Source organism: Xyrauchen texanus, chromosome 29 (genome assembly GCF_025860055.1).
Source record: "Xyrauchen texanus isolate HMW12.3.18 chromosome 29, RBS_HiC_50CHRs, whole genome shotgun sequence".
NCBI classification, from domain to species: Eukaryota; Metazoa; Chordata; class Actinopteri; order Cypriniformes; family Catostomidae; genus Xyrauchen; species Xyrauchen texanus.
Genome location: NC_068304.1, coordinates 30,403,886 through 30,548,064, shown reverse-complemented (window position 1 = coordinate 30,548,064; position 144,179 = coordinate 30,403,886). Strand labels below are relative to the sequence as shown.

The 144,179-nt window shown below is 37.6% G+C and overlaps 3 protein-coding genes and 1 pseudogene across 4 annotated transcripts; 3 read left to right on the top strand and 1 right to left on the bottom strand.

Moving 5' to 3' along the window:
- Positions 1-5,538: 5,538 nt before the first annotated feature.
- LOC127623144 (dual specificity protein phosphatase 8-like) lies at positions 5,539-16,077 on the top strand. Its single transcript, XM_052097416.1, has 5 exons — positions 5,539-5,839; positions 10,796-10,962; positions 11,973-12,132; positions 12,346-12,469; positions 13,661-16,077. The coding sequence occupies exons 1-5, from the start codon at positions 5,731-5,733 to the stop codon at positions 14,712-14,714; spliced, it is 1,614 nt and encodes a 537-aa protein (XP_051953376.1). The 5' UTR covers positions 5,539-5,730; the 3' UTR covers positions 14,715-16,077.
- Positions 16,078-48,214: 32,137 nt separating this feature from the next.
- LOC127622878 (MOB kinase activator 2-like) lies at positions 48,215-111,781 on the top strand. Of its 2 annotated transcripts, none has more exons than XM_052097006.1 (5): positions 48,215-48,668; positions 103,083-103,243; positions 104,491-104,584; positions 106,805-106,929; positions 109,979-111,781. In XM_052097006.1, the coding sequence occupies exons 1-5, from the start codon at positions 48,652-48,654 to the stop codon at positions 110,248-110,250; spliced, it is 669 nt and encodes a 222-aa protein (XP_051952966.1). In that variant the 5' UTR covers positions 48,215-48,651; the 3' UTR covers positions 110,251-111,781. The 2 variants fall into 2 exon arrangements, with proteins under 2 accessions (XP_051952966.1, XP_051952965.1); XM_052097005.1 differs by lacking the exon at positions 48,215-48,668 and adding an exon at positions 93,627-93,904.
- Positions 111,782-113,261: 1,480 nt separating this feature from the next.
- Positions 113,262-133,523, bottom strand: LOC127623049 (ATP-binding cassette sub-family C member 8-like; annotated as a pseudogene).
- Positions 133,524-135,927: 2,404 nt separating this feature from the next.
- LOC127622879 (secretory carrier-associated membrane protein 5-like) lies at positions 135,928-142,502 on the top strand. Its single transcript, XM_052097007.1, has 7 exons — positions 135,928-136,104; positions 137,413-137,468; positions 137,570-137,689; positions 138,566-138,722; positions 140,006-140,107; positions 140,770-140,887; positions 141,608-142,502. The coding sequence occupies exons 2-7, from the start codon at positions 137,462-137,464 to the stop codon at positions 141,794-141,796; spliced, it is 693 nt and encodes a 230-aa protein (XP_051952967.1). The 5' UTR covers positions 135,928-136,104; positions 137,413-137,461; the 3' UTR covers positions 141,797-142,502.
- Positions 142,503-144,179: the final 1,677 nt, after the last annotated feature.

The following is a 144,179-nucleotide window of genomic DNA, read 5'->3' as shown; positions in this document are numbered from 1 at the left end:
TTGTTTGCCAGAGTCTTAACAACCAGCTCTGTCAACACAGTGACTGAGTGCTTGCTGGATGGTAGTGTCTTGTACCTGCTCTGGTAATCTAGACAGATGAACTGCGCTGCAGAGTTATGTAGAAACCGATGCAGCATTGCTGTGTGATGATATCATACAAAATTATAAGATGCTACTGAGTGTCATGGCCTTATGGGGAGTGAAAGATGGTGGACTGCTTCCATGAATTCTGGGAGTATGAGATACATGCACACTCAGACCCACCACACACCTTTTCTCAATTTTATGAAGGCATTTTCTTCAAACAAGCACTCTCTGTCTCACACACACACACACACACACACACACACTTGTACAAAAGTCTGTTGTCATAACAAGACACTGCAAAACACAAAATACTGTCTGACATATGGAAATCGCATGCTCTGTATTAGGAATAATGACATTCGCCAGACTTTCTGTTCTTAATCCGTGTAATATTTTAGAAGACTAAACTAAAGCCTCTCATCAGAGCTGGTGGTGGCATAAAGGCATGTCTTTGGCAAAGGCATGTAAAGATGAACTGAGGTTAGCTCACTGTGTAAGAATGTGTGATTTATTTCCTTTCAACCCTCTATTCTGTCTTCATTCCATCTTCCCTCTTGCATGCAGCAGAGAAATAAACAAGATCACACCACATAAATGCTATTGCTTTAAGTAAACAGATTTTAAGTTTGACATGACATTAATTACTCAATAAGAGATCAAATAGTATAGCATAGTATGCATACAACCCACCGAATTACCTACATTTGACCAAATATGCAGTAACTTTTATCTTATTTTTCAGTGTAACTACAGTGCAGCTAATTATCCACTTTGAATGTGGACCTCTTCCGGTAAGCCACCTTCAGCCCTTTCTGCGATACAAAATTGCTTTATATTGCTGGGTGGCAATCCACGTGGACATACTATTATTATTAAGTATTATTTTCATTAACATATAGTTTGGAACACATATAGTTTTTTCGTATTTTGCCATAATTTTATCACACTCTGTTGCACAGGCAAAATGAATAAGAGATCATGGCTGCGTTTCCCAAAAGCATCATAAATGTAAATAGATTGTAGAAACAAATGGTCTCAACCAACAGTTTAACCCTTGTAGTTTGTTCGTTAAGGGTTTACACACTCTAAGAGTGTAATGTGTATACATTTTTTTTTAAATAATATATATATATATATATATATATATATATATATATATATATATATATATATACAGTGCATCCGGAAATTTTACTGAGAAAAACTGGCCGGACGGAAGCCACTTCTCAGTAAAATGCACATGACAGCCCAAAACAAAATTCTCAGGTCTGATGAAACAAAGATTGAACTCTTTGGCCTGAATGACAAGTGTCATGTCTGGATGAAACCAGGCACCTCTCATCACCTGACCAATACCATCCCTACTGTGAAGCATGGTGCTGGTAGCATCATGCTTTGGGGATGTTTTTCAGCAGCAGGAACTGGGAGACTAGTCCGGATCGAGGGAAATATGAATGCAGCAATGTACCGAGACATCCTTGATGAAAACCTGCTCTAGGGCACTCTGGACCTCAGACTGGGGCGAAGGTTCATATTCCAACATGACAACGACCCTAAGCACACAGCCAAGATAACAAAGGAGTGACTACGGGACAACTCTGTGAATGTCCTTGTGTGGCCCAGCCAGAGCCAACACTTAAACCCGATTGAACATCTCTGGAAATGGCTGTACACCGATGCTCCCCATCCAACCTGATGGAGCTTGAGAGGTCATGCAAAGAAGAATGTGATAAACTGCCCAAAAATAGGTGTGTCAAGCTTGTAGCATCATACTCAAAAAGACTTGAGGCTGTAATTGGTGCCAAAGGTGCTTCAAATAAATTTGCAAAGATTTCAAACAAACGTCTTTCACGTTGTCATTATGGGGTATTGTTTGTATAATTTTGAGGAAAATAATGAATTTGATCCATTTTGGCCAAGGCTGTAACATAACAAAGTGTGGAAAAAGTGAAGCGCTGTGAATACGTTCCGGATGCTCTGTATATTTTATCAAATTTTATATCACTAACTTCCATTATTAAAAAAAATATAACTTGTGAAGTTTTGGGGGGGAATGGTGTTATTTTTATTTACCTCTAAATTACTTTAATTATATATAAAATAATAAAATGTTATGTTAAATTCACTTTTACACTAACTACGTTTATTCAGGGACATATTGTCATGCATTAGGGATAGACTACTGCCATCTATCTGTTGGAGAGAAAAATACACTTTAGACATTAAATTACAACATATAACCAGCAGATGGCTGCCGAGGTCAACTCATTTGCCTGATTGTAGCAAACTGATTTTTATTTTCAGATCTTATGACTAGCTATGAATTTAGATATATGTTCGTTTATAATTATTATTTTACTATGGTGTTAAAAAGAAAAGACGTAGCATTGTAGTTTCTTTGGATGTTTGAATTATTTATTTTAAACATCCCAATTCAATAACTCACTAGAAGAAATGAATAAAAAATGTCAATAAAAACAACAGTAATAAACTGTGTGTGTGTGTGTGTGTGTGTGTGTGTGTGTGTGTGTGCGTTTCTTTTTTCTTTTTTTTTTTAGGACAGTATTGTAGAATGAACGACATGATGTAGTCACAGAGATTCCACCAGGCCATACTTAGTTGCTACGTGACATTAGTAATGTTAATCTGCTGCCATCTAGTGGTTGCCACATCTTTTTCGTTTAGTTGTACACATAAATACATAAATAAAATAGTCACGTGACTATTTTTATTATAGCCTCTGTTGCTGGGCAGAATATAGTGCGTGCGTGTAGGTTTTGGGGTAGGGTTAGGGGATAGAATCTATAGGTCGTACAGTATAAAAAGCATTATGTCTATGGAGATCCCTCTTAAGGATTGCCACACCAATGTGCGTGCGTGCGTGCGTGCATGCGTGCGTGTGAATTAACACAACTGCTACCCTCAAGTCTGCACACATTCTCCCAATTATCGTAGGCTACTTCTCATTTTTAGTAGTGTGGATCAGCCTGTGATTGGATGCAAAATTGTCAGTGGCTTGTGTGAGAGCTTTCTGTAGGGGTATGTTAACATTTCTGGCAGTTTTCCAGCAGTCACTGTCATAGTTCTTGCATTAAAGATGTAATATATTCCCTCAACGCCTCGATACACAGAAATAGCTGACTGACTTGCACATCTATTTGCAGCACTGCAGTAATGCACACACACATACAAACACCTTTGGACCAATAGTAACATGCAGACTGGTCATGAAAAGTCCCTCAATTAAAATTGGATCACAAACCCACAGGGTCCTAATTTGCTTGCTATGGCAACCAGCGCAACCTTGAAAATTGTCACTGCACCAATGCAGCTAGCCAGTTGTGCAAAGGTAGGTGAGAAATGGCAATGTAATCCTGCAACACAGTGTACAACAAACAAACAACTCTTAATTTGTTCACATGTGCCTTAAACATACAGTTTAAAGTGTTGGTTTACACAAAAATTAAAATTCTCTCATAGTTTTCTTACCCTCATGCCATCCCAGATGTGTATGGCTTTCTTTCTTCAGAAGAATTCAAACAAAGATTTTTGGAAGAATATCTCAGTAGTGTAGGTCCATACAATGCAAGTGGATGGTAATCAGCACTTTAAAGCTCCAAAAAGCACAGACAATCGTAGGGAAAGTAATCCACATGTCTTTAGTGGTTAAATTAATGTCTTCTATAGCAATACGTTCGCTTTTGGTGAGAAACAGATATTTAAGTCCTTTAAATATAATTGTTTACTTCTGGTTGCCCTCCAATATGTGTCCATGACGAGAATCAGACGCGTGATGTAAAGGTACTGGCATATGCAATTGAGAACTGACACACTGCAACCAAAAGTGCACGCTGTTCTCAAGCTTGGTTTTGCTTTCATTTGATCAGCTTGCTTACATCACGCGAGAGTCAGCGTGAACTGATTCCCCTGGATTTGCATTGGAGAGTGACCGGAAGTAAACAATTGTAGTGAAAATTACTTTTTGGGTTTATTTGTTGACAATTTACTGACCTCCCACTTTGGTCCGGCTAGCACTTTTTTGCAGGTTTCTTGACTGGTTTATAGGGCTTTATAGGAGCTGGTAAAGCTGTGTTCTTAACCTGTTTTAGAGGTGTTTTGCACACTTTGTAGCTTGTCAAGCTGGTCTCTTGACCTGTTTTAGAGGGGTTTTGGACTTTTCAGCCTCGTCAGACTGATCTCATGTATCATTTTAGAGGGGTTTGATTAATTTTATGCTGCAGTTAGAAGGGTTTTTGGCACACTCCAGCTGGTCAGGATGGTTTCTTGACTAGTTTTAGATGGGTTTTGGGCACTTTGCAGCTGGTCAACTGTTGTCTTTACTGGTTTAAGGTGGGTTTGCACCCTTTTCTGGTGGACAGGCTTGTCTCTTGGTTGGTTTTATAGGGTTTTTTGGCACTTCTCAGCTTGTCAGGCTGGTTTCTTAACCAGTTTTAGAGGGGTTTGGGCCACCTTTCAGTTGGTCAGACTGGTCTCTTTTCTGCTTTTAGAGGGAATTTGTGCACTTTTCTGCTGGTCAGCCTGGTCTCTGGTCTGGTTTTATGGGGGTTTTGGGCACTTTTCTGCTGGTCAGACTGGTCTCTTTACTGATTTTAGAGGGGTTTGCACACTTTTTAGATGGCCAGGCTGATTTAGTTAAAAGTGTCCAGAACCCTCTAAAACTGGTAGAGTGGTCATACTGGTCTCTTGACTGGATTTACAGGGGTTTGGGGCACGTTTCAGCTAGTCAGACTGGTATATTGTCTGGTTTTAGAAGGGTTTGTGCACTTATCTGTTGTGAACTGAATGGTCTCTTGACTGGTTTTAGAGGGGGTTTTGGGCACTTTTCCACAAAAGAACAACTTCGACCAGAAAACAAGGTTGGTTTAAGCTGCATTTTAATAGGAGATTGGAGAGCATAGCATGACTTTTATCTGAATAAGTGGTTTCAATCTCTCCTTTCAACAGCTAATGATTGATGGATGATGTTAGCCATGATCAAAGCTGATTAATGGTAATTCAAGGACAACATGTTCTATTGTTAAGAAGTGATGAACTTCCATTAGTGAGTCAACATGGACTTCCCAGTGACTGGACACAGATCATGTGGGTGATAATTTGCCCATTACATAAGCACTGCTGATTACCTGCTATAACAAGAAGATAAATTGGTCCTACAAAAACAACTACAGTTCTTTTCTTAATTGCAAAACACACACTCAGACATGGACACACTCACACCACTCAGTGTTGGCCAGCAGGCATAGGAGCTCTTCCCTCCGAGTCCGGTACTGGCCCCATTGGTGGCCGCATAGTTGTGTGATGAGTCAGGAATGTGGTTACATGCCTTACACATGAGCTATTACTGAACACAGGCCCCACTAGAGCATAGCCACTTCGCTCATTCACAGACAGGGAGGGAGTGACAGAGGTTGGGAGGGAGGAGGCGCAACAATAGAGGCAGCAGCACTCTCAGTAGAAGTCAGAAGTGAATAGACGCACAGAGAGGAAAGAGTGTGGCTGTGGCTTGTTTATTAAGCTCCAGTTGTCATTAGCACCGGGTTGACCTCCGATTGGATTGCGAGGCTGTTTCATAAATTATCTGCAAGGACAGAAAGACACCAGTGTCCTCCCCGTGTTGCCTGGATGCCCATTGACTTGGTGATCTCTCCTCAGTTGTGGGCAGACATGCACGAGAGTGAGATGAGGCTGAAGATGCGTGTCAGGCGCATCAAGGAAGGGCGAGATCTGAGAGGTGAGTTTGTAAGACTGACTGACTCTGAGAGTGTTTGGGTTGTTTTAGATGTATGTTTGTGTGTGAAAACATGGGAAGTGTTCATGTTTTGCATTATTTGTTTGCCAGTTTTTAGGTTATTCAAGCTTGGTTTGCATATTTTTTTATACTCTAATCTTAATCTCTACCTTGCCATTGGGATAAGCATGTGCTTTGTGTGCACCTATGTCCATACAAATGTATGTGCAAGTATGTGTGTGTATCATTCATACCTTGCTGTTGCATCTCAGTTTCTAGGAACTGAGTAAAAGTTTCTTCTTATACTTTGATGTGTATGACAATTTGTTGTGGGGGTGGACATGTGGTCATGATTTTGAATCTGACTTTATTTAAATATACCTTCCCTGTTTGTATTCACACACAGAGAACTTTACAATGTGTTACAGTATCCATTATGAGCAAACTGAAAGTGAATGCACACTGCAGATAATTTTCCTATAGAACGAACATTAAAAAATAACACTTATTATGACTAGGGCTTCATTTTTTTTTTTTTTAAGGTCCCTCTTACTGTTTTTATTTTTTAATGATTATTAATGATTATTCATATTAATCCATATTAAAATACTCATGGATGTTTTTAAATAAATTATCTTATGCATACTATTTTAATGGGAACTAAAGACATTCCCATGATGTGGTAATATTGACTGCTTTGTTGCAATACGTTCTCACGCATAATTTATTATTATATATTTAGAATGTGCCAAAACTTTCAGGTGAAGATTTGCAATACTATTTCAGTTTTTAATTGCCTCCAGTCTATCATGCGCTGACATCAACTGCAAAAGGTAACCCGATGACTGTGACATTTGGAATATGGCATTGTGTCACACCATCAACCTGAATGTGTCTGAACTTGCTGGAGTATCATGTCCCTCTTAACAAATTTAGCATGCTTGTTGTAAGCTCATGCTCAGCAAGGCCCTAAATACTACAGATCTGTAGTCCTCTCTCTTTCTTTCTCTCTCTCTCACTCTCTCTCTCTCACACACACACACACACTCTCACACACTATAGGCAGATAATGCACATAATATTTTCCATTTTAAAACAGCACATGCACTCCTCTTCTTTGGCTCGAGGACCATTTGTTCCAGAATAAACAAAAACAAGCAAAACAATCAATAATTTAATTAGATGTTATGATAGGGAGGATAGTTAGTGGTACTGTTCTGGCTTCTTTTTCTCAACTGTGTACTAGCTCACTCTTAGCTATGAGTAAGACTTCTATGTTGTTTAACTCCTGTGCAGCATGTGAAGCAATGAGGGCATATTCGGGGACTGATGTCACTGCACCCTATAGAAGGGAAGTTTTGGAGATTCTAAAATTTCAAAACCAGATGATGAGGCATACCACAACATACACGGGAGATAACTTTTAAAGGGATAGTTCACCCAAAAATTGAATTAATAAAAAAATAATTATCTCATAATTTACTCACACTCATTCCATCCCAAGATGTGTATGACTTTCTTTTGCAGAAGACAAATGAAGATTTTTAGAAGAATATTTCAGCTCTGTAGGCACATACAATACAAGTGAATGGGTGCCAAAATGCTGATGCTCCAAAAAGCACAGAGACATTATAAAAGAAATCCATATAACTCCAGTGTCTTAATTCATGAGAAACAGATAAATATTTAAGTCCTTTTTTGCTTGAAATTCTTCTCCCTACCCAATAGTGGGCAGTAAGCATGAATAATGTGAATCACCAAAAACACAAAAAGAAAAATGTAAAAGTGGTCTGTTTCTTACCCACACCTATCATGACGCTTCTGAAGATATAGATGTAACCCCTGGAGTCTTATGGACTACTTTAATGCTGTCTTGTGTGATTTTTGGAGCTTCAAAAGTTTGCCATACATTCACTTGCATTGAACAAAAAGAGCTGAAACATTCATCTAAAAATCTTCATTTGAGAACAGCAGATGAAAGAACGTCATACACATATGGGATGGCATAAAGGTGAGTAAATGATGAGAGAATTTTCATTTTTGGGTGAACTATTCCTTTAACATAAATATCTGTAGCTGTTTTTGTAGTTTTAAAATAAATAAATAAATACACACACACACACACACACACACACACCACACACACAATATCGCATTCTGTAGTTTGTCAGAAGTCATCAATGGGGTATTGATTATTGTTGGCAATAAAACAATAAATAAAGTCACTTTTGTCTAGGTGAGGTAGCTACATGCGTGCATGTAAGTCATGCAGCCCATTTAGAGCAGATATGCTGTCTGTATAACAGCCCCAGCCCTGTTCACTAGGACACAGTGACATCACTCTTTTGGAATGTTGCAGTCATCCCGACCGCCAACCAGGTCTGCCCTATTTCATATAACGCTCATGTCTACTGGAGTTAAAGCTTATGTATGCTAGATTTCTCTTTCTCTAGCCTTCAACACATTCTAACTTTCTCTATGTGGGCTATCTGCATGATATATAGCATATGATATAGCACACTAATCATTCCAGGGACAACTCGATCTCATGACAAGTCATAATAGTAGTGTGGAATTGTTAGAAACCTTTACTCCTATAGAGGAGATATAAATAAATGAACCAACATACAATGTCATTACGTTATTCCCCCTAAGTTTAACCCCAAACCTAAACCTAAATATGAAGTGTAACCCCCTTACCCGCACCCTAAATCTAAACCTAACTTTTGAGGGACAAAAATGTGGTGAGCTAGTGATGATCTAAACTGGATGATGTCATCAATTGGAAAATGTATTAATAAATAAAGCAAATAGGCCTAGTGTTTGCATTCCAAAAAATACTAAAAGTTTTCTTTTAAGGTGTAGGGTAGTCTGTAGTAATTACAATTTGCCTTATATAAAAACAATAGAAGCTGCGTGTATGTGCATACATGTGTGTAACCAAATACACCGCTGTAATTTAAATAACACTGACACTATTTTTCTATGACAAGACCAGGTTACGCAACACACTCTCACGGCAAAATTGTCAGGATGTCATGTGTGACTCAGTTTGTGAAAAGGTCTTTAAAACAGGTTTGTTTGGTTTGACTCACCACTAGTCACACAGCAGATCTAATGCCGAATGATGTCATGTGAACATTACTTAGAAAGAGAACAGCCAGAGAACACTTTATCTTCTGTGAATGAGAGAGTAAATTAAGCTTGTAAATGCATGAATTGATATTGTAGACTGATGAATGAATACATTGATGAGGGGGGTGGATGAATTGAATAAGTAAGTCTTTATGTCAACCTTCTCCAGTCACATGCATCTACAGGCTCTTATCTCACGCCTCTAAGCTCATCTGCTTTATTACCCAAATTAAAATCTTTTTTGCATCTTCTATCTCTTTTCTCTCACACTGTATCATATGCTTCATCTCCCAAATGTTTCCCTCCTGTATTTGCATGCATCTGTACAGTATGTGTGCAAGACAAATGATCCAGCCAAACTTGAACACTAACCCAAAGTGATGTCATTGCCCTGCCTGCTGGCCTTACTTAGTCTGAGGTAACATGTCCCAGATTTGCAGACGAGTACTGATTCCAAATCAGCATTTTAAATTAAATCAATTGCCAGATGTGTTCTTTCAGTTGCATCTAGAACCAAGAAAGCTAGTTCCTTTCATCTTTATTATTTTCTTTATAGATTTATTGAGTAGAATTACTTTATATATGGCATTTGAATGTGCATTTGCATAGAGCTAACATGATGCTGTTTTAAGGTCTGAGTCTGTGGTTAAAGAAGAGAAGTGGAGAAAAAATACTTCATCAGAGTTGCAGAACTCCACAATAAGAGTCGGTCAATTTTTTATTTTAAAAGCGTAGGTTTTAATTTTTTTCATATTGTTTTTTAATCAGTGATATTGTTGACTTAATGTAAGTGCAATTTATTAGCACATGAAGAAATTCTGTATCTGACAGAATCTTTAATCTTATTGAAATTGATTTGGGTCAGGGCTTCATTCTGAACTTTTTGTACACAAATGGGTGTTTGTGTGTACTCTTGGTAACACACTATTGGTTCTGTGAGGCTCAGAAGCTAGAATTCCAGAATAAATGGATGTGTGCGAATGTGTATGGGTAAGAGAAAGTGTGTGAGTGTGTGTTTCCTCTAAATTCTGATTGGGTGTGATTGTTCCTGTGGGCTGCCTCATTCCCGCAGTGTGATCCTGGTCTCTGGGAGAGGAGATGGAATCATGCAGGAAGCAGGAGACCGGAGAACCAGACATGGACATTCTATCTGCCTTGTAAAGTTGCAGAGCTCACCTTTCACTATTGGTTTTCTCATTTCCTTTTCACAGAGGGGGTTAGCCACTCTTGCAACCTAACATTAGAGTCATTATGCTTCCATAAGCAGACGGATGTGCGGGCTAAGCTGTTTGTTACACCTGAAGTTGCTGGTTATGCATGATCGGTTTGCTTATGTGAAAAACGAAACCTCAATGGGATCTGTCAGTAGGAATTCAGAATGTGTTAAAAGCTACCACATATTCAAAGAAACCAAAATATTTTGAGTTCTGTAGAGGGTTTGTAGTGTACGCCAACCATTTCTGGATTGTCTAGTATGGCTAAGGCAAGGTTGAAACAACAGGATGTTTCTGCTGTTGCGGAAAAGCTTCTTGGCCCCAGCGGAGGTTGCGTTTGGGGTTCATGTGTAATACAGTCGGTTAGGATGTTTGGAAACCCCCTTCATTGTTGCTGTTTTACATTTTTACAGTAAGTAATTGAGTTTGCAGTGTGCTGTATGTGAATGAGTGTGCAAGAACAACACACAATGGGAATAATATTCAGTAAGATATGGTTGTTTCTATCTTGGTTTAACCTGAATGTGCTCACATAAGTGTGGTAAGCTGAATCATGAAAGACAAAAGATACATTTTAATAAAACAGTAATCTTCTCTGTAACCTTCTCAGGTGGCTTTGCAGCATTCTCCTCATGTTTTCCTGACTTGTATGAGAGTAAACAAGCCACTATTCTGCCTCTCAGCCTGTCCCAGCCCTGCCTACCTGTGGCCAATGTTGGTCCCACACGTATCCTGCCCCACCTATACCTGGGCTCCCAAAGAGATGTCCTCAATAAGGTCAGTGGACTTTAAAGCACTACTGCAGCTGTACAGGCTACAAACCAGACTTTCAAAAGACAGCACAAGATGAAGAAGCATTCAAACACAGCTGGAAGGAGAGTGATCTCAAGACATGTTTTTCTAGTTTCAAACAACTGTACATTTAACAGAATACTAAAAAGGCTTTTTATAACATGACAGAACCAAAGTGAGTCACTCCAAATGTGTCTGTCTGACGCATGTATAGATGTGTCCTTAGAAAACCCCTCATAAATCTACCTCTGTAGGCCAATGATATGTTCAATGATATGAAATAAGCAATATATTACCTTCTTAAGCCACTTTTTGGATTGCTTAATCAGTGCTTTACTTGTCTGCCACAATAATGTAATGTATTTTAACAATCTGAATTATTACATTTATTATATATATTTATAATAATTTTAATATAATGTAAATTAAGGGATATTACTGTTGCCTACAGACAAGGCAACTGTAAATATCAGTAAAAAAAAAAAGCAAGCATTTCAATATCTATTTCCTTTCACTCTAAATCATTCATCAGCTATTTTCATTATTTAAACATAATAAATTCATAAGGCATCATCTGATAATAGGGAATAGTTTTATTTGTGCATACCATTGTATCACTGATTTGCATCATACCTAATGACTTTACTACTAACAGACAAGCGAATGCATTCTAGTAAAATGTTTACATTGATGTCATCTTGACTTAAATGTTAGTGCTGTCAAGTTGGCATGAGACTCACCGGCAAAAAAGAATTCTTGACGTTATCATTCTACATCTTTCTTACTTTCAAAAGCTCTGGCATGAATGACAAGCAGACACACAGATCTGATTGGAATTTGTGCTGAAGGAAGATGTAAATATAAAATGTCAAAACCCATCTGTGTGGATTGTTTTCTTCTCTCTCAAACCATATTGTCTGTGACTCAGTTCTTCAGAAATACTCTTTTGGCAAGGATTTCCTCTAAACTTCATCAAAACTTCCAACTTTTCACAGGAACTAATGGCTCAGAATGGAATTGTCTATGTCCTGAATGCCAGTAACACCTGTCCCAAACCTGACTTCATCAGTGACAGCTACTTCATGCGCATTCCCGTCAATGACAACTACTGTGAGAAGTTACTTCCATGGTTGGAGAAAACCAATGAGTTCATTGGTAAGAATGCCATGCAATATCTAGAAAGCAAGTCCTGAGAAGTTTAGCTTAAGGACATAATTAAGGCTAGGTGTGTGGTTAACACAAACCCTCTGTGTATCAGCAGTTAAGGGAGGTATGAGTGAGATCAGCATTTTGAGATTATCACATGCTTTGTTAGCGCTTTAACAGTGGAAATGCTTTTGACCAGTTTACCGCTCTCTCTATCCGCAGACAAAGCCAAGGTGTCAAACTGCAGAGTCATCGTCCATTGCTTGGCTGGCATATCCCGTTCTGCAACCATTGCCATTGCCTACATAATGAAAACTATGGGCCTGTCATCAGATGATGCGTACAGGTAACTACAGTTCATCTGACATTTAGACACTCTATGGACTTTAGGCAGGGTAGACTCCAAATGTAATTTGACATGAATGTATACGAGGATATGAGGGATAGAAATAGTTGTTTCAATGGGTTGTAATGTTGCAAACATTAAAAATACCAACATGATGACACATGAACTATATATGATGCTTCTGAATCTTTATATTCCCTGTTCATCAACCCCATTCTGCTGAGTAACTGACAAACACCATCTCCTATCAAACATCCTTGCATAAATTCAAATGCATTTACCTTTACCTATGAAGCTTCTGATAGCACTTTCCAAACGCAGCCTCTGAGACAGATGTTCTGGTCTTGTGGAAACAAGGAAGTAATCGTATGCACATAATCAATGAAGAACATAAGCTTGTACTGTCATTCTAAAATTATATTTCTACTTGAACTACTCCACTGACAGTTAGGTTTAAGGTTAGGGCATATGGTAAATAAAACATGTGTTCTCATTAACTGTATTACATAATTTACAACTAAAAACAACTTGCTTCACAGCTCACTTTTTAAGCCACTCTGTGGCCATTTCACATTTTACTGGAGCTTTCACATGCCCATACGTTCAGCAACACTTTCAGCTTCGGCCACTGGGGACAATGTTTGAATTTCGTTAAACATAGAACAATTTCAGCTGAAGAACTTTCAACCTGTCCCTGAATTCACAGTGAGATCAGTCTGAAAATACAGTACACATTTCCAAAGAATTAAAAATTAATTTCTGTAAGCTTTGAAGCAAACTATATGCTAGCAAACTTCTAAACATCGACAAAAATCACTTTTAGATTATATTATTTTCCCTTAGAGTCTCTAACTTATTGGAATATGGACCAAAAATATTGATAACTCACACAGCATTTTGTCCAATCAATTGCTCCTTAGAATGAGAATGCTCCTCCCCCTAATACCATTTGTGTCTAACTAGCCATAGCAAGTAGAAAATCATGTTCATGGTTGTGATGTCAAATTAAGGCTATTGGCTATTTTGTTTTTAAAAGTCACAAGTGAAAGAAGTCTGTACTTGTCAAGCCAATTCACTGTGACTTTAATGTTCAAATAAGCATGGCTTCATTTATCAAGGTCTCCTAAAAATGAGAACATTTTTGGTTTGGGCAAAAAAAATAAAAAATTGTTTTTATCTGATGTCCTGTAGGTTTGTGAAGGATCGTCGACCATCAATATCTCCAAATTTCAACTTCTTGGGTCAGCTGCTGGAATTTGAGAGAGCCATGCAAATGGAGAAAAATGTTCCACGTGATCCCATGAGGTTAGCAGAGCAGCATGAAGAAGTGTTGGAGCTCAAAAAGATGGAGCAGCAAAGTTCAGAAAGAACTCAAGAAACTACAGAGATCATCACAAAGCCTCCATCACCTACCACACTACAGAAAGAACTGAGCTCCCTTCATCTCTCCACAGAGCAAATCCTTCAAAACAAAAGACTCAAGTGCTCCTTATCGCTCAATATCAAGTCTGTGTTCTCAAAACAAAACAAGCATTTCTCTTCCAACCTCTCATCATCAGTATCTGAAAACATACCCAAACTCTGCAGACTCAAAAGCCTAAAGAGTACCAACAGTGTGTGTCAGTACCCTTCAATGGTGGATTGCCCAAGCAAAGTTAGCCAGCAAAGAGAGAGGCAGGAAAATGGCAGTTTTCAGAGGTTATCTTCCACGTCTCTTTCCCTCAATTTAAACCAGGCTAAATGTAGGCCAATACCACAGGATTCCATTTGTGAGACCAACTTGAAGACGCAGTCTTTCCTCAGCTTGCCGCTGGGTACATCTGCTACTTGGACCACGCACAGAGGCTTGAATCAGGCCACCACCCCTATCACACCAACGGATGACTGCCCTTGGTTCTTAGGCTCTAATTTGGCACCATCTGGAACAGTGACGGGGAGCATGATGCACTTTGGCAGCAGTCCTGCTTTTGCGGCATTCAGCCACAGTGGCCAATCTGGCACCTCTAACCTTGGTGTACACCAAAGAGACAAAACGCAGGAGCCCCGGGAGTTTCAGAACAGCTGGCTTGAGGAAGGGAAAGCGATAGTCTGTAGTCTATCGCAAGTAGACACGAAGTACAAGCGGCGCAGCTGCCAAATGGAGTTTGAAGAGGGAATTAACACAACGCAAAGCTGTGAGGAGTTCGGAAATCTGGGGAAGCAGTCGAGTTTCTCTGGTAGCATGGAGGTCATTGAGGTCTCATGACAAAGATGACATTAAACTACAGTAGTGTTTTTCATCATAAAGGAAATAAACCCAAGTATAATGACTGAAGCGAGCAATAAACTGTTTATCAAAAAGTTATGTTGTTACAGAGCTTTTGGGGGATTTGTTTCTAACCCCTTTCATTGCCAATCATTTGAACCTGGGTTGAAAGAGGTGTCGTTGAGGAAAAGGTAAACTGATTAACAAAAGATGCCATCCATTACTTTTGCAATAAGTGATTTAGTGGTGATGGTGCTGGAGTACAGTCAGTTTTAGAGAGCTTATTGTCTACATAATAATATGCACACCAAAGACCTCACAGAGTGACCTTATTCAGGCATGTCATCCAAAGGTACACTCAAAATGAAGGAGGACACAAAGATCATAAAAAGACATTAAACATGAATGAATGAATGATTGAAAAAGTGAGTATGTTTATGCTGATTTCAGGCAAATTAGGGCAACCAAATGTGAGGAAGAACCCATTTTAAAGATGTTCAGTAATTGCTGTGCAACATTGCGCAAGATCATTGCCCAATGTTACATTTATGTTCAGTAAATTCAGTAATATGGGCAGTTGCATTCAATAATGTCATTATTCAGTGTTATCAGTTTTATTCACAATAGGAGAGTGAAAATATTAAGTGTATGTTCAAGATGAGATTCTCTCAGATCTACTGCTGTGCACTGAGCATGCTCAGAATGGCTGGCTGGCTACAAACAGACAAGCTGCTTCCAGCAGCACAATATACAAAGCTGTAAATCTCTACATTTTGCATATAGATGTGTAAATGAAATGTACTTACATTTATGGACTATTTAAAGTTTCACGCATTGTTGCTTTAATTTATTGTATTGGTTTCATTCTGGCAATGAGCAATAATATATTATTTGAAAACTTTTTTTTTTTGTCTTTTTTCTGAGTTCCTGGTGCAAATAAAATGCCCTTCCATCAAAGATCCATAGCAAACATACTCTTTAAATATATACTTGTCAAAAGATTGGACACCCATACTAACTTATTATTATTACTATTTTCAAAATTATTGGAATAATGATAAAGTCATCAAAATGTCATACAATGAATAGCTCAAATGGAAGTACTGTATGGGAATTATATGACCAAAAATGTTAAACAAATCAAACTGTTAGCTTCTTCAAAGTTTCCATGCATGTTGGGAATTTGTTGGGAATCCATTAAAATAGAAAATAAATAAACAGTTTTGCAAAAAATAACTGTTTATGCCATGATCAATGAAAACATCTAAATGCTTCATGCTGCTTCATAATATTTTATATATATTATAATATGTATATAAATAAAACAAATGGTCAGGATCTAATTTTGGATGTGTTTATGTGCAAGCATCTGTTTGTGTAGGAGTCCATCATTACAAGTGTATGTGTCCAACATGCAGGTAGCCATTTGGTTGTCATGTGAAAAAACAAACAAACAAAAACAACAATGCAGAGATGACCCATGTAAAAAAAAACTAAATAAAAACTAAAATAAAAAAATCAGATATTTTAACATTTTATGAAAAGATACATTTTGTTCAGGTCATATGGAAAAACTTCTCGATATTCATAACTTCAAAAATCATAGTATTTGTAAAAAAAATATTTTTTACCTAGAAAAATAGGTTTGGGAACTTAATTATTAAGTTGCTTGCACTCAATTAAATTCAAGGTGCAAGGAAAGCATTTTAATATGTATTTTTTACATGATCGTTACTCCAATTGACATATTTTAAATAATTATTTATTTTGTATTATTTTAGAAAACTGCTATAAATGTTTTATATAATAAATTGTGATTTAGATTTTATTTATTTAATTCAAATATGGACACAAAGTTTACATTTTCTAAGAAATTTTAAACTTGATTTGTTTTTATATTTTACATTTTTAGCACCTCGGACAACCTTATTTGTCAATGTGCCCTAAATGTGGCCTGGATTAAATTGCCTTAAATTGCTGATTATTGAACAGCGGATGCTGAATCACTCTCAGCAGACTGAGGCAACAATAACTAACAATAGAATAGTGCATTGAGTTTATTTCCAAATATTAACATTGCAATCAACATCTAAATCTAATTGTGTATAAGTGATGTTCATTGCTAAGTGCTAAATTCTAGTGTGGTAGGAGACAGATTTGTGGTACTTTGTTATAGACTTTCCATTTACTGGCTTGACAGTTTAAGATTTGTGTATTCTATATGGTCAGGATCTAATTTTGGATGTGTTTATGTGCAAGCATCTGTTTGTGTAGGAGTCCATCATTACAAGTGTATGTGTTACAGTTACAGTTACAGCAAGAGCTTTTCGGATAGCTCAGCAATACTGGAGGTGACCATTCACTTGATAATGATCTGCACCTTACTGAAGCCACGCACATGCACGCACACACAACGCAGACACGACACACACACTGCACGCACACAAACACACCATAGGTGCATAGGTGCTTAAATTTACAGTCATACTCAACTGACTGAGTGGGTGAAAATCTATTGGCCTAATTGTCTTTTGCATGCCAGATTCCTTATTAGAGTGTAATTAGAAGATGGACATAATGATGTGAGCAGTAGCTGTGATGAGGAGGAGAGTGTGGCCGGGCCATGATGATGCACGGCCGGCATTAAATCAGCTGATCAGCGGTAGAGCGACATAAAGGGGAGCCCAAGGCACCAGTTTGAGAGAGAAAGAATGAGAGAGACACAAACGCAGCCATGCTTATGTTTTATGTTCTATGGTTTAAGCTAATTTATACTATTAAACTTTATGTTGACTGTTCAGTCAGTTCCCGACTCCTCCTTGCCCCTCCTTGAACTGTTACAATGCTGTCAAAGCCTGGGAGGGAGGAGAGATGTGCTGTTGTGGAGTCCTCGCCATTGCCATCCACCAGGAGAGCAGCAGCGGCCATCTGCCTGGGAACAGAGTGATCACTGCCTGCCACAAGGTGCCGGAGGACTCGCTGCCATCTGCCGGGGGAGGAGCGAGCTGGTGTCCACCAGAGGGTGGAGGAGTGGTTGAGGACCAGCCGACAGTGTGTCCGGAAGCTGACAAGCAAATTCTTCTCTCTCTCTCTCTGTGTCTCTGCTTGCCTTTTCCCTCTCCCCATGCCAACCCTCGTCTCTCCCCCAGGTTCACAGGAGGAAGGGTGGACCACCGGCTGACAGAACGGCCGGAAGGGCAGAGTCTCCCCTCCAGAGATGGGGGGAGTTTGTCAGACCAGTTGTGCCCCGGTCTGAATCGGGTGGGAGAGGAGTGTGACGAGGGCATGGCTGGGCCGTGAAGATGCATGGCCGGCACTGAATCAGCTAATCAGCAGGAGAGCAAGATAAATGGAAGCCGGAGGTGCCAGTTCGAGAGAGAGAGAGAGAGAGAGAGAGAGAGAGGAGAGAGAGAGAGAGAGTGTTAATGTTTTATGTTCTAAGTTTATTTATACCATTAAATTTTACGTTGACGGTTCAGCCAGTTCCCGCCACCTCCTTGCCCGTCCTTGAACTGTTACAGTGGCATCTTAGGGTCATTATTTAGTGTGGAGCACAAACAATCACTTAACAATCAATTATTTGTCTGATCTTTGAAACATTGAAAAATAATTCCAAATTCTGTCCTTCATTTTGACAGGTAAAAAGAAAAATGAAAAACATTTTAACCTAGTGCATCAGTTTTTACTTCACTCTTTGTCCTTCACGCACACGGGCATCGCTTTGTGTTGGTTTTGGTGGACTACACAACACGATACCCAGAAGCAGTGACTCTTTGCTACCTCTCAGCACGTAGTGTTGTGGAGGCACTCTTCAGAAAATAAACCCTCACTGATCAGGTCACTACTTTCATGTCATGTACACTACGCAAACTGTACGAATTATTAGGTATTAAACCGATTCATACAAGTGTGTAACATCCACAAATGGACAGCTTGGTCGAACAATTTAATAAAACCTTCCGAAGATGCTTGGAATTGGGATAGGTGCCTTGTCACCACACGGTTTTCTCCATTGGAATTATTATATAGGCGTAAGCCCCGTGGCGTGTTAGACATCATGGGAGGAGGGACCCCACAAAGCAAAAATGAAATTCAATACGTTCTTGACTTGAGAGCAAAACTCCACACAATTGGGTGTCTATCACTGGAAAATTTGCTAAAGGCGCAAGAACGTCAGTCCCTGCTGTATAACAGGGAAGCTCGGCTAAGGGAGTTTGCAAAGGGAGATAAAGTACTTGTACTTTAAGTACTGCCCACATCGAGCTCGAAATTACTTGTGAAGTAGCAAGGGCCCTTTGAGGTCACATGGCGAGTTGGGAAAGTCATTATGAGGTAGTGCGTACAGATAGGGGCGTAATGCTAGATATGGGGGTAATAGAGGAATAACACAGGGATTGGGTCAGTCCTGTGGTTTTGGTACCTAAGAGCGATGGCTCAGTCTGGTTCTGTGTGGATTATAGAAAAGTCAATGTGGTGTCGAAATGTTATGTGTATCCAATGCCTCGTATTGATGAACTGCTCGATTGGTTGGGCACGGCTCGCTTTTACTTGACACTGGACTTAATAATGGGTTATTGGCATATCCCCTTAATGCCGATGTCCAATGAGAAAACAGCCTTCTCCACACTGTTTGGAATACACCAATTTGTGACCTTTCCATTTGGTTGGTTTGGGGCCCTGGCTACATTTCAGCATCTTATGGACAGAGTCCTCAAACCACACCACTGCTTATTTGGATGATATCATTATTTATAGTAATGATTGGCAGCCGCACATGCAGCATCTGGGAGCCATTCTGAGGTCGCTGCAATGAGCAGGACACATGGCAAACCTGAAGAAGTGTGCAATTGACCGGGTGGAGGTATGATATCTGGGGTTCCACTTGGGGCTTGGGCAGTTGCGACCCCAAATTGATAAAACCACAGCAATTGTGACCTGCCAGAGTCCTAAGACCAAAAAGGAGGTGAGACAGTTCTTGTGGCTGGATGGCTATTATCGAAGGTTTGTGCCTAATTATTCAGCCTGCTGGTGCTCCAGACCAGGTCCAGTGGACGGAGTCGTGCCAACAGGCTTTCACACAGGTATAAGCTGCACTTTGTGGCAGGCTGCTTCTGCATTCTCCTGATTTCTTTCACCCTTTTGTTTTACAGATGAATGCGTTTTACAGATGTATGCGTCCCAAGTGATGGAGGGGGAGGAGTGCCCGGTGCTGTACATAAGTCGAAGAGAGATGAAGTACAGCACAATAGAGAAGGAGTGTTTGGCCATCAAGTGGGTGGTCCTCACTCTCCACTACTATTTGTTGGGACGAGCATTCACCCTATGTTCGTACCACACCCCGCTCCGATGGCTCCACCACATGAAGGAAGCCAATGCCTGGATCAACCGTTGGTATCTGGCACTCCAGCCATTTAAGTTTGAGGTGGTCCACAGACTGGGAGCACAGATGGCTTTTGCGGACTTCCTCCGGTTCCCCCGTGCCTGAGTCAGGCAGTGGGGGTATGTAGAAGTGAGGCCATGGTCGAGCGTCCATCTGGGGAGAGAGAAACTGGTAAGAACATCCACCTGAGAAGAATTGTTACTAATTACTGTTTCTATGTGCACAGTTAGATTTGGGGGATATAAAAGATGGCCCAGTCCACAGAGAGAGGGGAGAGGGGCGTACGAGAGACTGCATGTCTGCTACTAACTGTTTTGTAGATACTGAAAAGCAGAACTTTATTTGTATTTGCTGAAAAGCCAAACTTTGTTGTGCGTGTAACTGAAAGTGACTACTGTTTGTGGAGATTTAAAAACCTGACTCACATGGAACGTGAAAACCGGCTCCTGCTTCTTCTTTTTCTGTCCAACAAACGAACCTTTGTTACATACATGCATTTAATATAAGCTCAAACATCACGTTTAGAGCAGAATTGTCTGTTAGTGGAGTAACTGTATTAACCGAGCTTCACAGATGTGCTTCTCATGTTACACTTTATGTTTTCATCAGGTACTATGAAGTTCTGTGAATTTGTGCATGTGTGTATGTGCTTTAACAGGCAAAGTTTAAAAACCTCGTTTTAGCACAGTGGTTGATTGCCAGGTAGAAATTTCACACTAAAATGAATTGGTTTCACCGAACTCACCGAACAAGGGGATGCAAAAACAATCATAAAAGCCTATATACTGACATGTATGTGTCATTATAATGGATTCTATGTCCCACAATCCCCTAGTACTTATAAAATGAAAAGAAGTATGACTGATGAATATTGAATATGACAGAAATTTTACAGAGAGTGACGAATAAAGATATTTTTCTAGCAGAACCTCTGATCTCTGAAACATGATTTCACACAAAAATCCCTAATAATTTAATCTCAGCAAAAAGTACCACTAAGACGTGCACATCCACATCAAAAAGCTAAGTAAACCCTGAAAGTAAATTACAGATAGGCAAATCATCAAAGGGTGTGCATTTTATCTCACTAACTCAAATGAACAGCATAACAAAACCAATCCAAACGACAGACTCCCAATATTTAGCAGTCATTATAATCTAATACAAACCAACAACTCAACACCTCAACGTAATGGCATACAATTAATTGAAATGATGAGCGGTGTGCTGTAACTAATCCAACCAGCAGCACATTAGAATAAAATTAGCTTTTAAAACTTACCAATGAAGCTCACTACGCAAGTCTAGAAGTTACGAAAATATATGATTTATTAAAATAAATATAAGATGATGCCATGCAATTTGCATAACAGCGCCACCTCTGGCGGGGCTTAGTCCCACTTGGCCCTAATGTAGAGACACTGCTGGATGTAAGTATGAGAGATATAATTCACTCAGTAGATTATCCTCCTCTCGCATCATTCAGCAAAGGAGTAATGCAGAGACTGTGCAAATGCTGCCAGGTAAACCAAAGGGAGTATGCTGAGTTTTGTAGACCTTCTTTTATAAACACACACATTGCATCTGTATTGCTTTATATTTTACTGGGGAAAGCATATCTTATATATCATAATAGTTCTTAATCTATACAGTATTTTTTAAACTAGGCCTATACAAAAAAAAAAAAAAAGGGTCAATTTAATCAACCAATTATTTCAGAAAAAATCATCCATGAAAACTTTTTACCAGCTGTTAAACACCTTCTTACTGTCATTGGTCCATGTCATAGTATATGTGACCTGAAGCCTCACCTACTTTGAGGCCGACAGCTCATTTCCATCCAGTCAGTTAAGATCCAATAATGTGAACACACGACTTACAGAGTTATTAGCGAGCTGGTGCAAAATTACCTACATCTGTACAATCATTCACGTAGAGACATGTTCAAGAACATGGCATGCGATTGTTTTTTTTTTTGTTAAATTAATGAAGATTAATTTTAATGAAAATTAATCTTCAATGGAATCAAGTCTACTCAAATATTCTTATAGGGGATCTGTTTGAACATAAATGTGTATAGGCAGTGTGTGTACACAACCACCCTATACTGATTAAAATAATTTTTTAATCCCCATTAATCATAAGCACTGTCTCAGAACAAGCCATTCACAGATTCTGTACAAAGTGACGTCACTTTGTACAGGCCCTGCCCATGACTGTTGATGGACACTGCCAATGGATATGTTTGTTTGTGTGTGCTGTTTTGTTATAGTAATCCATCATCCATCGCTGCAAAACTGCTGAAAAAATCAAATAACCATTCTGAATCTTACTGGTTCATTCTCAAAGTTGTTACTTCTGACGGAGTCTCTACCTCATCGGTGTCTGACTCTGGTTCAAAAATATAGGTCTGAACACCACTGTTAGTCATATTGCCGAAGACATCTAGTTATCCAAAGCAGAGATGTCAAAACTCTTCCCTATTCTGGATATGGGGTGGGGAGCGCCAGCTCATTTGACTTTAAAGACACACACACAAAAACAGCTTGTTTTTATTCCCACCCCAAAATCGGCATTTTAAACATGGTATAATAAATTATCTGTAGGGTATTTTGAGCTGAAACTTCACAGACACATTCTGGGGACACCAAAGTTTTAAATTAAATCTCACTCATGTGCCATCTGAATCCAAAAGCCACGACTCCACATGCCGAAGTGTCCTTGGGCAAGACACTGAACCCCAAGTTTCTCCTAATGGCAGGCTAGCGCCTTGCATGGTATCTCTGCTGCCATTGGAGTATGAATGTGTGTGTGAGTGGGTGAATGAGTCACAGTGTAAAGCGCTTTGAATACCATTAAGGGTAAAAAGGCGCTTTATAAGTTCAGACAATTTAGCATTAAATTTTAATGTCAAAATAGTTAAGGTTTTGCATGTAGTCTTAAAGGGGTCATGACATGTTTTTTTTTATTGTATTATTATGTTCCCTTAGGTGCAATTATAGTATTAATATATTTTTTTAAGAAAAACTTTTAAAATCTAGTGATTTATGACCTTTTCCCACCCTGTTTCTCATCCTCTGATTCAAACAGTCTGTTTTGGGGCGTTTTCCATTTAAGACTTCAGTGTTAACGCCCACTGTTATGATTGGCTAACGTCAGTGCCTATGTATCAATTATTGACGCCTCCAGCCAGAACAATATGCAAGTAAACTAAGTAAAAACACTGTGATTATTCATAATGAATGAAATTGCGCTTTAAAAAGTAGTTTAAAGTTTAAAATAGATTAGGCCTACTTACAGTTTGCGTCGTCATTGTTCCCAGAATAGTCGGCACGGACTTATCTTTGAGCAACAGTTTTCTGGCAAAGAAAGCATCATATTGAGATTTGTTCTCAAAACAGTCATCCTTAAAATGTACAGAACAAACGCTTAAGTTAACACTGCCGTGACTGGAACGTCCGCAAAAAATAAACTGCATCCATTTTTCCCTGACGTCTGGATCTTTCGGCAGCTTATTCAGAGGTTTTGTTTGACCACAGCCAGGAATAGCACATCTGTGTGGCATCGTAATTTTCCTGTGCACAAGTAGTCTCTGTCAGAGCTCGCTGTCCATCGACTGAACACTTGTGAGGCGACGGCGATACTGAAATGAGCGTAGCTGTCTTGGCGCTTAAAGCGTAGTTATCTTGTGCTGGAGGCGGTCATATGCAAACGCTGTTACGTCACTTCTAACCGACACGTCACTTCTAACCATGAATCCAGAACGAGCTGTATTTTGAGCTTGATTAAATAAATGATTCATTTAGAATGGGGAGGACGTCTTAAAATATTAAACTTGCAGGACGTTTTAATCATACAAAGACCTCTTATATACCAAAAGATCAAGGCAAATTTGGTTTCTCATGTCATGACCCCTTTAAGCGTCCTCATATTTAAATGTACCTCTAAACGCCTCTATAGGGTCTGTTCTAAAACTTTGTGAGCTGCGGTGTGGAACGCTCTACATCGGCGGCAGCTCTATGCACCATTCAAATGGCACTCCTCATATGCAGCGCATGGGACATTCGTCTCAAATGCGAGAGAACATACGTGATACTCTAATGAGTCTACATACACATGGTTCACACATTTTGGGTAAGATAGTCGGGTTTGTGTCATATTAAACTGTTATTCATCTATACTTTTCAGTATTGAATGGATTATATGTATATTTATAATATTAATTTATCTCGCTTTGTCTGCCATTTTGGATTTATTTTTCCGCCGAGCTCAACACAGTGTATTTTGGGATTGCCTTCCCGAGGAAGGATTCATTCAATGCTACCTTAGAGTTTGGCCAAAACAAGATATCTTAAGAGGCAGCATCATTAAAGTACCTACAACTGGTCCAATAACTGCTTCTGGAAGTCCCAAGTAACCACAATCTCTATATCAGCTCTTACCTTAGGCTGTTTTCTTATAAATGAGCCATTATCTACTTATCTGTGAGGTTGATTGGGTAAATAATCCAACGTTATATCTCAGATGTTAAGAACAAAATATGCGGTTGTGGCAGCGTGGGCGTGGTCAAGCACCCGCCAGGAGAGAGGGAAAGCATTAAGGGCGCTTACACCTGAGCTAAATTATGCCTAACACTTGTTTCTAATTTCAATAAGCATGGGGAGAGCGGCATAAAAGCAGTCACACAACCAGCAGTCTGGGGAGAGTGCCTGGGTCCAGAAAGTTTATTATTGTGAGGCTGAAAAGTTTATTATTGTGAAGCTGAAGAGTTTATTATTGTGAATATAAAGAGTTCATTATTGTTGAAGCTGAAAATATTATTGTGTGACGCTGTAAGCACTGAAGTGTTGACATTAAAATCCTTACCTGTGAGTGGAACAACCTGCCTCCCGTGCCCTCCTTAAGGTGCGTACACACTGCCAGCGACATCGCGCACGACAGCGACTCCATCCCATTCATTTTCAATGAGAGCACAGCGACTACCGGCGACACGAGCTGTCGCGACCGTTGGCGACTAGATGTGGGCGTGTCCAGCGACGCGACAAAGTTGAGACAAGTTAAACTTTATTCAAATGAAGAGCGACTAACAGAAGTGACAGCCAATAGGAGAGAAGACGGGAGAGCTCACGTGATCCTTCTCTCTCTTTCTCTCTCTCAGCTCCTGCAGTAACGGAAAGATGGATGAAATGCTAATTCTTGCTGTTAGAAATTTTCCAGTGCTCTATGATATGTCTCTTCCCATGTACAAGGACATTTTTAAGAAAAATACTGCGTGGAAAGGTGTATCTGAGATCGCGAGGATTTTATGGACCCAGACAGACCGGCATTTGCATTTTCGCCGCAGATAAACAGCCACTATGGCAAACAGCACGCCTTGTTTCTCACTCATCTTTGATATAAAGCATTTTATTCCATTTATATTTAGTCTTTTCCCTCCAAAATGTTTGTTTTTAATGGCAAGAAAAGAGATTTGCTGTCAACAGCAATGAAATGACATCCGTGAATGTCATTTATAAACGTTACTAGGCAACCAGTAGTGGGAACGCCCACTAACGACTTCACCGCCAGCCACTGACGACCTGCAGCGACAAAGTCACTGGCAGTGTGTACACACCTTTATCGACAACTCTCAGCGGTCCAGCAGAAAAAGCATGATGAACAAATCATCTACAAACAATTGTTTTGAGAACAGCTTTATCATTACTGGGATGGTTTACCATGCAAAATGTACCAACTCAAGCACTGATCCCAATACTGAGAATATCAGCTTTATAATGACACCTAGATTAAGCTTCTAGTACAGATTTAACAATATTATTAATAGGGATGGCCCGATACCATTTTTTTCAAACCGATACGAGTACGAGTATTTACATTTGTGTACTTGCCGATACCGAGTACCGATACCGATATTTCTACCGCAAAAGTAACTATAGGCTCCCAGAAAAGAAGACAGAAGACTATTTTAGAACACAGGTTAGAAGACTGTTTTTATTTTCTTCTCTGCTTGTTAGTCTAAAAATAAATAATAATGAGTAAAATAATAAATGTAGGCAATTTATTTCAAATCAAAAATAAATTATACATATTTCTGTGTAAACAAAAAGCCTCAACACTGGCACTGTCTTCACAACTGACAAAATATCAATAAAACGTATTGTACAGTCAACACCGTCAACTCAACAATATATCAATGAAACTATTTGACACCGTCTCCAGCTTTCAATTTAACAAAATTTCAATGTAACTATTGCATAGTCTCAATTAAACTACTGCATATTTCAATTAAACAACAATTAAACTATTTGGCACAGTGACAGTTACCATGTTTCAATTAAACAAACATTTCAGTCAGCAATGTGATCTGAACTAGCTTAGGTACTTTTTGGGAGAATGAAAGGCAGGTTCTTTTTGATGAACAAAATCATATCTGCATGATCAGCTGTGATTCTGTTTCTGCTTTCATTCAAAATATGTGACACTGAGCTGAACAGCCTTTCACTGTCAACACTACTGCATGGTGCTGAGAGGTATCTGGATGCCATTTTGGCCAGAGTAGGGAACCGCACTTCGTTAACTGCCCAGTATTGTAGTGGTTTGTCTTCTCGAGAAATTGTGGGCTCCCCTAGGTATGTCTCTAATTGTGCAGTAGAACCTACTTGAGCTCTGTTTAGCAAGACTGGTGCTTGCTCATCTGCTATTTCATCAAATAAACTGTCCAGCCTGCTGCTTGCCTGGTCCCTGCGTGATTTTCTGGCAGGAGGTCCGTGCAGGTCATGATCCTTCTCTTCTCCAGACGACCTCAACAGCTCACGCATCAGCATCTCCTTGGCATTTGCAGAAGTGTTGGTGTTAGAGAAAAAACGATTTTTATACCTATAACAGAGGGAGAAAAAAATTAGGCTATCTGACAATAGGTATGTTTGCCTGAATATATGATACCACTTTGGCTATTAAAATAACATAGCCTAATCAAATAATTTATTAAATGAAAAACTAAAATGTACTTTTCAGCAAGACATTTTAAGTTTTCAAGACAAACTTTTAGTTTTCAACTCGCTAACTAACGCAAACACACACACACACACACACACGTAGTGTTTCCATGTTTTATGGGGACTTTCCATAGACATAATGGTTTTTATACTGTACAAACTTTATATTCTATCCCCTAAACCTAACCCTCACAGAAAACTTTCTGCATTTTTACATTTTCAAAAAACATAATTTAGTATGATTTATAAGCTGTTTTCCTCATGGGGACCGACAAAATGTCCCCACAAGGTCAAAAATTTCGGTTTTACTATCCTTATGGGGACATTTGGTCCCCACAAAGTGATAAATACACGCACACACACACACACACACACACACACACACACACACACACACACACACACACACACACACATGTTGTGTTTCCATGTTTTATGGGGACTTTCCATAGACATAATGGTTTTTATACTGTACAAACTTTATATTCTATCCCCTAAACCTAACCCTCACAGAAAACTTTCTGCATTTTTACATTTTCAAAAAACATAATTTAGTATGATTTATAAGCTGTTTTCCTCATGGGGACCAACAAAATGTCCCCACAAGGTCAAATATTTCGGTTTTACTATCCTTATGGGGACATTTGGTCCCCACAAAGTGATAAATACACGCTCACAGACACTCACACACACAGACACACACACACACACACACTCACACACACACACAGAAACACACACACTCACAGACACAGACACACACACACACACACACACACACAGACCTACCTGGGGTCGAGTAGAGTAATGATGCTGTAGAGGGGTTGTTCTTCCACATCAGAAAATCGCCTCCTGACAGCTGCAGCTAAGGTCCCTTTCATAGTTTTGATGCCATGGTCATCGTCGGTCTCTCTAGACAGAAATATCTGCAGTACAGTGACAGCAGGAATCACATCTGCTGCACTAGCATCAGAAGAGCTAACTTTTCGTGTTAACTCCTCAAACGGACCCAGAACAGTCACAATCTTCTCCAGCAGTACCCACTGGTGAGCCGTGAGATTATCAGGGAGTTCATATTCGGACACAAAAATTCTGAGAGCCCGTTTCTGCTCAATCAGGGACTGGATCATGTAAAATGTACTATTCCAGCGAGTCTGTACGTCCTGCTCTAGTCGGTTTGCAGGCTGACCGATCTCTAACTGAATGTCTTCGAGGCAGGAGTAGGCTAGAGGAGAATGTTTGAAATGGCCAACGATTTTGCGTCCGATAGCCAATGCATCAGCAACACTTCTCTGTGATAAAATGCCCTCGTGGACCACCAGCTGGAGAGTGTGAGCGGCACAAGGTAGGCTGGGGAGCCCAGCATCATTCATGCCCTTAATCATATTTTTAGCATTGTCTCATAGCACAACGTGGACAGAGGTTTTCGGAATGCACCAGGTCTGAAGTATCTCATCGAACGCACCTGCTATGGCTCGGCTGGTGTGCGAGCCCCGGAACGGCTTTGCTTGTAAGGTGGCTTGGCGAAGAGTAAAGTCGTCATCAATCCACTGCACAGTTAAACTGAGCAGAGACATTGGGCAGACACTGCTTGACCAAATATCAGTTGTAAAACTGAAGGCCGAAACATCACGCAACAGGCCACTGACGTGCTTTTTTACCTCATGAAACACTTTCGGTAGCATAGCGTTTGTAATGTAATGGCGACTGGGAATTTCATATCGCGGCTCCAGTATGCCAAGAAGATGTCGAAATCCTATATTTTCAACAGCCGACAATGGCTGGTCATCAAGTGCAATAAAGTATGCAATTCCCTCTGTTATTTTTAGTGCCCTTGGATCATCTCTGGACATCTTCTTGCGCTTCTGTAAAACCTGTGTTAATGTTGGCTGCTGAGTTGTTTAGCTTTTCTAAACTGTGTGTATTCAGTGCTATGATGCATCTTCAGATGTTTAATTAGATTGCTGGTGTTAAACGATGTACTTTCTTTCCCTCCTCTCGACACCTTAGCTGAACATAACTTACAGTCTGCCTTGCTGTTGTCATTATCCCTTATCTTGAAATGAGCCCAAACCGCCGACATTATACTTTCCTATGCCTCAGTTCACCTCGACAAAGCACTCTCAGTTTCGTGTCGCAAAATGTACGTGGTATGGGTGCGTGGTATCAGCAAATTTTTATGAGTACGAGTACATGAGGACAGTATCGGCCCGATCCCCGATGCCAGTAACGGTATCGGGCCATCCCTAATTATTAACAAATATATTCAATAAAACAATAGGGAAGGTTTTGTGGGATCACAAAATAGACTAAATGTCTATCAACGAGCACATAGCGAGTGCTCAGCACAGGGAGGCACTAATTAGCTGGTTAGCAAGTCACCATTAGTCCCTGCTGGTAAATACTGGAACTAGACACTCAGGAACTTTGACTCATTTATTAGTTAATTAAAGTAAATGTTTATCACTTACTTTGTATATATCCCTGGGTGCTGACATCACGCACCTGCATCTCGGAGTTGAAAATGTACACACAATTTTCCCAGTTCCAGCTTCAAGTGGCGTTCCATTGCCCTTTACCTAGTAGGAAGTTGGAAGATCCGACTTTCTGAGTTGAATGGAACGCAGCAGCAGAACATGTTTCCCCATCGATGGCCATTCAATAAAAATCATGTTTTCTGACCAATTTCTTTTTTTACATGAAACATTTTAATCACAAATATTTCATTACATTGTGGTGATTTTTTATTTTTTTGGACGGACTGCTGAAAGAATGAAATTTTTTTGTATTCAAATGATGACACATCATTATAGGAATGCCCCCTGGAGGGCAAAACACATCTTTCTTCCGCTGCACGCAAGTTATTTTTACCAGGATTGTTTAGCCAAAATGCTGGATAGTTGTTGTTCAATGGGATGCACTAAACGACAAGGCAACAAGCCTGGGTTGTGCTTTTACAGAATTCCATCCAAGAAAGAAGAGAGGAGGAGATTGTGGATTTGTGTTATTAGACATGCCTCCATCCCTGTGGAGGGCATAGAATGGCAACCATCAAAATACGCAAGTCTTTGTAGCAAACATTTTATCAAAGGTAAGCTCAAGTAAACACTGAGTATTTTAGTTGTTGTATTTTTAGTCATTGTAACTTTACATAATCGTTCAGACATGGTTAGTTTTCGTGGAGCAATGCAACTAACTTCAGTGGCCTTGGCAACTTATGCTAGTTAGCGGAACAGTTTCCTGAGTTGGGAAACGGTTACGTTAACAGTTAGCTAATGCTAAATAATAAGTTATCTAATTAAGGGGAAGTTTCATTTGCAGTTTGAAGAGTTAACAGTTGTTGAAATGGAGAGAGGGTTTTATCAGTCTGCAGGAATGATATCACAAATGTTACTAACATTATTTCTAAATTGTTGGCATATGTTGGACATAAAACTTTTTGTATCGTTCTTTCTGAGAAAGACATGGAAAGGTATGTGCACAGCAGAATGCAGAACAAGAGGGTGGAAGATGCAGTGGATGTCCTCCTAGAATTGTCATCATTTCCAGATGCTGAGTCTGCGTCACCTGCTGAGGATGAACAACAGCATGACATCAAACCATGCAAGGAAAAGACTGCATGATTAAAAAAGGAATGTAATGACCTCAGGCAGGAAAATCATAGGCTGAAGGACATTATTAAATCAGGAACATTTGATGAATTAGCTTTCTGGAATCCCCACATATTCCAAGTTACAAGTAGTTTTAACATTTATGATATAATTTCTGCAGACTGGTACAAATCTCTCTCCCTTCCAAATCTCTCTCCCTAATGCTTATGAGGATGAAAATAAACCTTCCACTATATCTGCTTGGTTGTATCTTTAAGACCTCAATTCCCAACTGCCCAGCAGAACATTTAGAAGCACAATTGAAATTTTGAACGAACAAGGCTTGTTCCAGTACGTGAGTTTTTGCCAAATCGAGAAGAGCTTCAAGTGTTTAGTAAATGTGCCTGTAATATTGACTGCTTTGAGATTTTCATTGAAAAGCCTAGAGACCTAAGAGCAAGAGCACAGACATACTCAAAATACAAACATCACCATACTATGAAATATCTAATAACGCCACAAGGAACAGTTCCGTGTCAAAAAGCTACACTTTGATGCTGCGCTGATTTAGCGCTTTGGAAACGTCTTTAGGAGTGACCAGCTGTGAATATGTGTGCAAAACGTCAATGAAATTGACTAGAATTTATAGCCTCTGCTGGTGACATCATTGGATGCACCTGTTGCAGGGCTATAAATAGATGCGCCACAGGTGCATCATCAGATCTTTTGTCTTCAGATCATTCTGTGTGTGTTGTGCTTCTTGACTGTCAGAACTTTCTACTTTCCTCTGTTAGGAGTTAGAATTGTTAGGCAGTGCGCAGAAAACCCTTCTCATTCTCTTTTCTTTAAAAAAAGAAGAAGAAAAAGAATGACTGATAAACAAAGCAAGCGGTGTGTGGTCTCATGTTTACGCTCTATTGCTGAAACAGACACACACCAGTTTTGTTTTGTGTGTTTGGGGGAAGAGCATGCTGTTCTTGGGTTGGGGCGGGGTGGGTGGGAGCATTGTGATCTATTTACATTCAAAATGTTTCGCTCTCATTTCGCTTACTTCCAAGAGCCAGCGCCCACGAAGAGGCTTTTTCTGAGCTTCGTCGAGTCACGGATCTGTCTCTCCACGCGACCAAGCAGATGGCTTGCGCCATTGGCTGGTCTATGTCTGCTTTAGTCAGCACGGAGAGACACTTATGGTTCAACCTGTCGGGCATCAGAGACAAGGACAAAGTTTTCCTTCTTGATGCCCCGGTTTTGCCTTCTGGCTTATTTGGTGATGCTATGAGTGTAGTTATCACCAGGTTCCAGGAGGCGAAGTGTCACGAGGATGCCTTCGAGCAATTCCTTCCTCGCCGCACTCAGGGGGAGGGGCCGTCGTCCACCCAGTCCGCCCTGGTCCTTCTAGAAGGGAGGCTCAAAAACAAAGCATGGCGAGTTGTGCTCCCCCTCGTAGTGACTGGGGGCCGGCTCGTCACCCTCAGCAGCCCCCAAAGCAAGATCTCAGGGCAGTCATTTCTAAGAAAAAAAAACCCTGATGGTCTTGTGCCAGCAGATGCTTCCTCGTTCCCAAGAAGGGTGGGGGGTTGCGTCCGATTTTAGACCTTCGAGGCTTGAATCGCTCAATAAGGGCGTTTCAGTTCAAGATGCTAACTGTCAAGACGGTCGTGTCTCAAATCCAACATCTTTGGGTCTGAGACTCAACGTCAAAAAGAGTGTTCTCTCTCCCACTCAGGAAATTACCTATCTGGGCGTTGTATGGAATTTGATCATGATGCGGGCACAATTATCTCCCGCTCAAATCATGTCCATTCAGAACACCCTGAGCAAAGTCGTTGCACTGTTTGTCAGTATCAATGAATACTAGGTCTCATGGCATCTAAGTCCATGGTTATCACTTTGGGCCTTCTGCACATGAGACCGTTTCAGTTGTGGCTCAAAGCCAAAGGGCCAATCCCCAAAGGCAGATACACTTTCTATGTGGTTCAGACCCTGGTTCCTCACTTTGGGTCCCACACTAGGTGCGTCTTGCCAACAACAGATGCCTCCCTGACGGGTTGGGGTGCGGTCTTAAGTGGTCGTCCAGCTCAAGAGGAATGGGAGGGTCATCAGCTCGATTGGCACATCAACTGCCTCGAGTTGATGGCGGTATTTCTGGCTCTGAAATACTTACTCCAGTATTTAAGAGGCTGCCATGTCCTGGTGCGGGTGGACAACACAGCAGTAGTTTCATAAACCATCAAGGATGTCTACGTTCATGTTAGCTCAACAGACTGGCACGGCAGATTCTCCTTTGCGCCCAGGGCAAGCTCCTGTCAATCAGATAAGTTTATTTCCCTGGATGCCTGAATGTGGGAGCAGATTTACTGTCCAGACAGAAAATACCGACGGGGGAGTGGAAACTCCACCCCGAGGTAGTGAATTATTAGTCATAAATTGGCTCAGGTGTATGCACCCTTACCACTCCTCTCACGACGGACGCTTGACCACATCCCGGCTGCCACATACACCCTTAAAATCATCTTTCACAGAATTGTAGCCTTAAATCTATATGCAGACTACTTGCATAGCAATGTGTTTCGAGTTGCACTCTTATTCAGGCAACTCTTTTTCATGTAGCAAACATTGCTGCCTGAAAAAGAGTGCAACCTGAAATATGTTGCTGGGCAAGTGGTCTGCATGTAGATTTAAGGCTTTGCGCTTTTGTATAAGCCTACAATGTTGTGAAATGAGTAATTTAATGCTATATTAAAAAAGTTTATGTGCTTTGTCATGGTTTCCCTCCCCATCACTTTTGTGGTTGCTTTTGTCCTATTTGGGAATCCTGATTTCCACTTTTTTGTATGCAGCTTTCATACAGTGTAAAGTGGATGTGAATAGGACACAGGATAGCACAGTTTCTTCAGCAGGGAGACAGCTGGTTTGTCTGGGTCAGTGTGGCAGGCTGCTCGGGTGTTTGATGCTGTCACCCTTCCTGCCTTCTAGTGAAACCACATGGCACAATTTGATTGTAGTCTTGTCTCACTTTCTATGGCACTACAATTGAAAAAGTTTGAGGAACAAGTTTGTGATATTTGACAAATCTAAAGAGTGATTAATTAACTTTGATTGAAAAAGCTATTAGAAAAAGATGACTTTATTGAATTCTGTGGAGAATTTAGTTTTCTGCAATTGAACTATCCTAGTCACTTGTACCTGCATTTTTTTATGAATTATGTCATAATGTAGCTAGGTGAAGTAGCTTAGTGAAATACAGTCAAATACTTTTTTCACTGTTTTACCAGACTCGCACATGTCAGTCATCCATGATATTAGTTTATTTAATTTTTTTTCCTGCAATTTAAAACGTAACTTGTATTTAAGGTTAGATGCATAGAGAGTTCTGATTCTGATGGTATAAATTCATAAGCTTTGTTGACAGGTGTCAGACATTCAGCAGCACCAAATAATTTTCCATATTCACATGCAGTAATTTTCAATCACATTTGCTCGCAAGGTAGAGACCTGTTTTTAAATTGTTGCATGATGTTTTTTCAGCAAATGAGCTCAACCTTGCTAACAGTGTCAAATGTGACATAAAAAGCACACTGAGCTGACCACGCAATTGTATAGATACTTACCCTCAATGCTCGAATTCGGCCGGCAATGCTGTACCTGCAATGATGCGCAATTCCAGGCACAGAACCGAACGCTATTCTTGCATACGCGATGAGGGGGGAGATTTCAAGTTTTGCAGTTAAATCATATCTAGCATTCCCATCTCAACAGGTAAGACATTTATTCAGTATACGTATATGATTAATATAACATGTACAAAACATGTACAAATATAACATGTTTAATATAAGGGAGTTGTTTTACAAAGATAATTGTGTTAAACAGACATACTTTCAAATTACCTTGTGTGAATTTTATCTATGCGTTAGAGAGGGGGTATGCAAAAGGATGTTGAATGTTTGAAGGGGTACGCCACTGCAAAAAGTTTGAGAACCACTGCATTACAGAATAGGCTCCCCCTGGGAGACATTGTCAGGAACTATGGAATTCATTTTCACTTTTATGCCGATGATACCCAACTTTATATTTCTATACGAAATTTCAAAATTTTCCAAATTACAGAGTGTATAAATGATATCAAAGAGAGGATGGCTAGAAATGTCCATCTACTCAATTCCGATAAAACAGAAGTACTAATTATTGGAACAAAAAACACAAAAAATAAGATGTAAAAATATAATCAGACTCTTGATGGATGTACTGTAACATCAACTTCTACAGCAAAAAAAAGTAGGAGTTGTATTTGATAGCAATCTAACCTTTGAAAATCTCATTTCCAACAGAACTGTGTTCTTCCACCTCAGATATATTGCTAAATTAAGACACATGTTATCTGATTCTGATGCTGAAAAACAAATTAATGTGTTCATGACCTCAAGTCCAGATTATTGTAATGCATTACTAGGTGGATGTCCTGCAGGTTTAATAAATAAACTTCAATTGTTTCAAAATGCAGCAGCTAGAGTGCTAACTAGAGCCAAGAAATATGATCATATCAGCCCCATTTTATCTGCGTTACATTGGCTACCTGTTAAGTTTCGTTTTAATTTTAAAATTCTGTTAATTACTTACAAAGCTTTAAATGGTTTGACTCCAAAGTACTAAAGTGACCTTCTATAACGATATTATCCATCATGCTCACTACGAACGCAAAACTCTGGCCTGTTACAATAACCGAGAATATCAAAATCCACAAAAAGAGGGAGATCATTTCCATATTTGGCTCCTAAACTATGGAATTGTCTTCATAGCAGTGTTCAGAACTCAGGCACACTCTCTCAGTTTATATCAGATTATATCCCAAGGTTACAAGAGCCTTCCAGATCCATCTCCAGTCCTGCCTTATGTCCGATTCCCACTGTGTCGCTGTGTGATGATGACAAAATGCAGCATGTGCTAGCCAGACTTCACTTCAGTCTATTAAGATGGACTTCATAGAGGATGAATTGATGCAAACTCCCAAATCCAACATGGGATTCTTCATGAGCCACTGTCTTACTTGCCAAAAGCTTCCAACCGGACTGTGATTCTCCTCAATGAATGATACCTACACTACCGGTCAAGTTTTGAAACTCTTATTCTATATTATAATTTTTTTCTTCACATTTTAGAATAATAGTAAAGTCATCAAAACTATGGAATAACATAAATGTAAATATGGGAATTATGTTGTGACTAAACAAAATCCAAAATAAATAAAAACAGTGTTATATTTTAGCATCTTCAAAGTAGTCACCTTTTGCCTAGAATTTACAGACATGTACTCTTGACATTTTCTTAACCAACTTCTTAAGGTATCACCCTGGAATGCTTTTTAAACAGTATTGAAGGAGTATTCCCATCTATGTTGAGCACTTATTGGCTGCTTTCTTTATTTTTGTTCCAAGTCATCAATTTCAAAAACTTTTTTCTTTTAATTACATTTTAGTTTTGTAATGAAATAAATGAATATGGTAGGACAATTATATTTTTGTCTACAAAACTAATTTCAAACATTTAAGCATATGCCTTAAGATCAAAAGATTTTTAAGATCATGAGAAACATTTCATCAAGTGTTTCAAAGTTTTGACCGGTAGTATATATCAACTTGGTCAAAGGAGGGACAACACTCACTTTAAAATTAAAAATGAACTACATAGAAAATGAATTAACCATTAACAAAATCAAAGGACAGTTGATTTACTGTACGTGCATTTCCTCAGTTAATTTGGGATGACTTCAAAGAATTTAACACTAAAACTTGTAGATCTAACAAAATCATTTTGTTTAACCATTGGCCCACAACACTTACTTAGTTTACTAATTTTAACCACTAATAGTTCTAAACATAAATACTTAATATTGGCATTATATTCATCCATTTTCTGTTAAAGCATAATTTCATGTACAGCTGCTTTGAAACAACGGCTGTTATGAAAAGTGCTACACAAATAAATTTAACTTGACTTGGCTTGGTACTTGTTTTCCCATCTCCTACTGTTGATGTCACAGCTCATGCATGAGCCTGAAAGCACCGGCCAAGCTCGAGCACCCACTCGCAATAAACAAACTTAAAGGGATAGCTAAATTAATTATGTTATGAAAAATGTATGTTCATAATAGGATTGTAAACATATAATGTATTTCTTTTATTTATTAATTTATGTATTTATTTTTTGCATACAGCCAGTAATATTTCTAAAATCACCATTAACAATAATTGTAACACATTATTAATATTATAGAGGTAAGGCTTCTGGAAAAATGATATGCTGAAGACAATGTAGTGATATACATGCTAGCACCTTTTGGAGTTGGTAATTATAGTTTCATATAATGTTATAGAAAGAGAATTAGATCTTGAGATTTTCTGAAAAGTGAGATGTGCTTTATTCATGACTTACCTCCAAATATAAACACATTATCTACAGCATATTATATCTCCAGAAAAGTTTTTGTTGTTCAGATAATGAATAAATATTTATTCAAACAAAATTCCCTCCTACTCTATGATGTAGTTGTCATTGTATTGTAAACATGATTTCTCATTCATCATCATCACATAGTGTAAGATCTACATTTTCCAGCTAAAACAATTCATTACTTTTTCCAAATCCCAGCAAATCATGGGAGAGTTTTATTTGGTTGAATCTACAATGACAAAATGGAGTGTAATATTACGCATGTTTGTGAGCCTGTGCGTGAGAGTGTGTGTACAGCAAATAAAGGGAACATTTGATTGTATCCAGACGTGGCACTGTAATGTAGAGTTCTGACGCCCAGATCCAAACCTTCTATAAGGAAACTGTTAACGAATGATTAAGTCTTCAGGACATTTTTCCCTTTCCATGATCTACAGCAAGTGACTAATGCTGCCTTAAAAATAAACAACATTTCTCATCCCAGAATTTTCTCCCCTCTCCCCGCCCCTCCCATCCTGTAGACTTACATAAGCATCATTCAGTGAATAACTTTTCTTTCAATTAACAAAGGGCACACAAAAAAAGGCATTAGGTCATTTTACATTCCTAAACATTTTAGGATGTTTACCCGTGAAGGCCCGTGAAGGCCCGTGAAGCTCAATTGTATATTAGGTAAATTATGATTTGGCTCAGTTTCTCAAGTTATTGCACTGTGATAAAAGATTACAAAGATTATGAAAGATATATACACAGATATATACACACATACACATACACTCACCTAAAGGATTATTAGGAACACCATACTAATACTGTGTTTGACCCCCTTTTGCCTTCAGAACTGCCTTAATTCTACGTGGCATTGATTCAACAAGGTGCTGAAAGCATTCTTTAGAAATGTTGGCCCATATTGATAGGATAGCATCTTGCAGTTGATGGAGATTAGTGGGATGCACATCCAGGGCATGAAGCTCCCGTTCCACCACATCCCAACGATGCTCTATTGGGTTGAGATCTGGTGACTGTGGGGGCCATTTTAGTACAGTGAACTCATTGTCATGTTCAAGAAACCAATTTGAAATGATTCGAGCTTTGTGACATGGTGCATTATCCTGCTGGAAGTAGCCATCAGAGGATGGGTACATGGTGGCCATAAAGGGATGGACATGGTCAGAAACAATGCTCAGGTAGGCCGTGGCATTTAAACGATGCCCAATTGGCACTAAGGGTCCTAAAGTGTGCCAAGAAAACATCCCCCACACCATTACACCACCACCACCAGCCTGCACAGTGGTAACAAGGCATGATGGATCCATGTTCTCATTCTGTTTACGCCAAATTCTGACTCTACCATCTGAATGTCTCAACAGAAATCGAGACTCATCAGACCAGGCAACATTTTTCCAGTCTTCAACTGTCCAATTTTGGTGAGTTCTTGCAAATTGTAGCCTCTTTTTCCTATTTGTAGTGGAGATGAGTGGTACCGGTGGGGTCTTCTGCTGTTGTAGCCCATCCGCCTCAAGGTTGTGTGTGTTGTGGCTTCACAAATGCTTTGCTGCATACCTCGGTTGTAACGAGTGGTTATTTCAGGCAAAGTTGCTCTTCTATCAGCTTGAATCAGTCGGCCCATTCTCCTCTGACCTCTAGCATCAACAAGGCATTTTCTCCCACAGGACTGCCGCATACTGGATGTTTTTCCTTTTCACACCATTCTTTGTAAACCCTAGAAATGTTTGTGCGTGAAAATCCCAGTAACTGAGCAGATTGTGAAATACTCAGACCGGCCCGTCTGGCACCAACAACCATGCCACGCTCAAAATTGCTTAAATCACCTTTCTTTCCCATTCTGACATTCAGTTTGGAGTTCAGGAGATTGTCTTGACCAGGACCACACCCCTAAATGCATTGAAGCAACTGCCATGTGATTGGTTGATTAGATAATTGCATTAATGAGAAATTGAACAGGTGCTCCTAATAATCCTTTAGGTGAGTGTATATATATATATATATATATATATATATATATATCATATATATATATATATTCAAATTAATTGCACAATAATTAAGGCCCAAAATTGTTCACGACAGCACTTTAACACTTTTAAAGTTCATCTAATTCAGCTGTTGCAGCAAAGAGTGACAGTTCCTTGTTTTAATCATGATGCATGAGTAGGTACTGCAATGCTATCTCAAGTCTCATGTCTTTTAATGGCCCCTTCACAACAACCACTGTTTATGAATAAATAGTGATGCAGCTTATCTCAAAGATTCAGAGCACAGATTCCACCGTGGAGACCAATGGACAGCATGCATTATCAGATACCATTTCAGGGTCATTAAAGGGATAGTTCTAGAATGAAAATTCTCTCATCGTTTACTCACCCTCATGCCATCCCAGATGTGTATGACTTTCTTTCTTTGCAGAAATCAAATGAAGGTAACGTAAATATTGATCTGTCTCTCACCCACACCTTTCATATTGCTTCAGAAGATATGGATTTAACCACAGGGGTATTATGGATTAATGTTTTTTTTTATTGAAAACCTAACTGTAATAAAAAAGACCACAGCATAACTTTGTTTAGATAAATCATACAATGGAAAAATTATATGCTGATCTTAGTAATTGTGTTAAAATGTATAGTAATTCCGAACAATGACTTGTTTTGTTTGTCACAGTGACTTGTGATTCTTTAATTATTATTTCTGTCATCAAGGATGATTTTAAAGACAAAAAACAAAACAAAACAAATAAACAATCATATAACTTATAAAGGATAGATTTGAATAGGTTTTATATATTTTTTGTGTCTCTTTATTTATTTACCCTATGTTTAAAGAGTGTTGTAAAGTTCAATTTGTGAATTTTGAGTTTTGTGTTTTTTCCAAACATTACAAGGGTCCATCGGGTCAGCGGCGCTGTTCGAGGCTCACAATTTCTCACCACAAGGCATTTTCAGCTTCTACTGATCAGTCCTCCAGATTGGAGCTGGAGTTTGCAGTTTGGGATTTCGGCTTTGTTTCTGAGAAGTTTGGAGTGCGAACGGACATCGGATTCTTCCTCGTGTTTGTCGCCCTCCCCTTGAGCGAAAGGCCTTTGAGGCCTAGTTCGGTGGCCATTTTCTGATCAACAAGTGTGCGAAAGAGTTACACCATGCGCATCTTGCTATTAAAAAACGCTGTATGAGAGAATTCTTCGTTTGCAGGTAGGGAAACAATTTGGCCCCTTTGTCCCAATTGTCTTTTTCTGTGTCATTCTGGGAGAATGCACATGAATAAGGCAATGGAGGAGTGGCTTCTGCCTTTTTTCTCTCCCCTCCCCGTTCGAAGCAAACTGCTCGTGGAGGAGGGGATCATGCATGAGCCTGGAAGGGCTGGAATAAGTGGAGTGTCCCCAATGGAGTGATGGTGAATCAACGCCCGAGTGCTTCGTCAGTGCCATTCATCTCTAGGGATACTATCAAGAGATGCAAGGTATTTTAGCTCTTTTTTTGTTTTTCTGACGACACAAGAGTGCTGGTGTCTCTGCTTGATTATTCGGTGGTGACATGAATGTCGCTCTTTTCAGTCAGCTGTTGGATCTGCACACGATGGTGTTGCAGTCCAACCAAGCACATCGCGTTAGAGAATGGCTAGCGCTGGTGAAAGTAGATCTGTTCGCTTCGAGCGAGACTGTGACAAGGAGGAGGGTGGGGCCGGGCCGTGACTATGCACGAGATGCTGCAGTTTGGGAGAGAGAGAGAGCTACAGGCAGCTGCCCTGTATGCATTTATTTTTCAGTGTTTAAGTTTATTAAAAACATTACTTTGATGCTTCATCCAGTTCCAGCATCCTCTTTTCCATTGAACCATGTTACAGAGACATCACACTGTCCCCTCTGGTTTTTCCCTCTCGCCGCCAGCACCACTGGGCATCGATGCATTGGCACATCATTGGCCAACAACACATCTTTACATTTTTCCACCGATCAGTCTGCTGTACGCAGTTCTGCAGAGAGTTCGGGAGGATCGGGTTTGGCTTCTGTTAGTGGAGCCGTTTTGGCCATCTCAGGTATGGTTTTTACTCTGGTCTCTCTCCTGGAAAAGTGCCTTGGAAGATTCCAGTCAGAACAGACATGCTGTCTCTTGTGGAATTTATGGGTATGGCCCCTCAATGGGGCACACTTTTGAATGATGGGTTATCCCCCACTGAGGTTGATATCATTCTGAATGCTAGAGCTCCATCAACTAGGAAGCTTTATACATTCAAGTGGTGTATTTTTTCTTCTCTTTTTTTATCCTATTTTCTCCCCAATTTTGAAATGCCCAATTCCCATTACTTACTTGGTCCTCGTTGTGGCTTGTTACTCACCTCAATCCGGGTAACACAGGACAAGTCTCAGTTGCCTCCGCTTCTGAGACAATCCGTGCAACTTATCACGTGGCTCGCTGTGCAAGACACCGTGGAGACTCACAGCATGTGGAGGCTCATGCTACAACGTCATTTCTACTTCATTTAGCTTGCATACTAATTAATTTTCAGTCTTTCTATCCTCCCTCATTTGAGTCAGAGGAGCATGAAAGATTGCATATGCTTGACCCAGTTCGGGCATTGCGAGTTTATGTTGACCGTACTAGCCAGTGGCGAAAGTCAGAACAGTTGTTTGTGTGTTTGGTGGCCACAACAGGGGTGCTAAGGTGTCTAAGCAAAGACTGTCTCATTTGCTAATTGACGCAATTTCAAGTGCTTACGAAGCGCATGGTTTACATTCGCCTTAAGGTATTCAAGCTTATTCTACGAGGAGCATGGCATCCTCGTGGGCTTTGGCTAGAGGTGCGTCCTTGGAGGACATATGTATGGTGGCAGGATGGTCCTCTGCATACATTTGTTAGATTTTATAATCTGGATGAGGGTTCTGAGACTCCTGCTTCCAAGTTTCTCTCTGCTGGAACAGGAATAAACTAATAATTTCCTCTGTTTTATTCAGATACTTTAGCAACCATGTGCGCTGCTATATGCTTGCCATATGCTGTATGGGCGTAAACAGTTGGCATCTACTGTTCACATGGTGTGAATGTATATCGTTTCCATTACGATTACGCTGCTCGAGTTCCTACGAAAGGGAACATCTCGGTTACATGAAATGTAACCCTGGTTCCCTGAGTGGGAACGAGATCATATTCTCTAGCAGCTGCACAGGCTTGTGCCTTCATGCAGACTCGATGGTGTGAAACAAGCACCTTTATAGCGCCTATGATGTAGATCCCTAGGGGTGTTGATTAAGCACCATCAGCCAATAAATTGCTGTGATTGTATAAGGGCTTCAGACAATGTGACACTCAGGGCGTGTCCCAATGCACTTACTCACCATCTCGTTCCCATTCAGGGAGACATTTCCCCAATTAAAGAATCACCCATATATTGTGTGCAAGCTTGGACCTGTATGTGTGTGTGTATCTCAAGAGTTTGTGAATGACAGAAATAAACAGATCGGATGCAGAGATGAGAGGAGGTCATACATCTGAATGAGCTCTTCTGAGCAGCCCTAGTTGCCTGAAGCTGCTGCTCAGATGTTTTTCCAATTGATCTTTACTGTGATGGCTCACAGGAACGACCTTGTCTGCCCTGTAGGTGTTATATTTAGCTCTGCTGTTCCAAACAGTGTGTTTTTGTGGCCTGAGTGCACCAATCTGGCACAAGGAGCCTTGTGTCATCATACCCCGAAACGCAGCAGTTTCTCTCCTCAGTCTTCACTCAGTGTTATGGAATCCTGCATGAATTAACAAGGGAGGTCAAAGGGAGATGTGTGTCACAGGAAAAGCATAATGCCCTGTTTAGATGTCTAAATCATGTATAATGGTATTTTAGAGCTGAAAACATTTGTTTATCATGTAGGTTGAAAGCCAGCTTTCCAACTGACCACAGAACGTAATTGGTAGAATAGACACATTTCCCCTTCTGTTTGGTCACCACTGTCTTATTGTGCCCAGGATTCCTGTCCTTTAAGTCTCACATTTACTGTAGTCTAACATATTTGAGTACATTCAATGGCAGTTGCACAAAAGTTTACTAAGAGAGGGCAAAACATTGAGTATGCACTGAATCTAGCGTTGAGATTTTTTTGATGACAAATACTGCCCACTGGTGGATTTGCTTGTGTGGTGTATGGGCACATTAATGTTTAGAAAAATGTCAGAATGAGATCTATGAAAATTGTGTATGCTTAACTTATCATCTCCATGGACCCACATACCTTTACAAAGCAGATTCATGAGTAAAAACACTGAAACCAAACTGTTATTCTTTCCTTAACAAAGAAAAGGCACTGTTCTACAATGCCTGACAATTGTGTAAAAAGCAACAAAACACAGACAGGGGTGCATGGGATCTGTATTTACCATAAATGAGTACATTATTTTATAGGGACTCTCTCTCTCTTTAGGGTCTTTTGTAGCTCCAAAAATCACATGAAGGAAACATAAAGTAATCCATATGAATCCAGTGTTTAAATCCATATCTTTAGAAGCAATATATTAGGTGTGGATAGAAACAGACTTTTTACTCTAAATCTCCACATTAACTTTAACTTTCAGATGTGAAAATAAAACTATACAGACACCACATGTGACTTTCAGATGTAAATGTGAAAGTGGAAATTTAGAGTAAAAAATAAGGACTTAAATTTTGAAATGTTTCTCACCCACACCTATTATATCGCTTCTGAAGACATGGATTTAACCACTGGAGTATTATGGATTACTTCTAGGTCTACTTTATGTGATTCTTCATTTGTGTTCTGCAGAACAAAAAAGGTCATACTGGGATGGCATGAGGGTGAGTAAATTACAAATTTTGGGGTTTAATATCCCTTTAAGTACAGATGTGTATTTATTTAATTTTAAATATAGCTTGAGGTAGTTCACACATGTTTTTGTTTATTTATTTTTTTGCATTACATAAACAAAGAACAGTAAGCACTTCATGAAAGATATTTAGGAAACGATAAAATATAGATTTTTATGACCAATATTTAATATATATATATGCCAAAGTGGCATTCCACGGTTACGTGGCGGTCCACCGGGTGGACAAAGCGGTTGAGGTGTACCTGTGCCCACAAAGCACGACCATTTGGCGGGATCATCCCGCACTCCCCTCCAAGGCCTGTAGGACCATGTCGTCCAGGGCCCAGCTCTCAGCCCCAGTGTAGAACCAACCACAGGAAGCGGACGTCCCCCGTCTCACAAACCTCCTCCATGACCCGGAAGGCTCCCAAGCGTTCCTGAGATGAACCACCCAGAGGACGGGATGTACACTCAGGAGCTGGTAGCCATACCACTCTTTCCCCCGGTGGAGGGCCGGGTGGAGAATCCTTGGTTTCTGTTTTTTCATTTGCTGTACCCTCTTCGGGCTGAGGTACCCACTTTTAAAATAAAAGAGTGGCACCCTGGACGTAGAAACTTCACCTCCATGTCTGCGCCTGTACAGAGTTCACAACCCCGGTCGGCCGGTACTGATTAGTCCAGAGGACACCTTACCAGGACATCCTCCTCAGTCTTTAACCCGCCTGCAGATGATTCGTGGTCACCACAGATGCCTCGAAACTGGGTCGGCCTGGAGTTGCTAGCTGTATTACTTGCCCTGCGGAGGTTTCTCCAGCTGATTCAAGGCAAGCACATCTTGATCCGTTCAGACAGCACCGCGATGGTAGCGTACATAAATCGCCAAGGCGGCGTGCGCTCTTGTCATATATCACAACTCGCCCGCCACCTCCTCCTTTGGAGTCAGCATTAACTGAGGTCGCTGCACGCCACTCATATTCTGGGCAGCCTCAAAACTACAGTGGACATGCTGTCATGACAGGCTCCGCTCAATGGAGAGTGTAGGCTCCACCCCCAGGTGGTACAGCTGATCTGGGACCGTTATGGCGAAGCGCAGATATAACTGTTTCCTTCTCAGAAGAACTCCCACTGTTCCCCCTTGTGGGATCTATCCATGGTCCTTACGAGCCTTGAGAGAACTCCTTTTGAGCCTCTAGAATCAGTTAAGCTAAGTGCCCTCTCCCAGAAGACAGCCCTCCTGATTGCGCATGCTTCCATCAAGAGGGTTGGAGACCTGCAAGCATTATCTGTCTGCGACACTTGGCTGGAGTTCAGTCCGGCAGATACTCATGTCATCCTAAAACCACGACTGGGCTACGTACCCAAGGTTCCTCCGACCCCCTTTAGGGACAAGGTAATGAACCTGCAAGTGCTGCCCCTGGTGGAGGCAGACCCAGCCTTATCGTTGCTGTGTCCGTTACGTGCTTTGCGTACCTATTTGGACCACACACAGAGCTTTACACTCTCTGAGCAGCTCTTTGTTTGCTTTGGCGGACAGCAGAAAGGCAATGCTGTCTCCAAACAGAGGCTTGCCCACAGGGTAGTCAATGCCATCGCATTGGCCTATCAGACCCAGGGTGTGCCCGGCCACTTGCGGGTTCGAGCACACTCTCCTTGTGGGCACAGGCCAACGGCACCTCTCTAGCAGACATCTGAAGAGCAGCGGGCTGGGCGACACCAATACCTTTGCAAGATTCTACAATCTCCGTGTTGAGTCGGTTTCGACCCGTGTTTTGTCAAGCTGAGCATGTAGAACTCGGTAACACAGGACGACAGACCGGGTGTGCCACTTGCTCTAGCGCCCTTCCCCTTCACTGAGGCGATCACGTGTGCTGTTTCTCCCAGGAGAGTCAACTAAACTCGTGCTCCCTGGATGTCTTTTACTCCCTAGCCCTCTGGTCTGCAAGTTCAGCGGAGGAATTCCCGACCAGACCCACTATGGGTACTAATTACTCTGTACTGGAATAGGTGCTCCACATGGTTCATCTTCTTGGATTAATCCCCCTGTGTGTATTTCCCCTACCGGCAGACCCGCGTCTCCTTGGGCAGTTCCCTCCCAGTTCCTGTGCTTGTAGCAGCTCCTCCCTATCAGAAGGTAGGATCTACCACCGCGCCACTTCCACATGTGGCCTAAAAACCCATGTGAGGTATTCGCCACATTTAACATCCCCCAGCCTGGGCAGGATGTGGTCTCCACTGGGTCTTTTCACCCTGAAAGTATAGGAGTTGGAAAAGAACGCCTTCCCTGATGCGTGTTATAGCTTGATGGCCCCAGCCACATCTAACACTCTATGAGGAGAAACATATAATAAAAATATATGTAATCTAATAAAAACAATATGACGTCTTAGTGGGGTATGTATGTATATATATATATATATATATATATATATATATATATATATATATATATATATATATATATATATATATAGGCTAAATAGACAAATTAAATAATACAATATTTATTTTTATATTTTAATAATGAAAAAAAAAAATAACAGAAACTCAATCAGCAATAAAACAATGCCATGGTGCCTTAGAAATTTGTTATTCTTGCCATTATTTATGAGTTCAAGATATTGTATCAGAGACTCTTAGATTGTATCACATACAAGATATTTCGACTGAAAAGAATCTTGGTAATGAACAAAAAATAATTTGTTTTTATGTGTTAAATATTTACACTACAAAAAACACACAACATGTTCAACAGATTAGTTATTGTTTGAACAAAAAATAAATAAAAAATAATCCTTCTGTTACAAATATTTCAGTAACCCACAGTAGGGTGGCGCATGCGAGTATTTTGTAGCAATCAGTACGTCTTGCGAAGAACGCACAGCTACGTCAAGTCTGCACGCATGTTGCCTACAACATCTGCCATGAGAACTACAAATCCCGACATGCCCTACTGAACAGACCACATCCCGGGAAAGGGGGTCAGCATGCGTTATTTTTTTCCCCCCCACCCGTATTCTGGCAACTCCCGCTATTGATATAATTAGACGTCAAATGATTGGACGACAGTTGTCTCTACGTCACCAGCTTGACAACACCTTCTGATTGGAAGGTTATCTTATCCACCTTCAAGATTAGGCATTGGTTTGATTCTAACTTCTGACTGACACTTTACCATTCCTACAGTAGAAAAAACGATTTGTGTATTTTCTTTTTATTAAAAGTTAATGGATGAATACATTTAAAGGAAAGATAAGAATTAGTTATATGTGACCACTTTGTCTTGAGCAATAACTTAATGAGTGATATGAATGAGAATTGTTTTATGACAACACGATTTTGCCTGGCTCCCACATTTGTGGTTTCACTGTATGCCAAATATATGAATATAAATGATCAAGGTAACTATCACTTCCCATGAGAGAATATGTATTTTTTGTAATGACCTATTTCAGACTTTTCTGAGAATGCTGTGGAAAAGAAATACATTATTGCTTAGAGATGGAATGTGAAGAAATGTAGTTTTAGAAAGATTACAGGAAGACTGCATATATGGACATTTTTTTTTTTTTTACTGAATACTACTACTACTAATAATGTCATTGTAAATCAAATCATCATTGTGTGGCTCTACAGAGCGGAAATTTTCTGCTACAAATCTTAATTTGTGTCATGCAGAAGGAAGAAATAAAGTCATACACTTCTGGGATGGCATGAGAGTGAGTAAATTATGAGAGAATTTTCATGTATAATTTCACCTGAAATTATATATATATATATATATATATATATATATATATAATTTCAGGATGAATTAATTATAATAACTTATAGAAAAGAAGTGACAAATGATGTTACATATCATATATTTAGCTGTATGGAATATAATATATAGTAAATAGTTCTTAGTTGTATAGGACAGAATAGAGTAAAAACACACGTTCATACACTGGAAGCTGCGATATTACATCGTATAATATTAATCGACAAAGCAGTAAACAGCTGATTTAAATGCGTGTGATAGTTTTGTCTTTTCTAATGTTAACCATTTACAATTTACACTGAACTTCGAAATTAGCTGTTTGTTTTTCTGCAATTGAACGTTTTGAACGACTTCTCCACTGCCCAATCGCAGACCTCTTGTAACTAGCTCTAGTAGCCAATCCGAATGCAGGAGGCGGTTTCTGCCAGAAAACGGGTGGGAAAAAAAATAACGCGGTCGGCATCGAATCTGTGTTTACTTCCGGGTTCCTGTATATGGTAGAGCTTGAAAACAGCCACTCCAGTTGCCCTACAACCTCAGCAAGATCCCTGTGCCTCGAAAACGTTCTGGCGGGAGCCTATTCTAAAGCCTCTCCGCTTAAGCAAAATGGTTTTGTAACCGGAGAGCCGTCATACTCCGGGCCAGCATTAGAGAGATTACCGCAGCTTTAGACGACCATTCAAGACAGAAAGTATCCTTCTGCCACCCTTCGCCAAACGTCAAAGTCAATGCGGTCCTCGACCGGAGTGTTGAAGCTCATCCACCTGCCCCGCCGTCATCTTTCACGCGCTTGTTATTAACACACGTTCATTCGCAAAAAACAAGTGTCGGAGATTAAAAGCACCTCTCTGCCCGAATAAAGACTGTTAGCTTGAGCTACACGGATAAATAGAGGGGGACGTCCGCTCCATTTGGATTTGTCCCTTTGAATCATTATGGAGTGGCTAATGGGGTGAGTATACACAATGGTTATCAATTTCAATTGCTTGCGCTAATCGGCTGTAAGATTTTGCCCTAAATGTATGTGGTGACGGATCTACACTGTTCCTTTCGCTCTTTCTAACGCTAAACCTCAATGACGATGTTTGTTTGTTTGGACTAAAACTTGACCCATTGAGTCAAATTTGCCCAATTGTAGCCACAGCTTGAATGGTCTTAGTTTTAAATTGAGAAATGTAGATTTGTCAATGTGCAGATATCTGTTTTCCGGACGGAGGCAGCTCTACGCGCCGTTTCGTGGAAACATGTTCAAACAATGTAGCATTTACAGTAACTATGACGCAATTTTGACGACGCATAAGCGCGTTTCAGCAGATCGCGTGCCTGTCATCACCATTGCAATTATCATCTTTATCATCATTGTCACGCTTGCTGCGAATATTACAGCACATCTCTGAATTGTTGCTTTTAAAAAAATTTTAAACCGCACTATCCAGAGTTATAGAACAAGAATCAGCCATTGCCTGATAGCATAATAATGCCGAATTAATGATTGTGCCAGTCTTTGACCTGTAAATGCTGCACGAATCCTACCCTTCACCTGTAGCGAGACATCTGAATGGGTGTCAAATAGCCATGGCCTGCTTTCAGCACTGTGCTGACATTACAACACAGAAAAGGAGCTTGCATTTGCAGTTGATTTGAATAATTGCTTGCATGGCATTTGCTTCAGATGGGCCAAATCTAGTTGACCCATTGTAATATTGTTGTTTTATTAAGTAATTCTATGATTAAATAAAGTTTTGGGTCCAAAGAAAGGAGGGCAGTCAGCAACCCCAAGTGCAACCCCAAATGGTTAAAGATTTGGCTTTGAGATTAAAACAAATTCATACCTATAAACTTCTCATATATGTATTTTAAATGTGCTAATTTGACAAGTAGAACTTGAGCTGTTCATCTTGTACTTGGATCTGGTTTTTAATCAGATACAGCTTAAAGACCAAATTTAATACACACCAATTTAAAATATGAATTAATCTATCTCATGTCCACATATATGTGCTCAGGTACATTGGGGGAATCCCACAGTTTTATGTAAGAGAGAAACCATTATTTCATTGCAGTTCTGCTTAAAGTCGTAATGGAGAGTTAAGGAAACGAACACAGCAACAACTCTGGAATATCTGGAAAAAGACTAAAACAACACTGAGAATAAAATAGTCAAGTCTTTTTTGGATCCCATGTTTACGTTGTGGGGAAATTACGTTGTTGTGGAGAAAGTGGCTTACAGACCAAGCTGTGTGTATACAGGAGTAAGGAGAAAGTCAGTGAACACCGCATGTAAACGGGAATTGCACATTCCAGCCTTTTTTTCCTAAAAGAGAAGAACCATACATTTTAAATTTATAATTATGGCCAAAGTGAATTTGGTCAACTTTGTGTACACTAGCATGTAGAAGGCCTCAGAGCTGACAGATGTAGACTAAAAGCTGTAAAATGGCAATTTTTTTTTTTGTGCAAGGATGTTTTTTTTTATTTTTATTTTTTTTTATAAAATGTGTAATTAGGCCTGCTTGTTGATTTTTGCACATTGCACTGAAGTGTTCTCGGGCTTTGAGGTTGATTCTGATGGTGAGGTGAACAATTTGAAAAATGACAGATAATATCTGTTACATGTCTTGTGGTATTTTGCTCACCGACTGTCCCCAGACGGCTGATGTCCAAATGTGAACATCTCCACCAAACACCCTTTTAAGTTAAGTGTATGGCAGTCAGTCGTCAAATGGACAGGACTGGGCTTGTTTTATAGCAAAGTAGTTCTAATTAAAGAAATGCCTCTTGCAACAATTGGCTTGATATTTCAGTGGAGACTAATTGAAAAATAGGCTTTTACACATGCTGAACAGATCCACAGTTTCCCCTGCTGTAATACAGAAACTACTCCAAAGTTTATGTTTTTTCTGTTATCATGGAGGCATGTTCCAAAACATTGTGAGTGAGTTTAGAGAGTTTGCATGCCCAAATATGTCTTCCTCTTTGTGCCAGTGGAGAGGAATTGCATGTTGACTATTTCAGATCCTCTGCTCCTGGCACAGAATACTGACAGTCTATCACTTGTTAGTGTCTCTGATGTAAGGGTGTGGCTCAGGTGAGCACAGGTTTGGGCAGTTCAGCACTCCTCCGCAAGAATGTGTGTAGGATTAAATACAATTCTGGTGTTTGCATGAAAGATGCACCAGAGACATCACATTTTAAAGTGTGGTGATTATAAAGAAATAAAAAGTGAGACAGCTTTTTTTACAGTCATAAAGTTTATGTCAGTAAAAACAGATTGACATTGGACATTGAGACAGGATCGAAAACGGTACCAAAAAAAATATTGTCTTGCAAAAGTAAACAAAATGTTCTTAAAAAAAACAAAATGTTCTAAAAAAAACAATCAAACAATATAATATATTAATATTACCGTGAACTGCAAGCATTTAACAATATGCAAAATTATTTATAAGACATTGACTATTGTACATTTTGTAAATGCTGCCTTAAACAACAGGAAAACAATGATTTACCAGCCTAACACATGGAACAAACTCTGGGCCAAATATATTTAGCTTTAAGCAAGTGACAATTTGTTTGTGTTTGATTGAAGGCTCAGCCTTTGACACCATCAACAAAAGATAGTGAGATGTATTCCCCTCTCTTTTAAAAAGTTATTTTTGCTCTTCTAACAATGCATGATAATATGGTTAGTTGCATAGCATTATCTTTTCCCCTTCTTTCAGTAACTGCAACTGTAACCCACAAGTTGATAACTAGGGCTGGGCGACATGACCAAAAATATTATCAGAAAATAAATATTTTTCATGTCGTTCAATATGGATATTTATCACAATATACATTTCATACCATTAATGGTGAGGAAATGGATTCCACATGTTTGTTATCATTAATCATCTGTTTAACAAGTATCTCCATTGGCCTTGAGAAGTGTCCATCAAAACCGCCTATGTCCTGCCCTTATGTTTTGAAGAGAGTCAACTAATTTACCTCAGCTGTCCGGCTGAAGTGTAGTGAAGAGACTGCCTACATCGCGCTGGCTCTGCGATTTCCCTGACAACCAAAGCCATTCATGTAGGCACAATGTCAGGTGGCTTAAAATTAGACCATACCAGCCATATACAGTTGCCAGATTTCCATCTTCGTGAAACCGTGGGTGAAAGCTAATTCTGACCCCGAAAACGAATCTCGAAGCCAGACTGACCACTCAACAACCGGACTAGAAACCCTAGACATAAAAATGATTTTGATTTAAAATAGTAAATGAAAGCTCAGATTATATCCAAAAATAAATTCTCTATCGATAACCTACCAATTTCATTCTGGCAACACAAACAGTTAGACTGGTGTCTGTAACTGCACATGCGCTATTGGAACCCATGATATGAAAACCGCCAATTAAAATATAGAACAGTTCACAAACAGATTTGTAATTATAGAATTCTATTGATGGTGCTAAATGTGACTAATATATGTTGTTTTAGATTCATTTTGTAAGATTTTTTTATGAGATTAGTTTTTTTCCATGCTCTTGAAAAATTAATTTTTTGGAGATACATGCTTTTCATTAGACAGTGATGATATATTGATATCGTTTTAGCGCCCAGCCCTATTGAGAACTAATTTATATTGCACCCTAATCCTGGACAAAAATTGGGGACTCGTCAAGGATCGTCCAGTCTCATCCTGCACGTTTTGCACCTGAAACAAGACATTAAAACCCATTTGTCAAAGTACATACAAATTGTATCCCTTCCTGTTTCAGGCATTACTGAATCTCTGTCTGAATATGTGTTATGTTTGTGAATGCTGCGTTTCATGAAGTATGTACTTCTATGCCATTATAAAGTAGAATTTGTTCTTTAGATATGCACGTGATTAGTATGAATACATTCCCAGGCATACTTCATCGAGGGACATTTGAATTATCATGCTCTGAATCTATGACGTATTAACAGCAACCGGAATAATTATTTAATCTGGTTTTGTTAGACAAGCACCAGTTAAGCACAAGGAACAACTTTCTTGGTATATAAAGCACTTGCACTTGAAAAAAGCTCACAGTTTTCAGGTGTTTTTGTTTTGTTTTTAATTCAGCATTTTAAATATGATGTCTCCTGAGATTCTGTGGAATTATAGGATAGTAAAGTGTCCAATGGTCATTTATTTCAGAATCTTGCCGGTTGTAGCAGGTCAACCAGGTATTTCTTGCCTACTGTTTTGTGAGTACTAAGGATTCAGACACCCTACTTAAATGACTTCTTGCTTTTGGCATACTATATAGTTGGGAAGTTTCAAGCCTGAATTGAATGATTTTTAATACCAACTGAAAGAAAGCAAATGATTGGCCAGGCTGTCTTTGCTTGGCATTCCTCATATAAGGTCAACAGTGCATACTCGCACTAGGTGCAAAAGATATGCCTCCAGTTGACCCTGATAGAAAGTAGGCTTCATATTCTGCGGTTTGCAAGCATTTAATTCCCAGTACAGCACCCAGCAGAGTGCCTACGGTAGAGCTTGTCTCTTGTCCCACCCCTCTTAGGAAGAATAATGGGGCACACATATGTAGTGTAAGTTGAGGGAGAGAAAGACAGAAGTAATACCCTTGCCGCATATGTGTGTCTTCATGTGGATCTGATCCATTAACTGTTCTGCTCTGATGCAAGTCAGTGTTCGTGTGATGGGTATTAGTTGACAGTTTCCTCTACTAGCAGGCAAACAAGGAGTTGTGCAGCACTCAAAGAAGGCAAAAGAGAGGAACAGTAAGTCAAATTTGACAAACCTCAAGAGTCTGTGCAGGACTGGTATAAAGTGCCTGAGGTGCTCATGACAGCTGGGGTTTACATACCTGATTACAGCATGTGAATATGCTTTGTTTGATTTATATGTTAATTTTGCTTTCAGGATTTAGTTCTTCAGTACACAGTGGGCTTGAAACGGTACGCTATTTTCACGGTATGATAACGGTACTCAGAATATCACGGTATCACAGTATCACAGTATACAGTGTTACACAATTATTATCAGTTACAATGACCCATAAAGAAGTGAAAACAGAAGTGTTTTTTTTTTTGGTTGAGCAAATGATTTATTATAATTGATACTTGAAACCATTTTTTAAAATTGAAGTATGTGTAAAAAAACAAATCTCCCTTTTGAAAATAAATAAGAAAGCTAACAGAATTATAACAATAAAAGCCTTTAGCTGATTGTGAGATTATCAATAAATCAGCCTCGGCGGTCCTAAATAGACTATCACTTGGGCGGCCACCGAAATATCTTCAATGGAAGAACCATGGCATTGTTCTTTCCCTGCTGTCTGCGACCCAGTCCGAATAGACCTGCCACCCACCAGTTGAGAAACACTGCTTTAACTCACACACACACTTACTTATGTCAGACCCCCTTGCCTTGCTTCTCTCTTACATTTTCTCCACTGTGTGTGTGTGTGGCGCAAGTTGACGAGCCTGACAGGCAGTCAAGGAGGAAAGGAGATACGCACGCGCAGGTGAGATTCTCCGTCTGGTTGTATTTTTTTTTTTAAATACTGTAGATAAGCAAATGTACATGGTATGATAACAGTCAATTTTCATACCGTGAAACCAGTGTACCTCTACAACACTTGTACACCGTCTATCTGTAATAAACTGATATGTTAACCAGGCCATCGGCATTGGTCAGTTACTGTACCCGGTTGGCTGACTAAACAAAGTAGTCTTTCTGTCTATTGTAGCATATGTGAATATCATAAATGTCTTCCATGAGTTATCAGAAATGCTGTGCAGTTTCATGTGTTTCTGGTCTATGAACAACTTGGGGTTTAGAGTGGTATGTTTAGCAGCAGAGTGTGTGGTTGCTCTGGGTAAACACCACAGAAAGGTCACTTGTGTTGGCTTGAGGAGCCTTTTTTTGTTGTTGTTTATTTATACTGTTGCTGACCCAGGTAGAATGCATTCATTTTGGAACTGGCCAAAATGACCTTTTCATTGGCACTAGAGTCTAGATCAGCATAAAAGGATGGTTTATCTGAAAGAGTAATTGATCATTCTGTTTTGAAACCTGTTTTACTGAATTGACAAGATTGGATTTAGTTTATTGATGTGGTCTTTTCTAATACAGAACAATTGTATGGATTAACTAGTTTAAAGGTTTGCTCAGTAATAGTTTCCCATGCAGTCTTGGACTTGTACAGACACTTTGGGCAGTAAAAGCAGCATCATTCAAATGCAAAGGTTTTCAGTCACCAATGCTATTGCAGATGTTTACTACAGTCAGCAATGATTGATTTAATCCATGATTGAAAGTGTCCAAAAACTAGGCGGTGACTGATATTAAATTAGTATTTGGCTGATCGTGATAATAACATGGCATCCCCCATATGTGGACCTTCTCCATGTACCTATATTTAAACAACTTTTATAAGGTTACATATATGACACGAGTCATGTGACGGGTCATGATTTTATAAATGTTTTCAAAATAAAAAATAAAAATTTCATCAAAATTACAACTTTTTTTAATGAGGGATAAAAGTGCCATGTGAGTTAGAATGGTAAAGCAGCGTTTTTGTGGCCTAACCGATTAACCAGGAAGTAGCTTACACCAGTACTCATTTCATAACTTTAATAATGGCCTTGTATAGTGTTCATGACTTGTGTATATCGAACAAATCAAAAGTGAAAGTACACTCTTTCCTGAATGTATAACCTCCTGAATGGCTTCAATATATGCCTACAAATGTTGACAGCAGCACATTCAGGAAAATAACGTGCCACATTTTAAACTTCCTCTTTCTATTTTAGAACTGTAGAGCTGTTACAGTTTTCTTTCAGCTTCCTTTTCTCTCAACTCTTCCTAAATAAACCTACATCTACAAAAAAAAAAAAAAAGCAAGCAAAGCACAAATTGTGGATGCAAAATCTGCTCTTTCTTTAATGTATCATAAACTAAAACTATAAACTCAAAACTAAGAAGTCAACATGGACTCATTTTAAGTAGCACAGACAACCTCTTGTTATCTGAGGTTGTGGTGAAAGCAAACAACCTCTGTTAGGTGTGGCTATAGTCAGTTTTCCTCTCTGACTGTGATGTTATTATGTCCATAGATAGTTTTGTTGTTATCAGGAAAATAAAAACATTTAATGATTTTCTGACTAGATCTCATACAGGTTAAAGGAAACTAACCCAAACCTGTATGATTTTCTTTCTTCCATGGAACACAAAAGAAGTGAAGACAATTCTTCCTATATCTTTTGTTGACATCCACTGCTGTGGATCTACTCAAACTCTATAGTATTTCATCTGTCACTTAGTAGAAAGTAGATTAGCCTGATGCCAACATGAACGTTTTTTTTGGCATGCCCTCATCCTTAACAATAATGTAAAACATTTATGTAAAGCAAAAATAACACCCAAACTATGTTAAATATGGGTTTATTTGCAACAAGAATAAACATAGTTTTTGACAAAATGACACTGATCCTTCATTGCATTTTTCATCTCACATTTGTGCTTGATGACATCATCGTGTAGGTTTAGGACAGGTAGGTAGTATTTGTTTTTATTTAAAGCTCAGTAGAGCATTACCCTACAAACCTAATCTGTTTTAACTGTTCTAATGCTGTGTTTCTCAACTGGTGGGTCCCAACCCAAAAGTGGTTCGCAGGTCTAGTTGGAATGGGTCGCGGACAGCAGCCGAACAAAGAACAATGTTTTTTCGGCAGCTGCCCAAGTGATAGAGATTATTTAATTATAATATATAATGAAGAGATTTAATGATAAGCTTGCATTCAGCTAAAAGCTTCTCATTTACACTGCGATAAGCTTTTATCGAGTGTAACATTACCAGCTCACGCTAATGATCTATTTGCTCTCTGACACATGCAACGGCCAGCCTTCCCTCGATATTGCGGCGCACAGACCTTAAAACTGATGTGACCCATTTAAATTCTAGGCAGACTTTTCTAGTTTAAAGCGTCACCGAAGAAGTTAAATCAAACCCATCAAACAGGCAACTCCGACATGCCAAACGGCGCTGATGAGGAAAAGAGCAACACTGTGTTATGTTTCACGATTTTACTTGAGTAAAAGTTGTTGTTGTTGTTGTTGTTATTATTATTATTATTATTATTATTATTATTATTATAACCTTAACCAGAAAAACCTCTATGAGATTAAAAATCTCTTTTACAGGAGTGTCCTGGCCAAGATGAACAGCAAATAATAACAAAAAAAAGAAATGCACAGCCTAATCAATTAAAACAGTCATTTACAATACTAAAAACACTTACAAGTCATTGATTCATCTTCAAGTTGATGAATGATAAACTTAAAATGTTCCATAGACACCAAGTTTTGTAACCTCAGTTTCACTTGAAGAGAATTCCAGTCAAACAGAGCTGCATACCTAAACGCCTTTTTCCCTAATTCAGTTCGAACACGGGGAATGGAAAGAATATAACAATTCTGAGAATGAAGGGAATATTTCCCAACACTGTTCCGTTGGATCAAACAACAGAGATAGGAGGGCAAAAACCCCATGATGGCCTTTTAAATAGTTGTATACCAATGCATTTCTATTCTAATTGACAAAGAAGGCCAAGCTACTCTATTATACAGTTTACAATGATGTGTTGAGGGTTTACAATTCAATATAAATCTTAAAGCACCATGATACACCGCATCCAAAGAAGAAAGATAAGATGGAGCAAATTGATACACAACATCCCCATAATCAAGTATTGGTAGGAATGTAGCAGAGACAAGTTTCTTTCTTACATTAAATGAAAAACAGAGCTTGTTTCTGAAATAAAACCCTAGCTTTGTTTTCAGTTTTTTCTTTAGCTGAGTAATGTGAGAACTAATAGATAGTTAGGGAGTTGCTATTTTTTATTGACGATAAACTATCAAATTCACTAACTCAATCACATTTCCTTTCAAAGACTGAAGAGAAGTAAGATTATTTACTATTTTCTTTTTACTTGAAAATAACATATCTTTAGTTTCATCAGCATTCAAAACAAGTTTTAAATTGTTAAGTCGTAACTGAATGACATCAAAAGCTAATTGTAGATTATGCAAGGCTTGCTGCTTTGAGGAAGCACTACAATACATAAGTGTCATCAGCATAGAAATGGAATTGCATATTTTGAATGTCATGATCAAGACTATTTATATAAATGGTAAATAAATGGGGTCCTAACACAGATCCTTGGGGGACACCCTTAGCAATCTCTAATGACTGATTGTTTACCTTCTATCAGTACAAATTGCATTATTCCACTTAAATGATTTCTAAACCAAAATATAGCGTGATTTGATAAACCATCACTTTTAAGTCTATGCAACAGTATTTCATGATCCACTCTGTCGAAAGCCTTTGATAAATCAATAAAAAGAGATACACAGGAACCTCCCTTATCTAAAGATTCTGCAATATCGTTTCGAACTTTCAAAACAGCAGTTGTTGTACTATGTTTTTGTACGAAATCCTGATTATTAGATAAAAATGTATTTTTTTATTAAGATAAAATGTCAACTGTTCACTAATAAGACTTTCTAGTATTTTTGATCGAACACAAAGCTTAGAAATTGGTCTAAGTATCTAAGATAGTAGGATCTCCCCCTTTCAATAATGGAACTGCAAAAGCTGATTTCCAAATTTCTGGGATGTCGTTAGTTTTTAATTAAAGAGATAAGTTAAGGGAGATGAGATAATATCAGCTGCCATTTTTAAAAACACAGGTGCTACACAATCAGGGCCTGGTGATTTGTTTATCTCAAGTGAAATGAGTGCTTTATGGATAGCAAAACTCATTATCTGTCCAAAACAAAACTCCTTCTTTAGATTACGTTCTGCATAAATAAAATCAGAGTAACATTACATGATTCAAATAGTGACCCTGAAGCAATAAAATGCTTGTTAAAACAATTAAGCATATGCACTATATCAGAAATATTGTTGGACTCTTTAGTTATACATTAAGGAAAATTAGAGGTATTTTTATTACCAACCATAGATTTAATGTTCTTCCAAAATTTCTTTGGATTATTTAAATTATTTAAAAGTTACTGTTATATTTTGACAATTTTATAGTTTCATATGGAATAATATATTAGACCTAATTTTTATATCAACAGTGGCAGTTGTAGTTAAAGTTTCAAAATCTGTTTTCGCCTTGTATTTTTTTCATCAGTAGGCTACTATAATTGGGGCCCAAACACTCTTTGCGGCACCAAATGTGGGCAACGTCATGCCAAGACATTGAAGATGCTAAATTGCTAACATATGTTTGATATTTCAAATGGTGTTGCCATGGCGATTAAATTAATGCCGTAAAATGAAAAAGAGGAAGTTCTCATATCTTTGGCATGCATTGTGCGATTTAGATCAAAATTTAGATTTATATTTGGTGTTGGGGCTGATCACATGGATCTGACTATTGTGGGACTTTGGAATAGCACACTTATTTTTATCTGAACAGCTTCAAATTGTTTTATAATAATATAAAGACAGTGATAGAGCCAATTAATGGATGGGAATTATTAGGAAGCTATGATTGATGATGTATAACTGTAATGGATAATGAATAAAAAATAATGACCAGGGGCTCTCAAGCTCAAAAAAGGTCTAAAAAGCATCATACCTGTAGTAAACCTAGTTGTCCTCTCTCTGTATATTCCAATCTGAAGTCATACCATAGCTTTGTGTGATTAACAGACAGTAATTTAAGTTGCTAATCACTGAAAGTAATTTGCCAAACCTCTTAAAATCATTCACACTTCTGCACATTCAAAATAAGTGTGTTGCGGCCAAAAGCCAATGCCTTTGGCATCATTAATGTAAAACCTGGCACAATGAATCTTCAATGCAGGAAGTTCGAATTTGCGCCTGCTAAACTTCTTGTTTTTTTTTTTCCGTAGAAGAAGAATCAAAAGGGATTGAGATGCATGAGTGTGCATCAAAGGTTAGAGTTTCCTTGTAATAATCCTTTAAGGACATAGAGTATCAACATGCATTAATATGCAGAGCCTGGAATTTGAGTATGTTTTAACTGTTTATCATGGAGCCATGCTTCGTGAATAAGTGTGCCTTGCAGACAGAGATGTGCTGTCTCATCTCTCATGTGAGCTGCTGGCGCCCATGCCAGTGAGTTAGACATCCCGCCTCTCTCTCTCTCTCTCTCTCTCTTTCGGTCCATGCATCCCTCGCTTCTTAGTTCTGACGTCATTTCTGTGACGACACGGTTGCAGCCTGCAGCCGTTGGTTGGGAAAATGTGTCCCTTCTGTCAGGGCACAGAAGAGGAGATGATCACCGTGCTCAGGCCTCCCTGCAGGCCCAGTGCTTTTTATAGAACTTATCCACTTGAAAAGAGAGTTTTAAAAAGTAATGTAGGAGATGCTAGTGAAGGAAAAGACGAGAGGATGTATAATCTATACTTTCCCCTTCGTTTCTCTTTATTGCTCTCAAAGTCGTATAATGCACTCTCAGAGCTTGTTGTTATTAAGATCAGTGGTCCTCAAATGGTGTCTATTCTGATGGGTTTCACTGATGGCAGAGAGAAAACAATGCTGAATGCAAATATCATAATGTACAGTTGAAGTCAGAAGTATAAATACTCTTAGGTTGAAGTCTAGTTTTGGCAAGTCATTTAGTACATTTACTTTATGTAACACAAGCAATTTTTCCAACAATTGTTTACAGACAGATTGTTACACTTTTACTTGACTATATTACAATTCCAGTGGGTCAAAAGTTTACATACACTAAATTAACTGTGCCTTTAAGCAGCTTGGAAAATTACAATAAAATACGTCAAGCCTTTTAAACATTTAGCTTCTGATAGAAGGTGTACTGAATTTTAAGGCCTACCTTCAAACTCAATGCCTCTTTGCTTGACATAATGGGAAAATCTAAAGAAATCAGTGAAGATCTCAGAAAACAATTGTGGACCTCCACAAGTCTGGTTCATCCTTTCAAACTTTATACTTGCGTACCATTTGTATCTGTACAAACAATAGTATGCAAGTATAAATAACATGGGACCATGCAGCCATCATAATGCTCAGGAAGGAGATTAATTCTGTCTCCTAGAGATGAACGTATTTTGGTGCGAAAAGTGCAAATCAATCCCAGAACAACAGCAAAGGACCTTGTGAAGATGCTGGAGGAAATGAGTAGACAAGTTTCTGTGGAGAGAGTGACCATCGGGTTCTTAGTCACCTCCCTGACTAAGGCCCTTCTCCCCCGATTGCTCAGTTTGGCCAGGCGGCCAGCTCTAGGAAGAGTCCTGGTGGTTCCAAACTTCCATTTATGGATGATGAAGGCCACTGTGCTAACTGGAATCTTCAATGCTGCTGACATTTTTCTGTACTTTTCCCCAGATCTGTGCCTCGATACAATCCTGTCTCGGAGGTCTACAGACAATTCCTTGGACTTCATGGCTTGGTTTGTGTTCTGACATGCACTGTTAACTGTGGGAACTTATATTGACAGGTGTGTGCCTTTCCAAATCATGTCCAATCAACTGAATTTACCACAGGTGGACTCCAATCAAGTTTAATTAAACTTTAAAATATGGAATTCTGACAATTTGGTGAAACCGATTTCAGTAGACCCTGCTTAAAAACAAAACAAATAAACAAAAAAATAAAAACACTTAAAGGAAATGTGCATATTAATGTATTATTTGCATTTGAAATGTAACTTTAGCTAGCTAAATGAGTGTGATCAATAGCATATTATCAGTTGCTAATTATTTCTGTGCTATCAAAATTGGTATCAAGAACTGTGAAATTTCATTGGTGTCAGTACCGACTACTGAAATTTTGGTACCTTGACAATGCTAGAATGTACATGCGCTTAAGTGACCCAATTCAAGTCATAACTGGATTTTAAAGAAATGTGTGCTGTTTTGTCACAATACATTTCATTGTTTTGATTTTATAGACATTTTGGATCATTTTGTACAATAAACAATTTTGAAACTGTGTTGAGGTGCTACTTAAGTAAATTCTGTGTTCTGAAGCAAAACCAGTTGAGAACTACCACTGTAGACCGTATGCTGCTGTCTATAGAACAGGCTGCATACACTGGCGGCCGAAAGTTTTTGCTGTTTAGGAAGGAAATTGGTACTTTAATTCACCAAAGTGGCATTCAACTGATCACAAAAGTATAGTCAGGACATTACTGATGTAAAAACAGCACCATCACTTTATTTTAAATTTTTTTAATTTTACATTTTTTATATAAAATCTAGAAAGGCCCCATTTCCAGCAGCCATCAATCCAACACCTTATCCTTGAGTAATCAAGCTAATTTGGTACTAGAAAATCACTTGCCATTTAATAAAAATATATATATATATATATATATATATATATATATATATATATGTGTGAAAAATTTAAATCGATTTACAGCCCTAATATATAACTGGATCAGATATATTTAATCAGATATATTTGAATACAAATTTAAATCGATTGACAGCCCTAATATATATATATATATATATATATATTAGGGCTGTCAATCGATTTAAAATTGTATTCAAATTAATTACATGGTGTCCCGATTAATTAATCGCATATACAAAAATTTGCTGAGAAAGCCCCTCCTATAACAATAATTCAGTATATAATGATGAAATAATTATACATAGTTATCTTTAAATATTAAATATATATAGATAGATAGATAGATAGATAGAAAATTTTCCAATAATTCAAATGAATTACATTCTTGTGGCAGTAGAGTTAATCATTGATAAGACAATACAAAAAGCGGCTTTAGAATACAATGTATTGTTTACTACCATATTATTGAACATAATCCAATCATTGGCATACAGTTCACAGCAATCCATTTCACAAGTGAATTTGTCAATCAGTTTGAGATTTATTATGAGGGCTTGTTTAAGGACCCATCAATGTACACCTGCGTCAGACATGCTTGTGTAGCGTCTCTGGTGCGTTGTGTCATAAACATAAATTTTTAGGTCACTGTGTCAAGTTAAATATAGTTTAACACTTAGAACACATCTTGAGATTTCTTAGTTCAAATTTGCACTCCAAGTGTTTTGAGCGTAACGCATGTTTGTGTTGTGCTGCTGCTGAAGGGTTGTTTTGTTCACTGTATAAACTGTGCGTTGCCCATACAGCTGATGTTACACTTACTGCCCTCTGGAGTAAACAGGTGGTACTACAAGCTTGCATTTCTCAGGAATCCTTATTACGGTCTGGGGCATTAATTGCGTAAATTTTTTTCTAAAATTAACCGCACTGAATGAATGTATTAAATCAACAGCCCTAATATATATATATATATATATATATATATATATATATATATATTATTTTGAAAGCTATTTGTTCATTAAATTAAGACACATTGTCTTGTGTTTTGTTTTTGAGGTTCTGCAGTATGCAATAGACTAGCATGTCTTAAGGCCAATATTGGGTCAAAAATAGCAAAAAAGAAATTGCTTTCTCTATTCAGTCTTCATACAGATTTCATGCAAAGGTGTACACTACAGTCTTCAAAGGACAACTGCTCTAACAAGGACAGTTAGATATATAGATGCCTCACATGTCCTCAGCTGACCACTTCATTGAATTCTACCCACTTCTACCAGTTTCATGTACAACAGTAAAGAGTCAGGGGTGCAGGACTTATGAGAAAAATTGCAAAGAAAAGGCCACTTTTGAAACACACATACAAAAAAGAAAAGGTTAGAGTGGGCAAAGAAATACAGACATTGGACAACAGATAATTGGAAAAACCTTAACCACATTGTGGGATCAGCTAGACTGTAAGGTTCGTGAGAAGTGCCCGACAAGACAGCCACATCTATGGCAAGTGCTACATGAAGCTTGGGGTGAAATGCCACCTGAGTATCTGGACAACTGACAGCTAGAATGCCAAGAATCTGCAAAGCTGTCATTGCTGCACGTGGAAGATTTTTTTTTTTTATTAGATCTTTTTGAATTAGTTTAAGAAAAAATAAATCTAATTGTAATGGTAATTTAATTAATGTCCTAATTATACATTGTGATCAGTTGAATGCCATTTGGTGAGTAAAAGTACCAGTTTCTTTCCATAAGAGCAAAATCTGTGCATTTATTCCAAACGTTCGGCCACCAGTGTATGTCTAAATGAAAGTGAGAGAGGAACAACGTTGTCTACTATTCAAGTTGTTTGTGTTTTTGCTGTTCTATATCGTTCACTCCCCCTTCCTCTCATGCGTTGTTCAGTTCCTACTGTTTGAGATGACCCACATTGCATCTTCAAATGCAGCTTGTGCAAGGGTGACTGTTTCTTTTTTTAGTATTCTCTTCCTCTTCCTCTTTTTTTTTTTTTTTTTTTTTCTCTCTCTCACTTTGTCTTATTGTTGTCCTTAATGGTGTCCTCATGGATTTCTTTCATATTGGATCACCATGAGTAAATTTCTTAGTGCCACTTTTTTTAATTAGACGTTGGGCACTTGAAGGAATATTTCACCCCAAAATTAACATTCTCGTTGTTCTAAATCGGTTTTATTTTCTTTCATTTTGTAACACAGAAGAAGATATTAGGCATAATCTATGCTTTCAGGTTTTCAACAAAAATGGATGATGATCTACTGTTTACTTTTAAGCCCCCAAAATGACAAAGTAATAAAAGCACCTTTAAAGTACTAATGATCTCTTCCAAGTGTTATGAAGCAATACAATAGCTTTATGTGAGAAACAGACTAGGGGTCGACGATTATCGGCATGGCCTGGCCGATAATCGGATGTTATTCATACTTTTTCTAATTATCAGAATCATTATTTTGTCTGATCTGATTGCTGAGAAATTTTAAAATGTGTTCCGTTGGCTCTGATGACACTGCAAGTGAACGCCTCTCTCTGAAAGGTTACTGGTTGTAGTCTGGCTCAATGTCCCATTTTTAGGTGTTCGTGCCCATAAGGGTTTATCAAAGTAGATTGTGCAACCTTAAAGTCCAGGGCCCCTCCCTAGGCAATCAAGGGCCTCCTGGTAGTCAAGGGCCCATGGGCACTGGCCCCTTTGTCCCGGTCAGTAATTCATCCCTCATCACATTAATACATAACATACTGTTATGAGCTGTTTAGTTCATTATATATGTAAAGTTTTAGTTTAAAGGAAATTATGCAAGGAGGTCCCTCCACTTTATTTAAAAAAATTAATTTTAAAATAATGTTGAAATTGATGTCCAGTATTTTTCAAAAGCGAATATTGAAATGTTCTGTTTTGCAGTATTTCATTAAAAACATGTTCAGTGGCCTTCAAAGGATGTTTTGTGTTGGAGTTTGTGTGTGTAAATGTTAACACATTTTTTTGTATTTTTACTGCAAATGTTTATCCGCCCCAATTATTGGTCTCCTTGATTCCTAAAAATCATTATCTGTATCGGCCCTTAAAAAAGTTTAAAAATATTTTTTAAAAAATCTGTCCACCCCTAAAACAGACCAAAATGTAACCTGTCATTATTCATTGATAATTCTTCCCTTCTGCCATTTAGCTCTTAGCTCTCAGATCTAGTTAAGTTTTGCATTTTTTAAATGATTAGTCTAACTTTTCACAACATGTCTAAAAGTCTAAGCAAGTGTAAATCTGACCAAAAACACATCCATTTCTCAACTGAACACATGTGCAAAAGACATGAGTGAGTACCAGCAGGCTCCATAACACTTTGATTGTTGTGCTCAAATAATTTGGACTGCTTGTATGGCTCTTTTATTGTACTGTTGTTATACTTTTGGAAGCATGGTTGTATACTGTAGCCTAAAACATCATCCAGACTTCTGTTGTATGGAAAAATTATAAAAGGATAGCATTAGGGGTTCATAGAAGGTTAGAGTTAAGTGTGAAAAGCCCACTTTTGTGTTTTACAAGAGAGAAAATAATAAAGAAATTACTAAATAAAGGGTAAGTAAATAATGACATTTTACATTTTTAGGTTAACTATTCCTTTAAACGTCAGGTTTGCATACTTGAGTGCATTGAGGAAAATGCAGTGTGTGTGTGTGTGTGTGTGTGTGTGTGTGTGTGTGTGCGTGCACGCGCATTAGAGAGACAGACAGAGTGAGACTCCATCTGATGCTTGTCTTTCCCTTATATGGAGTAGGAATGTGCTTTAATTGGACTATTGTGTTATATCAGGCTTCCTGCAGGCTTCCCCTATACCCCGCAGATAAAGGGTGTGCAGGGGTGAGTGTGAGCTGAGGCAAAGCCAGTTTGAGACCTTGCGAGTTGCACCTCTAAACTCCTCAAAGAAAAGTTTTGGGCTGAGCCTACATGACTGCAGCTAAATTTTGACTGCAGAACCTCCTGTCCAGCAACATTTTATTCTGCATGCAAACAAACCAGGTGTGTTCGCACAGAGGATGCAAATACAGCAAGGTTTTTACTAGTGTTGTCAGTCGATTTAAAATATTTAATTACAATTTTCCATAGTTTATTGCGATTCATTGCAGATTTCGAAAGTGCTTTACATATCAAAATGCCTTTTGCCCCTTCTTAGAAAAGAAAACAATATGTAACAATAATATTTTCCAAACAGGTAAATTCTCCACCATTTAAAACATAAAAATGCACTGAAATAGCACTAATTCAAATACCATTAAACATTTTCCAAAGTCTAATTTGTGATTTAATAAAAAATTTAAAGCATTAAACGTTTTTAACTAAGCACATGCGGGAATGTGCGCGCACGCAGCTCAATTTTTCTAACCGTGTGTTTAACGTGCAGAATGCAGAATGTTCTTGGAATTATTTGCATTAATTAGTGAGTCCAAAATTGGAAACATTCACATTTGAGGCATTGTTGTCACGAAGATGCGCTAGAAGATGTAATCGCCGGTAAACAACAGGAGACGTAGGTAAAAACCTCAACAGTGTATGTACAGATCAAGCACGCATGTGTGAGGAGGTCTAGAGATACCTACATTCATATACACCGATCAGCCACAACATTAAAACCACCTGCCTAATATTGTGGAGGTCCCCCTTGTGCCGCCAAAACAGCGCCAACTCAGAATAGCATTCTGAGATGCTATTCTTCTCACCACAAATGTACAGAGCGGTTATCTGAGTTAACTTAGACTTTGCCAGTTCGAACCTGTCTGGCCATTCTCTGGTGACCTCTCTCAACAACAAGGCATTTCAATCCACAGACCTGCTGTTCGCTGGATGTTTTTTGTTTTTGGCACCATTCAGAGAAAATTCTAGAGACTTGTGCATGGAGTACACTTTGATAGGGTTATGATCGACTGTATGCCGACACTGAGCTTTTGCGTCAAAATCGAAGTATATTTTGGGCTTAAGTCTAAAAATTGTGCCTGGTTTGATCACTTGGAAAGATAATAGCACGCCTCTCCTCAACAAAATAGTTTTGCACTGTTGTTTAATACTTCGGGTTAGGGCTTTGTTCAAATCTCAAACCATAAGTTTGAGCAGTATATTCATTGTGATGATTGCTTTTGCAAGCACCAAAAACAATGATTTAGAATAAATAAAGGCTGCTGAAAAATATCAGCAGATGTATGTGCAGGAATCTCTCCTCATATGATTTCTCAAAATATGTAATTTTTTGACATGATGGATATTTAAGGTAAAATAGGGGATATAATTGCTTAAGGTTAGAACATCCCAATACCTGTTTTGTCTAGATATACAAATTGCCTGCATGTGAATTATTACCAAATGACCTTGGACAGTGGAGGATAAGGTCAAGAGTCCTCTGTTTAAATGGATAGAAATCATCTGCCTGTGCACACCATAGACTGAAATCCAAGTCCATCAAATCATTCCATTTTACCTGTAGTAAGCCACACAAACACACACACACACACCCACACACAGAAATAAGATTATCACGGTTCTGTCAGGAAGAGGCAAGAAGGTTGTGCACGTTGTTGACGATTAGTAGCCTTCTCACAGTGAGAACAGATAAAAGAGAACTAAATAAGCTCTTGTATATATAACTTCATTGCCGTTAAGGGATGAGTCAAATCATATCAAAATCATGATCGTTTGTAAATGTTGTACATAACGTTTTCTTTTGAAGACATTTACATTTAATGTGCAAATTTGTTGTGAAATTATTCATTGGGATAGAAATGGTCATTGAGGTGTATACGTCTGATTCATTGATATTTAATGTTCCAACAGTTTACATGAGTATTGCTAATGTTGATAAAAGTGGTATCATGATGGTTTACTGTCAGATGCATTGCAGTTTACTCATGTGACCTACAGGAACTGGATGGTTGGCAGCTTGCAATATACTGTTGAAGGCTTCAGTGTAAATGGAATGATCAGTGGAAATCCATTCTAGTGATGCACCAAAACCACTTTTTCTCATCTCATTATCTCATTATCGGCCGATGCTGATACCGGTGTTTGTTTGTTTTTTTGCATAATCAGTTTAGAATATCTTTACATTATTGTGTGGAACTAATTGTGTGTACTCTTTAATATATAAAGAAATACAAACCTCTAACTACACATTATTTCAATATAAATGTATAGCTGATTAAGAAACGTTTCTACTTTTTATTCACCTATTCAACTTAAATATTGTTATAAAAAGTAAACAAATTCTAATGATGTCAATAATAATGAATTGTTATTATTATTATTATTATTATTATTATTGAGTTTTAATTTGAATTATAAATGCAACATAAATACATTTAAATCGTGCACTTTTTAAACCCTCACGCTTTTATTTTGACATTCTAAACTCTCCAGGAAGTCACAGAAGGCTTGGTTTTAAAGATTTCACATGCAAAAATTTTAAAATGGAAAGAATGCAAAAAGAAGAGAGATATAGCAAATGACCGTTTTGTAGATTAAAGAGGCATCTCTAAATTTTGACCATGATGAACACTTGATTCTTATAATGTATGTAGTTCTGGGTTGAGTTCTGAAAGAGGAACATGTAAAATCAGACTTGATTCTTTTAGACTCTCATTAGGATCCTAGGCAATATAAGGACTCAAAAGGAGGACCACCACCTGTCGACTAATTAATATGAGAAATTGCAATGCTCAATATGGCAGCTGTATGAAAGGAAGTCCTGTCTTTCAGTTGAAGTTAATATATAAACTTATTCCTCAAGAACGTTCATGTGGATTAAGTGCAGTTTATTTTCTTTTTTTCTTTTGAAGACTGATTACGCATAAAGAAGCTAAATTCATAATGAAACGTATTTTTACAGTTTTTATTAGGTTTGATCATTGATTTATGTTAATGAAATTTGATGCTTATCCAACAGTTTTGGAGATTGTGTTCTTTCCCCAGATAAGAGTTGTACTTTCATTTCTGTTGCCTAGATAGAATGTAGCTGCCAAGATGGCCTCAGAGTGGATGACTTGTATAAAAGAGATATTGGTAGAGTGGTTTCCCTGGAAGACGGACTGTGTCCAAAATGCTGCCTTTGCCGACAGTATTTAGAGGGAGGAAGGCATCCAAATTCAATTTTTGTGAAATAGCTCTCTACTAAAATGCCTTGTTTTTATAGATGCTGCCTGTGATATTCCGCAATCCAGCAGGTGCTATTTGAAGCATTGCAAAATGAATGTCTTTCCTTTCATGTCTATATTTCCATGGTGTTGCCACTTGTAAAGAATTCTATAAAAAATATGTAATACTTGACTGTGGATTTGTGACTCTTGTAAAGTAAGTGCAAATGCATGTAGTTGACTCACAATGTATTGTGCATATATACTATTCATATCTCTGGGCATATTTCATACTTAGTAGTACATTGACCAAAGGCCCCCTGGAGTGAGTGCAGCATCATATGAACGTTATGTAAGTGTTAGCCAGCTGTGGAATGCACTTGGGTTAATGCCTGTGTAATCCAGCCCTGCTGCTGTTGATGGTCATGTAGAGAGATGGAGCTCCACTCTCTTCAATCTCCAGTTTAGACCCTCACAACTCCCACACTAACCCTCTTCCTGAAGGATTAGTGACTACAGCAGTCCCCACTACTGCAGTACTGTGATTAAAGAGGTCTGTTTATATACAGTCTCTCAGTCCCTCTATCTTCCTTTGTCTATGCTTTTTACCTATTATTATCCTGTTTACATTGCATTGCTTCCATGATCTCACATATTTAAAGGGCTCATATCATGAGCTATAATTTTCTTTGCTTTTTGTGCAATAGGAGTTTCAGGTACTGTGTAGACCAGGGTTCATCAAAAGGCTGCCCATGAGAGAAAAATGTTTGGCCTGCATTCTTTCAAGTATTTTTTTTTTCCCAGCGGACAAAGTTGTGTAGTTTTGTGTCTGTATACAAACAAAATGCGAGAAAAATAATGCTTCGAAAGTATGGACATGGCCCTTTAATTGAATTTAATTTTGCTCTTTGATTTGTCGCAACAAACACACCTTGTTCCTGCATGCTAAGACACAGAGGGTTACCTCGTCCTGTTCAGGTTTAGCTTGTTTTGCTGATAGGAACTGCCTACAGCCATACAGTCTCTCATGCTTTTGTCTCTGCAATGTTTCCTCAGCCACCTGCTTGAAAGGAACCTTGAGAAGGAATCTGATTGGCTATTAATTGGGCTTGGGAGGTCATTCACTGTTCAGCAGCACACTTAACAATTGGCTTGGTACATGCAGCTTTAAGCAATAGAAAGGCCTTTAAAGTTGGTTCAGGATCCAGGATCTCTACTTCACTTTTGAAACATTACCTGTTAATTTTACAGCACAGAGAATGGAGGCCAGCATCACATAAATGCCACTAAAGAGACTACCAGATAATTCGCCAATACAGATAATGGCTTGCTCAGATACTGTGGTGCTTCGCCTGAGACTTGCATTATATTTGTATTTTCTTACATTTCCTTGTATTGAAATGACAGTCAAAGTGAAATTTGACTCAATTTCCAGTCAGAGTTAGGCTAACAGGTGCGTAAGCAGACTTTGAGGTTCTGGCTATGAGCAGAATGGAATATTAGTGAACTGCAATGCATATTGCACTGTAAATGCTGTATACCATTATAAACAGTTAAGCATTTCATACTGTAGTATGCTTCATTGTCCCATGATCTCACTATGCTGTGTGTTTGGTGCAGTTTATTGGAGTCATATCACATGAAAATGCTCATTTTACAATTTTAATCTAATTTTGTGTTGTGTGTCAACCAATTGTAGTAGGTTAAATGGGCATAACCTCTGGAAACTAAAGGCCAACCCCACCATATTGTGGGAGACAGTATCTCAAGCTGTGTGCTCTGGGTACTCTCTGCACATTTTGGCAGTCCTTAGTAGGTAATGTGAATATTCTATGTATAGAAAATTGTTTCACAGTATACAGCAAAAATATCAATAGTACCTGATTGCCTTTCCAAACATAACCACTGATTGTGAAGTATTCAAGTTTACAGCCAGACAAATGCTTTCAGCCAAGTACAGTTTATTTTACATTATAATTTAATAGTACTGCTTCTCATAAGTAGTTTTTCTTCTACCTAATCCAGAATGAATTGTAGAATTTGTTTTTTTTTTAAATAGATTATTTATTGAGCAACTCTCAGGCAAGACTTTCACTCATCACATTCATAGATGTTTTAAAACTGCCAACGAGTGTATTCAAGTCATATGTATAACACTTTTGACAATGCATTGTTTCAGAGCAAATTTACAGAAGGCCATGCCATATTCTATGTGGAAAACTGTGCGACAATATCTTCCTACATGGGACAACTTGCCTTGAATGTGTTGAGGAGCTGATGCTCATCTGAGCAGATCCAGCAGATGGTGCTACTGCATTGATCTATCCTTGTTGCCTGATCTGAGTTGTGAAGCTGAGTTTGCCCAATGGAGAAATATGCAGGACCTTATGCAGTTGTGATGGCAATGCTTAAGATTAGATGATTGTTCAAAATAGAATATCAGGAGTGTATCATATGTTAACTCTGCTATTACACCACATCATTTTTTCTTTAATAGTTGTGCACACAGCATATACACATGGATGGATGATCCTTAAACTAAGACTGAAAGTTCCCCCTGCTACTTGGTGTAGATTGCCATCTTGAACAGGGCCATGATGATTTGCTTTCAGGTCGGAACCTGTGGTACCTGTGATAAGGACCTATATTACCGTCCTATCAGAAGGGAAACCGCTCCCTTTTGATTGCAATTCCTCATCTTCTGATTGCATTTATTTTTTAATAATAAACTGGCTAATTTCAATGAATTGTCTGAATAAGCGCCCCATTTTACCAAATCTGGTCAATTTGACATCTGGGAGGCGAATTGGCGTTAAACACACATTTCTGTATGGAAATGGTGTAAGGGCAGATTTCTTTTGCGATAAACCAAAATGTATGTGACAGTGTTTTTTTTTAGGCATGACGTCCTCACACACCATTTTTTATGATAAAAGGCCATATGAATGGAAACAGAAGACTGCAAATTACGCAAAATTTGTTTCACGCATTTTCACTTTCTCAATAACAAAATAGCGCGAAAAGTGGAGGGAAACTAGGCTATTGTCATCTTGGATGAGGCTGAAGACAGTAGTGTCATCTGCAAACTTCAGTAGATTGGCAGGGATCCTTGTCGGTGCAGTCATTTGTATACAGAGAGAAGAGTAGTGGGGAGAGCACACATCCTTGAGGGGCACCAGTGCTGATTGTACATGTGCTGGAAGTGAATTTCCCCTGTCTCACTAGCTGCTGCCTGTCTGTCAGAAAGCTGGTGATCCACTGACAGATAGAGGTGCGAACAGAGAGTTGGTGTAATTTAGTCTGGAGAATAGCTGGAGTGATGGTGTTGAAAGCTGAACTGAAGTCCACAGATACGATCCTTTCATATGTTACTGGTTCTTCCAGATGTTGCAGGATATGATGTAATCCCATGTTGACTGCATCATCCACAGACCTGTTTGCTAGATAAGCAAATTGAAGGGGATCCAGAAAGGGTCCAGTGATGTCCTTCAGGTGGACCAACACCAGTCTTTCAAAAGATTTCATGACCACAGACGTCAGAGTGACGGGGCTGTAGTCATTAAGTCCTGTGATTTTGGGTTTCTTTGGGACAGGAATGATGATTGAGCATTTAAAGCAGCATGGGAATTCACACTGCTCCAGTGATCTCTTTTTCTCCCTAATTTGGAATGCTCAATCCCCAATGCGCTCTAAATCCTCGTGGTGGCATAGTGACTCTGCTCAATCTGGGTTGTGGGGGACGAATCTCAATTGCCTCCGTGTCTGAGCCTTTCAATCCTTGCAATTTATCACGTGGCTTGTTGAGCGCATTAGACATGGCACGTGTGGAGACTTCACGCTAGTCTCTGTGGCATCCACGCACAACTCATCATGCCCCCCACTGAGCGATAACCACATTATAGTGTCCACGAGGAGTTTACCCTGTTGAGTAGCAGGAGGGGGGTAGTAGGAGGTGTTGATGTTTGTGTGAACTGAAGGTCAGAGTTGGTGTGGGGTGTGAGATTGGGCCTTTCAAATCTACATTAGAACACATTCAAGTCATCAGCCAGTTGTTGGTTCACTACAGTGTTGGGGGAGGGTCTCTTTGAGTTAGTAATGTCTTTCAGGCTGCTCCACACAGATGCAGGGTTGGTAAATTGTTTTTCAGCTTATCAGAAATGCTACTTTTAGCCACTCTGATTTCCTTATTCAGTGTGTTCCTTGCCTGATTGTACAATACCATATCCCCACCTCTGTAAGCATCCTATTTGGCCTGATGAAGCTGCCTGAACTCAACTGTAAACCATGGTTTGTCATAGTTGTATGTTAAATAAACATATCATCAGAGAAACTGATATATGATGTCACAGAATATGTGGAGCTTATCCAGTTTCGAATCTGCAACCTCAAAAACACTCCTATCAGTTCAGTCAAAGCAGGCTTGTAGTTCCAGCTCTGCTTCTTTGGTCCATCTCTTTACAGTCTTTATTACAGACTTAGCCTGAAAATAATTGGAGCTTTCCACACTATGGCTACCATCTGTGGTGCCATCTTCATTATTTTGGATTTCTTCAACTTTAATCCTTTAACTTGTGATCTTGAAGATTAGGACACTCTCTTAATATAACAAGATAAAAAAAAGAGAGGAAACAAATCTCAAAAAGCTAAAAAATAATAACAAAGAAATTGCAACATATACAGTAGCTAGATAATTATAACAAAATATATTTTGTTATTTTATTTATTACATTGAGTTGTAATAATTTGTAGTGAATATTGCCCAGGTTAACACATCAAATATACAGTTGTATGCATTCAGCAATTTGATACATTTGTGATTTTTAGTTTAATTCTAAACAATAACTACTGAAAATATATTATTAATTTGCAGTTTTTAACTTCTGACTTCAACTGTATCATGTACAACTACATTGAATCTGGTGTTTTTATGAAATGAGCTATAATTTATTATCCTGTGTATACTGTATTTTCACATACATCATCTCTGCAAGTTCTGTGGAATTGTGCTTATGGAGAAATTGCTTAAGTTTTAAAGGCTAAATAAAAGGATTTATTGATATTGCAGGGCTGTCGTTGCTTAGTGAGGGTTAGCTGATATTACATCTATTCAGTTCTCTGAAGCTCTTATTCTGATGAAATACTCCACATATAGGCATGAAGATTAAGAACCTAGATCAGCAATTTCAGATTCAGAATGCAGAGCTGATGGATGCTTCAGAGGTATTAAATCATAGAGAAGGATGCCACTCTGATAACCCCTTATGGAAATGAAAAGCCGTGCCACTACACTGGCTGAGCATGCTGGGAGAATGGCTGCTAAAGCTCGTTTGTCATAGCTGTGCTTTGTCAGCATAAATTCAGAAAGGCCTCTCTGGATCTACAGAGGTGCAGTGTGGAGCCACTGACCTCTGCCATGATTTCATCAAAGAGGGACAGAAAGTTACTGTACATGTATATCAATGCCACATAACTAATTTATCAAGGCAGTTTTAAAGCAATATTAGACTTTTGTTTGTATAGTTTATGGTCTAGCAATTTTTTCACCTTACACTTCCTTAGGGTCAGGGTCCAAAATGAACCATCGCCAAGCACTAAACACAAATAAAAAATATCTGTAACGTTATTATTTAATCCAACATACATTGCATGGTTAATTGAATTTTAAGAAGATTAGTCTGACCATTACTGATTTAAGTGTACACGATACAAATCAGTCTAATAATAAAAACATTAGCCACAAATTGCAAATTTACCAACTATGATGTATCTGAGATAAACTTAAAATGGTAAATTGCCCATGATTTTTTTTTTTTCTAAATGTCGTGTAGCAATAAATATGTGGAAATTTCTCACATGAAGGCTCCAGACTTGAAGATATAAGAAACAAAAAAAACATGATGGGTAAGTGACACAATGGACCGTTTTCACAGACTGTGATGACACTCTTCGGCCTTATGTAGCATCATAAATGTAGAAAACCTTTTTATATTTGCAATTTTTTAATTATTCAGTGTAAATTTATAACATTATACTTTCCTGGAATTATTGGAATCGCATCCAATCTGATCTAGCACATTCACTTTTCCAGTGAGTGCTTTGGACGCACTGGTGCTAAATTTTGCAGTGCTTAATTTTATAGTACAAGGCTGGGTGGAGCTGCTCTTGAGCCCACACCTCTAAACCAAACCTCATCCATTCCCTTCCACTTATAGTAACAAAGTCAGTAGTGTGTCCCAAAGTCAGTACTCCTTTACAGTAAGTGCTCATTGATCTGACACAAAGAAATTCCTTTTACACCTATTTTACATGTAAACCCTTTAAAATGAGTAGAAACTGAGTTTCTGCTTCATTAAGAAACTCATTGAAGAATGTATGAGCCTTTTTCCCCCCATACAATTACAAATGGGGTGTGAAACTCAAGCCTCAAAAAGGAGGTAAAACCACCATAAACTTATCATAAAGTCATCCATATGTCTTGTCTTCCTCATTTAAGTCTTCAGTGTAGTTGCATAGCACCTTAAGTGTAATTTGCCCTTAAGAACACCCTTAAATTACTTTTTCCCTTAAATTTAAGGTACTTGCAGAAAACAACCATTCAATGTTATTTAAGTGGATTTTAGAAGTAAAACATCATAATCCCTTTCGGTTTTAAGTATTTCTTTTTCTACTTAAGAATGCCCTTAAGACATGTTAAGTGTTTCATAAAGCCCCATAAGTGCCATTTTTCTAAGTAAACCTTAAGGTTGGGAAAACTTCAACTTAAGTGTACCTTAAGAGTTAAAAGATGACTTGGTTTATAGGACCAGTTGAAGAGTACAGAAGGTAAAGTCTATTTTTTTTGTGATAGAAATACTTTTGCAGGAGTACATATTTGACCGTCACATAATGAGAAAACACCAACGAGCTGGAGGGCAATCTAATAGGAACACACACATATGTAGAAGTGTGCCTAGTATTTTCTATTCTCTGCATCTTTATAAACTGTGTAATTGGATTCATTCAAGTCATAGCAAGTTAATTTGTGATATATCATGAATGTATATAGGCTATATGTCTTGGGAGTCTTACTGACCACCACTAATATTCTTAATTTAGGATGGCAATTAGTTCTCTGCACAGTTAAAAAAGCATTTGTTTAAGTCATTCAAATTCAAGTGTGTTTTCATCAAAACCTAATTTTATTAACCACTCCACAGATTTCATATAGGCAAACTATAGATTTGGCAAGTCATATAGAATCTCTACTTTGTGCATGATGAGTAATTATTCCAACAATTATTTACAGACAGATTGTTTCACTTTTAGTTGACTATATCACAATTCCAGTGGGTCAGAAGTTTACATGCACTAAGTTAACTGTGACTTTATGCAGCTTGAAAAATTCCAGAAAATGGGGTCAAGCCTTTATGCAATTAGCTTTTGATTGGCTAATTGGAGTCAACTTTAGGTGTACCTGTGGATGTATTTTAAGGCCTACCATCAATCTCAATGCCTCTTTGCTTGACTTCATGGGAGAACCAAAAAACATCAGCCAAGACCTTAGAAAAAATATGTTTCCAAATGTCTGATGGTACCACGTTCATCTGTACAAGAAAACAGTACGCAAGCATAAACACCATGGGGCCGCGAAGCCATTAATCCGCTCATGAAGGAGATGCATTCTGTCTTATAGAGATGAATGTAGTTTTGTGTGAAAAGTCCAAATCAATCCCAGAACAACAGCAAAGGACCTTGTGAAGATGCTGGAGGAAACAGGTAGACTAGTATCTATACCCACTGTAAAACAAGTCCTATATCAACATAATCTGAAAGGCTGCTCAGCAAGGAAGAAGCCACTGCTCCAATACCGCCATAAAAAAAGCCATATTACAGTTTGCAAGTGCACATGGTGACAGATCTATTTGGAGAAATGTCCTCTGCTCTGATGAAACAAAAATTGAACCGTTTGGTCAATACATTCCACAGAATACAGTGAGTCATACAGGTTTAAAACAACATGTGGGTAATTAAATGATGATATAATTTTCATTTTGGGTGAAAGATTCCTTTTATGAGAAGATAAAAAGAGCTAAAACAAGGAGACGGGACACTGATGGGTTAAGAGATGGCAATGTTTATTTCTGGCTCAGATCAGTCAGTCTGCTCACAATTAGCTGCTAATGAAATGCTAATGAAAGTGAAATAGACTGTGGCAGTGGCTCAAAATACAGGAACACTTAGCTAAGATATTTGATAGGGTGGATTTTTGGTACACAGTTTTCAACAAAGAACTACAGATATTAACTACAGAGCCTACTTAGTCTTAGCAGAAAGGATTTGCAACACTGTCTGCAAGTATAGACAGTGAGATGAATATTCTTAATTGGATTGTTTTGGTCAACTGTGTTTGGAGTGTGTGTAATTCCGCATTAGACTGTAGTGTGTGAAGAAAACCACTGCTTTGTTGACTTTCAATGCTTTTTTTTAAGGGATATTCTGAACTACAAACTAATTTTCTTTCTTATTTATATAATAAATTGGACATCTTGGCTACTTCATAAAAGAGTGGGCAGAGAAAAAAATACTTATTTTTTCTCTTCTCTTCTACTTCGTTGTTGTTGTTATCTGATAGACATTAACCAACAATTCTGGATTGCATTTTCAAAATCTTTTCTGTGGAAATTAAGTTTAGAAGGTCGGGATCATACTTTCTGATCAGGTAAAATCTTGCCCTTTCATTCAAGACCAATTTCAAAATACTCCTATACTGTCATATATCGAGTACTCAGTTGTTTGTTTTGGGGTATTGTCAAGTAGAGAACCTAACACAACTCGCTCCTCAATGGGCATTATTTTGCAGCTGTGCTGATAGACATTGCAAGTCCAAGACTGCTACATAAATTCCTGATGAGATCTCTCAGATAGACTGCCAGTAGACATTTCTCTATATACACTCACTGTTTTTAATCATCTTTTGCCTGTGGTGTGACCTTTTTTTAAATGCAAATATTCCATTTTGTCTCAGTTAATGTGGTCATAAAAGCTGCATGCTTAATAATTGTAACATAATTATCGAAGTGCTATTTAAAATGGTTTTGGATGGAAGAATAACATCTCTCACCATAGGCCAAGTCAGCTTCTCTAAAGTATTTTACCGCTACTAGCTTCCTATTGGCTTTACATAGTATTTAGTTTTCTCTTTTATTTAGATTGTAGTGAGAGTGTGCTTGGTATCAGTTACACACACAAAATGGAGAGATGTGAGACAGACTTTGCTGGACTTGGAACCTTGACTTCCTTGTAGCCAGAGAGCCAAGTGATTGTGCCTGGCATGATACACCTATAAGAATCACTCTCTCATTAATTAATCGATTCATTCAGGATTGGGCAAAGTCAGTTCTTTTGTTTTGAATGGCCTGTTTGTTTTCTAATGCATATTTTGTCTTTCACAGAAAAGTTAAAATATGTAATAATGCTATTTAAATTATTCTATGCTGAATCCAAATTTGCACTGTAGTATGTGCGATTAGAGTGGGCCAAATCATAATTTTATTGACAATAGTATGTCAGGTACCTGTTTTCCATATATATGAAAATGTCCATGCTGTGTGGGCTAATAGAGTTCATGCTTTTAGTGTACAGTGGAATTCCTCAAAAAGAAATGTATCCCATGTCTCTGTTTTACCATGAGACCGTTTTCACAATCCATTTTACTTTCACAATAAAACAATTTAATGTTGAAACAGGACATTCAACAAGAAACAAATGTAGACTTGATGAATTGGGAATTAGATTGTGAAAGGGTGGTTTGATGGGATAGGGTTAAAAAAAATGTTTGTCAAAAAAAGTATATTACAGAATTTCTGAGCAAATTATCAAATGTTGATGAAAGATTGGATTATATGTGTATATTCTTTGAGGAATTATGTGGCATTACATCAATCAAAAAACAGGAAAAAAATATATTCATATATACCTAAAAATGTATGTCAATATGCTAATGACTCCCAGAAATCAGCTTATTCCAAAAAATCAAACAACACAGGAAGCAGTGTTTACTTAATACTAAAAATTATCTGATTATTCTCTGTTTTTTACTTCAAAACGTAAACAGTCATGCGGTCATTGGATAAGCTGGTAAGAATGCAGGTAAAGATGTTCACATGCATCTCCACCTGCCAAGTGGTTTATACTTTAACTGTTTCTAAAGGAAAACCATTGTAAGCGTTTACATGACCTCAAACGTTATCTGCTTATTATTGCACTCAGTGTCCTGCTTGGATTAAGAGAATATAAATGATACACCTGTTTGGGGGTTTATTCTATTTCAGTGACGCAAGCTCAGTTATATGGAAAATATGGGTGAACATGAACTTTTAATGAAGTTTCAGCTCATTAACATTAATTTAATAGACCCTCAATACACCTGTGCACCAATCCAAAGGCTTTATCTCCCCCAGCAAGCAATTTTTTCCCAGGCTGTGCATAATACCCATTTTACTTACAATAATATTTGAGGAAGGTGCTTATGGCTTCACATCGAAGAAAAAGGCTTGGGTGCTTCCCATTGGGGCAGCACATAAACACAGGAAAGCCTTTCGTGTATGTGTGAGCGTCTTGGGAAATGACACTGCGGCGCCCAAACAATGTATCGGCACATTCCTGCTGTTCTTTTTCTTAAGGCACAGGAAGTGGTGAAAGTACATAACTTTAGACAGACAAACTTTAACCCCAAATATTCCCACTACACCAAGGCTGGACCTGTTATATAAAACACAAAATATGTTCTAGTTGTACTTTCAGAACAACTTTTTTTACATTTTTATTCATCAAATATATATTAAATAATCTTCAGTCAAACATCCGATTAAATGTGTGGCCACAGTGGGAAGCCTTGCAGACATTGGATTTTGCTGATACGTTCAGTGTTTGGGAACCATATTTACCAAAGGCTGTGACTTATATTGTCCTGTACATCAGTGGTTCTCAACTGGTTTTGCTTCGAGACCCAGATTTTACATTGGACATCAAGCAGTGACCCACCATAGAAAAACAACAACCTGTGGCAAAACCCTTGTTAGCAATCACAGAGGTCAGACATTTTTTGTAGTTGGCCACCAGGTTTGCACACATCTCAGGAGGGATTTGTTTTTGCAGATCTTCTCCAAGTCATTAAGGTTTCGAGGCTGACGTTTGGCAACTCGAACCTTCAGCTACCTCCACAGAGTTTTTATGGGATTAAGGTCTGGAGACTGGCTAGGCCACTCCAGGACCTTAATATGCTTCTTCTTGAGCCACTTCTTTGTTGCCTTGGCCGTGTGTTTTGGGTAATTTTCATACTGGATACCCATCCACGACCCATTTTCAATGCCCTGGCTGAGGGAATGAGGTTCTCACCCAAGATTTGACGGTACATGGCCCCGTCCATCGTGCCTTTTGATGTGAAGTTGTCCTGTCCCCCTAGCAGAAAAACACCCTCAAAGTATAATGTTACCACCTCCATGTTTGACGGTGGGGATGGTGTTCTTGTGGTCATAGGCAGCATTCCTCCTCCTCCAAACACGGCGAGTTGAGTTGATGCCAAAGAGTTCGATTTTGGTCTCATCTGACCACAACGCTTTCACCCAGTTCTCCTCTGAATCATTCAAATGTTCATTAGCAAACTTCAGACGGGCCTGTACATGTGCTTTCTTGAGCAGAGGGAACTTGCGGGCACTTCAGGATTTCAGTCATTCATGGCATAGTGTGTTACCAATTGTTTTCTTGGTGACTTGGTCCCAGCTGCCTTGAGATCATTGACAAGATCATCCCGTGTAGTTCTAGGCTGATTCCTCACTGTTCTCATGATCATTGCAACTGGCTCCCAGGTGTCTTTTATACAGGTAACAAGCTGAGATTAGGAGCACTCCCTTTAAGAGTATGCTCCTAATCTCAGCTCGTTACCTGTATAAAAGACACCTGGGAGCCAGAAATCTCTGATTGAGAGGGGGTCAAATTCTTATTTCCCTCATTAAAATGCAATTCAATTTATACAATTTTTGACATTAGTTTTTCTGGATTTTTTGGTTGTTATTCTGATTCTCACTGTTCCAATTAACCTACCATTTAAAATTATAGACCGATCATTTCTTTGTCAGTGGGCAAACGTACAAAATCAGCAGGAGATCAAATACTTTTTTCCCCTCACTGTAAGTCTTGGAGTATTATTGTTTTGCAGATGAGAAGCCGATAGCACATATAAAGCTCTGAAAGAGAGATATGAGATGATCATTAAATTTGCCTTGGCAGCTGTACATTTCACTTTGGCGACTGCCAAAACTTTTTCAATTGGAGGACCATGGCATGTTCTTTCCACATATCCATGACCCAGTCCGAATGGTAGACATGTGACCCACTTTTGGGTTACAACCCACCAGTTGAAAAACACTGCTGTACATACAACATTAGAGAAGGATTGAATATTCAATGTCAAGTCCTTTTTTCTATTCTAGCGATAGCTGTGAATAATGCACGATTTTCAGTCGGTGCCCTGCAACACAGTTGTGTTTTCCATCGTGCTGGTGCGCACAATACACGGCTCATGTAGATGTACTGAGACTGGGTGTTTCAACTACACGAACATTCGTCCATGACTGTGGCCCTGTGTACACCTGGTATAAGATGTGTTTTGGGTGATCTGATCACAAGTGTACAATTGAGACCGATTACCGTTTCACCTGTCGTCCCTTTTGACCACTTGTGTTTTGATTTCGAGGGGATAGTCTCTGATTTCTTGAGGACTTACATCAATCATTATGTTTGTGTATAACTGAATGGAAACAAAGCGGCAAAAAAACTCTTAATATGCAAATGTGATGTATAGAGCAGAATTCTCTATTTATTTTACTGCTGTACCTGTAACTGAGTTTATGTGCGTGCTTCTAATATTTGTCCTTGCATGTTGATATTAGACGCACTTGAGTCATGTAATGTGCACTAGGCTTCAAGTAAATTTCAAAGATGGCGACTCCCAAAACACCAGTCAGTCTTATACCGTAGACACAATGTTGTTTGATAAACAAGTACAATAAAGGCACTAGTGCATCCATCAAATCTTCATGATAAAACTGATGGTTTTACTCTAAAATCTGATAGAACATGCTGCATATATATATATATATATATATATATATATTCAAACCAGTATGTTGAGTTGAAAACTGCAGACAGATTTTTAGCATCTGTCTGCTCTTTCAGTTGTTCTGTGTAAATACTATATGCACTATACAGACCTCTTTGACCTCTGGATATTCCATTTGTTGCGCTGCATCTAGCTTTTTTAAATTCTAGAATGCATTTGGTCTGAATGGCCCCTCAATGCAAGTTGCTTTGCAATTGCAAAATCCTACAGTTTGAATAACGAACCATATTACTTGACAAAATAATTGTTTACCACACGCATTGGGGTTTTAGGCATTCCACTTCGTGTTGTGCTTAAAAACACCCCTTACCTATGGTGCATTTTTATAGTGTATGAGGTAAGAAACAGGTAGCTGTCTACTGCGGTTCCATTCACAAAGTACAGCTTCACAGAACTCGAGGCCCAGGTATACTTTGTTTTGTGTTTTCCGAATCGGCTCACGCTGTTTGACCGCGTTGCCTTTTATACTCTTCTGACAGTCAGCGAATGCAAATGCATTTGGCTCTAAAAAAAAGACTGACAACCATTTTCTGCTTCTGTGAGAATGCAAACAGTGCATCAGTTTTTTGTCTTTACTTTTGAAGTCTAGTCTAGTCAAGTCAACCTTTATTTATAGAGCACATTTAAAAAAAACAGAAGTTAACCCAAAGTGCTTTACAGATCAAACAAATAAATATACAATGACAGAGTGATATAAATAAATATAAAACATAAAAAATACCTTTTAAATACAGCATCATGTTACCCATTTCAACCTATTCAGAAGCTACAGAATAAAAAGTGTTCAAAGAAGATTTAACAATGGCTAATGATAAAGCTGACCTCTCATGGAAAGAGAGATTAGGACCTACCACAGAAAATGCACAATCACCCTTAGATCGATAGCGACAATGAGGAACCCTCAATAGAAGCTGATCAGAAGACCTGAGCACTCTGTGGGGGAGTAAGGGAGGAGAAGGTCACTGATATACTGGGACGCGAGGCCAGATAGTGCCTTGTAGACAAAGTAGAATTTTAAAATCGCCCTTGAATTTCACAGGAAGCCAGTGTAGAGATGCTAAAACAGGGGAAATGTGATCCCCCTTTCTTGACCTTGCTAAAAGCCTAGCTGCTGCATTTGACGGCTGTAGGCGGGATAACGCAGTTTGAGGGAGACCAATGTACAATGAGTTACAATAGTCTAACCTTGATGATATTAGTGAGTGGATCACAATTCCCAGGTCTTTATGGGAAATCTTTTTTTTTATTATTTAGCGATAGCTCTCCGGTAGAAAAAGCTACCCAGGGCTCAATAATAAGGACTGCCCAGTGTGTGAGAAATTTGGGCCAGTTGCTAGAACTGTCACTTGCCCGATCGGGCCAGTGCTGCATTTATAACATTAGTGCAAGCAAGTATAAAGCGAGAGAGCACAACAATTATTTTGTTAATTGTTTAGATTTGAAGTTTTTTTGCAACATTGTAAGTACATTCCGTGTTCACTGTACGAAATCCCCACGTTTTTCGTTTTACTTGTTGGTGAAAATTTGTAATCCACACATTGTAACACAAGAAATCAACAGTTTCTTTCTATAGGACTGAAAATCCATGTCTCTCCGTGCATATGTCTCATCATCTCTCTCTCCGTGCAGCGTAGACTGTTTAACATGCATGCGCTCTCGTAAAGGGACCTGACTGAGTGCTAGTTTTATTCCCACTGTAAAAAAAAAAAATAATTTCTCTTTAATTCGCCTTGAGAGATGAAGCGCTGAATGAGACGTAATAAACTTTGTTAATCCCCAGTTATACACGTGTCTGGAAATCACGAGCTGCTCAATATCCAAAATGTAAGTATACAAGTAATTAGATAATGTTTAAAAACGTAAACATAAGACATAAATCATGTCCAAGTCCTCGTGGTGCCGTAGTGATTCGCCTCAATCTGGGTGGCGGTGGATGAATCTCAGCTGCCTCCGCTCCTGAGACCATCAATCCACGCATCTTCTCACATGGCTTGTTGAGCACATTACCGTGGAGACACAGCGCATGGGTAGGCTTCACGCTATTCTCCACGGAATGCATGCGCAACTCGCCACACGCCTCACCGAGAGAGAGAACCACATTATAGCGACCACAAGAAGGTTACCTCATGTGACTCTACCCACCCTAGTAACAGGGCCAATTTGGTTGCTTGGGAGACCTGGCTGGAGTCACTCAGCACGCCCTGGATTCGAACTTGTGACTCCAGGGTTGGTTGTCAGCATCTTGACTCGCTGAGCTACCCAGGCCCCTGGGGGACATTCGTATTAAAAACATAAGATATGTAAAAAATATAGATCTTTGGACATATTTTTTTTAAAAGCTGTTATGGTAAAAACAGCTTTTTGTAATTTTTGTGTTGGTGCCAGTGAAAATGTTGCCAGGTCCAGTAGAAAAATCCTTTGCATTGAGCCCTGCTACCCTTGACAACAGCACTGTTCTGCTTATTGAAAAGTAATGAGGATTCTAAAATCACTCCGTACATCATCTTGTACATTCGATCGACAGAGGGCCAGATAAGAAGGACAAGGAGGAACCTAAAATCAGAACTTAGGTTTTGCTTTAATTTTATTGTAAAATATATTTTGCCAGCAAATGTTTAATATCTTTGAAGCAATTTAGGGTGTTCTCAAATGAACACTTATTGTCTACGCTCACTTGGAAATAAAATTTAGAATCATCAGCATAACAGTGATAAGATATTATGTACTTCTGGAAAATAAAACTCAGTGGAAGCATATTCAGGGAAAATAGTAAGGGTCCTAAAGTTGATCCTTGAGGGATGTTGAAGAATAAGCCCTACATTTACAGAAAACATCCTTTCTTTTAGATGGGAGGCAAACCACAGGACGACCATACCCTGGATGCCAACCATAAAACTCTCTCCAAAATCTTGGAAATAAAAGGCAATTTTGAGATTGGTCTATAATTGTGCGTACTTCTGTATCCAAAAAATCAAAGAATGTAGAATTGCATGTTTAAAACTGCTTGGAACAACTCTATTTGCTAAGGAGCTTTTATAGCTGTCACACTGGAACTGATAGTTATGAAAACTTCTTTAAGAAGGCACAGAGAATGAATTCCCATCTTATAACGGCAACACTTCATCTTGGATACTGACGAAACTGGTTGAATGTGGTTGATTAAATTGTGAAGGTACAATAGTGTCTTAAAAGTGCTGATCCTTAATAACGCTTGAGCTCCTTGTTCCCTGGGTGGATAATGTTGTCCATCAAAGGTTGTGTGTTTAATAATGTTCTACACTTGTGCTACAGCATACTGTCTAACTCTTCATCTCTTGGTCAAGGGCAGAGTAATCTACAGGCTTTAGGCCTCCTCTAGACACCCTTATCAGCTACAGCAGACAAGAGAGGAACTTATCCGGGAACCACAGCCACAAACTTCACCCTAGGGTTGTGTAGATCTCCTTACATGTTGGGCTGAGTAGGCAGACAGTGTTGATGTTTGCCTGCAAGTTTATTTCTGAGTAAGTCTTTGGGGAAAAAAATAAGGCGAGGAACCGATTGTTTCATTTAAATGTTATGCTCTGAGGGCTATACAAAATGGTGGAAGCCGAGGGAGCTCCGTCCGGTGATTTCAGCAGCATTGAAAACCCTCGTGGTCTTCTCTGGAACATCTTCCACAGGTATTCATTTATTCTAAGACTGTCACAGAATGATCAATTCAACGAGGTTTCTCATGAGTAGTTGTGAGGTTTTCTCAGAACCGGAGAGTGGTGTGTTGTCATTTACGGAGCGCTTGACAGGTTATCAAATGTTGTCTTTCTAGGATCGGTTCAAATGATACTTTACATGCCCAGTTATAATCGAGCTACAGTCTTTGTACAAGTGTCAGTGTTCCCATGTGTCCTGGAAAACCTGGACATTTGCAGTGCATTTTTCCAGTCGTGGAGAATTAGAAAAATACCCAAATGTCCTGTAAAAAAAATTAATTAACCTGGAAAATATTTTAGAATAAAGAAACTGTTTGACAGTTTGCTAGCAAGGTTTTCGTTACATGTACAAAAACATGATAATGATCGGGACTCGGAATAGGAGTCAAATACGCAAATTTGTATAGTTGTCACTGCTGCCGGCTGTGCATTGTGAAACAATGTCAACAGTTAAGAGCGCTTGCACCCTCATGATTGATTACAGCTGCAGCCAATCATGTGCTTGGCAATCGCTGTCCAACCGAGGCAAATCGCTTGATTGGTTACAGCTACAGCCAATCGCATGCTTTATTGAACTGCAGTAATTACATTCACCAAAAAACATGTTTTTGTTTTTTCCTCTACCAAATACATGTTTTCACTGTTTATTTTGCAATATCCACCCCTCTGTGATGCTTTTTGCAGAGCTTATCATGACGCAGTTGACGCCACTCAACTCATGTGAAATGCAATTTTCAACCATGAAAGGACATTATTGAAACTAAAAAAATATCCTTATTAGGCTATTACTGTTGTCTTTTCTGATAAAAGTCATGCTCAGCAGTTTAAATACTGTAGGAAAATTATACAGATCATCTGCTTTGTTCTTATGATGCTTACACATTCTACTGAAGTCAGTAGATTCTGACATGTACGTTTTAATAAAGGAGAAGGTAAGGACATTATTGATACTCATTATTATTATTATTATTATTATTATTATTATTATTATTAGACTATTATTGTTGTCTTTTTAGATGAAAAGTCTTAGCAGTTCACAAACTTAATAGAATTTATAGATCAGCTTTGTCCTTATAATGCTAAAATACTATAAAGTCTCTTAGCAGATTTTGGCCGTGAGCATCTCAAAATGATACAATGACTCACTCATTGCACATAAGACACTCATTTGTTGCCTTCTATTGGCATCTCCAGAAGGAGTCACTGAAACAATTCAATTAATGAAACTGAACAAATTTGTGAAACAGAAGCAAGCCGCTCCTAAATACCCTTTTTTTTTCAGCTAATTCTGCACAATTGTGCAGATAATTTCCTATACTTAATAATTAAAATGGATTCAGTCGGTGCGTTTAGCTTATTCCTTAAAGATAACCATGGAAAATATGCTCATTAATCAGTGATTGTACCACCTTTTTCGCCCCTCATGAGTTTGCATCCCTGTGAGTTATAAACTTTAGACAACTACTACAGGTGCACCACTGATTTGAAAAATAAATAAAAATCACACTGGGTTGGTACCATGCTAATTTGGCATTACTACTTCGGGATGTGACTTCATTTTCAATAATTCAGTGATTCGAGTCACCTTATACCTCGGTTACCACATGTAGTATGCAGAAACACTGAATCTATTCATAAAAATGGCATTAGCAATAAAACGCAGAATGTCATGGAATAAAAATATAAATAATCTGCAAGTGATGCGCACTTCAACATGAAGTGTAGAGCCGGCCGCTCATTCATTGAAAACACCTTAGCATGATCATCACGTGTGCTCGTGTATGAGATGACAGTGAGTAGATTACTTGAAGTGCACAGTGATGTAATTAAATCACATCTTTACAGGGATTAATTATCACACTGGCCCATGGACCATACTGCTTATCTGGAGGTGAGATGCTGGCGTTCAAAAAACATAGAACCGCTAAAATAAAAGCTCGATTGAAATGGCCACATGTGTTTTTGTTTAAATATTACACTTGTTGGGCACCTAAAATGTCCTGGAAATGTTGTGGCTTGAAAAGAGTGGGAGCCCTGAAGCATGACACAATGCGTAATTGAATAGTTCATAGTGGGTTAGATACGCGTTCCTTGTCATCTATCTTTCGGTGCCTTCGTGCGGATGAGCAATTTATTAACAGCGAGGCTAGTTGCTGTCTCATCAACATGTATACATGCTGGATGAAGTTGAGCTATTATTGCGTAGTATAGGTCTGTTAGTCCGACTTCACAGTAATCGTACTGGTACAATTTTAGTGAGGCTTTACATAACTTTTAAAAAAAAAGCCGATTTATTGTTTTAGCCTGACTGAAATCAAACCTTTTATAGTACATGTGTACAAACTGTCTGCCCTAAGATACAGAATTCTAGTGTTTCTAATTTCCAGTTCCTCTTGTATCATGACGGAATAGCTCCCCCAAAATGAAATTATTATTTTTCAAGTCTGACCAATCACAATGCCGAGTTTGAATATACTTAACAGCAAATTACATTTTAGGTGTGTTCCTCACAAAAAGCAATCATTTGGCTTGAGAAGACTTGTAATTTAGTGCACAGACTACTTTATGATGCTTTTTTGTCCTTAGCATGTAAAATTACTTTGTAATATAAGAGCAGCTCTGACATTCTGCCTAACTTTTGTGTTTCGTGGAATAAAACAACACTGGAATGACATTGGGCTGAGTAAATTATGACAAATTGTTCATTTTGGATTAACTATTCCTTTAAGTATACTGTAAATGTACAGTACATTCAGAGTATTCAGACCCCTTCAGAGTATTCAGCCTTATGCTAAAATGCTTTTAAATGTTTTTTTTTATTTTTACATCAATCTACACTCCCTACACCATAATGTCAAAGCAAAAACCAGATTTGTGATACATTTGCAAATGTATTAAAAAGAAAACGTATCACATTGACATACGTATTCAGACCCTCAACTCAGTACTTAGTTAAAGCACCTTTGGAAGCAATTACATGGGGTATGATGCGACAAGCTTTGATCACCTGGACTTGGGGACTTTCTGCCAATCTTCTCTGCATATACTCTCAAGCTCTGTCAGGTTGGATGGAGACTGTTGGTGGACATCCATTTTCAGGTCTATCCAGAGATATTCGATTGGGTTCAAGCTCGGGCTCTGGCTGGGCCACTCAGTGACATTCACAGTGTTGTCCCTAAGCCACTCTTGCGTTGTCTTGGCTGTGTGCTTAAGGTCATTGTCCTGTTGGAAGGTGAACCTTCGGCTCAGTCTGAGGTCCCGAGTGCTCTGTATTTTGCTGAGTTCAACCTTCCTTCAACCTTGACCAGTTTCCCAGACCTTGCCACCAGGGTTTCCGTTGTCCGGTAATTACCGGACATTGGCCGGTAAAAAAAATTAAATGTCCGACAAAATTAAATCTCTCGGTCAAATTGTCCGATTAAAATTGCCTAATAATCCCGTCCCCCTAACACAATCTGAATTTGAGAATAAGCCTAAAATGTATAAAGCAAAAATACACCGATCTCTTGCTATGTTATAAAGGAACAGGCTCTATCGTTTGAAAGTTATGAAACAACATCGCATGCTGCATTTCAAATAAAGCGCACGCCTAAAACGGCTGCAATATAGACCTAAACAACGAACGATTGAGTGAGACGTTTCAAATATGGCCAGGCCCAGGCAGACTAGCTTTAAAAGCTTTTTTCAGAGGCCAGACGATGGTGAATCAGGAACATCTCATTATAGATAGATCAGTGCTTCTAATCCGCGCATTCGTGCAGTATTTTTCTCTATCAAAACTGAATAGCCTATGTTCATCAGTGCATGGTTACAGTCTATATCAAGCAGGGACACGTTTGTGTGCATTTTATTTTGTGATTTCACCGGAATTAATAGAGAGTCTCCGCAACGGCGATAGATTGAAACGCGCGTCCTAGTGAAGATTGCGCAACTCGCGCAGCGCGTCATCCATGCAACTGATAGCAGCGGACACGAGCGCTCAGCTTGATTTCAAAAACAACAGATTTTAGCGCTAGATCTCTTATTTAATAACGGACTAAATGAATGATCTGCTAGTTAACTGGAGATGTTTTATTTATTTGTATTAGGTATACATCCGTGCCTCAATGTTTCAAAAAGTGAATGTGTGTGAAACCACAGTAAAAAACAATTACCGTTGATTGACGCCAATCGGACGTTCATGTTTTTTTTTCGTCTATTTGAAAGTTAAGCTAATAATAATATGTTGCATTCTATACGGCCTGATTATGTCATTTTTTAAGTTACATAGACTGCCTCCAGTTTTCCTCAACTTGACTAATTAAGAGGCAATATATTTGACCGGCATATCATCAAAATGTCCGTAAAACGAAAGTGACCGGCACCATTTTTTTCTAGCGGAAACTCTGCTTGCCACTGAAAAACACCCCCACAGCATGATGCTGCCACCACCATGCTTCACCGTTGGGATGGTATTGCGCAGGTGATGAGCGGTACCTGGTTTCCTCCAGACGTGACACTTGGAATTGAGGCCAAACAGTTCAATCTTTCTTTCATCAGACAAGAGAATCTTGTTTCTCACAGTCTGAAAGTCCTTTTGGTGCTTTTTTGCTCATTTCAAGTGGGCTTTCATGCGTCTTGCATAATAGCCCAGATCGGTGGAGTGTTGCAGTCATGGTTGTCCATCTGCAAGTTTCTCCCATCTCTACACATGATCTCTGGAGCTCAACCAGAGTGACCATCGTGTTCTTGGTCACCTCTTTTACCAAGGCCCTTCTTCCCCGATTGCTCAGTTTGGCCAGGCGGCCAGCTCTAGGAAAAGTCCTGTCTGTTCCAAACTTCTTTCATTTAAGAATTATGGAGGCCACTCTGCTCTTGGGAACCTTAAATGCAGACCACAAGATATGCGGTTTTTCTGATATGCATTTTCAGCTGTGAAACTGGTGTGTGCCTTTCCACATCATGTCCAATCAATAGAATTTGTCACAGGTGGTCTCCAGTCAAAGTCAAAGTTGAGCCAGAGAAATGGGATGCACCTGAGGTAAATTTCAAGTGTCATAGCCAAGGGTCTGAATACTTATGTCAATGTGATATTTATTTATTTTTATTTTTTTTAATACATTTGAAAGTTATCAAAAATCAGTTGTTTTACATTGTCATTATGGGGTATGGAGCGTAGCTTGATGTGTAAAAATAAATGCAAATAATGTAAAGCATTTTAGCATAAGGCTGCAACATAACAATGTGAACTAGGGTTCTGAATTGTGTGTGTGTGTGTGTGTGTATGTACTGTGTACCTCAATTGTTCTGTTATTTTATGGCTTTCTGACTCACAAGTGTTAGAATTAAAAGTATTTTTTTAACTAAATATATCTATTCAAGATATTTTTGGTCCTTGGGCAGAAAAAGGCAGGTGACTATATTACTGTAAATTCCTAAAGCATTAATGTTACTAAGAAAACGTTCAACACGCTTGCCATATAGACCTTTGCGTCACTGCTTTCGCAAGCAAGCTTTTCAAAGTCTTTCACCTGCAGAGGCAATGAAAGAAACTCCTGTCCTGCCTCCCTACCCCTTATTTTTTTTGCCATGTTGGACAAACGCAGCCTGTGAAGGCTCTTAATGTAATGGGCCCATCTGCTCCCACCTCTCCTGTCTGCTTACACAGTCTCTCATTATTTTCACCACTCCCACGTACAACCTGACGTCTGTGCCTCAATTTAGAAAACTCATTTTCCAGTCCCTCCTGCCTTTTTTTTCTGCATTTATATCAAGCTGACATTTTTATGCTTATACAAAATGATTGAGGGCTGGCAATAGGGTTTGGTAGATGGTAGATTAAAAGAATAGTTCATCCAAAAGCAATAGTGTCATCGTTTACTCACCATTACATCATTGTTGTTTACACCATTACATGTCATTGTACCAAACCTGTATGACCTAAACTTTAACCAACCCTTTAAAGAGGTAGTATGTAAACTTTCAGCTTTTTGGCCTTCATTAATAAGTTCTGTGAGTACCTAAAATTAGTTGGAAGTATATGTATCCTGTGGTGATTTAGATTTGTATATATATAAATGAATAACAGAAATGCTAAAGATGGCCAATGCAGCCAGAGAGTCTGAGTCTATAACATGTGTTTGTCTGTCTTGGCATGCTGCGAGGATGACTAAAATACTAGTCCTGGAGCCTGATTGACTTTTCCAGTGTCAAGTCTGTTCATGTCTGCAAACTGTGCAGGAAAATTCCAGTCTGGTGTTCCACTGTAAATTACATTGTCATAACATGAATGGCTGCATATTATCAGCATCCATTGCATTACTACTTTGTCAAAACATGCAGTGAAGCAATCTTAAAAACTCTGTTAAGGAAATGATTAATAGACTTTAGGCAAACTTGTTACGATGTGTTTTTCTTTTTTTCATAGAATTATTGATTGAAAAATTAAGGCATTTCCAAGGAGGAAAGTTGTTAATCAGACACTTAATTTTAGAACATAATATTAACAAAACAATGAAAGCAAAATAATAATGATGCTGATGCCTGCATTGTATTATTCACAAGATTTTGAGGCACAGACCAAATATTGATTTATTTTACACATCATTTAGACATGGTTGTTGGGTAAGACCGTGTTGACACTTAAGTATCGAATGTAAATGCACTTTTTCAATGCATACCTCCATTCTAAATACTGTATGTAAATATGTGAAAGTATAACACATATTAACTATATGTGGGATTTATAGAAATTAATGGCTTGTTAAAACAATTTTTAAAAAACACTAGTTACACTGTAGTGTAATTTCCTCCATATCTCAAATTCTGTATTGTTTAATAAAGTTCTGTAGTGGAAATGATATGGTTGAAATTATTATAATTTTTTAATATCTGTGGAAAACTCTGGAAAATGCAGAATATTTTTATCTGTCTTAAGCTTCATAATTTACATTTGATTTATCCTAAATACACATTTTTATATTTTCTAAATTTTATCTAAAATATAGACATAATTTTCAAACTATATATATATATATATATATATCTCATTCCTTGTTTAGATTATTTTAGCTTTTAAAAATTAGTTTTTGTTTTTATAATGGATTTTCATAAAGTCTGAGATTTGGCTAAAACCGTTAAACACAAAAAGGAACCAAAATAAAGGCCCATTAAAAAAGCGTCTAAGTATAAGTTAAAGTGACATAGTAAACAGAAACAAAGTTATTTTTAGAATCTGTTAGATTTAATAAAAATCAACCCCTGACGTAAAAGTTATACATGAATATAACAAATATTTTACTGTCGTTTCACCATATAGCCTGCACATTTTTACTGAGAATTATGATGCTTTGTATTGCATTACTCCACATAACTAATTTGTTATAGGCTATAGGCTACTTTATTTGTTAGTCAGTTTGGAAAAAATCGTCCAAATAAATACAATATAATTATTTGGAATTTTATGTTGTTCTTCTGTGTACATTGAGGAGTCCTGCTTTACTGTACACAAATCAAGTACAAATGTTAGGCCAGCGTCACGTTGATTTTTTTTTTTTTTTTTTTCTTCTTCTTCTTCTTCTTTCCTCTTTACATTCCAAATAATATTGCACCTTTGCCCCTCCCGTTTTTTCTCGGATTGGCTAGAAGTTGAGCTGAAGGAGAAACGCAGTAGAAAGTCTGTTTAGCATGCAATGCTCGCGAAAAGTCTGGACTCACTTTATCAGAATCTATAATCACTTTAAGAAGCAGGTCCGCCAACACCGTTAAAACTGGGAGTTTGACAACATGGTCGGAGATCACACCATAACCGGAGATAGCGCGCTCTCGTCGAGGTCTCCTAAAAACGGATTAAGCTGTAAAATGGTACTTCAGGCGGTTGGCAAAGTTTTGAGGTAACTGTCACTACAGATTTAACGATTTTTCACTGAACTTTTCCAAAGTGCGCTTGGATGTGAGTGCGTGATGTGTGCGCCAGCAGCGCGTGTATATTTGCCAGTGGAATGTGCGCGCGTCAGTTGACGGAATGGAACTTTCCACTAACATTTACTGTAATGGCAACCAGTGCGTTTCAAAGGACGTGTAATTTTCTTATCTGCCAGGTGTCTTCAAAGCTGTGAGACATACGTATTGTTTACTGTATATCGGATAATATGGTCTCCTTATGCCATACATACCCTTACAAAGGAGTTATTATTAAAGGCGCAGTTATTCCTGTCTCTGAACTCAAAAGCTGTCTAGCTGCCTAACAAGACTGCATATATATGATACTTCTATTTTGCATGTTTCTAATTTAATAGTTTTGTTGTTTATTATTACTATTATTACTACTACTATTATTATTATTATTATTATTATTATTATTATATTATCAGCATAACAATTTGGGTGAAAATGTAAACTGCAAAATAAAGAGCAACTCTGAAATTCATGCTAAATTTTCAAAGGGCTGGAAAATCACTTGTTTAGTAATATTTGGGACACGGTTTAGTGAATAAGTAATTGAGTGCTCTCTAGCTCAACTGATGGACTGGCCATAGCCTCAGGTGTGCTGGTAATTGGCCTACTGAAATGGGAGAGCTCTTAATGTCTGGTCAGTTAAACATTTAACAAATGCAAACTCTGAGCAGTAAACTTATAAGAGTGTGTTTGTTGGGCGATTTACCATGGTGGTCTTAACTACCATAATTGTTTTTTGTTTCTATATACATTCTATATACATTTTAAATTGTTTGTCTTACTAATGAGCATGATATCCTTAAAGCTATGTAAATTGGAATATTATATAATGATAAAAAGCAACCATGAAATAAAATAACATTTGCAACAGTCCTTTTAAGCCACTTGATACTTCATCTGATTAGCATATACTTTATAAATAGTATTCATTCCTCTCCAGCTCTTGAAGTTGGTCCATTTATTATAGTCTAGCAAGTGTAATGTTTGGAGCTGTTTGTGATTTGTACACTTTGGTATAAGAATCTAGTTTCCTTTCTTGCAATAAGTTGCAACCAGTTATAAATATCAGTATTATTATTTACAGAATTTTCAGTCTTGGATATACATCAATGTTATGATGCAGCCTGACCATAAATGCAGATGTTAAATTGTCAAAAATAACCTTTTGAGCATCCTGAGCAGCTTGGCTCAACCAGTGGCATGAATTTAGACCGGAAATACTGTTTGGGCAACCAATAGCAGGCCGAGTAGTGTTCGAGAAATCTGTTTGAAAAGTTTCTTTTTGCAATTATTTTTTGGATGACGCTGTGGTGCAGAAAGTGCACACCTCATGTTTAAACAACTGTCTCACAACAGTAAGATGTTTAATTTACAGCTCTGCAGGTGAAATAATGTGCTATTGTTTTTTCTTTATAAGCAGTATACTTATAGCATAAGTTATAAATTGTCATTCATCTAATTTTAGTCTCAAAAAACACTTGTGGCTTCGCTGGATGTGCGTTCCCACAGTCTGTGGCATTTCAGAGAAAGAAGTAATTTAATGTTTCTATAATAGTCCTTTAAATGGCAGTTTTAAGGCCCTGGAGCATTGCTGGCTTGTGAAGTCAGCCAGTCTGGAGTCAGCCTCACAAATGGTGTTCCTTTATCTTGGTATAAAGGCAATTGCTGAACTTGATCTTGCAGATTTGTTCATCTGTTTTAGCTGGGATTAACTTCTCAAGAAAAACGTGGAAACTGCCTAATTTGAAGAAGTTGACTGACTGACTTTGCCTTTTAATTCATCCTGTAGAGTACAAGGATTAACCCAAATGTATATTTTTGGTAAACCCTACTAATAGCAGTTCTCAGACTAGTTCTTAAACCATTTTGCTTACTGTATGCCCATTAGTTTGTTTTAATTTAAGTATTTTTTTCTACCCCTTTTATTCGTGATATTACTCTGACGCGTTTGGCATTTTTCCGTCTTGTCTTTGTTTTGGAATTTAAAGGTCAGTTCATGCGTAGGATGCCCATTTTTCCAAATAGTTTAAATGGTTAACATTCTGACTGAGATGGTGGTTTAGATTATTGCAGCTTTGTTCAAACTTCACACACATTAGGCTACAAGTTTCTTTTAATAAGTACAAAAGATAATTCTTCTTAGAGGATCAACATATTGCATTTCATTATGCCCTGGGCATTCTGTACATTAAATTATTTTAAGGGTTTTTGAGGTTACATAATGCATCAATGAAGTATGGAATGTATTTTATCTCCATCTTGCCCTTTGAAAGTAAGAAAATGCATCAGCAAAATCTATGGAATTTTCAATATCAATGGGTTTTTATTCTGAAAATGAGATCTCAAACTTTTTTTAAATTTTTTATTTTTATCATCACCTTCCTAAAATAATGTCCAAAGTAATTTTTTCAGAAAACACAAAAAACAACCACATATCACGAGGAGATGGAGGCCAAAAAAAAAATCCTTTTTGTCAAAAAATGACTTGGGGCATTATTTTAGGAAGGTGACAATATAGAAAAAGGAAGAGTTCACCCAAAGTCATCATTTACTAAACTTCATATTGTTCCAAACCTGTTTGACTTTCTATCTTTGATTAAACAAAACAGGAGATGTTGGGCTGAATGTTAGCTTCAGTCACCATTCACTTACACTGTATGAAAAAAAAAAAAAAGATGCAAGTTAATGTTTATTTTATGGAATGCTACAACATATTTTCACCACAAATATTTTACAATACAGTTTGCACTGCCACTCTTACATGGCTTTTCTTAACATCTAACAATGTCTTGTTTCCACAAAGACATTACAATTATTCCAATGCTTTGACTTTGTCAAACAATTTAGGAACAAGCTACAGTCTACATATTGGGAGTCTGTAGTTCATTGTACGATTGTGAAAGGAAGTACAGCTATTAGGCAGAAATGTCTATTGCATCATTTCATTTTCCTGAAAACCACTGGAATGACTTAAAGACTATTCTGAGGAAAAGAAAACATCTGCTGTGCCAGTACACTTGGAGTCTGACATCCACCCCCTTTACACCATACTTGGAGTAAATGCAGCCAGGGCAGTTATCAGACCTCTTCATTTTTAGACCCTTCTGGTATGTGCTACTTGTATTGTATCATGACTTAAAATTAAATGGTCTCTAGTTTGCTTACTGGTAGAGTAGGATTCCGAATTGTTTATTCGGAAAGGCACAAATAAGGACTGCAAGACAAATAACGTATTCATCCGAATAATAGAAACAATATTCGTTTGACTGATTATCCAAGAAGCACAATGATAATGCAACATTTTAAATAAACCTATCTAAAAAACAAAAGAAATTGAGTCTGTGAAGTCGATATTAGTAGCCTACTAAAGCATAAAACTTGGGTATGAAAATGCACATGGTGTGATTTCAGATCGGATGGGCGTAGTCTCAACTCCTTTTGTGGTCTCTTTTAATTGTATGCATCTGGAGCTTGTCAAGTGTAACATTAACTAAGACACTACATCATTTAGGCTACATTTTCCACTCCTTAAAATGACTATATTAATGTGTCACATGATTCACACTTAATGATTTCCATGTATTCATTTATAAACCAACCTGAGCGCAATGTTAAATTCACTGCGGAGCTCGTCAATTCACCATACATTTTTAAATGCTCCATAAAGTGTATATCTATTCAGAATAGTCCTGCTCATGTGATGCAAAGAAACTGAAACATGCGCCTCTTATTTTTCCCCTTTAAACTAAATTTGAAAATGTTAATGTAACATTATTATTATTATTATTATTATTATTATTATTAGACTATTATTATTTTCCCACTATTTTTCTTTATGTAATTTTAACTAATTAATTATGTCCTCCACATTGTTAAAATATGTATGCACAAATCTGCCTTGAGTGTAAAATTCCTGATATATTTATGGGACTTTCACCTATTTGTAGATATAACAAGTACTGTATATGTTGGAACGAGGAAGCGTGACTCGGCATATTCTTTTCTCAATGAGCCGTTTATTTTCAATGAACAGCATGGCTTTTCAGCACTCCTATTTAAATGTGCTCGCGCACACACACACTCAGGTGTTTGAAGCGTACATCTCTCTCTCTCCTCCGGTAGTCTGGACATCCATTTTATCCTCCTCCAGCTCTCACTGAAACACAGAACAGCTGTTAGAGATAATTTTCCACAGGTGTCAATCCTTACTTTTCTCCTTCTCCCGGCTTCTCTCTCCACAGACGTCACTCACCACAGCCATATCACAAAGTACCCCCATCACCCGACTCAGGCCGGGGATCCATCTGGCCTGTGACCTACTACCTCACCATTTCTAGTGTGGAAATCCGCCACAGCCATCTGCGCCCCCGGCCTGTGGACCACCACAAACTTATAAGTGGTGGTGGTGGTGGTGTAGTGGTCTAAGCACATAACTGGTAATCTGGTGATCAGAAGGATGCTGGTTCGAGCCCCACAGCCACCACCATTGTGTCCTTGAGCAAGGCACTTAACTCCAGGTTGCTCCAGGGGGATTGTCCCTGTAATAAGTGCACTGTAAGTCGCTTTGGATAAAAGCGTCTGCCAAATGCATAAAGGTAAATGTAAATAAGGCTGATAACAGGTGATCTGTGCTTTGGTCATGCCTTCAAGCGATAGATCCATTGAGGTAGGGCATGGTACGAACAGAGGGTGAAGGCCCTCCCAAGCAGGTAGTACTGGAGGGTGAAGATATTTAATGGCCATGCACTCCTTCTCAGTCGTGCTGTACTTCATCTCTTGCACGAGAGCTTCCGACTGATGTACAGCACGAGGCACTTCTCCCCCTCCACTACCTGGGATAATACAGCTCCCAACCCTCTGTCTGACCTGTCCATCTGCAACAAAAAATAGAGATAGAAGTCAGGGGAATGCAAGAACGGCCCGCCGCAAAGTGCAGCTTTCACCTGCATAAATGCCTGCTGACACGGTTCCATTCACTGGACCGGATCTGGTGCCTCCTATTTAGTGAATCGGTCAGCTGGCTTGAGAGGGTCGAATAATTAAGCACAAACCTATGATAATAGCCAGCCAGCTCCAGGAACTGTAGCACCTCCTTTTTGGTCTTAGGTCTCAGGCAGGCTGCAATCGCTTTTATCAATTTGGTTTTATCAATTTGGGGCCGCACCTTCCCATGACCCAAGTGAAAGCCCAGATACCGTAATTCCACCCGCCTAATTGCACACTATTTTGGGTTTGCCGTGAGTCCCGCTGGTCTCAACAACCACAGGACAGCCCTCAGATGTTGCAGGTGCCGCTGCCATCATTACTGTAAATAATTATATCATCCAGATAGGCAGCGCCTTATGCAGCTCTGCTCTCGTGTCAAGAACGTATTGAATTTCAATTTTGCCGTTTTAAAGGTCCCTCCTCCCAATTTTCCCATAGGACGTCGAGCATTCCGCACGGTCGAAGCACATACAATAATTCAATTGGGCAGAACCCCGTGGAGGCATGTGGGACCTCTCATACTGCAAAGAATACATTTTCTAACGGAAAGAAGATTGGGCATGGTGTTGGTAACTTTGTTACCATGAAAATATAGTCAACAAACCCTAAAACTGTAAAATGACTAAAAGTGGTGATTCAAGCAGCTTTACAGCTCAAATAATACACAAGTTTTTAAAAATGATGTGCAAGTGTTTTTATAAAATTATAAGCTTCACATTTCTGTGATTTACATTCTCCAAAATGTAGCCACCTTTACCTCCATTGTCCCCATGTAAATGCCTCACTGTAACCCTCGATTTTCGCTTTTTTTTTTTTAAGAAAAGGAGAAATGAGTCGAAATAAATTTTTGTGGTAATTAACATGGAGGCTGCGGAACTTATGAACTGGAACGTAAAAATACAGTTTTTGATCAGAACGAACCGAAACGAAAAACATTCAGTTTTTAGTCCCTGCCATTTAAAAACTCCAGTTGGCTTTCCCTTAAAGACGGTGGGCACTTCCTGGCTTTACTGCCATGGCTTTGGTTTTGTGTAGAGATGCTGTGCAATGGAGGAAGCCACAAATTGGGATGATAAGCAGTCATTATATAAATTATACCCAACTTTTTCTTTCACTCATGACTGATTTCAGAACCCATGATATATCATTAGCACGCATTAATCAGACAAGAGACATATTGATCACCTTGATGCTGTAGCCAGACTGAACTGTGCTCTTGCTGACATGGCCATCTTATATTGATTCAAGTTTTAAAGTGAGCCATGAAGTGCAACAAGTTTGTGCTACAATAAAAATCATCTGCATTGTGAAAACAAAATGCACTGTGGTCCTGTGATCTGGTCACTCTGGTTAAATTAGAAATATCCTATACATTATTCCACTGGACAACACCTGGAAAATTGTTCTCTTCCCAAACGTTTCCCTATTTTTCATTTATAATCCCTATTAGCATCCTTTACTGGGGTTTCTAAAGTAGAGCACCACAATAGACATTACAATAAAAAAAAAAGAAATAAAAAAAAAAAAGACTTTCCATCATTTTGAATCATCCATCAATATAATAATAAAAGAAAATGAATAATTAGAAAAATATAAATATGGATTTTCTGATTAATCGCACTCGAATGATATCGATTCCTAAGATCTCAAGACAGTTCATTTACTTCTTACTTTAGTTGACTTAATTTTTGCTTGTGTTGATTATCTTTTTTTAAACAAATTTCAGTTGAACTGCATAGTTTGGGTCCTTTTTTTTATTTATTTTTATTTATTTTTTTTATTAATATTTTCGTAATCTACCAAGTTAGAAGGTTCCCCGTATGTTTTCAAGATTTGCTGAGAGAGATTTCAGAGTTAGAAAATTGACATTATAACTGTAATATACCCATTTGAATCAAATCATATCGAAATCCGAATCAAATTGAGAGCTTGTAAATTGGAATATAATCAAATCGGGTCCTATCCAACAATTGTCTAAATTCAGTAAATGTCTAAAAAAAATTACGATAAATGCAACCTGGACGTGCACAGAAACAAGACTACCTCTGCTGTCTTTACTGACCCACACAAATGCAAGGAAAGAGAACTTGGCAAGAGTCGAGGGCTAGCATCTCTTAGCATCTAGCATCTCTCAGTGCTAGGTTTTTTGGAAGGATTGTTGACAGTGGTAGTGATAAGACCCCGTGGATGGGATTTGTGTATGTTTAAGCAGTGCTGGCCTCTGGCAGAGGGTTCAGAACAGGCCTCCTTGGCATTTGAGCAACAAGGATGGACTCTGTGTGGAAAGAAAAAACTGGCCCCGGGCCCCACAGTCAAACAACATTGGAGCAGCTGTCTAAAGACCAGGGGCAGTCTGTCTTTTCAGAGGCACACAGTCATGGCTTTATGTGGCTGTGCTGTTATTGGATGGCTGTGCAGTAAAAAAAAAAAAAAAGGGAAAAAAATTAATATATGAAATCTTTTTCTTAACCAATGGAAAAATTATTCAGCATCGAGGATCTTGATCTTGTTTTTTTAGGAAAAAATATCTTAATAGCCTTAAACGCAAACCTTAAAGCAAAACTGCTTAAGATATTTAAGGCCAAAGTATACTTGGGTTTTGACATTGTGTGTTTTAAAGGTGGTGTGAGGAAATTGGTGGCTCTTAAGGTTCTGCTTTTCCATTTAAAACAGCTCTTGTACTTTCTAGTTATGAGCAATCGGACAGTTACATGTATTACCGACCCCCTTTTCCCGTCTGGAACAGGGGCTTCAGTGGAGTGTTTGATGTTTGATATGGGTGTGGTGCAAGGACTGGGAAAGGGATGGTGGGTCTGCTGGTAATATAACCCATCTGTGCTAAAAATAAACCTGGAAGGAAAAGCCTGGTTGTCTTTCACTAATTACAGGGCAAGGTTAAGTGTGCAAACCTGCAGTGGAGAAATGTATCCGTACACACTGTTGTGTGGTTTGCTGTAAGTCCTCTACATGAGATAGCTGTGTGTGGTTACATAACCCAGGAACTTTGATTTGCCCCACCTCCCACTGAATAATGCACCACCCCTCATACATTATTATTGGCTATCCTCTAAAGCAGAACGATATATGTAATATACAATATATATTTGAGATGATTAGTTTGGAAATATAAAATTTTGCAACATGCATCATGTTTATGTGTAGATATAGTTATGAATTTCAAGTTTTATTTGTCACATACATACACACACACACACACAAAGAGAGAGAGAGAGACATGCATGCATGCATGCATGCATACATGCATACATACATACATTCTATAATAATGTCCACTCATCCCTTGTTTTTTTTTTTTTTTTGAAAGCAGAAATTGCAGTTACAGTGAGGTACATTTAAAGGATGTGAATGGGGACAGATCATAAAAAAAAGAGAGAGAGAGAGTCTTTATCGTATATACTGTATATAGATAAGGAGTAGAAATGGAAGTAAAACCACAAAAAAGCCATTCAAAAAAGAATAAAATACACAATAAAATAGGGGAAAGACTATATGTACGAAGTATGCATGAAGTAGTGCAATGTGACAGATGATGGATGTCGATGAAATTAAGCCTATGTGTATTTAAAGTTTTATGATTTGTCCCCATTCACATCCTTTAAATGTACCTCACTGTAACTGCAATTTCTGTTTTTGTTTTTTTAAATAAACAAGGGATGAGTGGACATTATTATTGTGTGTGTGTGTGCGTGCGTGCGTGCGTGCGTGCGTGCGTGCGTCGTACGTATGTACGTATGTATGTATGTAGTACTCAACATTATGCCACACGTGCTGTCAACTGAGCTAAACTTCTGTTGAACTTGGAATATTCCTTTTAAATGATTCTTCTTTGCATTTAGCAGAAGACAATGTGGAAACTGGATTATAATAAAAAAATAAATAATTATAACTACACATTTACTATTTACATCTGCCAAATGCATAAATGTAAATCTTGTTTCATTATCTATGTATTGAATATCGTCCTAAGAAATATATTTTTTTAGCTATATTGCCCAGAGCATTTGCTCTAATCGCTAGGGCTACATGTCTTTCGAAGACAGCTTTTACAACACTGTTCGCAACTACCAGTATCACTAACCTCTGATACTCCTGTTGCACCCAATACAGGAAGGGCAAGGGGAAGCCCAATGGAAAGAAGCCACCCATAGAGGAGAAAAAGCATTACCTGGATGCGGACTACACCAAAGTAAGAGTTGTCGATTTTGACCTCAAGGAGCTGGTGGTGTTGCCGAGGGAGATCGACCTGAACGAATGGCTCGCTTGCAACAGTAAGTGTCTCACATGACTTTGCATGGTTTTCTGGAAAGACCAATTGTTTTTTTTTTGTTTTGTTTTTTTTTTAACTGTTCTTTGGTACAAGATTATATCTAGGCTTCTATCTTTCACATGCCCATAATGGCCATTTAATCATATTTAGAAAAAATATATATTGTGATCCAAGATCAGCACTTTTAATATATGACATTTAAATAGAGGTTTTTTGGCCAAATGATCTTTGTAGAATTACTGAAAAAATGGAAACTAAATTTAGTCCACAATTTACATGGCAAATGTTTCTCATTGTGGTTGCTGGTTGTTTTTAGCCTGGGAAAAATGGGCCATTTGTCTGATCTTGTCTTGTTGTGTCTAGTTATAGGCAGTGTTTAAGCAGCGTCGCTTTGCAGAGAGATAATGCTTCACATTGCCTCGAAGTTACATAACTTTATGATAAAATGAGCTCAGAATAACATTCCAAAGCCAACAAATCACACCATTGTTTGCATTTCCCTCGATTTTATCTTGAAAGAAAGCACATGTGAAAGGCCATAAAATATGGGTTCATTTTGGAACCTTTAATACACTTGCAAGTTCTACAAACACTTATGAAACCAAATCACTGCCTTTTTTGGTTAATTAAAGCCATTACTCTGGATTCATTTCAGTTTACAGCTTGATCTTTACAGCTTTTTCCATCTGTAAGCTCACGGTTATCTCATATGGTACTTGTCGGGGTGAAATGATTCCTACATTTTGTGCCCTATACATCTATCATAAAAATGAAAGCTGAACTTGAGTTTATATGACATGTATATGTATTATAGGTTGCTTGGGTATTTTCTTTCTCTTTTTCTTAATTTTTTTACTTACTGTTCTTGACAGATATCTCTATATGATACCTTCTGCATGATACATTATCACATTAACAGTTCTGTGAGGAATGGGATTTTTGCCTCCGCTTTTGAAATAAAGTGGGTCTGAAAGTCCATATTGAAAATGTGGGATTCAAAATGTTAATTTAAACTTGGAAATAAAGTGTTAGGATTTTGAATAATGTATAATAAAGACACTTGGACAAAGAAAAGAATAGTCCCTAAATATAATTTGAAAGCTGAACTAAATGTATGAAATTAGAAAAATACAATACAGACTTCTGGACCACACTGCATGTGTGTGTTTTGTTTTCTTTTTTTTCTTTTTTTATGCAATAAGTCTAACTAACTCCTATTCAAATTTTAAATGTTTTTTATCTTTCTAGCCACGACTTTCTTCAATCTCATCAACCTGCAGTACAGCACAATCTCAGAGTTCTGCACAGGTGATACCTGTCCGGCCATGACTGCTAGCAATACGTAAGTAGCGCAGATGTGTGTTCTATTATTCATCCTGACTCTGTTATCCATTATTAAGCCTGCAGACTCGCTGAGAGGTGCAGAACAGGCAACTCGACACTTGACAGGTGACCCCTAGGGGGTCATGATCTGGCGCTATGGTCAAGACCTGCAGTCGTGGTTGACCTCAGGGAGATGAGGCGAGAGGTGTCATGTTTTTCCTCTGTCTGATAAAGAGGGAAAAGTCAGTGGAGCCCTGAGAATCAAGCTTTGTGTCTGATACTCTCAGATAGTTTGGTTAATGAGCAACCACCAGAAACTGTCAGACAGGTGTTGTGTACTCTGTGTGACACACAGCAGATGATTTGTCAGATAGGTCAACATCTGTTTAGCAAGCAATGGCTCCTGGTTCTACAGATATTGAGCTCAAATGAAACGGTGATGTTACTGATGTTTAATCTGATCTATCAGAAGTCTGCGTATTTAAATTAGATTTACATTCAGCCCTCTACATTGCGAGTATATCACTCGCATATTTATGCACCATGCGACCAAAAAACGTCTGTAATTAGCCAATGGCAAGTAAATATTAACATTTCACTCGCCAGTGATAGAGTTGTGTAGTGTCGAAGCACCGAGGCCCTTTTACTGGAAAATCTCAGGGATCCACACCACAGACGTCACGAGCAGCTCTCTTAAGAGCGCGTGAGGATGAACCACTTCTCAAGCGCTCCGATGTGCATGCCAACTCCAGCGAAAATATAAACAAGGTATAAACGTATTCATTTTGTGAACTCAAAGTGCTCCAGTTTCACTTAACGGCCATGTAATGGCAAATGTCCGTGGTCATTGTGGGTTTATTCATGCAGCGTTAATAACACACAGTGAGACAGAGGAGATGCCCTGCTCTATATCTGTGGACATGATAAAATGCAAGAAACAGAATCTCAAAGTCTTCCTTCACGAGAAATAAGGGCTTGCAAAGTGAAGTGAAGAATTTAAGACTAATCTAATCTAATAGCTATACAGGTTGGCTGGGTTACAAAAGAAGCAAAAGAAAACAAGACATTGAAAGTGCAATGGATCAAAAGTAAATCGGACAAATAAGAGAGATCTATTTTAGTTATTTAGACATATTTTTGATGCTTTTATATTTGACTGCCATTCATACATTTTTGAAGCCTGAAAAGGAAATCATATACCCTTATTTTATTATATGGCCCAAGCTAAATTTGTATAAATTACTTTGTTGTTTGCATGAAGCACAAATAGTGAATTTGTATGTTAATTAATCACAATATTCCTGAAACACGTAAAATAGACAATTAATCATCATAATCGCAATTATTTGTTTGACAATTAATTGCCAGCCAAATTTCACAATCGTGACCCCTAATTTTCATTATTAGGTTCATACATTGTGAATTTTGTGAAAAATGGTTACGAAATTTCAAACAGTGACAACAACTTGCGATATTATGACATCATATAAATTGATAGAATGTCAAAAAAAAGCTAAAATGTGATTAAAATAACAAAACGAAATATAAAAAAACAATGACAGTTATACTATATTGCATGAATATATATGAAGAGGCCCCCTCTCTGTTTGCTTAATTTATTTATTTTTGTTATATTATACTTGCATGTCGTCAAAAGTCTGGCGAGTAAAATCAAACTAAAATCATACCACGTTGGTGGAATGACCTTCCCAACTCCATCCGTGAAGCAGACTGCATCGCACTCTGTCTTCAAAAAAACGACTTAAAACGCATCTTATCCAAAAGCACTTAACTAGTCACTAACAAAAATAATAATTATAATTTGCACTTGTATATGTCTTGAATACTATTCTGATCCTAGTGAAACTTGTAATATGGCACTTTTGTACCACTGTCTCCTTAAGATGATTCACTTGTTTTCCTCTTGAAAGTGGCTTTGGATAAAAGCATCTGCCAAATAAATGTAAATGTAAAATGTACTAGCCAATGACGATTCTTTCTCCAACATGAGACTCCAACATCTGATTTTGCCTGTGCAAAACTCCATCAATGCAAGTCTGTGGTCTGATTTTACGTTGTTTTATCAGTTAGAATAGTAATATTAACCTCTCCTTGATAAGGCATACAATCTGAGTTTAGGTTAACACTTAGGGATTAAAACAAATTTATAATCCTTAGTAGGATCTACAATAATAGTGGTGCCTGCTACTTACAGAGGTGTTTGTCTTTCCTTTTTCAGGACATACTACTGGTATGATGAGAAAGGGAAGAAGACTAAATGCACAGCACCACAGTATGTTGACTTTGTCATGAGTTCAGTACAGAAGTTGGTGACGGATGAGGACATTTTTCCCACTAAGTATGGTAAGTGAGTCTTTGCTTCCATCTAGTGGATGAATATACAAATTGCATGACTAAATTTAGTGCCAAGAAATTTAAGGGTTTGGAGTTATTTAAAAAAAACAAAAAACAAGTTGGGACTGTATGAAAAATGCTATTAAAAACAAAAATTTGTGATTTTGTGAATTATTATCGTCCTTTGCTATATTGAAAGCTCTACAACTGCACATTATATGATGTTTTACCCTGTGAATTTAATGGATATTTTTTAATGTACAGTAATTTCAAATCCGAAGACAGTCGAGTGTTTATCACTGTGAAACATCACCTTTTTTTAAATTTATTAATACTTAATAAGCATTTGGGCCCTGAAGTTTGTTATGTTTAGTGTCATTTTCACCCAATCATGCATTATGTATGTCTTTAGCTGCAAAATTTTACCGGGTCTTCGTAGCCATCTAATGCACTTCATAATGCACCACACATTCACAACTGGAGATGGATAGGACTGCAGGCAGGCCAATCTAGCACCCACACTCACTGCTTATAAAGCCATTCATGTATAAACCGGGCTGTATATGGTTTGAAGTTGTTTTGCAATGATGTCCCTGGAAAAGACAGTACTGGATGGCAGTATATGTTGCTCAATTTTTTACATATCTGTCAGCATTCATGGTGTCCTCATAGATGTGCTAGTTACCATGCCATGTGCACTGACTCACCCCGGCCCACACAGACACTGGCTTTTACACCTGACGCTAATAACAGCTTGGATGGTCCTTTTCCTCTTAAGCTCGCATAACACAATGGCTTTGTTTTTCAAAAACATTTTTAAATGTGGACTCTTCAGACCACTGTTCTACTTTCCATCTAAAATGATACCGAGCCCAGAGAAGTCGGCAGCGCTTCTGGACAGTGTTGATGTAGGGCTTCTGCTTTGAATAGCAAAGTCTTAACTAGCATCTGTGGATGCAGCGGCAAGTGGTGTTGACTAACAAAGGTTCACTTATGTTATTCCAAACCCATGTTCATGATATCCATTACAGATGAAGGATCAGAGGGAGAAGAGAACATGCACATTCAGAAGTGGTTTTCATCTGGCCCTTTACGCACAGAGATTTGATCAGATTCCTTGAATCTTTTAACAATATTGTGCACTGTAGAGGGTGAAATGCCCAAAATCCTTCCAATTTGTCTTTGGGAAACATTGTTCTCAAAGTGCTGGATTATTTGCAGAAGCATCTTTTGGCAAATTGACGATCCTTGCTCTTGAAGGTCTAGGCTGTTTTTGGAGGCTTTTTATACAGTATAATGAAACGATTGCCTCACCTGTTTAACATCTGCTGTTTCGCATCACCTTGTTATTTAAACTCATCAAATTGTTATTAGTCTTAAATTGCACCTGTCTCAACTTTTGCAATCATCTGATTTTAAATGACTACATTTTAAAAAAACAAATAATAAATAAATAATGGATATGATGTTTTAAAAGGTAAAACATCATATTCTGTGTAATTGTGGTGCTTTCAATATGGCAAAGGGTGAATATAATTTGCAAATCACTCTTATTTGTTTTTATTAGCATTTTTCATACTGTCCCAACTTTTTGGGAATTGGTGTTGTAGCATAATATAGTTTACAATATATGGCTGTTACAATTTTGTAATTTTTTTTTTTAATTTTGTACAATTAGTTATGTGTTAACCTGTTTTTAGATGCTTTACATTGTGATGAAAGCATATTTGAAAGCAAAGTGAAGGTCATATTTTAGTAAATTACAAACAAACACCTCTCTCACACCTGGATGGTGGCAAACAGGTGCATTGGACACAGATTAATATGTAAGAAACACCCATAAAAAGTCCAGTACACTGCTGAAGCTTCCAAGATTGTAAGGGACCAAGTTCACATGGTGATGGAACACCTGGAAATATCATGGAATTTCAAAATTGTTATATCCAAACCTGATAAATCATAAAATTAATAAAATGTACAAATTATATATATATATATATATATATATATATATATATATATATATATATATATATATATATATATATATATATATATATATATATATATATATATATATACATAATAATAATGTGCTAAGATATACATTAAAACATTAATTAATTGAAAATAATAAAAATAAATCATTTAATAAAAAAATACATTTATAAAATCAGTCATGCAAATCTCTATAGTGAAAATATCTTTACAGTAAATATTCTAGTTATTATATGTAACCATTAGTGTTATATCTGCCCATAAAAAAATGTAATCCTTGAATTCCAAGGGTTCCTAACATACTAGTGGGAAGTATATCTCTATGATTTTATTAAAATAATAATAATGAAGAATAAAAAAAAAGATATGTACTGTGCATCCGGAAAGTATTCACAGCACTTCACTTTTTCCACATTTTGTTATGTTACAGCCTTATTCAAAATTTATTCAATTCATTATGTCCCTCAAAATTCTACAAACAATACCCCATAATGACAGTATCTTATAAAAAGTACATGTCAGAATTTTCAAAGCTGTGATATTTATTTATTGATCGATTTTTATTATTATTTTTTTTATTTTTATTTTTTTTTATGGTGGGCATGTAATGTAATGTAATGGTTATTGAGAGAGATACCACAAAAGCCTCTTGTATCATATTTGATACATGTAATTTCAACATGCTTTTTCAATAAAATAGTATACAAAATTTTAACCTAGCATAAGTTCCTTGTATTCAGCAGATACTCATTATATTAAATATCGGTAATTAATACAATCATTACTGTCACTTTATTAAAGTTGTCATTTATCACAACTAAGAGTAATATGTTGTTGAAGTCTGCTGCCATTTTAAATAGATCGATATAAATATAAAACAAATTTTCACAAATAACCACTAGATAGTGCCATAAACATGTGAAACTTGCATACCATATGTTGTTTTGAGTAAGACAAGCCGTCAAAAGTTATTATAACATATTTGATACATACGGCATTATAGGGTTAATATTTTGTACGTTTCACTTAACAGTTCGCCTTTATTGTCTCCTTTATGCAGGTAAAGATTTCCCCAACACCTTTGACTCACTGGTGAAGAAAATCTGCAGGTATCTCTTCCACGTGCTTGCCCACATCTACTGGTCCCACTACAAGGAGACAGTGGCCATGGACCTGCACGGACACCTAAACACACTGTACACACATTTCATCGTTTTTATTAGGGAATTCAATCTGATGGACCCCAAGGAGACATCCATAATGGACGACCTGACGGAGGCTCTCTGCACCCCCCTTCCCCCTCAGCCACAGAACCACGTGACGGAGAGATGAGGCCCAGGGTCGCTCTCTCTGCACCTGCCAAGCGGAGGTTCACCCTCTCCCTTCCAGGGAGTAGAGAAGGACTACACCAGTCACAATGGTGCTGGGACTCATAGACCTTCTAACCTTCCAGAACATTGCTCTCTTTAGGACCCAGTAAAGAGTGGTCAGCCAGGCCTGCAGTGGGCAGCACTTGCTGAATGACCTCAGAGGCTGCCCTATCTGTGAGGCTAACCCTTTAACCAAGAACAACTTCTCTCTCTAGCCTGGTTTCATTTGGTTTCCCTCCCTTTTGCTATTTTTCGTTTTGTGAAAATGGAGGCCGGTTAATGGTTTATTGTTTGCAACTTCCCTCATCTTTGCACCTGTAGGACAAAAAGTGAATGGCTCTCTACCCACTTATGAGTGTTTGATGTTAGAGTAAATTGGAGGTGCTAGATTTATCTTGAAATAACTGCACTTTTTCCCCCTCTCACTTTTTTCCCCTTTCCCCACTCACTTTTCCCCTCTCCTCTCACTTTTTCCCCTCTCACTTTTTCCCCTCTCACTTTTTCCCCTCACACCTTTTCCCTCTCCCTCTCACTTTTTCCCTCTCTTGGTTCATATAAGGGTGAGATGTTGGCCTGGTTCCTCACAGAGCCTCATGTATGGTATAAAGGTTTCTTTTTTCTTTTATATGGTAAAAGGCGTGTATGCGTGCGTGCTTGCGTGTGTGTGTGATCAAGGCTTTTGCACTGTGGAACTGAGAGGGCTCTCAATGCTACCTGGTCACTTTGCTCATGATACAGCAATCCCATATCAGACAAAACAGCTCCTCAATTGGCCCACGGCCATGTACTTATGTATGGGATACACTTTTGTTACATACTAGACTGCTAACCACTGTCAAGGAGACAGTCTTAGGTTATGAAGTGGCTCTGTTAGGGATTTAAATACAATGAGGTTGCCATTTTGGAGTCATGCTGGTTCCAGGGCCTGAGTTTGTGTGTTTGCTGTTGAGTGACAAAGACATTGCTGTTGTCTGCTAAAATTTAAAGCATTTTTTAAATTGAAACACTGCTATTCAGTCTCTGGAAGCAACATGCCCTGTAGAACAGTACAATTGTTTAGATGTTTTGAAGAGTAAAGTGGATTTGGTGCAGTAAAATGCAGGCAAGCAAGGGCTTGTCTGGCCTCATTTTGAAAGACAATTTCTGAATGGAGAAGAATGTAAACTTAGTCTCTATGTATTGATTGCAAAGATTATTATCTCGAAGTGATTGAGAGAGCGACAAAGGCAGAGTGCAAGAAAGAGTGAAAGATATTTTAGTGCTCCCTTCATCACTGTTAAAAGAGTGTTCTGTTAGGCTGACCTCTTTGTGAGAAAATTGGACCTTTTTATTTAATTTATTTCTTTTTTGTTTTTCATTTTGGTTTTAGTTGACATTTTTCAGGGCTCTTCGGTTCTGGCTTTTGTTTTATGTATTTTAATAATACTTAAGTTAAAAGCAATTTAAGATTTTAAGCTCTGCAAATTATAACCTAATAAAATATTTAAAAGTCACACAGATTCTTCTTGATTGTCTTTTTTATTAATTTTTATATATATATATATATATATATATATATATATATATATATATATATATATATATATATATATATATATATATAAATTAAAAGCTAAACAGAGTTGGAAAAGTTACTCAAAGTATTCATCTATGAATTACTTGTGTAAAATTGTAATTTGATTACTGTACTGATTACTTCAATGCAAAAGGAGTCATATTACCAATTACTTTACCTTTAAGTTACTTTTTAAAACACAAAGTTTGTTTTTCTGATTAAAGAATTCAAAATAATGTCTGTTTCATGCACAGCACCACACATTACTCCCTTGCAATGACTCATTAGGAGTTGCATGCCCTTTAGCTATCACAGAAATGCAAACAGACGTGCATATGAACTTATTTAATTTTTTTAATGTATTCTACATAAATATTATTTTAGAAATATGTGTAACCCAATTAATGATCTTAAAAGTAATCAACTTGATTGAAGTTGTAACTGTAATCTGATTACAAGAATTAAAGACCTGTTTACACACTGGTATTAAGATTTGTTTTTGGTGATCGGATCACATGTGGTCAGCACTAAATACATGTCTATACAGGGTCTAAAATGTTTTGTGATCGAATCACAAAAAAACATACAAATGTGGATAAAACCGCAAATGGCTGCATCGCATTTGATGTGTAAATGCCAATCCTTCCTAAATACGTCTTGGACATTAGCGAAGAACCACCCCTCGCCTGGCAATCAACCGCTGCGCTAAAACAATAACTTTGCCTGATATGAGCAGTTAAAAAGGAAAAAACGTTGATCAGAAAATGTAAAAAGCGAATACAAACACAAGAACGGATCTTCTTCAGTGTATCTGAAATCAACATGCTGGGATTTATGAGAAACACAAACATATGCTGCTCAGATTAATACAGGTAATGCACTCAAATAACACAGTTCTGCTCGAAATGTTGCTTTTGTGCATAGATAAAATTTCAGCTGCATCTGGGAGAAATAGTTCTCCATTTTTTTTTTTTGCAATTTTGTTGTCTTTTCCGAGTTTGTTGTGCTCTAATGTCATGCAGTAACACTGACACTGTGACTGATGCGTGTCATCATGAAACAGAGTCCCTCCCCTCCTAATCTGATCAAAAGTGGTCACAGGAGACACATTAAAGCGACCAGGTGTTAACAATGATGTGTCTCACCTGACCACATGTGATCGGATCACCCGAGTCAAATCACACATCAATACCAGGTGTAAACGGGTCTAAAATGTCATTTGTTTCACAACTTTTTTTTTTATTTGTTTTTAATATCTGAAGTTCAGATAGTTCCTACAATCCAACCTGTCTACAGATCTCCAATATGTATTTATAAGTAAAAACTTTTATTATTTCACAGTATATGTGCTATACAATTATTATACATGCCATACAAAACATTAATGATCCAAATTATCCATCTAAACATTATCTTTATCATTTGTCTGCTTGGACAAATGCAGAGAAAACACTGTCCTTCTGCTCCAGTAGAATATCAGGTTAATCATACTCTAAAATGGCCCCGTGCTTCATCACAATCACCACGTCGGAACACAGGATGGTGTGAACGCGATGCTGTGAAACACAAGAGAACACAATAAGTCTCAAGATACATCACAGTCTAATTGCAATTAAGATTGGCATAGATGGATTTTGGCATTTAAGTGAAATGTTTGGTTATGATCTGATAACTTCCTGTCTTTGTTAATGGTGTGCTTTATGCATTAAAGATGATGTTTACAATTGTTCGATATTAACATACTTCAAACTATTCCAGTTTAATGTACAAGACAACTATTTTTAGGCTGATTTCCTTGAAAACACTGGGATTTTCAACATTTCTGTTTGAACGGCCCAACATTGATTCAACCATTGATGTGAGTTTAAAGCTGGAGTCTGGACCACCTGTTTTCTGACCAATGGTAGATGGATGGAGTGTTTGAGAAACCTATGATTTTTTGCATTTTCATTTTGGTGCAGCTAATGGCACCAATTATGCACATCCCCTTTCAGTTATACAGTACTGTATGTGTAAGAGAGCTGTTTGTACTTACTGCTATTGTGACCACTGTTCGATCTGCAAATGCTGTCATGACAACTTTCTGCAGAATGCTCTCCTATTAATAACAAAAGAGAGCCAACATTAGGTGGATTTGAAATTTAAAAATGGTCAAAAGCATATCATTAATCATGTTACGTTCATGGATATTGATCTCACTGTGGCCATGTCAATAGATGCTGTAGCTTCATCCAATATAAATATGCTGCTCTTCCTCACAAATGCTCGAGCCAAACAGAACAGCTGTCTCTGCCCCTGGCTGAAGTTCTCTCCTCCCTCTGTAACAATGGCATCTGTACACCAGACACAATTTGCTTCTAAAGTTCTAAACTTGTATTATTCCTTAGCCCTCTTTAAATGACAAAAGTCGTTCATCTCACCTAGACCACAAGGTAGAGCTTTAACAACTGGCATTAGCTGAGCAATTTCAAGAGCTTCCCAGAGCATTTGATCTGTGGCCTTTCTTTCTGGATCTAGATTAAACCTGTGAAAATTAGAGAAAACAAATTGGTTTCCATAATGGTAACACAGGAAAAGTCTCATTAAAATTACGTGACTGTTACATTTTTGCAAAATTATATTACCGGTAATTGGTTCATAACAAATATCACTGCAGTTCCAAAATATCCACTGTGTGGCACTAAAAGTGAGATAAATGTTCTCCCAAACAAATTAGGTTTTTAAGGGTAATGCTCTGTCCAGTTTTAAATCAACAAAACTGACCTCCCTTTCCTCAAAGGCATAGTTTACCCAAAAATGAAAAATCTCTCATCATTTACTCATGCAATTCCAGATGTGCATGACTTTCTTCTGCAGCACACAAAGATTTTGTACAAAAATGTCTCAGCTCTGAAGGTCCATACAATGCAAGTGAATGACCTTTGTTCCTCCAAAAATCACATTAAGGAAACATAAAAGTAATCCATATGACTCCAGTGTTTAAATCCATATCTTCAGAAGCGATATAATAGGCATATGGGAGAATCAGAACAAATTTAAGTCATTTTTTACTCTCACATCTGAAAGTGAAAGTTAAAGTGGAGATTTAAAGTGAAATTAAAAAGGCACCGCATGTGACTTAAATGTGATGGTTAAAGTGGAGATTTAGAGTAAAAAAAGGACAAAAATATGGATGTTTTTCAGCCACACCTATTATATTGCTTATGAAGGTTTTGATTTAACCACTGGAGTTTTATTACTTGCATTGTATGGATCTACAAAGTTGAGATATTCTTCTTAACATCTTTGTTTATGTTCTGCTGATGAAAGAAATTCATACACATCTGGGATGCCTGAGGGTGAGTAAATTATGAGAGCATTTCAATTTTTTGGGTGAACTATCCTTTTAACCTAAACCTAACACATTTGTGTCATAAAAGCTACTGTAAGAAAACGCAATGACTGAAGTGTAATTTTGTGGCGCTTCTATGAAACCTTTGGTTCACATGTCAACTCATTCTCTCCAGGACTTGTACCCCAGTCCTTTGCATTGCAAGTGCAGCGCTCTATCAGTTGAGCTATTGCTCAGTTTGATCACACTTTGAACAAGCTTGTGAATGTAGCTGGTTAAGCAATGCCAACATTAAAATGCAACACCTTACAAGTCATACAAAGTATGTTCATGTCATAAGGTAGCGGTTGTGAAAGGAACAATGTGAAAAGTACGTGTTTATGAGGGGATAATTTTACTCGTGATTTGTGTGAAAGGAAATACAAGTAATTGCTGTAGCACCTCTAGTGTTTATTTCACCAGGAAACTGTTGCAACACATACAACAAGCCACAAAAATAATTTCACAAAATATAAGGTTTAGTAATGTGACAATCCAGGTTGCAAAATTTGTCTAATGCAGATAAAAAGGACAGATTATGTAACCTTCCATCACCAATCACAAGAAAAAGCAAAAAGGCAGCTTTTTTTTTTTCATGGTTTTCATCATTTAATCATTATGCAGTGCTGTGTCTGTGTGTTTCTGCAGCCAACCTGATGGGGAATAAACTTTAATAAAATAATAAATTCATTGTTCTTCGAAAGACATATCGTCAAAGAAGGTCTCACCGAATCGTTCCACTGAATAAAACAGGATCTTGTAGAATGATGGAAAACTTTGAACGTAGAGTCTGCAGAGGCAGCTTGGCAATGTCAATGTCATCTATGATAATTTGCCCTATGGGTGAGAGAAATGCACAAATTCACTCTTAAAGACACTAAACAACCTAAAATGATTTTAGACCCATCATTCTTGGGAGCCCCTGTTACCCTCAAATGTGTCCAACATTCTGAAGAGGGCCAAAGAAAAGGACGACTTTCCACTTCCTGTCCTTCCGCATATTCCCACCTAGAAATAAAATATTTAAACTACAGTAGTCTTGTTCTTAGATCATTACTTCCAGTAACACCCCTGGAATTTTTCTGTGTAAGGCATTGCATGCATTATTACCTTTTGTCCCTGTTTGATGTGGGCATTGACGTGTCTTAGTACAGGCTTCAAGCAGCTGTCATAGCGCACACTCAAGTTCTTTATCTGGATCTCTCCATATTTTGGCCATCCTGCAGGAACCTGAGCAGGAGCTGAAACAAAAACATTGTTAAAGTACATTCCTATAGTTAGAAACATCATTAAACTTTGACTGCTCTTTTAATATACTACAATATATTTAGCCTTTTAATGTATTTTTAATCATGACCGTGGCCTCTATTTTCATTACTGTGCATGCCACAGTGCAATGCTCAAAGACATCAGAGCGCAGTAAAAATTGCAAAACGCAAGTCGGCGTGGTTTGTGTATGTACGCAAACTGTGGGTCTATTGTATGTTAATGAAGTAGCCCAAAGTGCAATTTGCTATTTTCCTGATAAAAAGGTCATTGTGCTAAGACAGAGCAAGTCTATTCTCAGTGCAATGTCTAATCTCAGTTCCTGCATCTGCCGTTTGGGGATTTCACCAGCAGATAGCATCAAAGAGCTATTGATCACTATTAATACTAGCCATGAATTGTGTGTCAGTAAATCAAAATGATTAATAATAAGTTTATTTTGTATTGTACCTTTCCAAAGCTCAAGGATGCTGTAGCTATATAAATTATTCATAAAACATTAAACAGATAAACATATATAACACATATTACAAAACAATGAACAATTGGATATTATAAAATATCCATATAGCATATTTCAAGCATGTGAGACATGGGCGAGTAGGACCACAGCCAAGAGTCCCAAAGAGGCAATAGAGAACACATACACACATAGGCTACATCGTGGTCCGAAGCAATGCAGGCGACAATACAGTCACAGAGAGTGCTTGGGATGCATGGCATATAGAACATTTACACTATCAAATTCGTATTAATGGGCTGTCTTCATTTATATCGACATTGCTTGACAGGGAAGGGAATATATAATATGATGCAGACAGTGCAATTACTGGAGAAAAACGTCATAATTCAATTTCACTTGACCCAACACATTAGTGCTATGTGCCATCCCACTTGCACCTGGACATTGCGCAAAATACCAAAACATTATAATTATGGCCACTGCCTTTGCACATATGACAAAGCACTGTGCTAAGTTGTCCTTTAATCTCTAATCTTGTTTGTGTTTACTGCGTTGCAGACAGGCTGTTAGTCTGCAGTGCTTAGTAACTAGCAAATGTTGATCCATCTTTGGCTTTGTTCAGAAATATTTTGTTAGTGGAACCAAAATAATGGAGATGTTGTATAAAAGCAATATCACAATTGTAAACATGATGCTGTTCTGAATATCAGAATGGCTGGGATTACCTGTGGCCTGGTGCTTGTGATATTGCTCAAATAAAAGTTAGATTGTTAGATTTTGTATTCTTGCGTTATATTTTCTCCATGTTTCACTCACTCATGAGTCCATCGTAGCTCTCTGGCTGTGTGTGTAATAGACTGCTGACTCTCTTCACGCAGCCCAGCTGCACCTCCATATCTGCCAGATTACGTACAATCCAGTTTAGGTAGTTTGACACCTGCAAGGACGCCAGTGAAAGGCTGTAAAGCACCTGAGTGTGCAAGTGTTGTGGGTTGTGTATGATTACAGGAGGTAATAAGATTTTACCATAAGCGCATATGTGAGCCCCAGACCAACCAGTCCTGCTGAAAGCTGACTGTATAAAGCATTGGTTATAGAGGCAACAGCTGCTATGAGCACCACAAAAGCCCCAGTGTACTCCTGCAGAAATACAAATACAACGTGCATAAATTGAAATACTGTACAGAGTGGCACAGTATGCTTTAATATAATATGTATTTTGAAAGACACTCTAGTGTATACTGACTTCAGGTTTAAATACACTACTTGTTGAGTCATATATATATATATATATATATATATATATATATATATATATATATATATATATATATATATTCTACAAATTTGAAGAAAGTCTGTATAATTAATGTCTCGAAGAATATAAAAACTTCAAACCAAATCCTATGCATTTTAACCATACAAACATAAATATACACAATAATATAACCTATAAGTGTATTTGGATATACTAGGATTATGGTTATCACTGCTTTAAATATAACCCCGGAGCAAATTTCATTACCATGCGAACCTCCAGCCAGCGATTGGCTGCCGTGAGGAAGAGGGAGGAGATATTATTTGCATCTGTGTATTCCAGAAGTTTCTTCTTAAAGCTCTGCTCATGCCTGAGACAAAAGTGAGTCCAGTCAATATCTACTTATCTCCAGAGTGCTGATGTACTAAATTAAACTATTCAATGCATGAACACAAGCATTACAATATATTTTTACTCTGAGTATTAAATGAGTGTGTGTTTGTGTGTGTGTCTGTGTGTTACCTGAAAGCTCTGATGGTGGTCAGTCCCTCAATGGTCTGTGAGTAATGGGACAATAGAGGAATCTCAGTGCTGTCCTCTAACTGCTGTAGGTCTCTTCACACGGAAAACACACACATTAATTTATTCAAAGGAGAGAGAAAATGCACAAAATAAAGAAGAAAACCTCTTGTAAGTTTTAGAATCTGATTTGTTGTAGACATTGAATAAAACAATACAAAATTGTGATTGTGTGTCCATAGTGATATTGTCTGTAAAACTTTTTTTTAGTGTTAAGGGACAATAGAACATCGAAACTTCTGTTGTGTTGTTTTCTGTTATCTTATACTACGTTACTTTGTTATACTTATGTAATGTTATGTTACGTTATGTTACAATATGGTATTATGATATGTAAAAATATTTTGTTGTTATATTACATTGTTATACTATGTTACATTACACTATGTAGTGTAGTGAAAATATTTTTTCAGAAGCGGAGCAGTTGTGAGTGCTTCCACAAGTCTATAATGCTGGACTCGTATTTATATGCATCGGTGGAGCAATAGCATAACATATTTACCTCTAGTTTTATTCAGCCTAATTATGGTCCTTCTCTTCAGTCACTTGTTTCTCAGCAAGATGTTACATTTATGTTGTTGTTTTTGGCAGATACAATTACAAATGCATTAAATGGCAGTTCACCCCCCAAAAATTATTTCTGTCATTACTAACACTTAAGCCTGTATACTATATTTTTAGACAGAATGTTAGTTCCGGTCAGTATTTACTGTCACTGCATATTATTTATTTTCTATACAATGAAAGTGAATGGTGATTGAAACTACACACTCTCCCACTCTTCGCTTTACCCAGAGTAGTTCTGGTATCATTTTACAAATGTTTCTGTTTCTGCCTTTCTTGTCAAAGGTGCTGTAATATGTGGGAGCGATATGAAAATGTGGCAATATGAAAGGTAGAAAAACTAGATCGCGCCAACGTAGTGCAATTATATGTTAACAGCTTTGCTTTGTTGATTATAAAGAAGAGCAACAACAAACTTACTTGTCACTGTGGCAGGGCGGAGGGCGGGGCCGGGTCGTGATTATATACACCCGGTCCCTTATCAGACTAATCAAGCCTCCGAGAGGGATAAATGCCGACTGCGGAGGATTGTGCGGGAGAGAGAGATCGTTTACGGACATGTCCGTCATATGTGTGTTTGTTGTCTTTTAAGTTTATAATTAAACTAATATATATATTGTAAAGCCGGTTCTCACCTCCTCCTTTCCATTGACTGCTTTACAGTGACATTCTCTCAGCGCATGCTTACTCTAAACTCAACAAGTGTTTATGATCTGTACAAGAGAGGGAGGTATGGATGCAGTACAGCTGATTTGCTAGTGCAAATTCTGGAATTACAGTTTGATTCAAAGACAAGACTCTTGTTTTAAATTGTTCATCGGTGTGGATTGGTTTGCTGATTCTCAGATAAATGTTTAAGTGAATAAAAGTGATCAGGAATTTCCAGAACGTGGAATATGCAGGGATAATTATATTTGCACGCAATGCTGTGCTGAATTTGTCAGTTATCCTGCTTCTCCATTGTGCACACGCACTCACAAACTTCGTTGGACTGCTAAACGGTGATGTAACTGAGTATGTGGATATATTTGCAAGTTTCGTGTCACCATTCAACAGCGTGCAGTGTAGAAAGCATGCAGCTCACTGGACCTAGCAAGCGCTATGTTGCGTAAAGAATATTAATGAACCATGTGAAATTTCAACAGTGGTGCTCATAATTTAGCAGTGCATCGCCACTGAATGCATATAAGGAAAACACTGCTATGTTATGTTTCATTATATAACTTTATGTTATACTAAGTTACATATATATAATATGTTGTCACAATATATTGCATTATGATATATTCTGTTATACTGTTATGTTGTACTATGTTGTTACTTTATGTTACGTTATACTGTTACATTATACCATGTTATGTTATGCAATATTTCCTTGTGTTATGTGGTTCCGTTAAGTTAAATTGCATTATGTTACATTGTTATGTTACGTTATTTTGTACTACATGATGTTGTTGTGGTGGTGGGGGCGTGGTTAAGTGCCGGTTTGTGAATGAAAAGCGAGATCAGGATATAAGAATGGTAAGGATCATCACCTGGCAATGATTGTTTCTAACAGCTGTTTTTCATTGAAGTGAGAGTGGAGACAGGCTTTAAGAGCAAGCCAGATGCAGTCACAGGAGAGAGTTATGAGACACGTTATGATCGTGATTGCTGAAAAGCACAATTATTGAGTTTCAAAGAATTAAAACATACCATCTGAGTTGGATTCGTCGTCTCCCATTTCCTCCTTTTCCCTAACTGCAAACATTGTTACAGTTATGTTATGATATGTTATGCCACTATGTAATGTTATATGATTTGTTATGTTATAAAATTATTATACTATGTTATGCAATACTAAGTTATGTAACGTTGTATAATGTTATGTTATACTAAGTTACATTAATATACTATTTTGTTACAATACATTGTGTTACGATATGTTATGCTTTACTATGTTATGTTGTACTATGTTTCTTTGTAACATTATGTTTTACTGTTACGTTATAGCATGTTATGTTACATTACGTTACGTTATTTTGTTACGCTATGTTACGTTACACTTCGTTACGTTATACTATATTACGTTTTTATACTATGTAATGTGACTTTAAATGTTATGGTGTGTTACGTTGTGCTATGTTACGTTACACTATAATACAAGATGTTATGTTGTTGTGTTTTTATATTACATAACTTTATGATATATTACGTTTTAATATAATTATGTTACTTTATATTACGTTATGTTGCGTTATGAAAAGGGATGAGATTAAAAAAATATTACGCAATTAATTCTTTACTTCCAGAAACTTCATGCGATAGGATAAATGTGTCCCAAGTTGTTCCTGGCAGGCTGGGGGGAGGGGAGGTTATGGCATTGCCAGGAACAACTGTACAAGCTTTGTACAATGGGCAAAACTTCACTAATGTTTTTCCACACTTTCTGTGGCTAAAATTGGCATAAATGTTCAGGAGGTACACGCTCGACTCAACTGCACATCCTAGCACAGAAACTGAATTTGTGGAGAAGCGCACATTTATAGTATGTCCAACTCAGCTCCTGGGAATATTAAACAATGGAGCGGATTTACGGTACGGAGAATGAAGACTTCACTCGCAAGCAAAGAACCAAGCTTGTGAGAGATCAGGGAGATATAATGTTTTAGAGACTGAGAAGAACCTGGCCGTTTAGCAAGCTGCAGCACAATATACTTGTAAAGACTGAACTGCAGTCAGAGAAAATAATAGTTTTGAGATTTTAAACTTCAGCAAAGTAAAATTCAGCATTCAGTATGTTTTATATCTGTCTGTACAGTATAGTGTTTAATAATGCACTGGCAATGTTCTGTACAATTAAGTTTCTCTTTCCAATAAAGTTTGATATGAATTGAATCTGCCCATTTTAACATGTACATATTTAAATAATTAAAATAAATGATTACTAACCAATTTCTAGCAACTTCTTTGAGACAAAGTATAAAATAAATATATTTATGATGATTTTTTAATGTTTGTTGTAATGTTTTTACAACAATTTAAATTGAATTAATCACAGAAAACTGTGTGATTTAATTTTTTTGATTCACAGCCCTAGTTATATCTTATGTTATACTATGTTATGTTACGTTATGGTATTTTGTTGAGTCACATTATATATTATATGTTATGATATTGTATGCTATGTTTTGTTATGTTGCTTAGTGGTTGAAATACAATATGTTATGTTATTCTGTGTTATGTCATACTACATTATTTGGCATATTGTTAGGTTGCGTAATGTTACGCTATGTTGTTGTGTTACATTATGATATGTTATGTTATACTATATTACGTTATGTTATACTAACAACATGAGAGATGGAAAAGTTTTACATTATTACATTCAAGTTATTATTACAATATGTAACAAAGCTCCCTTAACAGAATTCTAACAAATATTCTACTGTGATCAAGATGAAGAAAGTGGCATCCTGTTTTAATAGCAGTGTAAGAGACTAACCTAGACGCTACCCTGAAATACTTCTGTATAAAGTAACATGTGATAGCCAATGGAAGCAGAGCGATGAGAAATACGGGTGTGACGTAAGAGATGACACCCTCAGCTGACACGCACAGCAGAGTGGAGCGACACAAACACTCCATGGTGACTGGAATATGCTGGAATCACAAGGCAATACATCATAATACACTTACAATATAGCCATTCTGAATATGAAAGCAAATAGAGCATATTTACTGTTAAATGCAACATATTTTATATGTTCAGAATAGTATGCTGTCTTATTTATCTACCTGGTCAATTGTGTTGGTATCGGTTGAGAATCTGTTTAGAATGTTTCCCAGTGGAGTTGTCTCAAACAACCTGGGGAGAGGGGGTTATATTATTAAAAGATTATTTTTTAAATCTATATGATCATCAACATCAACTGATAAACTGTTTTACACACAGACAGACCTCATGGGTGCAAGGACAATGATGCGGAGAAGGCTGCAGTGAAGTTCTTTGGCCACCCTTAAGCCTGTCCACTCCACTGCCAGAGAAGTGACGAGACACAGCACAATACCCAAACCACACAATACACAGAATACCTGCAGGTATGACGAGTGACTGAACTCACAGTCCTAACAAAGAGAGAGAGAATGACAATAAAGCAAAGTCTAATATTGTATCTCCATCAAAATATCATATCTTTTTTTCTTTTTTTATTTATCGCTTCAATAGACAGATCTATGTTAACATGGTGTAAGTGTTACTACCCCAGAATCAAGCTTAATAATAATGGCTAATATCTGCAATATCACACTGTTTCTCATTCATCACAGTTGCATGCATGGTAGTAATATTCCCAGATATTAGTGCTATTTGGCTGAACTCAGTGGTAAAGTGGCTCAGACTATGAACCCAGGGGCTGTTCGGCGAATATTCAAATTTGGAATTTTATTTTGAAAATACTAAAACAGCTTGTGTTTTTACCTCATGATGACAAGTTTCTGAACAAATAATAGTAGTCGTTGAAATCAATCATTTTATATTAATCAGTTTATATAGCTCACTTTATATCAATCACTTTATATTTCAAGTGATATCAGTATATCACGTTATACAGTATATTGCTTTATATTTATATCAAATGAGGGCAGCCATATGTCAATGTAATCTGTTTTATGTCAGTAAGATGTGGATGTTCAGAACTAGTTTTTTCCAGTTTAGCTTCATGCCCTTTTTAGACTGGTGAGGAAGTTTTGAGTTGAGTGCAAGTTACAGTATGTTTTTTAAAATAAAAATAAAAAATAGAAAAATAATTTAGCTCGGTAGGTCCTTAAAATGAAAGTGAATGGTGATCAGACTTTTGAAGCAACAAAAATCACAGACAGTCATTATAAACGTCATCGATATGACTCCAGCAGTTAAATTAATGTCTTCTAAAGTGATACAATCGCTTTTGGTGAGAAAAGTTCAATATTTAAATACTTTTTAACTATTAACCATTGCAGTATTCACATTCACGAGAGCACAGAGTTCACGTGGTCTCTCGTGTGATGAATTAGCGTTCGCATGTTACAGATGTAATCTAACACACCATTGTGAGTAAACAATCAGATACAAATATAGGTCTAAACCAAAACCAACCAAGCTTCAGTACAATATTTCTCCTGCTCAGTTGTAAACAGTGCTGCTCTTCTGGGTCAGTCGCACGTGTGTCAGTTCTCGCGTGAATGCGCCAACGTGATTACGTCACACGCACATACCACCGCTGACCAGAAGCGATGCTTTAGAGTAAAAAAAGTACTTACATACTGATACTTTTCACAGTATTACTCATTTATTTAACTGCTGGTGTCATATGGATGACGTTTATGCTGACTGTCAATGATTTTTGGAGCTTCAAATGTCTGATCATCATCCACTTGCAATAAGGACCTACCGAGCTAAGATATTCTTCTATTCTTCTTCAAATGTGTTCTGTTGAAGAAAGTCATGCAAACCTGGGATGGCATAAGGGTGAGTAAATGACAAGAGATTTTTCATTTTTGAGTGAACTAATCCTTTAATAGCAGTGTTTGTATTGGACACAACGTCCATTGGGACTTTCGCTGAGATAGAAACAGCTGTGTGCAAACCCTTGAGGCTGAATAGCCTGGTGATGTTGAAATGTGTGTGCGGCTGTGTGTGTACAAGTGTGAATTCATATAAAGGTCTATTTTTGGGCTTTGTGATAAGTTCTTCAATTCAAGTCCAACAGGATAGACACAGGGTTCTGGCAAATTTAAGAAAACTGGAGAATGTAATGTGATGTAAATTCACTGTTAAATGTAATTCAAAGTCCAAGAGCTTTTAAATTAAAGATGCAGTGTGTAATTTCTGCGGCAATAGTGGTACCAAACAGAATTGTAAAAATAATTACTGCTTTCAAACAAGTTTCCAGAACACTCCTCTCATCTGTCATTGGTCGATCAAACAGATCAAACAGCCCCACAATAAAACTTGAGTGAGACTTTGACACCTCAAGCAGAGCAATGTTTTCAAAGTGCCACAGAGCCATTCTGCAAATCAACCTACAAATTACTTATATTTGACTCTGCATACAAAGCTGAGATAAGAAAAAGTCTTTCTCTTCCTGTCTCTCACCTGTATTATAGTGCAGTTCCTCTCAGCACTTTCTATCTGTGCTGCTATGACATGTGATGTCCAATGAGCGAGCCAGAAGTCTATGGCGACCATGAGGGAGTGTTTAGTGAGCTGAGAGAGAATGAGCAGAGGAATCAGTAACAGGCCCGCAGCTCTCAGATATGTCGCAAACAAGCTCCAGGGAATGGTGGTCCTGTAACGCAGCTCCGCCCTGAGGCTCTCTTCATCTGTAGTGGTAGAGCTGTCTGCAATAAACACAACACATTTAACACCATATAATCAAATCTAGGTTAAGCTGATCTGACACACTCAGATCAGCTGGAATAAACCAAATATTCAATTATTTATAGATGGAGTGTGCAATTTCTGTGCCTCTAGCAGCACCAAACTAAATTGCACTTTGTTTGAGCCAAGGAGTTATATCTGTTAATAACCCCATTAATTTCAATGGCAGTTGCTCTGCTGGCGCATTAAGCCGCAGAAGTATGCCACCTGAATGCTGCCATCTTTGCTGATGTACTTTCAATAAAGCAAACATTCACTTTTTTTTTAGCCATCTTTGTTCTGGAAGTATTTTTCCCAGTCATGCTTTCCATATCAGTGACTTTCTACACCCTTACTCCCCACAAGAGCACGCAGGTCTTCTGATACAATGTTATTGAGGGTTCTTCGTTGCCGCTATAGATCTAAGGGTGACCGTGCCTTTTCTGTGATGGGTCCTAATATGTGGAATAGTCTCCCTTTCCATGTGAGGTCAGCTTCATCATTATCAGAAGACCATTTTTATATCTTCTTTAAAAACATATTTTTATTATGTTGCTTTTGAATAGATCATTGAATAGTTTGAAATGGATAAATGCATGTTGCATTTAAATGTTTATATTTATTTTAATATGTTTTATATTTAACTTTAAATCATTCTGTTTTTATATCACTCCATCATTTAGTTAGTTTGATCTGTAAAGCACTTTGGGTCAACCAAACAGCACAGAGGAGAATAACAACTTTGATTTGCAGTAAAAAAAGTGTATGGTTCTGCTTGTGGTGCAGAAATTACACACTTCACCAATAAAGATTATTCATATTTCTTAAATTGATTTAAATGATCAGAAGATAAAAAAAAAGAGAGATATGTTATAAATAGCAATCATTTCCATCAAACAGATTTAATTTCTCTAAAGTCTGTTTGAATGATCAGTTTAGTAAACAAACATGCAGAATGAATGCAGTGGTGTATACATTTGAATGCACTCATGCATGGCATCACAGGAAATCAGGTAGAAAAGAAGGATAAGGTGCAGAATTTCATGCCTCTAAGACCTAAATAGGATTGTGCAGTATATACAATACAGCATATTATCACAAGTATGAACATAATACATTTGGGATGTTAATTAATTATCACTAATGTGATAACAGTAGCATAACCTCGGATTGCACAAGGATATAAAGCACTATGAATTCCTAACCACCTACATGCTGAATACCTAATTTTATAATTATGGCTCACAGGAGCGTAGTAAATGTTTTGTATATATTGTATTGCTGAAATGTATTACGTAACTCTATGAATGCCACTCCGATTTAGAGGAGCTCTCTTTGCATTGTAAAAGCTTTACTGGTAACTACGAGAATTCTTAACATCCCCAGGCAGCATACTATTCAAATGTAACAGAGGGTGCTCAAAAGGAGTCATGCCATTATTCCAGACCTTTCGCTTTACTAACAGTAGCATCGGCAGCTGGGTATATCCCATAATCCACACAGGAAAACACATATGAAGATATGAAGACAAGGACATTAGAAATGTCATTACAACACTGTAGACAAATGCAAACTGTAGTTTAACAGATGATACAGGAACAGATTTAGAATTAAAAGGTGAAATATCTCAACTACTGCTGTTGTAACAGGATTATACAATTTTGGAAATTATTAGGAAATTAGTCCGGTAAAAGTGTAAATCTATATGGCTTTAGATTTAAATATGCTAGCACCTTATTTCAAGTGTAAAATAAAGAGTTAAGTCAAACCAATCAATACTGAATTGGTTCTTTTAATCTTATAGAAACAACCAAGTAATTATACACAAACTAAACACACTAAATATGATCAACACATGACATGACTGAAACTGTTGTAAGGCAAATAACTGGTAATCAATTTAAATGAGAAGAAATACATTAATAGTCAATAAATAATACCAATCCATATGAAAAAAAAAGAAAAGATTTATCATCCATCTTCTTTTGAGTAGCTTGTTTTTTGGATACTGATCATTGTATCTGGATAAGCCATCAACCAGATTGGATCTGGTCTTATTAATAGTGTTACCAATGACAGTAAAAGAAGCATAGTTCTATGTTTGTTTGAACTTAATGAGATATTTTACCTTCATCCTCGTCCTCTGTGGCTAGAGTATCTCTAGAGTACATGGCCCTCCTGAAACTCTTTCTCTTCAATTCTGTAGTGTTTTCCTGAAAAGATATTTTAGAAACAATCCATTAGTCAAAAAGGATGCAAATAAATAAATACAAGAGCATTCATTTAGTAGACTTGAGTAGAACATCATTTCAAAGAAGGTTTTTTTTTTACCTTGTCTTGTCTGTTCATTAGAGTTCTCCACTGTTCAAACAGCTCAGGTTCAGCACACTGGATGTCCTTTAATGTCCCTTGTGTCTGCACCGTCCCATCTCGCATGGCTATAATCTATGGGACCATAATAATAACAAAAACATTAAAAAAAAACAGAAAAACAGAAAAGCTGGACAAAAAATAGCCAGACCATTCCATACCACAATATTCACCATGTAATACAACACTAAATATCTGGGTGATGCTAAACTATGGTATAAGTGTGAACTGTTCAGCAGACGCTTTATCCATAGTGACTATAAATTGCTATAATATAATACAATTATTTATTAAGTATTTAAGTATAAACTTACAAATAAATCCCATGAAAAATGCAGCAAATTTCTAGAAACATTCTTACCCAGTCTGCATGTGGTAAGTACTGCAGTTTGTGAGTAACCAAGACAACAGTCCTCTTTTCCTGTCGAAGGAACTTGATAATTCCTTCATGCATGAGGTGATCACTGAGGTGAATGTCAAGGGCTGAAAACGGGTCATCCTTTAAGTTAAAAATGACAGGGTGTTGACTTGTCTTTATTAGGCTGAACCAACAAAAATGCTTTTGAAAATGTGTTGGGGATTGTGCAGGGACTCAGAGTCTACATTTGGCTGGACTCACGAGGAATACCACATTGGTCTGCTGATAAAGAGCTCGAGCAATGCTGATTCGCTGACGCTGGCCTCCAGAAAGAATGATTCCCTGGAGAAGAGAAATACATCATATGAATAAGGGGCCAGTCAGACCAAACAGACACAGCAGAATATTTTTGGTGTCAAAACATACCACCGAAACATAATTAATTGCATTTTGCTTAGTTTATGCTGTAATAAACAAATGAACACCTATGCATACAAAATAGACACTATTGACATCTCATACATACCCTTTCTCCAATCACTGTTTGATCACCTTGTGGCAAACCTCAATAACTTCTTTATACCTGAGGAGACATATGGAACACCAATATCATGTATTAGCTGAAATGTTTCATTTTTAATTATTACACAGCAACAGCTCTCTCATTTTCTATCATTTAGAAAATATTAGACATAATGGTGATTTCTCAAGCATGACTTGACTGCATGATTTCATTGAGTGCATGACTTCAAATGATGTACTGTAATATGGACTGATTTGTTGGTACTTTTTGTTATTTGTCAGATTAAAATGAATCCTTCCAGTTGCTGAAAGACCCTGTGGCATGGGGGGTCCTGATCATGTGTCAGTCTGCGGGATATGGAGAGCAGTAAGGATCGTCATCTGGGTTATGATTATTCTAACACCTGTCTCTGATTATAGTGATGGCGGAGAGAGGACTGAAAAGACACGCCAGGGTGTCAGAGCGGGGGGAGAGAGAGCACCAGGGACGAGCAAGAAGCAGCTACCCAACTGTCCATTTGCTTTGAGTTGGCTATTAAGCCATGTCATTAAGACTAAAAAATAAAGACACACAACACAAATGCACACATGGCAGCTGCGTGTTGCTCTCTCTCTCTGCCGAACTGCCGCATCCCACTGAACTTATCTTCTCCTCAGCTGATTAGCCCGATTGGGGGCCGGTCGTGCAGTAGTTACGGCCCGGCCCAGCCTGGCCCCGCTCTCCTCTTCGTCACAGACGCATAGGGAACAAAGGAGAAATCTGCTGACTTGGCAACAGCTGTTAAAATACATTAAAGCTGCATCTCATGGTCATGCTCTATCATTTTTGTTTCCATTGGACAAGAGTTCCTTTTATGGAATTCCATTGAAATTTCATTGAGAGAACATACTGTAGTTTTTTCCTGTCAGTTCTTTATAAGGCAGATACAAAAAAAAAATGCTATTGCCCTTAGACTGAAAGTGAAACAAGCAGCAGGAGTTATTGTGTTTGTGCAGAGTGGTGTGAGGGAACCCAAGGACAAGGGTCCTTTTTCATCCATACGCATCTCTTTCATGACTAAACATGAAGGAATTCAGGACATCAGTTACAATAGGGAATTACGGGGTTATACTCAATTTTAAGTCTAGCTGTAGCTTTGGTGAAAGAGTCGGTGATTGATACCTCTTCACATTGGGGGCCATGTCAAACAGAATGTTCTCCTCAACTGTGGCGTTTAAGAGCCAAGGCCTCTGAGAGGCATACCTCTCCTACTGAAAAACAAAAGTACAGCTTGAGGTTCTTGGTGCCTTGTAAAGTGTAAAGTATAAAATAAAATTTAAGTAAAATGTAATAATTACTTGGGTGACTGTCTTCCACTCAAATAATGTCCTCTGTAAGACAAAAAAAGACTGAAAAGTTATAAAAAAAAATAATATTCTAAATAAAATATAATATATAAAAATAATGTTTAATAATATAAAGTAATAATTTTGTGGGAAAAGAACTTGAAGAGTTTTTAAACATTGTACTGTACTATCATTCAGTTAAAAGGACTAGTTCACCCCAAAAATACAATTCTGTCATAATTTACTAACAATCATGAGTTTACCACTAAAAACAATGCAAGTTCTTGCGTGAACAATCGAGTTACTGTGAACGACCTTTTCTAATAAACACATGAATACTCAACAGACAATATTTTCACTGAAAAAAATGGCTAATTCCCATTTTTTTCTCACAAAAACTCCTATGGCTCCAGAAAACTTGGAATATGATGCAAGAATCATATTGACAATTTTTATGATACATTTAGGTCCTTTTTTTTGCTTCAAAGTAAGTAACTCTCCACTGCCTTTGTAATGAATTGACAGACTTTGATATTAATTTAAACAATTGTGTTCTGCATAATAAAGAAAGGCATTTGAGTTTGGAAGTAAAGGTAAGTAAATTAAGACTGGATTTTTTGGGTGAACTATACCTGTTAATTATTAAAAACATAATTGTATACCTCACGTTTTCTTCTGAATCACTGTTGGGTAATCTGTGGGAAAAGGCAGCAGAATAAACATGATATTTTATAACAATCAAACTAAGTACAGTTGATTTTAATAAAATGTTCATTTTGGTTGCTCTCTGCGTTTCACCTGTTCCATGTTATGTTTCCAGAAATCTTTTGCATCTCTCCCAGTGCAGCCAACAAAAGAGAGGATTTCCCACTTCCTACCTGCCCTATGATCATCGTCAGCTGACCTGATTCACAGCACAAACAAAGAAGATACAAAAGTGACTCTTTGTATAAAAGTACAGCAACAAAAGACATGAACATATCCAAACATATCAGAATCTCACCGAAGGGAACCTTTATGTCGATATTGGTTAGAGTTGGGCATCCCTGTGTCCATGTGAAGTAGCCATTTACAATCTACTCACATAAAACAGAAGAACCCAAAGTGCTTGTTAAGTCTTGTTTTTGTATATTTTATTATAGAATTAATCATATAAATAAATGGATTGTTCTGTTTATTAAAAAAAATTAACTTTTTTGCTGAAAACAAAAATGACTTAAATTGTGGGTTCTTTCTCACCTAAACTTATCATATACATTCAGAAGGCCTAGAATATGATGCATGAGTTGCATGGACTATATATATTGGGCAACACCCAATACCTTTGCCAGATTTTCTAATCTAAGGGTTGAGTCGGTCTCGTCCCGTGTTTTGTCAGGTCCGAGCCGGTAGAACTCTGTAAAGCGACATAACCGACCGGGTGTTCTGCTTGCACCTTGCCCCCTTCCCTAAAGTGATCCTTCTGTCCCAGGTCAGCCACTGAGCATCGCTTATTATATTGCAAAGATGCAGAGGGATCTTCATTTAAACATCCCTTGTGTTTCACACAAAAAAGAAAGTCTTATGGGTTTGGAACGACATGAAGACAGAATTTTCATTTTTGGCTGAACCATTCCTTTAACTCTTTTGCTAGTTTGTTCTGATTGATTATAACCATTATTGCAGTTACTGTTTAAATGTTCATTTTAACATAATTACTATAAGTTTTTGTTTTATTATTGTAAATAACTTTGATTGATGTTTATTGTTATCTAACCTAAAATCTATTGATGATAACATTGCACTCAAAAGAAATTAGTGTATGATTCGTACCTTAATGCAGACTTCCTCCTCCTGGGAAGCTGATTCCATCAATCCTTGGTCTTGCTTTTGAAAGTTCCTGTTAACGTCCTGTTTGGATTTGCTTTTACGATTCACCAGCTTGGCCTGAAGCTGTAACGCATACTGAGGGGAAAGTGACCAAAAACCAGTTCATTTTGTCCTGTGAAGAATGATTCACTTACAGTAGGTTGTTTAGTAAACATAAATGTAATGAAAACCATTGGTATTAATATCCCAGAGAAGTCTATGAAGACTTTCCACTGGACATTAAAACATGGCTGCAAGGATTTGCTCTCACAATCATACTAAAGTCTTTCTTTCTTTTAATAAAAGCACCTAAAATGATTAACCCTAATTTAAATTGTGAGGTACAGTACTTACGACAGACTTAATGTTGTCTATGTAGAAGGTGCTAAAAAGCAGAAAAACATGAGGGACGACACCTAGAGCATCCAAAAAGCAGCCATTATTCAGCAGGCCGTTATCAACCTTATACGCTGAGGAGTTATCCGTGCCACAGAAGGACAGAGTGGTGTTGGAGATGGGAGTCTGAGGAGACAAAAGAGGGAAAGACAGCAGGTTTTTAGACTCTGAGATAGGCATTATATGTAGGACTATACATAAAGGCAATAATCATAGGACTTATTGTCTTAAATTAATTTTAATTTACTCAAATTAATGCTGCAGACCAATCATAAAAAAGTATTTGTTGTGTCTGAAACGCTGTTCTGAGGTGAAGCTCACTACTATAATCCTATATTACAGAGTTGTTAGTCCCAGTAGATTGAGTGAATTATTATGTCACCCTTCTCAAATAGCTGGGCATCTTAACAGTTTGTGTGTTTGAGAATTGGTGTCTGTGTGCTCATACTGTATAATTCCATTGCTTTGGGCACTGAGGGAAATGTTGCATTACCAGCCCTACCTTATTTGAGTGTGAAAAACGTGACAACTCTGATTTTTTTTTAATTTATGATGTCAATTTAGAATTTAAATGCATCATGCAATGCGTTTTCTATGGTAATTCATTTTTATTTTTTTTTACATTCAAGTGTTTTAGTCCATTGAGTGCTATCGCTTAGCTTGAACATTGAGAAGACACAATCAAAATAATATAGTGTGAGAAAGTATCATGACATTACTAGTGTCTTATAACGAACTAAAATGTACATATATTCCTATTCGAATTTGTAAAATATAAACAATTCTAGTTTTTTTCAAAATATTCAAAAATGTTCTATACATACGGTTTTCATAAAAACCAAGCTAGTTCAAACTGTTCTGCAATTAAAGTCAAAATATGCTAAATATTTGCAATGTACAAAAACTATTTAAAGTCTAAGACTGCATTTAAATAGTGGACAGCGTTGAAAATGCACTCACCGGTCTATATCCTCGCATCATTTTGAAAATAGATTATTTCACTTCCCCCACATTCCTCACAACGACTGGGTTATTTTCCAATTCTGAAGGCGTGTTCCTCAATAAATGCTGTGCAAACACGAAATAAAATAATAATAAAATAAAAAAAAATAAGAGTGCTGGAAGTGATGTTTTCATATGTTGCACTACAGCTGATGTTTTACATTGTCAATCCCGTGCTCTCTTATGTTGTGCTCTTTGACTGACCTGCGATGCTCTGACAGACTCACAACTGAACAAACGGATGAACACGAGATTATGAGCTCGAACAAGCTTTCATCCCAAATTATGGCGTTCAGTTCCTGTGTGATTTAACCATCCCCATCCATCCAAGAGTGTTTTTTATTTTTATTTTGAATCAGTTATTTAAAAAATTAGGAAATAAATAAAACAATTAGAAAAAGTAATAAGTAAACAAACATAGCAATTAAGTGCCTTGATTCTACAAGGTTATTACAACAGTTACCTTAAAGATATGAGAATATTTAGTCAAAGTTTTTTTTTTCTTTTTCTTTTTTTATATAAATCGAAATAAAGTGCTTAGCAAAATAAATAAAAAAAATAAAAAAAGGCCTTGACATTAAAATCATGAGAGCAAGATAAGAAGTTGTAAAGTATGACATCATGCTTAGAAACTCTGCTCTCTAGTGGTAAAAGTAATAACAGCATTTTTGCATGAAGGAGAACTCCATTCTAGATTTTCATTCTAGATAGATTATAATTTCAACAAACATATTTTGCTTTCTAAATAAATCAATAAATAAATTAGGTTTCTGTTGGTATGCGTTTTAAACAGCACTGAAGTAGTTCCCATAAACTGTTACGTTCCACGTGTGTTTTGTATGTTCTTTCTCTTGTGTTTGCAAACTCTTTTGTAAGGTCGCGATCATTGGATCATCTGGCTGTCAATTATACTTGTTCTACGTCATGACCGGCGCGAACCAGAGCCATGCGCGAACCATGGGGCGCGACCAATCCGCTGCGACCAATCCGCTGCGACCAATCCGCTGCGACCAATCCGCTGCGACCAATCCGCTGGCGTGCCGGCAGTTTAAAAGGCCCTGTGCACCATGAATGGGTAGTGAGGGATCAGCGTCAGACCTCACTCACAGCTTGTGTTCTTAGTCGAGCCGATCAGCTGTTTACTGTGTTTGTTTGATGTGGTTTTGATGTAGTTATGTTGCCTTTGTGAAGACTAAAGACGCGATGGGTTGTAACAAGCCACTCGGTTTAGTTTAATTTATATTTTTTTTCTGTTTGTTTAAAAAAACCTACATGTTGCTAATATGATCATGGATATTTTGATTATTGAAATACGGCCATCGGTAAGCCATTTGACGTTGATCTGAGAACAAAATTAACATCGGGTAGGTAGGTTTATTCTGTAGTTAGTTTGAGAGTGATCGCCATTAATTGTATTTTTTGTTGTAATTATTATAGTTTATCTAAGGCGTCGATATACGCTGAAGAATTCGGTTTTGTTTCTGCATTTTTCTTTTGGTATAGGCCTAGTTTAGGGGTTGGGTTAATAGTTATGGGGATTTGGCTTTTGATAATTTCATTAATTTGGCGACACTCTTGTTTTGTTTCTTTTTTCTTTAATATTCTTTGCTGTAACCTTTTTTGTCCGCACTAATAAATAACATAATTGTTACTTCTGTGTTGGACTTGGTTGTTTCTACTGCTGCATACAGCGACAATTTCACCTCACGTCAATGTTACGTTATCATCCCATTTAAACATCTTTAAGCTCGTAACAAACCATAAACCTGATTCCTTCACTATCCGAACTTAACAATTTACATATTTTATTATTACATTTTTGAAAGTTAAATGCAATTTTAGTTCTGTAAATAAATTCATATTTGTCTGCATAACTCATTTAAATAATTTAAGGAAAATAATTTACAGTAGATAAAAAGGCTTTTAAGATCATGAGAAACATACATTTAGTGGATTTATGCTCTGTAGTTCAACAATGAAATCCCTGCACTCAATTAAATACAATATATATATATATGTTTAGCCTATTTTTAAGATGATAAAATTGGTGTCATCCAATAATTGTTAAACCTCCGGCATTATTAAGCCTGCGTGATTATTGTACATCTTGCTGTATACACACATATATAGGCCTATATATATATATATATATATATAATGTATGTGTGTTAGAAATTAGCTTTTAGAGTTTTTTTTTTTTTTCTTTTTTCACAAGGTCAAAGGTTTCTGTTTTAACGCACCTACCCAACAACAACTTCAGCACCGCGGAGAGCAACAGCGTTCCGAAGCGATGATTGGCCTTGGTGGCGAATGAAGGCGTGTCAATAAAGCAACGCTGCTCTCCTATTGGATAAACTCCGCACTTCCAGTTACGGATGTGTCTGAATAGGTGGGGAATGACAGCTAGCACTCAGTGAACTAACAATCTAAGAAATAGATCTGTTTCTCTGCGTACTTTGGCTGTGATTTGTTTTCAAAATGATCAACTCCTAACCGGAATGTCTGATTGAGCATTCACTGGAAGCCATGATATTTTAGAGAGGCGCACGGTGGGTAGAAGGTAAGACGATTATTTCCCTGTCCATTCAAAGTCCCTGTCAATACCAGACCTTATGGCTTAGATTGAACTGACATGATGGAGGAACTTAATTTACTCAGTTCTTACACTAAATTACCGATAAACAAACAATCACATTTACAGTTACAGCTACAAAGTGTGGGATTATCCTGAGAAAAAATGTTACGAGCAGCTTTGAGCTGGATGTTAATTAGTCAATATGGGTCACTAGTAGAAAATACCCAGACCTATGATCCTTGAAAAGCTCCTGTCTCTTAAGCCAAGAGCTCTTAACAAATTCCCCAGCCAGCCTGTAGCTTTAGTTAAGACATTAAACACTTCCCCTCAAACAATATTCTTACAGAAGTTAGACTCCATATTCCCTTTTTAATCCAAAACATAAAACAGTTCTTCATCTGAACTTCAGTATTTGACCCAGTTCCAGGAATATACAGATCAATTGTGCTCAGAACATGATTGCCAGTTGATTCCTGACTGAATGTTAAACAACATAAAAACGTTATATGCCAATATATATTTGGCCAACATTTACATTAAAATGTCCATGTAACTTTGTATGTAAATTAGTTTCTATTAAATATGTAGTATAATAATCTACATGCACTTAATGAGTATGTTTTTTCTTTTTTCTCAAATGCTTGTATTTATACATTGCGGCTGTAAAGTTATTAATTATAGCTACTTGTAATATGTAGCCTATTACTCATAATAAATATGTTAGTTCAAGTTCATGATAACATTTCATCAAATTGAATTGTGTGATGTTTAATCAAATTAATTTATTGAAAGATAAATATTTAGTTATTTTTAATTTAATAAAGATTACTCCATTCGGTTTGATGGAATTTGTTTTATAACTGAAATGCATTCATCTTAAAATATTGTTTTTAAGTGTAAAGTTACACTAATATAAAGTGTTACCTCATTTATTTACAAATACATATTTTTACAAACATAAAGGAAATGAGATTTAGATTTTTTTTTTTTTTTTTTTTGAGTGATTACAACATTTTATCCTTTGCCAAAATGTTAATTTACTACATTTGCTCCTCATCTTCCTTGTTAAAAGAGTACTCTGTCAAAATATTTTCAAAATGTGCGGTTGTTACTTTAAGAAGCTTTCTAAATGTCCTGACCCTTAAAAACGACTTTTGTTGATGTAACCTGTAGTCAGGCTGATTTAGCCACAGCATATTAAATAATATTTTATTTTAAGTTAATTGAGACGGTACCACACAAAGCACATTTTTAGATTCATTGACAAAATTCCTTTTTTCTTTATACTTGTAGATTCACAATTTTGAAGAGAAAGCATTCTTAAACTACCATCAAAATCCCAATGGCTGGTAAGGACCTCCAAACTATTGTTTTTATCTCACAATAACATTGTTTAGAATAGATAACAGATTCTATTGCTAAATTTTTTTTAAATATATTTATCCTGTAGACAACAACTTTCCTCCTCTGCCTGGCTTTATTCCACTGAAGCCATGCTTCTACCAGGACTTTGAGGAGATACCTGACCAGCACCGCACCATGTGCAAGAGGCTCTACTACTTGTGGATCTGTGAGTTGATTTTTCTGAAAAACAAATTAAACTAAAGCATAAATAATATATTGGTCTGATTTGTAGGCAACACATGTTTGACACATCTTGAAGATGTAGTTTTTCTCCTTTAAAATTGGAATTAGATACATTTTCTAAATTCTTATGGCACATTTATCTTGCAGATTTATGTCTAAATACTGTGCCTAGTGAAATAAAATGGACAGTGCTTTGCTTCAGTATAAGAGGGTGTTTATACATTAATTATTGTCATCTCTTGCTATAGACACTCACTGTAGCTGATTCTTCCAAAGGTATTGTTTATATATGTGTTGCACTTGAGTCTTGTATTATATATATATATATATATATATATTTTTTTTTTTTTTTTAAATATATTTCATGAAAATAAAATGTCTTGAAATAATTCAAAATATTTCTCAGCATGGAACCGAGAAATTTTTCTCTTCTTGATGTTTCAGTTAGTAGACTGTATGTTGTTGTTGTTTTGAATGGTTATACTTTCTTATCGTCTATCAACACCTTATTTTCTTTGGGTAACTTACTATGGCTTAGCCTGCCTGGTAAATATGTGTTTTCAGCTTTTATGGCAGCACACATTTATAACCTTTGTGCAAATGCAGTGCATGTGAGGGTCCTCAGGTTACATTGTTTTGCGAAGTATTTACTCTTTTTGTTGACAGTAGCTTTTTCTTGCAAAGCCTAAGAGCTCTCTCTCTCTCTCTCTCTCTCTCTCTCTCTCTCCTCTCTCTCTCTCTCTGAAGTGGTAAAACAAAGCTAGAGTGTTATTTTGTTGAACACTGTTTGGAAAAGAAGAGTATGCTTTTGTGCAATGTCTATAAAATGTAAAAAGCAGTATACTTTTCTCTTTTCCAGCGTATGGCATCACCTTGCTGGTGAATTTCTTCGGCTGTATGGCATGGATGTTTGGTGGTGGAGGAGTGACTAACTTTGGCATGTCGATCATATGGGTTATTCTCTTCACCCCATGTTCCTATGTGTGCTGGTTTCGACCCATTTACAATGCCTTCAAGTGAGCACCAGTTGTGTAAATGCAAAAGATTGCAAATGTAGGGGTCATGCGGTTATAAAATTTATTTATAATGTACTGAACAGAAAATACTTTGTGCTGTTTTATTTTTATTTTATAAAAATGTGTAATATTTGTAATTTATCATAGATATCCCAGTAGTTGCAGAATGTATTTAGGTCCATTGAACACAAGTCTTAAATTAATGTTCCGGGTTTAATACAAGTTAAGCTCAATCGACAGCTTTTGTGGCATAATGCTGATTACTACAAAAAATAAATTAGGCTTTTCGTCCATCCTTTTCATACCATCTGTAGATGGTAAAATACTCAATGTTTCAAAAGTATAGCCACAAGACATAAACAATATCCATGATAAAATAATTTTAGTGTGATAAAATCGCTTTTGTGTAAAGTTATACCTTCGTTGCCTTCGTTACCATAACAACGTAACACTGTAAACTCAAATACTACTGTAAAAATGACAATTTAAATAACTTTAAAGCTCAAATAATACCCAAGTTTTAACAGAAGATTAAATGTAAGTGCTTTTATGAAATTATAAGGTTCACATTTCTTCCTTTAAACCTTCCAAATACAGGCCCCATTCACTTCTATTTTGTGCCTCATTATACTTCTAAGTGCCTCAATGTAACCTAAATGTTTCCTTTATTATTATTATTATTATTATTTATTATTATTATTATTTATTTTTTGTGGTAAACAACATTATGGCACAAATGCTGTCAATTGTTCTAAACCAGAATTGTACCTTGAATTTTCTCTTAATTTATATTATTATTATTACATTTTCTACACATTTATTAAAAGAATGTGTCTGTTTTCAATTAAATAATTTTATTAGAGTAGTGAGTGGTGGTGGCGTAGTGGCTAAAGCACAGGGCTGTTAATCAGAAGGTCGTTGGTTCGAACCCCATGGCCACCACCATTGTGTCCTTGAGCAAGACGCTTAACTCCAGGTTGTTCTGGGGGGATTGTCCCTGTAATAAGTGCACTGTAAGTCGCTTTGGATAAAGGCATCTGCCAAATGCATAAATGTAAATTAGAATGTTTTATAATATTTGCTTTGAATCTTTTTTTTTTTTATTTCCTCATGTAACTATTTAATATCTGCTAAAATAATTTAGGGCTAGTGCCTACAAGTCTTTGAAGAAATGTATTATTATTATCGTTATAAATTATTTACATGATTTTTATTTATTTATTTATTTACATGTTTGCCTTACGAATGTCTCTTTTAGATGAGAATGTTTTCTTTTTGCTCAGGACTGACAGTTCCTTCTATTTCATGGCATTCTTCTTTGTCTTCATGGCACAGCTTTTTATTACCATAATTCAGGCCATTGGTATCCCAGGATGGGGTGTTTGGTAAGACTCTTTAAGTCAAATTTCAAGTCAAGTCAAGTCAAGTCAATGAACTATGTAGAAAAAACAAATTAACTACATAGAAAAATGAAGTAACCACTATTTATATTGGCATTATATTAATACATTTTCTGTTAAAGCATCATTTCATGTACAGCTGCTTTGAAACAACACCTGTTGTGAAAAGCAACATACAAATAAATTTGACTTGACTTAAGACTATTTAAGTTCTAACTTCAAAACACATTTATAAAATGTCATCATCAGACCCTCTTCTGGTTTAAATGTATTCAAAATTCTTCTAATTCTATCTTATATGATACATTTACAATAATTGATGTGCACCTTACACTTTCAGAAAACAAAAGTGCAAAAGTTGTATCTTTAGGGGTACAACAGCTTGTCACTGGGGCAGTATCCTCAAAGGTACAACCACTGTACCCACTACATGTCAGTCGGAGTTAATGTTTATACCTTATCTTTCCCTGAAGGAGGTAAAGAGGGTGCAGTGTGTGTTCCTTTCCCAGTGACAAGCTGTTTCACCCCTTCAAAGGTAAACTTTTTCCAAAAAACATTTTCTAATAGTGTACAAAATATTGTATGGGTTATTGTATTTTATGGATTTGTAGACTATGAGTTATCGTGTCACCTCTCTCTTGTTTAAGCGGCTGGTTAGGCACCATCTCCTTCTTTGGCACGAGCATCTTTGCCTCCATCATTATGCTAATCCCCACGATCATGTTCACTGCAGTGGCTGCCATTTCATTTATCGCCCTCACTAAGGTACCAGTCCTTCACTGATTCACGCAGGCACATCTATTAAACAGGACAGGCCTCTATTTGTCTCATTGCTCGTGCAGTCGTCCTGTCTGCTAGTAGTTACAGCTCATTTGGCTGATGTGTCTAAAGAAGACTTGGGGCTGGTTTGTTGTCTGTCGTGTGATGTGTCATTAAATGTGATGCTGGAGCATGTAGTGGTTGTTAATTAGATGATGGAGTAAATAGCAGCCTTTACTCCCAGTTATTTAAGTATTTTGTGCCTGAAAATCTCAAAGACTCAGAATATGAATGGCAGGCACATTCATTGACTAACATTTCTTGAGTTTGTCTTTGTAATTCTGCGTACTTGAAACAAGTCAACTGTGAGAGCCCAGATCAAATCAGCCCTTTTAAAGCAATTTGGTTTTGGTTTGAGAATATATTGTTATTTTTTACTTATTATTCATACCTTTAAATATTGTACATATTCTGTCAATGGGTAGTAGACTCTTAGTAGATTTAAATCTCAAGCAATATTGTCCATCAAACAATATTTTAAATCATATTTTACATATTATTTAATGATCTCATATTTATTGATAGACAACATGGAAATTTATCATAAAATAATAATAATAATTTAATAATAATAATTAAAAAAAAACTTACAGGAAAGGTATATGATGTTATATATCATATACATTTTTTTTTAATTAAAAATGTATTATTCTTTTTTTATGGAAGGTTCATAACTTCTACCGAGGCAGTGGCGGCAGTATGAGTAAAGCCCAGGATGAGTGGGTGTCTGGTGCCTGGAAAAACCCTCACGTTCAGCAGGCAGCTCAACAGGCAGCTCTGGGTGCCGCGGCAGGGGCAATGCAGGGTCAGCAAGCACCACAGTACTCCACACCTACCTATGACAACACTATGTAAAACAGTATGAAAGAGTGAATTTGTGAATAGATTCAGGCCAAGCTGGAAACCTCATGTTTGCCTTAGCTATTTGTGATGTAGCTGTAAAATGTTTTTATCAGGTTAATTTTGTCTGAGGCGGGATGACGAAAGTGATGTTGTAAATATCCTGTAGAAAGTTTTCATGTTTTAATTTAATGTTTGTGATTTGTTTAATGTTTTCTGCATATTGTAGCTCATTTGTTATGTATAGATATCTAAAAAGTAGTGCAAACGTCATGGTGATTTCTATATTGTATATACATTTTCTAGCTATGCTCAGAACTGAAATATCTTACTGGCTTGATTTAAAAAAAAAAAAATTGTTATTTAGTGAACGGCTGAAAACCCAAGTGTAATACAGAGATGCATAATGGTTGTAAAGCTTATAAAGCTGTATGAATACATTTGACTGTATATAGTTTTGAATTTGTCTGTAGATAATATTTAGTTTAAGGTGCTAATTTGTCTTTTCCCTTTATTGTTGGGTAAATGTTTTACCGGAAATGTAGAATTCAGAAGCAAATATACAGCAGTCATATTTTAAATGCAAGATCAAATTAAACTGCTATATTAGCGTGTAACTTTTTCATATATATGAATGGAAACAATACATGAAGAAAAAAGTAAAATACAAAAAAAAAAAAAAGAAAAGAACTGAACAACATGACAATTTAAATAAATACATACAAATACAAGTAATCCATTGTTCGTTTTCATGTGTGAGTGTATGACAGAACACTCCTTTGTCCAGCAGGGTGAAGTGTTGTACAATGTTAAGACTGCTAAGACTGTTGTATCGTCTCTTCACAGAGATGCTTCTAATGGCCCCTTTTCTCAGAGGTGTTATGACGCGTTTCCGCCTTATTCAACAACATAAATGTAGCTTTTTTTATATTTCTAATTTTTTGTGATTTACCACAGCTGTGATGAGGCGTCTAACACAGCTGTCGAGGGACTGACAAAAATGTTTGCCTTTTTCTCTCTTCTTACTGCTGTTATCCAACTATCTATATTTTGATCTTCCTTTGAAATGTTGTGAAAGCACAATCGTTGAATCGTTGTTTTGCTGTTGGAACAAACGGGTGAGCAAAATTACATTTGCTGTGGTCTCCCATTCACCACCATTCAAGTTTACCCAACTTTGATTCTACTTCCACTCTGCAAACACAGATGTGTGAAAAGGGTTCATTCGCTCTCTCTCCAAACAGGGATTTCCCCAGACACATTGCTGTGGTCCGAATAACCCTGACCTGCAGATTGCAATTAGACAACAACACTACTTTGTCAGGCTAATAACTTTATTCCCATTAAGACACAAATTTGACCAGGCACATTTCACCTTTGGACATCCACAGAGCACGTGTCCGAGTCCAGATTAGATTGCTGACAACAATAAATGGATTTGTCTCTTTCTCACACACTCTCTTGTCATTTGTATCTCCATGTGTTAAAGGGTGAAAGAACCATTTGCATTAGAGTTAGGCACCCAGAGTATTCCAGAAGACAAGAACACTACATCGCTGTCATAAACATCACTGACATTGCTTGCCTTAATTTGCACTAACACAGAGGCAACATAATCAAACTCAAGAGATCTTATTATGAAGATAAACATATTTTCCAGCTTCCTACTTAAATCAAACTATTTTATGGACTATAACCAATAAAGGTGGCACCGTCGCAGTAAAATGTATGTTTTTTTTATAGCACTAGCTAGGCTACTGTGTATTATCCCCTATTAAACCCATATACTGTTAAAAGATCCTGGTGTAAAGGTACCGTATGTTACTGGAAGCAAATTTACCAGTAAGGTAGGGGAGACCAGAGGCACAAATCTTCCTGTCATATAAAAAAAATGCAGGTCTATCATAATAAACTATTTTTACTGTACATTAAGAAACACATTGAGGGGTGGATCTAGGGTCAGTGGTTATTTTGGGCTCAGACTATGTGGTATTTATGAGGCCATCCTATGATGAACTATCAGAATATAATACTCTTTATAATGAAACTTTAAAGTAAATAAAGGTTTAGAAGTTAATCTTTTTAGAGAGGTTTAGAGAGAAAGAAAAATGTTATCTATTGATCGCACATGGTACCCCTTATTAGGATCTCATTGCCACACAGTCCACTGTATTTTATTGTAAAAATAGATGAAAACATTGTAAAATACAATGTAAAATTTCCAGACTGACTCGCTACATGTGTGGGTTATTTCTCTAAATAGCAGTTTCCTGGCCATTGAGAAAGATGTTAGAACTTCAGTATAGTATTTTTGGCCTGGTCTTGAAGGTATGATAAAGTAAGGGTAGTTAGGACATGACTTCATCTTTCTGTTTTTGTAATTGGGTCACCATGGCAA

Excerpts from the sequence above, each read along its gene's own strand:
- LOC127622879 (XM_052097007.1), top strand. Across the intron at positions 138,723-140,005 it reads CCCATTTACAATGCCTTCAA|GACTGACAGTTCCTTCTATT; the intron begins GTGAGCACCAGT and ends CTTTTTGCTCAG. Across the intron at positions 140,888-141,607 it reads CATTTATCGCCCTCACTAAG|GTTCATAACTTCTACCGAGG; the intron begins GTACCAGTCCTT and ends TTTTTATGGAAG.
- LOC127622878 (XM_052097005.1), top strand. The coding sequence starts at position 93,798 with ATGGTCGGAGATCACACCATAACCGGAGATAGCGCGCTCTCGTCGAGG. Across the intron at positions 93,905-103,082 it reads GCGGTTGGCAAAGTTTTGAG|GAAGGGCAAGGGGAAGCCCA; the intron begins GTAACTGTCACT and ends CACCCAATACAG. Across the intron at positions 106,930-109,978 it reads CATTTTTCCCACTAAGTATG|GTAAAGATTTCCCCAACACC; the intron begins GTAAGTGAGTCT and ends TCCTTTATGCAG.
- LOC127623144 (XM_052097416.1), top strand. The coding sequence starts at position 5,731 with ATGCCCATTGACTTGGTGATCTCTCCTCAGTTGTGGGCAGACATGCAC. Across the intron at positions 5,840-10,795 it reads GGAAGGGCGAGATCTGAGAG|GTGGCTTTGCAGCATTCTCC; the intron begins GTGAGTTTGTAA and ends TAACCTTCTCAG. Across the intron at positions 12,470-13,660 it reads TCATCAGATGATGCGTACAG|GTTTGTGAAGGATCGTCGAC; the intron begins GTAACTACAGTT and ends GATGTCCTGTAG.